This window comes from Nymphalis io, chromosome 14, assembly GCF_905147045.1.
Source record: "Nymphalis io chromosome 14, ilAglIoxx1.1, whole genome shotgun sequence".
Lineage (NCBI taxonomy): Eukaryota > Metazoa > Arthropoda > Insecta > Lepidoptera > Nymphalidae > Nymphalis > Nymphalis io.
The window spans coordinates 44,178-161,304 of NC_065901.1; the positions used below are offsets into that span (position 1 = coordinate 44,178).

A 117,127-nucleotide genomic window follows, 5' to 3' on the forward strand; every position below is an offset into this window, starting at 1 on the left:
TAAATTATAGTCATAGTCATTTCAAAATGTTTCTTTTGCAATTCTTCATAATAAAAAAAAAACGTAAGAATGTGGATAAGCCTTAAGTAGATACTCAAACTATTAAATTAAAATTTTATTATAGAATTAAAGTCTGCTACTAGTAAAACATAGTCATAGTTTAGATGGTTAAGTATACTTTCTATCAGGTAATCTTCGTGACAGTTTGCCTCCTGTTCCATAATAGTAGTTATACAGTACCACATATGCACTTAATGCAACAGAAATAGGTCATGCAAAAATTGGAACATGTTCCACGTGACCTATCATGTATTTAAAGGAAGGCTTTTCGGTACAGCTACAGCCCGTCAGGATACAACAAAAATATCTAAATATTATATAGATCATAGTTGAAAGATAGCAGTTAACTTACCGGTTCTTCTCATTAGAATCTACATTCCGAACCGATTGTAGCTTTACATTTAATATCATTCTGTAAAATGAAGATTCAAAAGTGCTTGATTTGATAAAGGGTTTGACATCATATACGTATTATACTGTATTGTTAAGGAACCTGACGGTTATAAACATAAAAGTGGCTACCCGCTACCGTACTACAATCGAAGGCTGCCTCAGTGATGCCAACTCCTACAGAATATTCCACCCTAGGACCAATTTCAAATTCCCCTAAATATCGATTAAGAACCCCTAAACTTTTGTTGTTGTAACACACTCGGTTTGAGAGGTAATTTCAAATACAAATTAAAAAAGCATTCAAGCATTATAAAATAGCTGTTGTATTTATGCAGGTGCATTTTACACATTTACATACATTAATTAATTACCTAATAATATTAATGATAACAACAATGAAATTGAACGATTTTTATTTTTCATTCAGTGACCAGAAATCGAATCCCGGGTCTTATACGTGTTGTATAAGCACGCTGACCGTTGAGCTGATTATTTCAATCTCAATATATTATAGTTTTTTGATGTTTCAGTTATAGCTACGCTTGGAGTTTGTATGTTGGGTTTAGTTTGTTGGTTGCGTTCAAGACTTAATATAAATTGTATAGTCGTGTTTTTGTTTTTTGAAGAATAAAAAATCTTGAATAATAGTCTTTCTAAATAAATGTACCCCCTAAAAAACCCCTGAACGTCTGTGCTGGGCATCACTGGGCTGTGTCATTATAGACGCGCCTAATCTAAATATTTTGTCATTAAAATCGGTTTGAGCTTGGACATATGTAATAGTAGCACCGAGCACGGCGCTTTTGCCGAGATTTAATTCAGTGCATGATGATTTAATTCAGTTTTCAGTATGCCTGTCATATGTGCGAAAGAGATGTAACATATAGTTTTAGGACTTGACTAGGGACTTTTGGGTTAATAATGCCGGCGACAAAAGTCCAGACAAAAAATAGTTTTTAGTCAATCTAATCCACTGATGTTATACATGTAAGACTATGTCAAATTGTAATATAGAATATTAGACGTGATACGAATTATTATTAAATATTACTGGAGAGTATCTGACATTTTTTATATTTTCAATAATAATCTATATTTTTAATCTGGCAACAAGAACATTGACAGATACTCTTTATGGCGGGAAACTATATTATAGATAGACTGAATTATTTTTACGAGCATTTCGGATTGGGTGTTGAGATCTGTTTATTGTTTATAGAATAGGAAGGCGGACGAGCATATGGGCCACCTGATGGTAAGTGATCACCAACGCCCACAGACATTGGCATTGTAACAAATGTTAACCATCGCTTACATCACCAATGGACCACCAACCTTGGGAACTAAGATGTTATGTACCTTGTGCCAAAATCTAGTTCTTACATACATTTAAAAAGAAGCAGATATGTTATTAACGATAACAAAATGAAGACTGGAATACGTCCCGACCGTCCCGTTCGTAAAAATTCAATGCGACGAGCATGAAAATAAAAAATATTTGTGTATTTAAAGACTACTTACCCACCGTTGATCGTTCGATATACTTGTACAGATTTGGGCAAAATGTAATAATTAACGATTACGATTACAACGTGTCATTAATCTTATTACATTTTGCATTCTGTCTATTTGTTTTGCTTGTGCCAAAAATGCACTTGATTTGCGTAATGACATAAGTGACAAATACCAGCTTCTTTTTCTTACTAGTTTAAATACGCCATCTCTTTTTAAAATGTTACGTTTCATGTAAATCAATGCGTATGTGTGCTGTAGCGGAATTTTTATTGTTTATTTTGTTAGGGTATACATTATTTTTCAAGCCAATAATATTTAAAATCATGGTAAATAGGCTTTTGTTTTAATTTACTAGAAGCATATAAACACATTGTAGTAGGCCTTCGAAGTGTCGTTGAGGGCCTTTGCGATGTCCTCGTACATCGCTTCGACCACATCATCAGAGTATGTCGAAGTTGGCGCATATACCTGTACGACCTTCAGGGAGTACCTGTCGGAAAGTTTTAGGACAAGGTACGCTACCCGGTTCGACACACTACTGATTTCCACAATGCTGCTAATGAGATCCTTTTTGACTAGAAAACCGACACCACCCTGGGAGAGGTTATCACCTTCGCGGAAGTAGAGTAAGTTACCGGACTCTAGAGTTATCGTTTCCTCCCCCTGTCTTCGGACTTCAGATTACCCCAGTATATGCCAGTTTATATGACTTCTCTCTAATTCGGCGAGGTGATGGTCCAGCCTCATCGAGCGTCCATTGTACGTTGCCATGTGAAGTTTCATGCCATGCCATCGTTTTATACGGTAGCCTGCCGTGAACCGGTGATTCTTAGCACCCCCTGCCCTGCCGATACCGCAACCGCTACCTTGGTCGGGCCTAGCGGGCTTGCCGGTAACTGGGGGCCTTTTTTTGGGCGCATCTGCCAATAAGGAGGGTTTGCCCATACTCGCCGCGCTGGGCAGGCGTGTTGGCGAGCGCAGTACCTACTATACCTACCGGGGGGGTAAGATGTTTATGGGGGGGGGGACGCTGCTGCCCATCCCCCCTTTTCCCCGTCCCTCAGTCGCCTCTTACGACACCCACGGGATGAGATTGGGGGAGTTCTATTCTAAGCCGGTAATCCACGGCACATACATTCATAACCTATAATTATTTATCATGTAAGTGCTGCCAGCGTCAGCTAAAAAAAATGTCCCGATTTTGCGAATTTGAGATTTGAATAAAAAATATTGACTCGTCGACAATGTAAACAAATAAATATGCAGTCCAATAATAACCCAAAGTGCTTCGTTATATGTAAATATGTTATTTTAATTTATTTGTTCTCTTTTTATAATTTCGTATCGACAACATTATTTAACAGTCTTCAGGAATTTATAATATTATTGGATTCCGAGTCAACAGGTTAACATATAAATATATGTGGCAACCATTCTTTATTAATAATTTAATTGAGTGTTTTAGATTTCAATTCCTGAGGAGAATGCTAATAACATGCCAGTACCATATAAAGATGCTGCAGTGCTATTGATAACGGAAACAAAAACAAACAATGCAACAGTTTTTGGGTGTAGTTGGAAAACAAAAAAATATTTAAATTAAAAAAAAAATTAAAATAGCAATATTTCTGTGTTAACGTGTAAAATATTTTAACTTAGATATAATATTTATGTTTCAATCTAATAACAAACATAAATAAAATAATATAAAACGTTTATCATTAAAAAAATATAATAAATATTAAAGTAATATTTAATAAACTTATTTTGATTTAATTAAATCCTGAAAATTATTTATTTCCCAAAACAGGGAATGTAGTTACTGGGCAACATTATTGCGTATAATTGACTCATACAAACAAACATTAACAAACTATCTCTGTCCCAATCGCGGTTTCACGGCTCCTTGGTCTATTTGTTTTCTGTCTACGATTGTCAATCATTGAAAACAATCAATGACATTTGACTTATGTTATTGACGTTTGACGTTAGTTGTGCGAAAAGAACGTGGTAGATATAGGTAAAATCATAAGAGAAACTGTATTTCAAAGTAAAACATACGAAGTATTGCTATTTGTTTTGTGTTCTTGTACATAACTACAATATCTAATCTATACAAACATGAGGAACTTATGCATGTGGCATGTTTCTTCTAAAAAAGGATTTAATCACTTACAAAGTTACAAGTTTTGCGTCTGTTACGGTCACCATGAGGAGTCCAGACAGGGAGAGTTTTTCATGTGCTCACATAGTCTCGTTGTCTGTGTTGATTCCAATGGTGAGGTGAGGTGGACTAAAGATCTTTCAGAAGTAGCTTCACCAGAAAATAGACCAGTAAACATAACATTATTGAGTTTATTAAATTCTGTAAGCATTGGACTAGCAAATGGAGAACTTTTTACTATAAGCAACTTTGGAGCTAATTGTGATTTGGTGGGCATATGTGATAATGGATTATTGGTAAGTATTAATGCATTTATGCATTTTTACGTTTATCATAATTTGGTAATTTACATGTCTTAAGCATTGTTTAATAGCATTAAAAATAGTACATGTAACACCTTCATGAAACATTTCTCATGTCAACATAAATGGCTGAAGGCTGCTATTTTGTGTATTCTGTACTTTGTTGTTTGTATGAGTGTGTGCAGTGTTATACTAAATTACTTACTAAATTATTTCATATAAATTAAAGGCAATGGAATGGAGTCCAGACCAAGAAGTATTAGTTCTAGTAACAAACGACCTGAGTGTTATTCTAATGTCTTGTACATTTGATGCAATAAATGAATCTAATTTGTTAAATGAAGAGTTTGGAGAAAAACAGTTCATTACTGTAGGTTGGGGTAAAAAAGAGACTCAGTTTCATGGATCAGAAGGCAAACAAGCTGCTAAAGTAAAAACTCAAGAAATTTTTGGTTAGTTTTAATTGTGCTTAAAATTATTTTTATTTTGTTAAACGTACTTTTTAAAACTAGTTCATCATATTTTACAGAAAACACTGAGGTTGATGACAAAATAATTATCTCATGGCGGGGCGATGGCTGTTTATTTGCTGTAGGATTTACTATGGATGGTATTCGAAGATTTAAAGTTTTTGATAGAGAAGGAACCTTGCAATTTACTAGTGAAAAACAACAAGGACTTGAAGCAAATCTTGCTTGGCGGCCTAGTGGAAACTTGATTGCTACAACACAGCAGCAAGGTGAAAAAAAGTTGATTTCATTCTTTGAAAAGAATGGACTAAAACATGGGGAGTTTGTTATTCCTATAAATTCCACAACAATAGTTGAAGAGCTTCTTTGGAGCTATGATTCAGAAATATTGACAATATTATGTAAAGATAATGCAGAAAACATTCACAAAGTATTATTGTTTACAACGAGCAACTACCACTGGTACCTAAAGCAGACCCTTGTCTTTAAGCAGGGTGTAAGCAAAATTATGTGGGATAATGACTTTTATGTGGCTAATAATAAGAAAATGCATATTTTATTACAAGATGGTCATTATTTTTCATATACATGGGTATGGAACAATGATCATAGTAAAGGGAAAAATGAGGATGATGATGCTGTTGTAGCTGTTATAGATGGAAAAAAAATCTTAGTTTCTGCATTTAGATATGCAGTTGTTCCCCCACCAATGGCAAATTTGATAATAGAATTGGATTCTGAAATTAATTCTGTGCATTTTGCTCCAGAAAAATGTTCAAAATTAAACATAAATTCATTTGTTGTAGTGACTTATAACAGTCTAGTGTTTGTAGAGCAAACTAACAGAAAACCTCTACAATATGAAATATCTAAAACCATTCCTTTTGATAAAGGTTTTTATTCATTTCAACATTACAATTGGCATTTGTTAGATAGTGAAACCCTTTTGTGTGTCACAGTTGACAATGATAACTGTTATGAAATAACTCAATATAAAATATCAAATGTAAGCATAATTAAAGAGCACACACAACGCTTGTCATCAGCGGTAACAAGAATCCAAGGTCATCCATTAATTAAATCGGCAGTGTTTTTGCAATTGGATTCTGGAGATATTTTAGAATACCGTTCAGATGGTACTATGACTCGCCAAAAAGTTTCATTTCCAGAAGCATGTCCAAAATTTTGTGCTCTGACAGTAGATAATGAAATCTATTTCCTTGGGCTATCACATAAAGGTTATTTATATTTGATGGATGTAATGGTCATTACTAACATCAGTTCCTTCTATATACACACTGATTATCTGTTATTAACCACACTGAAACATATGCTCCTTTGTGTGGAGCTTACAAAAGGAGGACTTAGTGGTATTGAATCTTTTGATAAAATGGAAAGATCAGATATATACAAAAGAAAAATAGAGAGAGGAGCAAAATTGGTAATTTCTGTATCAAAAGACACAAGGACCGTTTTTCAAATGCCTAGAGGTAACTTGGAAACAATTCAACCACGACCATTATCACTTAAAATAATTGGTGAATATCTGGATTCGAGCAAATATTATGAGGCTTTTGATTTAATGAGGAAACAAAGAATAAATCTCAATTTAATATATGATCATAACCCTAAGCTTTTTATAGAAAGTATTGATGTCTTTCTAAATACTATAAAAAACAATTCTTGGCTTAGTTTATTCCTATCAGATCTTGAAAATGTAGATGTAACAAAAACAATGTATTCAAGCAGCTACACTAATAGAGCAAATATGTCAGATGAAATGGTTCAGAAAAAGGTGCAATTTATATGTGATCTTGTAAGAAATCATTTAACCAATGCACCAGACAGCGCCAATAGAGTGCTACCATTGTTGACAACATTTGTCAAGAAAAATACTGCCAGTGATTTAGAGGAAGCACTTATCCTTATAAAAGAAATGAAAAACCAAGAATCTGGTGGTACAAAGCTACCAGTCACATCTGATGAAGCTCTTAAGTATCTACTGTACATGGTGAATGTAGATAATTTATTCGATGTAGCCCTTGGAATGTACGACTTCGATCTTGTATTATTAGTTGCAAACAAATCACAGAAGGATCCAAAAGAATACATTTCTATGCTTAATGATTTAAATGAAATGGATGAAGAGTATAAAAAATATACAATTAATAAGCATTTAAAAAGATTTGATAGAGCAGTGCAATGTCTTGCAAAATGTGGACCGAGCAAATATGGAGAATTAAAGACATTTGTTAAGTATCATAGTTTGTACAAAGCGGCTTTAGCTCTCTTTTCTGTTGAGGATGAAATATACCAACAAATATCAGAAGACTTTGGACTGTATCTCAAGTTAAAAAAGCAATACATAGAAGCCGGTATAATTTATGAAAGAGCTGAAAACAAAGAAAAAGCCATTGAATGTTATAAAGAGGCTTTAGAATGGGAATTGGCATTGAAACTGGCAGTACAGAAACCCAGAGATGAGTTCAAACAATTATGTTGGTAAGAGTTATTTTCGTTGCATTTTTATTCATACATTGAAGTTATTAATCGTAACTAGCATTAATATTTTTAATGTTTAGGGATCTTGCTACTATGCTGAAAGATGAAAAGAGATTTAAAGAAGCCGTCGCAATATTGGAACAGTTTTCTGAAGATAGTGAAGATATAATTAATTTTGCTATTGAATGCGGACAATATAAAACAGCATTGAGAATATGTTCAAAATTTAATCAATCAGACTTTAAAGGTTTGTTTTTCTCGTAATAATCAATTTAAAAAAGTATTATTTTTCTATATCTAACATCAAGCGTTTTGTAGATACGAAATTATTACCATCAATAATGGAAGAATATAAGTCTTTAAGGGACTTGTTACAGACAAGTGGGACTAACTTCATTAACTATAGGAATCGTCTTAAAGTTGTAAGGGAAATGAAAAGTAAAAAGCTTCAACATGAATATGATACACCAAATGCATACAGAGATAGTGATTTATATTCTGATGCTGGAAGTACTATCGCGTCTTCTTCAGGATCGGGGTACAGTATATTAATTATTTCAATTTAATAAAAGCTAAAACTTACGTTAATTACAAGATATTTTTTTGGGATGCAAGAACCTTTCGTCTTGTTTATCTTTTCCTTTTTATGATTTATTTGTTAATTTTTATTTTATAACCAGGAGATCATTTCGGTCAAGTAAAAATAGGAGAAAACATGAGCGTAAAGTAGCATCACTTAAAGAAGGATCACAGTATGAGGATACTGCGCTAGTTATAGCTCTACATAGTCTTATTACCTCCACATATGAACTACGCCTACATGTTAAGGAAGTCAACATAGCCTTGTCATGTTTCAACAAAGATGGCGAAGCTTTCATTCTTCAGGTACTTTTATTATTATTTATAAATTTAATCACAATTTAAAGTTCATTTTGTTAATCTATAAGTATATTTAAGGATGCATTTGTTGTTACATAATGAAAATCAATTTCATTTCTATTTAATATTCTTGATAGATATTTTGAAATACAATAATGTGCAATTGATTCTTCCTAAACATATTTATGATTATCTCTATAAAACCAAAATTTAATGTTGAAGTCAGTTTTTATGTTGTAAAGTTACAATCAAATACTTATTTATACCTGTGTTCTTTCATATTGATTAAATGAAATTTACAAATATGTAAAACTAATTTTAAACAGTTAAAATGTTGTAACAATCTCAAGAATTTACTATATGTACATACCAAAAGTAATGTGTTCATGTGTATACACTTGTATATTTTGTAGTCAAGTCTGGAGAAGTTATTAAAAGAAATGAAAGAGAGCTTGACACAGATCTGGAATAATGAATTCATGTTAGAAGCAACAAATGCGGTTATTTCTGCCGAAAATGTCCCAGGTGCAAGTGTTATACCACAAGGTATCGCAACTCTAGGTAAGCTTGTATATTTTGTTAATCTGTGGAAATCATGTTTGTTACTAGTGTCTACAATTGGAATTTAATTAGAATATTTAATATAAAAGGATAAGGTTTTTGTAAAAGAGATCAACGTTTTTAAATGTTATTTTATTTCATTGTTTTTCAGAACCTCAACTGAGGATAGCTCCTCTCATACAAGACTTGAATTGGAGATTGGATGGATTAAATAATTAATAAACAACTATTAATAAATAATATACTAATTAATAAATATTTTTTGTTATGTATAAATGTTATATATGAATATTATAAAAAAGATAATACATATATTGACTTGTCATTTGTTATTCTAAAAAACTAAACTTATTCGAAACTAGTGATGCAGCCGCGGCTTCGCCCTTTTCATAATCAAAAATCCAGATAAACTGGATAAAAAGTCCAAAATATATTAATTATGTCATATTTTAGCTGTGATAAAGTGTAACAAATGTTTATAACTCATGCAACCTTTCATATTTATGATATTAGTGTGATTATCATTATTCTAGTACCTATTTAAAGAAAAATGGATATGGATATTAGGTGTAGTATTTCTATTTGCTAGGTCAACAATATCTTTGACATGAAGTTATGAACATGCTACATATAATTGATGACATACATGAGTAAATAAGGACAAAATTAAACTATTTAATACAAATTTTATTAAACCCTATAACTAAAGAATAGGTAATCTTAATATTAAAAAGTATCTATAAAATTCAAAACAAAAATATTACTTAATATGTCAAGACTAATTGACAATATAACATATGAGTTAATAATTGCGACCTAAAGCCACAAAGTATCTATTAGCAAATGACCGCAACATATCATACACAACAACGTAAAATTACATATGTTTTTATAACTTTTGATAGACCCAACTAACTTTGCATAAATTTTTAAAAAGACAACAGAATCTTGAAACACTTCCTATAATTATTTAGTTATTTCAATTTGTAACTTTTAGCCATTTTAAAGATTACCCTGGGCAAACAGATGTGAAAAAATAAAATAAAATGATTGTTTAGGTTTTGGTAACTCACAAATAGCCATATTAACTTTAAAAGAGGCGGTATTTTGAAATCTCAGACAGACGATTCGAATTTATTTATTTGTATAGATGAATAAAATATGGAATAAGGTTCATTTTCAAAACTGGTTATGATTTAATTATTATGATTCATGAAAATGTCACAGGCAATTGATTGATTATTAATAGTATAAATATCCCACTAGCTCAAAAAAGATTTGCATGCTGTCCCATTACAGGTTGGTAGGTATAATTATGTACATGTAGCTGAATTTTATCTTACACATACATTTTATCACTATGTTTTGTTTACTACGCTGGGCTATCTAATAATGTATTTAAAGATATATGAAAATTATCTGCCTTATTAACAATAGTTCCCTATTTGATGAGTTATTTCATTTGACATAATAACATGATCATATTTTACTTACATATAATATATTACATATATAGGGGATTAGTGATAATCATTAATTTACCTGAATTTTACAAAATATAAATCATTTCATAAAGCACTTTGGAGAACAAAAGAAACACTCAAATCCAACATCACAAGTATGGTTATTATTAAAGACTACAACTCTATATAAGTCCTTTAGTTGAAATTCTTTAATAACGAAATGAGAGTCATTTAAAACTGGCTTACCGCATACACATATATTGGCATTGTCTAACAATTCAACTACTGTCCAAGGTATTATGTTCGGTGCATAAAATAATTTCTTATTTAGAACTACTTTGGAAGCAATATGTACTAGGCTGTTTATGTAAAATTCCCATTGAGAGTAATTAACAGTTTTCAAAGTACCATTTCCAGAATCAAACATGTTTGCTGACAGATCTATGTAATCAAGTCGGCAGTGCATCAGTCCACAGGGCAAGGACTGCAAATTATTTTGTGATACTGTTAAGTACCTGTAAATTTAAGTATAAAAATAATTAATAAAACATACATTGCCTTTGTTCTCACTACCTTGCTAACGTCTAAAATTCTGAAGAAAATCTTCGAAGACAAAGTCCATAAGAATTACTAATTGGTGGCCTAATTTTTAATTATATTTATGATCCAATTAATAGAGATATGTTTTCTTTAAAATTTAAGAAGTATCTTCTAATAACTACCTCAAAGTGCTGATGCGTCCCAAAGAAGACGGCAGTCTTTTTAAATTATTATTGTCTATCTTTAAAGTTATTAAATTTTGCAATTTCCAAATACTTTTTGGTAGTTCTTTTATTTTATTTCCACTGAGATCTAAAAGCTTAAGCTTCTTAGTTATCTGCAAGTTAAAAATATATCACAACATATATTATTATTAAAATTAAAAATAAACAGCATGTCCATTACAAAACATCCTTATTATTTGTTGTATAGTATATAAATGTTGATCAATTTACCTGGACACCTAAAAGCCATCTCCAGTCTGCTGGATCTTTCAATCCAAGACAATTATTAGCTACATACAGTTCAGAAATGCTTGGTAGTCTTCCTGTTGAGTATCATTTAAGAATTTATAAAGAAAAACAATTTATATTTATAACATACAATCATAGTTGTTTAATTTTGAATACTTACCAAACTCTGGAGGTATCTTTTCAATTTCATTATTACTTAAATCAAGGACAACTAAATGGCTAAGCAGTAAAATATCTCTTCGAAAGTTGCATAGTTTGAGTCCAACAATACGTAGTGATTCTATTGTTCTTGGCAAGCCCTTAGGAGGAAATTCGGAACGATCATGAATAGTTAATTTTGTTGGAGCATTATTATTTGCTGTTATTGCAAGTGAAGATAAATTTGATAGTTTTAAGTCTTTTGTATCTCCGTTAATGCACGATTTAAGTAGTCTCATAAAACTTTTAAGTTGTATAACTTCACATTTTATACATAAGTCATGGGGTGGCTCGTCAAACCTTATAGTAGTTTTACCTTCATTTATACACTTTACAAACACTTGTTTGATAGATTTCAATTTATATTTCGTTCCATTTTTATTAACCGAAGAAAAGTGCAATATAAAGTATTCATTTTCATTCTTTGGTTCTTTTCCTAAAGCCAAGGTAGATTTTAAATATTTGCCATTAGACCTTATATTTAAACTGTTATGTACTCTATTAACAACTTCAATTTGACATTGTAATTTCATATTGTATTTTGATTAATATTTTTAATTTCTCATTTCAGAATGAATACTGATTATTATTTAACTTTATAAAACTGAAAGTTGAAAAGTGAGAATAAGAGAAGCGAACTTTTAACTTAGGCTTATCAAATCCCGCGAAAATGTATGACAATGTCAAATGACAGTTCACATTTTTTTATTCTCTACTCCGAAGCACTTCGAAGAGGAAAAAATTTCATAACTAAATACTACCCTTAAGTAAAATGATCTATGACTGAGTAGGCAGAACTTTTATTTCAAAGCGTTAAACGGATTCCGGATCCGTATCTTCACGAATAAGGATTTTTATACACATATGAACTTTATACGATGTAGATTTTAATCAATCTTATACTTCTTGATATTGTAATTTAACGCAATCCATAGCTACTAATAAAAAGAAACCATTGTCTACGATTAGAAATTGATTTTAACTTTATACGATGTAGATTTTAATCAATCTTATACTTCTTGATATTGTAATTTAACACAATCCATAGCTACTAATAAAAAGAAACCATTGTCTACGATTAGAAATTGATTTTAATCGAACATCAGTGGTGCCTGTGAGTGCTGCCAATCGGCAGGTAACTTCACGATTGGGGGGAAAACAACTTATACGAGTGCGTAGTACATGGTTTGAAGTCAAATGGACAAATGTGGGTAATGGAAAATTTAATTAACTAACAAATTTTTCTTAATAAAACAATGATTCCGCCCATTTTTTGTTATTATTGTACTTTAACGTACAAAGTTTGGGGGTTTAGCGTGACTTTGGATAAAAATATTTAATAGTGATTATAAATGTTTTAAATTGAAATGTTTTTATTCAAAATAATTATTAATTATGGGGAATTTAAGGAATATTAATAAAAGAGGAGTAGGATTAACTTGTGAATCGGGCCGCCTTCACCAAAGAAATTTAATTCTTTAAAGTGGCAGCACTGTCGAACAGAAGAATATTGCTGTCTCGCTTCATTGGCTATCTCATTCTTACAATTTACAATTTGTTATTTACATAAAAGTAATAATAATAAATTGAATTAAAAAATATTTTTTAATTGACAATCTTAAAATTAACAGGTAAAGATATATATATTTAATACAGTGCTCTATGTAAAAGAAGTAAGCAGATTGTTCCGCAATAAATTCGATGATATAAATGTGTAATGTTTCTCTAAAATTACTATTACGAAAGCAAAAACAGTGTATATAATGTTTATTTTGTTCCAATGGTGTTTAATTCGTATTGTGTTCTTAATTATTGTATTTTACTCTTTTAGTTTTTGTCGAAAAATGGCTGCCCTTGTTGTACAATCCCGCTTTGCCGGTCTCAAAATAGAAGATGATGATCATCCTGCTATCGAAAATCAAAAGTCCAAGAAGACTAAAACTAATTCAGTTAAAAAGTTAGAGCCTCCAAAGAAACCAAAAACAATGAATATCAAAAATCAGGTAATTTGATAAATGGTTCTAGTTGGTTTAGGTCTCCTTCTTTAATAGTCCTTTTAAAAATCAATACTCTTAACTCTCGTTACCATATTTTTAAAGCCCGTAACAACAAAGAAGCGTAAAAATAAGCCTGTTGAAGCTACAACGGAACAATGGGAGATGTGGAAGCAAAAGGATGAAGAGATTGTTGATGGCAACTTCGAAACTCAACTTCAAGAGGTGAACTAAATTAAATTATTTAAGGGATTATTGAAATTAAGATCTTTTGGCAATTTTTAAAACTTAATTTGATAGTTATATCCAGTACTCTTTGGTTTTATTTAGATTCAGTTAAATCAATTGCTACATACATATCATTATGTCGTAACTAAAACCTATGCTTGATATTTACCTTAATACTTTTAAATGTTTTTGAGCTGTAATTTAAAAAAATACATTCAATATTTATCTTTTTAAATTCACAGTTTTTATTATTTATCTTTCATAAGTATTTTTTTCAAAGTCTCATTTAATAAGAATACTTTGTAAGATCACAACAATATAACAAAAATATATATTTCATTTAATTTTTAGGCAATTCTTCTGTCTAAGCTTGATTACGAAGAGAAAAAAGATGTATACAAGCAGTTCAAGAAAGAAGCAGACCTCGTAAAAAAGTTGGAAGATCAATCTCGACCTGGCAATAGAAAACAGAAAAAGAAAAATGTCATGAGTCTTGAACAGTTTAATGAGATGGTGACTAATGCTGATGAACCAAACTGTGAGTACTTAGGAGTAGACAAGGAGCACTTGATATTCATTATAATAGCATCGCTAGTATAATGTTGTGGGGAAGCCTGAGAAATAAGTTGACAAAATTGGTTTTTAATACAATTTTGTTATTGTCACCCGTTTTCAGTGACGTTTCAAAAACAAAGTTGTGTTTATTTAAATTCTTGACCGGTAAATGATCCATTTTGTAATATGATCCAATAACTTTTTAGTTATGAACGTCACTACAAAGAGTCCACAGGAAGATCAGAAACTTATTGACAAAGATACAAAGTTTTTCGATAGAGTTAAAGATGACACAAAGAACGAACTGTTAAAAGACAAAATCATAGCAAGGGTCCGACACCAGACCGTGCCCGATGAGGTCATCACACGAATACAGTTTGCTGAAGCTTTAGAAAGGAAAGACAAAGAAATATTAACTTTAACCCAGGAGGTTAAGAGTTTGAAAGCAGAGCTCCTAACAGTAAAGTCTCGAAATAAAAAGCTGTGTAATATACTCGGGCAAGGAGAAAGTAAGTTTACTGCTGAATTATGTGCATACTATAAAATAGATAGTCCTTAAATACATAAAATCTGCTAAAACTTAATTGTGAATAATAATGCTAGTTTCTTAAAAGAATATATCTGTTTACAGATTTATCATGTGTTTTTTTTTTTTTGATAGTGAAAGACAAGGCAGAAATTTTGGTTGAAGTAGAGAGACTACGAGCTGTCCAATCTGAGTTAACATCCGAACTTGCCTCTCTCCACACTGATCTGGAGAAAGAACGGTCTAAGAATGCAGATCCACGGGCTAAAGATAAGGTGAGATGGGTTAGTTAAATATTAATTTACTATATATTTTATCCAATAAATAATATTATGTTAGCAACTAAATATATTAAATTTAGTCATATTTCAGAAATATCCTACGAAAAAGAAAAATATTCATTTTGATGTGTCTTCAGAAGCGATATTATCAAAAGAGATTAGTTCAGAAACATTTTAGATATTATTTGGTTTTTTAAGCATTTATTTGAAGTAATAAATAGTTCAATATGTTTGTGTCTTTGATTTTTTGTAAACAGAGAATATTTTTCAATTTTCAGAAGAAAAGAGGGGCGAATGGAGACAGGGAAAAATAGCCGTTACAGCTGTTTGCTCCATTTTAAGCCTAAATGTTATATGGTACTATATATTTATTAGCTCTCTAAGTGTCTATACTTATTTGAATGGTCAATTTTGCATTGATATATAAGTATGTGTTTTTTGCATAATCATTTTAAGAAAAAAAATATGCTACAAAGTGCTATCATGTCAAACGAGAAATATTGCTTTTTTTTATTTATATAAAATTAATTTGTTGAATATTATTAGAATGTTATTATTTATAAATGTCGTGTCTTCGAATACAAGTACACTTTGTAGTGTCTCATCTCAGTCGACATGTACATATGGAGATGTAAAAGCTTTTGTTGTGTAAATTCACGATCTTGTAATATGATACGCCACCTGTAGACACGTAGGAGTAACTTTGGCAAAGATCTCTTCAATGTGGTAGATGTATTTCGTAAGAGCTGCTCTTGTCAGTCTTGTTCGTCTATAAGCCATTAGTTAGTAACTTGTGATTTAATTTGACAAAACCTTAAGACATTCCTCAATGTGTACTGTAATGTAAGCGGTCAAGTTGTGATTTCGACTTTCTATAGATCTCTGTACTTGCTCTGTGATTTTTAACTTGTATTTTTTTATATTACTTTATATTTGTAATTATAGATGTCACAATGTTTTTAGTTATAAATAAATTAATATTAAAATATATAAATATATAATGTTTTTGTTTTATGTCTATACTTCAACTTTCTTGAATTAATTCTTGAATATTTAGTGAATGACGTGGCGAATATTTTGTTGATATTTTTAACATGGCTGGTCTGCCGCGCGCCACTGTCTGTCTGTCACTGTCTGCGCGCGCCTGCGTCGCTGCGGTCCCCCAGGCGGCCCTGCTGTAGTCAATACAAGTTACCCAATAAAGTAGGTGTCGGGCCGCGGTCTCGGATCCAGTGTCTGAAGTTTCCGCAAGTGTCACGTAGGATAATAAGAGTGAGTGCACTCGTGTGCTAGCACAGGGCGTATGTAAAACGTTTAGCGATTCAATTGGCCTCAGTGGCCCGGAATGGATGAAAACGAAAATTATTATGTGTTCTTATTATTGTCACGCGTCAAATAAAATTGTATTAGAGTCGATATGATCATTTGATTTCCCTGATATGCGACGCGAAAGTAACGCCATGTATGTTAATTGCACTAACTACGGCAATGACCCTGCGACTTGTTTCTCGGTCAGAGGGCTCTGCGATTTAAACGGTCTCTAAACAAAAGTTATCGACAGTACTTCGTACTTCAATATAAAAAGGTATATTTTGATTATTTGAGACACTTCGTCTTCTTGTGACGTTGTTTCGATATTTTTATCTATGTTGTTCATTTATAATTTTGTATGTGCTTGCGTTTATTAAAAAAAAGGGTTTTGAAAACAGAGACCACCCTGGTAAAAATTGAAAAATTAAAATCTAATATACTGCAATGTCATTTTAGAAGATTATTATTATTATTTATATTTGCCGGGAGGGCAAATGACTACTCCACCTGATGGTAAGTGGTAGTAGAGCCCAAACGCGACGCGGCCAGTACAGTCGGGAAGAATGTTCTGGACTAGCCGCCTCCGCCTTGCCGGCCCGCAAGATGCCTCGTCACGCCTCGTGTAAGTGGAGCTGTAACTCGTGAGCTGGTAAGGAATTCCATTTTTTGGAAGTGCGACAAAGGAAGGAGTTGCCAAATTTCTTTGTGCGCGATGGAATCGATGTCACAGTTAGGCGGTGACATCGAGAGCCAGCACGCGTAGACTTACGAAGGAAGGGGGAAGCAGGAATTAAAGAAAATAATTCCTCAGAGCACTCGCCGTGATAGAAAGCGCTCAGCGCTGCTATCTCTCGACGCAATTGTAAAGGCTCGAGGGTGTTCGTGACCTTTTCGTCGCCAATAATGCGGACCGCACGTCGCTGCAACCGATTTAAGGCCTCCAGTTGGTACTTAGCAGAAGTGTGAGCAATATTCAACGCAAGACCGTACCTGTGTTTTGTATAACAGGCACAGTTGTTGTAAAATTAGTGTAAAGCTGCTTTCCGATCGGAATGTGGATTTTACCTAGAAGAACCGACAAGAAACTCAAAAAGATCGGCAAAAAATACACTATAAATATATTTTTAATAGCCGTTGTAACCGTTGTTTTTTTTGTATAATAGATTGGCGGACGAGCAAATGGGCCACCTGATGGTAAGCGGTCACCAACGCCCATAGACATTGGCATTGTAAGAAATGTATGATGTAATAACCATCGCTTACATCACCAATGCGCACCAATGCGCAACCTTGGGAACTAAGATGTTATGTCCCTTGTGCCTGTAATTACACTGGTTCATTCATCCTTCAAACCACAACACAACAATACTAAGTACTGCTGTTTTGAAGTAAAATATCTGATGAGTGGTACCTACCCAGACGAGCTTTCACAAAGCTCTACCACCAGTAAAACGCTGGGTTCACGCACCAGCGAGGATGTTTGTTTAAAGGATGGTAAATTAACTATAAATAATCCATTTATAATTATTACACTCCCGCGTCCGTTACGCGGGAGTGTAAACACCTCCAACTTCCAGACGCCGGGCTGCGAATTTTCTAACAGAAAAACCCAATAACTTTTTAGTGACCCGACCTGGGAATTGAACTAGTTCTGTGTTCAAGGTCAGTGGCCTTATATGTACTAGACCAACGAGATAGTTGGTTTTAGTAGTTGGCAAATGACCATATTAACTTAAAAAAGGACCAATTATTTTGAAATTACAGACAGAAACTTCCGTTTTATTTATTTCGTTTCTATATACATTACATTGTGTTCGTAGACATGTTAAAGAGGACACTCTATTTTCTGCTTAATGATAATTATATTTAATAATTATATAATAATATTTAAATATTTTTTTATGGTATAGGTAGGCGGACGGGCAAATGGACCACCTGATGTTACGTGGTCACCACCGCTCATAGACATAAGAAATATTAAACATTCCTTACATCGCCAATGCGCTATCAACTTTATAAACGAAGATGTTATGTCCCTTGCGCCTGTTATTACACTGGCTCTCTCACCCTTCAAACCGGAACGCAAGCTGTTGCAAGTATTGCTGTTTGGCGGTAGAATATCTGATGAGTGGGTGGTACCTACCCAGACGGGCTTGTACAAATCCCTACCACCTAGAAAGTGATACTTAGCCCTACCACCTAGAAGTGTACATTATTAATTATTGTTTCATGAACACAGACGTAGTAACAATTATATTGCCCCACTTCATAGTGGTATCTTATTTTATGCGGGAAGTTGCGACATACAAGCGGCGCCGGTGTGGCTGCTGTGCTATTGATGTGTATCCACGGTATTGCGAAGCCTTAATTATAGAAACTTATCACCAATGCGTTGGCGGCATAACAATCGTTATATAACTATCTTATTGTGGAGGCACAGCCTGGAGATATGTTGGGCGGTCATTAAAGATTCAATGAAACAATATAAAACAATGCACAATTTTATTGCCATCTCTAATTAAATACACAATTGTAATTATATTTAATATGCCAGTGTGATATTTTTACAAATTATTAATAGTTCCAGTGTAAATACGTACGCAACTAAGGGTTAGTCTAAAAAGGAATTGGAAATTAAAATTGTGTATCAATTGATAGATGAATTGTCTCCTGATGGTTCTTAGAACCGAAACATCAGTTAACGAATTTACAAAATTAGACCTAAGTGTATAGTTAGGTATACGATAAATAAAAATACAAATACATTATGCATGATCACTTGAAAGATAATAAGACACAAACAACTCCGTTAATAATAAATATTGGCATTTGTTCCAACAGTAGGCATTACAAAATTCATTATTTATTTTAATCATTTCAATTTAATTTTAGACCACAGAGTATAGAGTACTATTATAAAAAAAAAGTAAAACTGCGGGGTTACAACATTGGACTGGGACAGAACAGATAAAATAAATAATTATATTGTCTGGTAAGTGTTTTCGGTTACTTTAATGACTAGTTGATAGTAGTAGAAGCCTAGTGTATTTCGAACTTTACTTACGAATTTGTGTGACATTTAAATGATCATATTAGTAAAATATTAAAAAAATACTTACTACACAAGTGTCATATTGGCAGTAACCGCGATTATGGCAACGTGAATTTGATTTCTAATATATTTTTGGTCCAAATTTTATAGTACTATCTACTAAAACATTTTCACGTTGGTTTTTATAAGAAAATACATACACCACTTTAATACTGTTACAGATTTGTTAAATTATTAGATAGTTGTTAAAACTAAGCGAAGACTATGTTAAACTATACTTTACTTAAATAATATGGCAGTAAGTGGTAATTGCAGAGCGATGTTTGATGTACTGACCCACTCGATCCAGTGAGATTCGTACGTCTCCACAAAGTGATCCTATTCGAGTACTTACGTTAGTGAATATGCCTATTCGATGGGCTACCTATAATGTCGTACAAAACGATACAAAACAATTACCTTTCATAGTCACCCCAACTTTCACATCACTACATTCAAAATATTATGAGTCTGTTGCACTTCGTTTTTTAAACTGTCACCACCTAGAATATAATCGAAGCAATAATTTATCTTCTTAGCATCGATCATACGTGATCTAGCATTGTGGAGCTCTAGCGATATCATCGTTTTTTTAGGGTCGAAACTGCAAACTTGTCGAGAATCGTTACCCTACTTCGTAGTTATTTGTCCTCGAGATATTGATATTTTCATATTATTTCATCTCTTCCTTCCGTTCGTTCGTAAAACTCCATTTGTTCAGCAGGCTGGTACATCGACGCATTTAATTGCGCTCAATGGTTTCGTCGATATGTCACACTCGGAATCATTGACGACGTTATTGGAGATTTTGTTCACGCAATGTACACTACGAACTTTAGTCGCTTCTTCGCCCTGTGAACAGTACGTAACACATCATTTAGCACTTCATCACAATTCAATACACAAATGAGTATAAGATATTTGTAAAGCTCACCGGCATGTGGCAGGGCTTGCACGGCTGCCAGGTTCCGACCCACCAGTGCGTGCATGCCGGCTGTCTGCACTGCTGCATGAGCGCTTCGTGTCGAGGCTGTTCGATGTGGTAGCACTGCGACAGCTCCACTTGGCCTGAAAACATGAATAATGTTACTTATATATCGTCTTTATTTTCTATTTTTATCAGATTTATGGATACCGTCACTTTTTTATATTGGACTTTTATATCGTTGCCAAGTTATCGCTACGTAAAATTATTCTTATTTTAGTTTCACTTTTTAATGTATCTATGTACATAACGCAATTTGTTATATTGTAGCGGATAATTTACGTAGATTAAATTTTTTTAATAAAAAAACGGCGCACGTTTATGATTTGCCGGCTCACGAGTGGCAGCACAAATACAGTTTTCAGGACAAAAGCGTTGCAAAACAAATACGCAAATATCACGGTAACAATTACATAATAGTTGTATATCGTTATTTTTGATATGAAACATCTGCCGCTTTGGGGGTAAGAGTGATTCGTATGCCGCGACGGCGAGCGGTTTGTGCTGTCTCATGCCGTACTTACTTTTGTTTGCGTGGCGCGGTTTTTAATTTATATCTTGTTATTTTTTAATTTTTATATAGTGTGGCGTAGCATAGGTCACTAGCACCGGGTGCAGGTCCCTAATTTTCCGGCCTCTTATTTTTGCAAGTAATTATAAAAAAATGCGGTTTTGAATTTGAAAAGAGTATTCTTATTGAAAAAAAGTAACCTGAAAAGTGAAAATGAGATTTGTTGACATATGAACGTCATATATAAAATAAAAAACAAATATTTAAATTTAATTATATAAACATTTTTTTTTATCACCACATGTGACATGTCGCCAACGACGAAATGTGCCGAGTGCGGACCGCATCCCAGGCTACGCCATTGATTATGTAATAATGTCTACCATCAATAGCCATCAATTTTGACGTTTCACATGCACCCGTCGTCTCGTGACGACCACATTGGTTGGACCGCTTGTCGCGCGAGGCGAACTCTGGACACTCACGCTGGTGCTCGTCCACGCACGTGTAGTGGCGCAGCGAGCGCCCCACGCCGCAGCTGACGGAGCACGGCGACCACGCCGACATGCGGTACATGTAGCGGCGCTGCTTCGGCTGGTCGACGGTGTACTGGTATGTAACGCCCGGGTTGCGATGCTTGCCACGGAAAATGCGTTGCTGTTAATGTAAATGAGAATAAATGTTTATATTAATATTAACAATTAATAATTTACAATATATGCATATTGTAAATTATCGCTGATGAACTGATCGAAGATATCGAGGCGCAGGCCTGGAATACTGACATAAACTTTGATGTCTTCGGCGAGAGGTCCACTGATGCGAACCTTTTCCCAGTCGCGATCCCTCTCGTAGACCGCTTGGGCTCCAGCTACGAAGTATTCCGTCAAAGTCGCATTTCTAAATAACATTTGATAATTAATAAAAAGTATTTGAAATGATACACACATTTACGTCGAACAGTTGCCTCACCGTGCACCACTCAAATAGATTTTTCTAGATTTCGCGCTACCGATCGAAATGTAATTGCCTGGACTAACTTTCTCTTGGATCTTCACATTTCTAGAACCGGCTGGAATAACGGCAACCTAGAAAACAATAAGAAGTTCGTTAAACCAAAAGTGTCTGAAAAATAAAACACCTACAAATAAAGCAATTAAAATCCGATGTTCTAAATACCTCACTAAATCCAGATTGCCGAGTGGTATCCTTGTTGTAGATCCCCTGCACCGTTTTACAAGCAGACCCATTACCCCCACAAACTCCACACTCATCTTCTTCGACGTCGGAATTAACGATCCAGTCACAGCCGACTTTATAGCATACCCCTAATAAGAACAGTGTGTAGCCATTAAAATATGTGAAACACATTAATAAAATATTTTTCAGAGTACAACATTTTTGAATACCAACCAGCTATACACATGTCCCTGGCGCCTAGGTTCTGTCTGCAAGGAGTTCCGTCTGCTACAAACACTCCAATCACTTCTATGTCCTTGCCGTCTCGAGGAACGCATTGTAGATCACAAGGTTTATCTACAAATAAATATAAATAATTGAAACACAAACGAATTGAGAAATTTAGCTCCTCCTAAATAAACACTACGATGTTGTTACTTGAGTTACCTTGATCGATGTAAGGCACCCATTCGGAGATAGTTTCATTGTGGTAAGTCATATTGTTAAACTTGGCGCATTGAACTTCTCTAAAAGTGGGCTCATTGATAGGGCACGGCTCTGTGTTACATACTTTGTACCTAAAAATAAAATCATGTTGTAAACCTCATGTTATATGTGTCAAATATTATGTATAAGTTAAATATAAAAATATTGTTTTTAGTTATTACAACATCTGTGAAAAAAGCAATCAACGTTTATATTTTTTCGGCTCAGTAATTTCGGGAAATTTTATCATAACGTTTTCCCATTTCTACTGTTTTCGCAAACAGAGTATTATATTATTACAATGTGCTGAATACGGTCGAACTTACCGACTCCTGTCGCCGATGCAGTAGTTTCCGTTGTTGAGCGGCTCTGGGTTGTTACATTCGCGTGATTGCGTGGAGACGCCCGCGCCGCATGTTCGGGAACATTCGCTCCACTCACTCCACGAGCCCCAACCACCGTTGCGCGGTACGGGTGACGGTGTGCGAGCCACGCATGTCTGATTCTGACACCACTGTTGTATGAAAATATATGGTTAGTTGAAAGTTATGGTTAGCACAAATAACGTGATTGCCATAAAATAATATAAATTAGTAACGGCATTGATTGACTCGGTGAAGATTTTTTATATAAATTGGCAGATTAGTTTCATAATTTACAATTATCGCTCGCAAGTTAATAGCCAAATATATATGAGACCACCAACAGCTGAACAATACTGCGTTCCGAAATAAAACAATAAAAGTATTAGTCACCATGTTTTCCCCGCAAGTAGTTCCCGGCGCGGCGGGCCGCAGCATCGTCTTGCACGTGTTGTTGACGAGACACCACAGATGTTCACAGAGTTCCGTGGGCTTCGCACACACCACCGCTTCCTCTCCGAACTGAAGGTGACATTGGGACGCCGCATCGAATGTTACTCCTAACATCGATTACATATTTGAGTTGAATATATCGTTTTATTTTAAAAGCATTTTTGCAGATAATCTACATTCTCAAATCTTACCCGCAGGTACTTCAGGATACACGTACGGTTCTTCTTGTGACGGCCTGTCACTTAGACATTCACCGAGACCGGCGCTGAATAAACGAGAAAACACTATATTAGTATAAAAAAAAAATTATATACCTCAATAAACAATTTAAGTGCATCTATAAGAAAAACGCCCTCTTCTAAAAAGTTCTAACAACAAGTCGCAAATCTATGAACAATTAGACATATATATGTTATAGGACAGCTTCACCTAGGTGTCTGAATAAATTTATTTATAGCTAGTTTAGAACATCCGGTGTCATAGCATAATTACGGTACTAATCGACAAGTCTGCAAGTCTACTTTCAATTTTATCGCGTTTTAATTAATTAAAATGTAAAAAGCGACGAATAAATATTTCACATAAACCTGGCGATGTATGTATGTATAAAACTTCATTATTTTTCCTTAAGAAGTAGCCGCAATCGCGAATGAGATAAGGACATCAGTTAACCCGCAACAAGTGTTGGACTAGTTCTGCATCAACTGAACTTACGAAGTCAATATAAGAAGATACCGTTAGCGATAATACTAGTTGTGCCCGGGGTTTCACCCGCGTATAACTTAAAAAAAATCACTAAGAGCAGGCTAATAACATTTCAGTATATACAACAATTTTAGTTTTATTTTCGTGGGATGTTAGTATTTAATGGTTTTTACCGTACCCGGATCTAGATACATACAATTGGCCATGAGACAAACATCATTCCCTTAAATCTATTCTGACATACTTGAATGTCTTTCCCTGCTTTATTTATTGTGACTGCAAACGATACACTCACAGGATATTGTGTCCTTTTAAAACTAAAACGTAAATCTGTTTTTTTTTTTTAAATAAGTATTTTTATCAAGTAACCGACTAACTGGTTCATTTTTCGCCCAGAGAATCGAAATTACGATTCAAAGGGAAAGGTTGCTAGCATTCTTGCCACCATTCAACTCGGTCACGATTTGTACTATTTTTAATTTTTATTTGTATTTATTTAAGGTCTTATTTCACTTGTCAAACTAATCGACTAAGTATAAATTTAACAAAACCATGAAAACATATATATGTGGCAACGAAACGAAATACCTATCTAACCTATAAACTTTAACTTACAAAGTTATTTACAAACCGAAAATAATAATGCATTATCTTAGAACAAATTTGATTACCATACAAAAGGTTATTAGTCAATCTTCAAGGTGCACGTAAATCTACACACGAGCGGGTTAACCGACAAGTACCAGCATAAGCTAAACCTTTTTTAATATGATAGATCATATAGATCTGAGCTCAACTTACATTGGAAGTATCTAAATCTCTGAAACTGTCCATTTTTTAACTTTGTTTTGTTCTTATGAACTTTCAATGATCATCATTTTACAGACTATCATTTATAGGTAGCTAAAGTTTCAGCCAATTCAACTGAACAGTTATTTTATAGTAATTTTATCGAATAAATGTTCGACGTGATTTCTTACATAACTTTATTATTTATGAACTGATTGAAATAAAACAAACACTAAATTTTAAGTGAAGTTAGCTACAATACGTAAGTGAAAACCGCACTCAAATCCGTTAAGCCGTCTCTAAGATTAGCGTGCATAAACGCACAGACAAAAATTGCAACAAATATTGTTTTTGGTTCTATTGCGTTTATAAACACCCTCGAAAATAGGTTTACTCAAATATCTTCCATGTACAGACAGCGATCACTTATATTTTTATTACATGTATAGAATAGATAAATATCGGGTCTGTAGTGGGTACTTATAAGTAACAGATTGAAGTGCTTTTTGAAGATTTAATTTCACAAAACTTCAGAGAATGTCCGAGCTGAGTTAACCTCAAAAGAAAAAAACTGCTTATTGTTAAAACCCTAAGTCAGATACATAGTTTCAGATAAATCGTGATCGTGATTAAAAGCTGACTTGTATTATATAAATAAAAATATTATTATATAAATACCACTAGTACCATCAGCATTATAATTGCTCTGTTAAATATGTTTTATAATATTATATATTTACATTGGATTTTTTCCATTTACTCGAATTACGCGAATTAAAAGATACGCGTTGCATTATTATGCACAAACACTAATGTCCTTTTCATATAGAATAATGTAATATACGATATTATTATTGAAACACAGTAACAGCCTGTAAATGTCCCACTGCTGGGCTAAGGCCTCCTCTCCCTTTTTGAGGAGAAGGTTTGGAGCTTATTCCACCACGCTGCTCCAATGCGGGTTGGCGGAATACACATGTGGCAGAATTTCGATGAAATAAGACACATGCAGGTTTTCTCACGATGTTTTCCTTCACCGAAAAGCACGAGATGAATTATAACAGAAATTAAGCACATGAAAATTCAGAGGTGCTTGCCCGGGTTTGAACCCACGTTCATCGGTTAAGATTCACGCGTTCTTACCACTGGGCCATCTCGAGATACTATCGAATATACGATATTATTATTGAAATAATAATATCAATTATCATAAAACGTAACAATTTTTTTACTTTAAAAGTTGTTCGTTTAAAAAAGATTCTCTTATATTGTATTGTCCTGTCAATTTCCTTAGCGGTTTCAGTTAAAAAAGAAATAATTTTTCGAATAATGTAATTGGGCCGTCTCGATCGCATCAGATCATTCCCGCGATGTAAGCACGTTCCAACCGAAATTTATTGAAGATATGTTTCTGATTGTATGAGCTAATCGCGGTAATTACCAAATAATTTTGTATAATTTCTCCAAATAACGTTTTATATATAGAAAATTGGTTTACGTTTTATGTTTCTTCACAACTGTTTGAGGAAAGGAAAGTGTTGTTTATTATAGTACTGACATTAAAAATGTCGTGAAAAATATATAAACTTATTTATATATAAAAAATTAGTTTAATATGTCCCTATGCCATATGCCCTATTCCAATCGGAGAAGGAGGAAAGGTAAACTAACCTTAGATTTACAAATCGCATGATTTGCTAGTTGTTCTGCTGTTTTACCCACTACAAACAGTTCTTGATTAATTGACCTTTATTTATAATACAACACTATTCCACTGAACTAGTTATAATCACATTTAACTTTCAAAGTTCCTATTACAACTTCGGGGACATTGAAAACGCCATTTTTTCGCGAATCCATAGTCAATTCGATGTCTCTTGTGGTTGGAATAGGCTACACGTAGATATAGATGGTTAAATGTATAAGTTTGGTCACTTTATCTTTAGAAATAAGATTAGGTATATGATATAACAACGAGAACGCTTGTCGTATTAAGAGTAGTCTTCAAAGTACATATTATAATAAACATTCGAGTACATTATCTCCTTACTATCTGGCAAATACCTACCAGCTACCTACGTCTTGCAGTTTCAAAAGCTGCGGTTTCGCAGTTGGTTTTTACATTGAAGATGACTTACTCCAAAAAGTTAGTAACATCTCGCTTGCTGCAACGCGACCAGGCGACTTGCACGGTGTCCGCTTCGAAGATTGGTGTCATGATATGTAACGTCGAGCCTTCACGTCGGTGACAGCCAATTTTTTCTGTATCGTGGTACAAGCCGAAGCTATAAACAAGAGAACTTTATTAAATATAAAACTATTGTGATTCAGTGTCCTCTTGAGAAACATAGTAGTAGCATGTTTAAATGTCCGCACACGTGTTATCATTATTTGTTTTGCTATTTTGTTAAGGAAGTCACATTTCAGTTTACACGAGACGGAAAGTAGAGCGAGTGTGGTTACGTGTTCTTATCTTACTGATAACACCTGCAGATAGAGATTTAAGTCATTCCTATATTATAATAACAGTTGTTAACTGTAGTCTAATACTATATACCAATAACATACTCTAAGTAATCCTAAGAATATGAATTTAAAGGTTATTCTTATAATAACTTATATTATAAAGTAGAAGTAGTCGTAGGAAGGTCATGTAAAGGTCAATGTTTCTTCCTTAAGCATATTATATACCTGTAACGATGCTTAAACTGTGCGGTAGTATTTATTGTCTTATAGTCAGCTTCATGCTCTCGTCTGCAATCCGCCGGTAACTAGAGTAGAGGCCCTGTGACCTTTGCTATAATAAGCAAGTCAATGAATCAAAACGAACATTAAGACTGATTATATTATCGTTTACTCGAAAGTTCACAATATTATAAATAACTGATTATTGATTACAATATAAAGTGGAAATATGAGAATAAGGTTTTACTACGCTATCTTAAGCTTATGTTTTAGCCGACTTAAAAAACAAGGTCAAACAATTGGACTTTATTTTTATTCGTTTTGTTTCCGCGATGTCTACGCCGATTGTGAAGCGATTTTGATTATTATTTTTTCATTACACAGGTTGCACCTTGAGGTTAACTTCGTTTAACTCTAAAGGAAAAATAAATCCCCAAGAGCGGAATAAATACACTCAAAAACTATAGCTCATAAGCTTAAAAGTTATGTTTTGAGTCCCATGTGTCTTAAAAACTTAATGCATTATTTTCTAACATATTTAATTAATAAAACTTTGTTTAATTTTTATAGAGAAGTAACTCGTATAAGTATAATAAGAAGCCAATACATTAAAAATTCTGCTAATTAAGATTATTTCCCTTGTTATAAAGTCATTCATTATTCTTCATTGCGATAAGAAATTGAAAAAAATATAATGAACATGTGTGGGCCGATAGTGGAGCGGCGTCAATGCACCGAGTGCATTGTACTCGTCGAATGATGCGTTCATATGTCTACGAGTGAAAGAAGGTCATTGGCTGTGCCGTGTTTGCGCTTACATAACATGTTTGTTGAAGATTGTGAGCCTCTAATGCAAACTGTAACAAGTAACAACAGCCGGGTGTATACAAATAAACGTAAGATCCTTTTGCGTATCTTATGTAATGTAAATTATTCGCGACAATTGTTTGACTTGACTGATTGTTTCAGCCTAACACACATTCGACATGTTTTAGATTTATATTTACGTTAGATTCTGCCCACGTGTGGCGGGGTGGGTGGCGAGCAGGTTTTAGGTATCCGAAGTCCTTTTCTGTACACCTGATAATGCAAAATTGATTACTGATCGGTTAAGTAGTTAAGGCGTGTAAGCAAACAAATAAAATTTAAATAACTCTGTCCGTCCGTTACGCTTTCACAGCTAAAGATGATTACGTATCAGTTTAGTTCAAATTTTGTATGAGGCAAGCTTAAACTCCAAAGAGACAGAGGCTATTTTTTACCTAAAACGTACCCAACACGCGAGCGAAGCCGCGGGCGAAAACTAGCTTATAATATTAGTAAGTATTGTTGCCCAACTTTGGTAAGCGATCGCCAAAGAATAATTAACAAATAATATTTCGTATCGTTCGCGGCAAACATTTGGATGATATAGTGCCAAAACATAATATTTTCATATTATTTAATAATATTACATGTCCTTCTTGATCTTTGACATATGGGCCCAGTACAGAGCGTAGTGAGTGCAGCGATTGAATTTTATAAAATACCAAATATACCGTAAACGAACTTACTTGTGTTGACATGAGTACCTACTGTGATAACTGCCTATTGGACAGTAAAAAAGTGTAATTTATTATGCGGTCGGTAATAACATTCATCAGGCGGGTCGTGTATTATCTGTCGTGTCAGTTAAAGTCGCTAAGTATTGAAAGATAAAACAAACGAACACTCGAGTTTTCACAAGATTATTTCTTGGAAAGCAACGTCCTTGCGGTTTTCTTAGTCTAGAAACATGACTCAGATTCTACTACCGAAGCGCTCAGCAACCGCCGCCGACCGCCGACCGCCGACGGTATTATTAATACAATATTATTTGCGAAGTTTCTTACACAAATGAAATGTTACATGTGTTGGTTGCTGTTTTGTAAATATCAACTAAAACTTTATACTTCTTTCAAGTAATGTTCATTAATTAAATGAAACGAAAGTAAGAGGTAATCGAGATTGTCGCGGATTACGCTTCTGTTGTAACATTTTAATGATGCGTTTTACGAGTAACGAGACCCGCGACGGAATTGAGACCACTCTCTTATTATGTTGGTAATGTCTATATTACCTGCCTATTGTTACAGCTTTGTGACTTTTTTTATTCAAAATATTGGTATTTTATGATACTATTTATATATTTTACAAACTCGTACAGTAGGTATATAAGATTATGAATGGTCACGAAGCAATGTTGAGTAATCTGAGGTAATAAATAGACGTGTGCTATCGAGCGCTACTACTAAACTGAGATTAAATCTCGGCTCCCTTAAATGTTTAAGTAGATAATAAAAGATTTATATTTCGTTACCACTCGCGCCACGTTGGTGCAAGTTCTGTGCGGTTAAGGTTTAACTGATGCGCTTACAGTTTACGGACAACAATCCAGTAGTGTTTGGTTCATCAGTTCGTGTGATTACTTCGAGATGTTTCCTTTATTAATCCGAGTATATTTCTGTTTATTACAAACAGAAGTAGCGGGTTTACGAAATCATTTACATTTTTATTTTCATAGTTTCAAGTATTTATTTATTTTAGGTTTTCTAGTATTTGTTACATTTCACAAAATATTTCGTTTTAGTAATAACCCATAAAATTAGCTTTATTCGATAGATTATGAATTGCTTCTCCTGGTGACGCGTCACTCACCATACCCACTCACCATACCCACTCACCATACCCACTCACCATACCCACTCACCATACCCACTCACCATACCCACTCACCACTCACCACATACTCTACCGTCGAACAGCAATACTTAGTAAAACAAAGAGTAAATTGTTTACATTAACGAAACATTAAGTTAGATGAATGAAACACAAATTGCTATCGTAGCATTGCATTCTAGCATTGCTGTTCGTACGGCGTGATGCCATTTAGAACTCACTATTTAAAATATTGTAAACGATTCATTTTTCATACTAAGTTCATGCGTTTATATATGAAGCTATCGAGTCAAAATTGTCATTTTTTTTTCTCCTAACAAAATAGTTGACAGATAATAATAATTATTAAATTGGCTTGTGTGAAATATTATAAAACGAAGGAAAAATAATAAGTAAAAGACGGCGTCTGTAAGGGAGTAAGATAGGGAGGGCCGTACTTGTGTCCGAGCTCGTGCGTGATGGTGTGCGCCAGCATGATGCCGTTATCCTCGTTGACGGAGCAGCTGCGGTCCGGCTTGCACATGCCCGCCACGTGCGCCACACCCAGCGTGCTGCAACGGTGCGGGCGTTACTTATATTACATGTCTAACACATCCATAAAAAATGAGCTACATAACAGGAGTATTCCTAAGTCCTAAAGCTTTCTTAATTATTATGAAGTATATGAGTTGGTCGTGTGGCTGGTTCATAGAGGTGTTTTTTTTAATAAAAACCTATTTAATAGTTTCACTTAAAATTTTTCAATGATATCTCCTCTTAAGAAAAAATCATAATTGTAGCTTTTGGATACAATATGTAAATTTAGTTTTTAGCGAATGGGATATTTTTCATTCTTGAATTATTTTATAAATCAAACCAAAAATACGTTAAATAATACGTTAAATGTACGTTAGAACCACCAGTGTTGTTTATTGCAGGATAACAGGTGTAGCGAACGGTAATGTCGTACGAATTCTGGTAGTAGTAGTTGCGCAGTGGCCACGGGCGGAGGTGCGGCCGCCAGGCGTCGCGGTAATTAATGTTCTTAGGACTAGCCCACACTTTCACTTTAACTTGATGGATATAAATAAAAAATCGTGATGTCAAGATGTATACTGACAGACTCGAACCAACGTGATGTCAACATTATAAGCTTAGGATCCATTCTTTCCTTAATGGCTTTCGTTACAATCTTTAAACTAGTTCGCGATAAGTGGTTAATAACTAGACATGTCGCTATCCTTCAGACGAACCTCCTGTCACCGATGTTGTCACCGACATTGTCTCTCCACTGCTATTGAGTAATACTCTTAATTTTATGCTTGTAATAATGTTAAATGGTGTTTATATTCGACATAGAACCAGCCCAGTTTAACTGAAATTTGTATATAATAAAATTTTCGACTGCAAGTAATTGACTGTCAAGGACTAAGTAGATAATTTTTAATGAGCTTTTTATTATCGCTTTAAAGCTAATTCGTTTCGAAGGGTGATTAAAAGTATTATAGTCATGTGTACGAGTTCTAAGGCAATTCGCAGCGAACGGACGGCGAAGACGCGGCCGGGAATAGGCGTCTAAAAATATAAGTGTGCTGACTCACGCGGAAGCCGACGAAAAGCTCTATAAATTCCTTTTAATAAATTTAGTATTTCAGTTCACAAAACGTACAAGAACTGACGACGGCTCGCCTTAATTTACATCATAGGACTGCTTCGATATTCTGTAGTATTGTTTGACGTATCTATATATAAATATGTATACGTACAATATGACACTTCGCGTCATCCTAGCGAAAATAATAATTAATATATATAATATAGATAAAGTATATTTCGATATGAATTCTATAATTAACATTGTATGTCACTAAGCTGTATGTCGCGAAATAGTAGACGCGCGTTGATGTCTATTATATTGAACAGGTGTGATTTAAAAGCAGTCTCGTTTGAAATAATTTATAAAAAGATTTACAAGGCATGTCGATGTCGATTATTTATGAAGTTCACCTTCAATTCAGTCGCCTATTATTCGCCAATGCCATATAGTAGCAATCAAACTCAATTTTAAGATGTAATCATAATAATTACATTTTAATGTTATATTATTTTGATTTGAGTTTTCGTCTCGTGTGATCTCATGTTCACCAGGTCGAGTTAGTAAAACACACAGGCGGCCCGTAGTGGGAGAATTATTTTAGATGCGGCGAAACGTGAATGAGGTGTGTGCGGTGGCTTTAGTGTTAACTTTTAATCAAGCGTGAACGCGACGTGACGTCGTATTAGGATTAGCGCAGTCCACACTCCACAGTCCACCGCACAATCGAGAGTCCCCACTTTGTATTCGATATACTTTCATACATAATTATATAATAATTATATCAATTGCATTGAACCTTGTTACGTAAATTATTTACTTCATTTACTTTAAAGAGTATAGATTTTAAGTTATGTAAAAAATATATGTTACAATATCAAATGTACATTATGTAAATGTGCATTTAAGGAATAAATAGTTAAAACAGTTTCAATGAGTAATTGAGTTGCTCTGCCGGTTGGATAGTAATAGTACAAAGTTAAAGGCACATTCGTTTTAAAATTCAGAGCAAACTCATCGTGATGTGATCGTGCTAAAACAAAAATTTAGCTCTTAGTGTGGATGTATTCTGAATTTGAATTTTTGGTCGACTGCTTTCAAGTTCACATTTAAATATTGTTTGCGCGTTTTCTAAAATACGCATGATATAACTACTATATCTGAGCAATAGGTTTGTTACTTTATTTAACTTTTGATGTACTTATGCTTGCATTGATAATATCGTTAAAAATAACCTCCTTTCATAGTTTTCGATGTTCTATTGAAAACAATACATTTTCATAATAAATTATATTTGAAGACAGTTACCACGCATTTAAAAAAAATGAGCAATAAACGTTCTCATACTATAATTTTGTACGTTAGAATACATATGCTGCATATTCTAATAATTCAATATACACATACTCAATTACATTTTAAGTTTATATAAATATACGTCATATAGTTGTTTTAAATTTACATTTCCTGACGACACGTCGATTTATGTAAAGAACCTCTTCGAGAACGTAACACGGAGGTGAGATAAGTGGGCGAAACGACACGCAGACTGCGCGGCGTCGTCTCACCGCACACACTCCGCAACGCGACTTAACATTCTTGCTTATTTATAAAATAAGAAACACACAAGAAATTAAGTTAGCAGATTCTAAATTGCTGAGTATTTATACGTTTAAATTTTTAATAAATGTTAATTAAAATGAAAGTCGCCTAATAGTTTTAGGACACCACGCTTCAGTTCTAGGCTGGTAGTCACGTAAGCTTTAGGTATTGAGATGCTCTGTATGACATTCAAAACATAATACGAGGACATGGTTCATTGGGATTCTGGCAGCCGCCCTGGGGCTCGACACCGTTACGAGCAGACTCATTGTCTTTTGATTGCCGCCTTCCAAGAACTTTCGACTACTCGTTTGTACCGTTTTCCGAACGCTTTGGGCTTCCTCATTGCATTCATTACACACTGGTTTTCGGTAGAGTACGTGTCCAGCGCTGAAACGGTCGTGACTCTGTTTTAATTCCGTTGAAATTATTTTTTCTCAGATGAATCTTTACAAGAATATAGCAATGAAGCAACGTACAGTAGAACATATAAATTCGAAGAAATATTCGAAAGAGATTTAAAATTAATATAATTACAAAAGTCGGATGTATCTGTTTCGCATCAAGCGCCGCTTTTCCAGATTTGTCGGTGTTTGTGTGTTCTGTTCAAACTATATCGCGTTAACTGCATTTAGGCGGATTTTATATAGGTTATGTGTAGAAAACATTTGCTATAAATAATTACTCGTCGGCGCTAATATTATTTTCTGTTGCTCATCTCGCTGAAGTGTTTGGACAGGCGCGGTATCGGTAGCGGTAGGCGGGCGGTGTTGTGCAAGTTACAGAATGTTGTATGAACGAAAACCACTTGTAATTATGTAACGGTATGTGCTTATGGGCTTTTGTTAAAATTATGAATGCCCATTTTGTACATACTCGATATCCTTGGCCTTAATGTCGGCACTTTGAAGTGACCGCTTACCGCGACCGGAGCTGTTAGCCATTTGCAAACATACGCAAAAAATAAATACTACATATTAATGGAGGCCTTGCGCACTTGAATGGATGATTTGGAAGAGAAAAAACCGGGTGTGGAATTAATTAAAGATTAAAGTAATTGTTAGTATACTTTATACATTTTTGCACAATTATTTTTTTAATATTTATTTTAAAGGTCTTATGTGTCTAAAGTCGGTATACTATGAATTTGTGAATAAACAAATAATATTTTAGCTTTGATTTCCAAAAGAATAATCAGATAATTTAAAGTTTGTCTGTTTTAGAGATCAACTGTGAGAAAAATGTTTGACTCGAACGAAACATTTCATGACCGAAGTATTTTATAACATTATGCATGCATGGTCTTATGTCTTACGTAATAAATAATAGCTTAAATAAAATAGCGTACCAGCAAATCGTTTGACGTTTCTATATATAAATAAAATGTGTTTTGTGTGTTCATTGTAGAAATATTATGTTAACAATATGTGAATATAAATATTTATGAAATGAATATGACCAAATTTGCTTAACAATGAAGCCCAGTAAACATTAATAGGTAAGTACAGTAGAATAAATACGGGAGCGCATCGAATCAAATCAGTATGACATCGTAAAAATGTATTATAAGTACCGAGTGTCCGTCTGTCGACACACTCGTACTTGTAAGTTACTTATAAAGACACTGCGCTCACTTAGATGGCATTTGCCCTTTGAAGGGAATTGAAGATCTCTTATCGCTGAATACGGAAACAACATTCGTGGCTCGATACAACACGCGCAGGAGTTCGATCTTGAAATAATTTTAATACGATAAATAAAATACTTAGGCTTTTTATTGGTGCGTGTTTTTATTTATTACTAAGTGCATGTATGTTTTTGAAATATATAAATGCAGTAAAGTATTTGCTCGTGATATTTTTACATGGCCAGAGTGACGAAAGCGACAGTCGTTAGTTAAGAGGCACCCGGTGAGCCGGTGGCTGGCGATGCCCCGTATTTTTGAGTGTTCTATCTTGCGTCCAGTTACTCACCTTCGCTATTTACTCGCTAACAGACGCCCGTTTCTGCCATTGACCTTGTCTCGAGAGATGGCAAAAAAATATTGCGAATATCAATTATGATAGCTGAAGCTGTTTCCCAACGATTGGATGCCGAAATAAAATGGGCTTCGTTGAAGGGAATAATATTTTCCTTTAGCGTTCTTCCTAATATTGTGAGATGAATGTTGAATAAAACTATAAAATTCAATCAAAAAATTACCGTTTTTAACAATTACTTCATGGTATTATATTTTGTATTATAATAAAGTTAACGTCCACCCACTTATCGTATTTGTTGAGATAAATGAATCCCACCTTAACATCGTCGTAGTTTTAAAGCAATCACGCCGTGGGCCGTCCGATAGAGCCGTAACTAGCACACTATACATCCCGTTAATAGAATTAACCATTTAATTATCGTATAGATTCATACAGTGGGCGAGCTTGCTTAATATATATACTTTGCGCATTAATGAGTACCTACTCTTTAGATTGTCACTGATTAAAAACATTAATAATATCGTCAGTGTCTTTTGGAATATGTTTAATAGTAATGTACTCGGACTCGGATAAACAAAAGTAACCGCTTGTGATAAGTGTTATGTTTTAAACATTTTGTCGACATTTTAATTAAGAAAGCTTTATGACAAATATCTTTGTGCCAAAACTATATAAAAAAAAAAATATCTTCATACCTACAAGGAGTGTCATGCTGACTGCAGATATCTTGCCTGGTCACAAGGATAGCTACGTCGTGGTGATGAGGGTCTTTGTCGTCGTTGGGGTTCAAGTGGTGTTGCCAGCGACAGAACGAGGCGAGAGTCAAGTCGGCATTCGTAGTGACTGCCAGTTCGGGCGCCGCGTTTATTTCTTCTACGAGAATTATCTTCACTACCACTACTTTTATATAATTCCCAATTGAAGGGTCCATGTACAGAGATGACACCTACATAAAGGTAATTGAGATATATTTATTACATTACTTACGGTTCTTGACGGTCATTCAGTTATCCAGTTTGAAAAAAATGTTTGTATAACTTATTATATCATTAATAAATTATAACTGATTTGATACATTCTAAACGAATTTGAAAAGTCACAATAATGTACAAGTAGGTACAAATATAACATTATTTGTAATCGCAACATCGCAAGCGGTTAATAACAAATGATATGCGATATAAGTGTTTAGTGTCATTGCTCACCATGTTCATAATAGTAAGGAGATAAGTTTCCAAGTTGCCTTGATTGTGGAAATCGGTCATAGACTTATCGGCGACAAGTAATACTTCAACGTGCCGAGGTTTGCTAACAGACCGCGTCGCACGTTTCGATGCTTCGTAATAGTGGCTGTTCACAGGGTTGCGGTGAGGCCGATTGTTTTTCTGAAGAAAAATTATAACATTAGATCTCTAAATTATAAGAATCCCAAATAAATTACAATTTATATTAATTAAAGCACCTTATTATATCTAGATTTATTTAGTTCTTTATTTTCGTGATGACTTTTGAAATTCTTCGTCTTCCATTGGTACGGAGGTTGCTTGGTGGCGCAGTTCTTCGATCTCTTCCGCCTTCGTCTCGTTCGGATGCGCCGTGGTCTTTGTTCGTACCTCGGTGTGTGATGCGTTTTATTTTTTAAATGTATTGTTTCTAATGAATAACTGTTCTCTGTTGATACGCTTTTTGATGACGTTGACGCTGACGTTGGTAGAAATCTTCTCTTTTCCATTCTCAATTTTCTTTGATTTCTTCTAAATGCAGCAGGGTCTCGTCTCATAGCTTCCAATCGCTTTCGCCTTTCTTCTAAATATACATATCTACGGTAATCCAAAGCCTCCTTTTGACTTCTATTACCGTTTCGCTTTAGAACATGTTCTGAATTATATTTCTCGTTATTATTTTTACTCACGTATGCCATGCCATGTACTTCCCTTTTTCTTCTATGGAATGCCTGAACTTTATCAACAGCTGATCTTTTGAATACGACGTGCGGTCGCCCGGGAGAGCCGTCGATGGGAATTTGATTTGAGGGTTCAATCCAGTATTCTCCGTGCTCTGTTCGCAGAAGTCCGGCCTAGAGAGAAAATAATAGATTTATTTGTGAAGATTTCATTTATTTATTTTTATAACAATCATTCGTATTTCATGTAAAAACATAGCGTGTTCACTTTCAGGTAGCCTGTGTCCGGCCGTCTCGTGTCGAGTCATGTTTGTAAATGTAAAAATTTCTAAAGTAACACTAAATAGCGAATCGTCTGTTAAATGTCAAACCGGTTTAGACGGCAATGGGTCAACAAATCTCGCGGCTATTTGCTTCTAACGTTAGATAAATTGATTGATAAAGAGGCCGACGCAGTTTTGCGCAAAATTTAATAGAAACTATTCCATCCGGATGATATCTTGTGCCGTCTCGGTGATCGCGCATGATTGCTGAGTGATTTATATTTGATAAGCAGAAAATAGAAAACAAACTAGATTCCCTTCGAAGATATCAACTAGCGGAATATAAGATAAAGAGAGTAATATAAACGTGCACACGTATTTGAAATGAATAACTATCATTACATAATAAATATTTCACTTATTTATCATATAAAAAAAACTCAAATCACAAATTGAGCACAGAGGTGCTATTATAAAAGCACACTGCGGAGTGACAGTCAGGGACGTTGTCAGTACGAACAAGTTAAAGTAATAAGTAACCGAGTATCATAGAACTACGAGTCAAGAACGTTACAAATGTTACGTTTGTTCATTACTCATAATTATATATTACAACCAGTCTTAGGGTCACTCGTAAGTCGTAAGCGAGCAGTGTGTTTGAACAATCTACCGTCTACGGCTCCTCTACGTAGACATTAAGTTGAGCAACCGGCTAGCCGAAGCCAGTAGTCTGTGTGTCGCCGGCCTTGCGGTGGGAAGGCCACGAAACTCACTTATTCCAATTTATCCTATTGATTATTTGATTTCGTTGTTCAGATAAGATATGAGAAACATTTAGAGATATTTATTTATTTTTATGCTCAGCAAGAAAAGATAACCGTTTTATTTACATATGAGTATTACGCTCACGTTTTATAGCTAATCTGGTAATTTTAGTACATATTGTTTCGATGTTTTGTTACGGAATCAGTCTGGTCCTAACCTAAATATTTTTATGCAGTACCTTATTATGAACCAATATAAATATTGTATTTTGTAATAAATTATTATAACGCGTTGTGCATTGTAATATTGGGTATGTAGGTTTTATATACAAATACCTATGTATCTAGTATATATTGTACTGTCACTATTACGAGAAAAAGTGAAAAATTCCAGCTCGATCGCTCAGGTGGAACTTTGGTGGTGAAATTAAAAAGATTTGATTTGATAGACAAAAACCAACTGACGAATGATGTTAAATAAAAGCTTTTAAAAAAAAACACATCATTATAACGACTGGGTTTGATTACAATGGTACATACACATATATATTATACGACCAAGGATTATAGCGAATTAAATGTTTGTATATTAAGTAAGTGTTGATATTAAACAAAACCACTTGGGTGTCGCTGCCGGTCAAGTGGCGGTGCTTCAGTATTACGGATCACTTGTCTCGCTCTTTATTATTTTAAAATAGACTTTAATCGGATAATGTTTACATTAGGTTTTAGAGTGTTTAGTTATGGCCAACGTGGAATCGTCACTTGAAAATATTTTTACATTCTAATATATACTACTACAGTAATGTGTGTTAACACAATCAACTACAAGATGCGCTCGGGCACATTGCAGGGACAATGCTGCTAGCAATATTGTTGACAATATCTAACCCCTCGCATTGTTATATGGAGGCGAGTTTTATTTGTTTGTTCAATTATTTTTGATTAACGCAAAAACCAATCCCAATGGCATGGAGATCGAAATAGATTATAGTTTCAAGATATACATAGTCTATATAGTAGTTAACGCTGCAGGTAGAACCCTAATTTACCCGCGCGGAGTCTTATTTGAGGGTTGACGTAAACAAAGATAATATACTCTAATTCTAATAATAAATTGTAATTATTATTGTAATATCTTTTTCTTCTAAAAATCTGTAAAATCTTTAATTTTTTGGGAATGGTACAAAAACTTTCTGGTTTTTGTTTTTCATACTGGGCCACATATATGTCGATTACTTTTCCTTTGCGTATTATGTCGTAACTAAATGTTCTTTATCTCACCTTCACCATCAAACTCGTTTCCGAACACCACATATTACCATACAGACCGTAACAGCAACGCTTTATCGCAAATTGTTACTTTTTCGCGGAATTATTTAGAACCCTTTATTAAAATACTTCCAAAGCACTTGAAAGCACTTTTCTGCCCGTATAGTAAACTAAAACGGTTTTATATCAAATTATAAAATAATAAACTAGCGTATAATTTCCATCATGACATAATATACAAGATCAATACAAACTAATTACAAGTTCAGTGTGGGGTCCGTAGGCGGGAGTTGTCTCATAAATCAATTAAGCGATCACAAGTTGCGAAACTTAGCACTCTCTACGAATGGCGCTAAATCAAGTTTCACTCCACCATCTCCCAAGTGACGCGTTGCAGTTAATCGAAAGTGTCTCCGGCGAAAAGTTAGCGGTCCTGCGATCTGTGTGCAGCCGTTGAAAGCAATTCAGCCGCACAAATACTTTTCTATTCGTTTCATATTTTTTGTAGAAAAATCACTTTCGCTTCACACAATGACGCCCGATGTCACTTTCCCGATCGTTGAATTATGTAAAACGTAATGAATGTATTAAATAACTCAACTTCTTTTACTGTAATTGTTAAAGACCCATCGGACCGGAACAGAGTGAAGCTATTCAACTTAAAAAAAACTCTTATCTCAATTTTATATTTCTTTCGTGTCGCCTGTGCAGCTATTTGTGAATGATTAGCGATAGGACTTACGCTACAACTAAGAAAGCATAATATTCGTTTGGAAGTGTCTGTACAAACAGTGGAAGAAGCGGCTCCTCTATAGCATAAATTACAATTTAATTTAATATAATGAAGGCAATATTTTTAGTTAAATATTTTATATATAACTAAGAATTACAACAAACAGCCGCGCGGTCATATTTTTTTACAAAAACAACTTATCAAGATTGCATTTAACGCACGGCTGAAAGGTATCAAAAAAAGACGGCGATGAGTGTTACGAAAATTCTATTATACAAAGGTTGAGAAGTTAATGGCTTATACGAATAAATTAGGTTTAATATTTGTGTTTAACGTAATTATATATTCACATAGATATACTTCTTTTTGTTTTAATGTAATTTAGTTTTACGTAGTCTTAATAATAATATTAGCAGGCCACTAATTTGATAAGTTTAAACATTTTGAAATAAAAACCACTTTGTATGATTATAAAGCCACAGTTTGCAAATTAGAAAAAAACTACAGTTCCGTGATCAGATAACAAATTACAATAATAATAAAATACTACTTATACGCATTCAGGAAATCATTTAATACCTAAAAAAAAGAATTTATGAGATAAATAATATAATACCTTACTTTATATTCTACTTAACTTGACATTTAATAACTGTTAAGGCTTGAAGCACATGAATTCTCAAGTTATAAATATATACGATTATGTATATCGTATGTTTCCAGCCTTGATTACCTAATATAATAATTAGAAAGAATAATAAATGTAAGTTTAATTAATCAGATAGAAATGTAATTAATAACAAGATTTTAAATAAAAGTCAGTATTCAAATACGAAACGACATGGTTTTATTTTAAATATTCAACCAGCGCGAACCGCACGCACGTATGTACGCGTATAGTGGGGCCGCGGCCGGTTTACAATTGTTAATATTTTTGTAGCAATTGTCAACTTTAAAAGATTAATCGTTAGTATAAACATTATTCAGTATGGCGCTACATAATATGAGCGACGACATTGAATAATAATAAAACTGATACAGTATTCTGTCACTAGTTTTCTCAGAGAAATCTCACCTTATTGATGAGGATAGCAGAAGCTTTTGAGTCTATTCCACCACGCTGCTCTAGTGTGGATTAATAGGTACAAATATGGTAAAATTTCTTTTGAAACATGCGGGTTCTTACGATGTTTTCCTTCACCACCGAGCGACGCCAACAATTATAAATATAATTGAACCTGATGCCAACTCAGTAGCGCCGTTCGGATAGGAAACCGCGATTTTCAAGCATGTCTATCGAAACCAAAGCAACAAGTGACTTACTATTCCATCGCAGGCAGATATGGCGATATTGGACTTAGGCTGACCCCTCACAGAGCCGGTGTAGTGACAGGAGGTGGCCGTGTCCTGCGGCCGTTCTCGCGTCCTCCCGCGCGCGCTGTGTCTTTCTATCACCAATGCCGGTGTTATGAATGTCACCGAAGGCCTGTGCAAAATAAAAACTATTAATAATATATATATGAATGTAACGCGAACATAGAGCCCTGTAATAAATTACAATGCATGAAAATTCAAGGAATTATTCTTCCAACTGAACTGCGCCTGAACTTTTTGATTACCAAACAACGAATCTGTTCGGTAACGATGACTCGTCCGATCCTTAACAATTTCAAAATATATATAAAGCATAAAAGACGCTTCAGATAAGAAACGAGGAAGTTTCAAGTTGAGGGCTCGCAACTTGCAAGTGTTAAATTCCAACGCGCGCTACACAATGGAAACATGTACCGTAAATACAGCGCGAGAATGCCGGAGTGACAACACAATAAAGTGGTATTTATTATAAACGGTGAGGACCGCCGTACGGGTTCCAGCGTATAGCTACACGTAGACTGAGCTGGAGCCAGCCTAGTGTTAGCTACAGCATATAACATAATATATAAACGGGCGAGTCACTGCATTCTGCAGTAATTACATCGTGTAGTGCATTTTAACGTTGAAAAGTAAACGATGGTATATCATTCATTGGCTGGATCTAAGACGTAAAAATATTTTAATCGTCCATAAAAACTATTTCGGAACATTTAGTACATAGTACGTCGAACATGTTGAATCAATTGGCTCACACGAGCGCTTATATAATTTAATAATGTAATATTTTGTTTATTATTAGAAATCCCAATTTTGTAAAACAAAATCAATTTTGAAGAAGTTGTCTCTAAGTGTATCTCGAAGTTCTGTTTATACTCCCGTCCCTCAGAGAGCACGTTCTGTTCGGATGACGTCATTAGTACGGCCTGTAATAATTTAACATTATCCGTAGTAAGCATATATACATCTTACTATATACATCTTACTATAGGAATGAAATACTCTCGACATTATCCTGATTAAATTCTGTATATAAAAAAAATTAAAAAATTTAAATTCGCAATTATTTGTTAATTGATTTTTTTAGTTAGAAAGTTTATTATTGTAGTAGTCTCTGCGTTTAAGGCTCCGTTCGGTTTATGAAGTGAAGCATGCATTAAATATTTGCTTAATCGCTGCAATATAAGATTTTATTACTTAAATAAAAGCTCGTTTGATTAATTGCTATTTTAACGGTTATATTATTTCCCATATCTGAGATTTCCAATTTTTTAATTACTGAGTCGTAAGACAAGCGGAACAAATCCAAAAACGCCGATTTGGATTCCTTTTGAGAACAACCATTTCGTAAGTCTTGTTGTTAGCTCTCACCTCACCCTTGCCTATATTGTAATATCTATCCTTGATTGGTACTTTTACCAAATATTATATCAGCTGTAATATTTCATATGAAGTCGTTACTTGTACTGTGTATAGATTGATCTTCTTTATTTAATTAGTTAGAGTTTTAAAAAAATTAAAATATTTTTATTTAATTATTTATATTTTATAATACTACTTTCGGTATTGTATTAACCAAACAGCATCGATGTCTCGAGTAAAAAGTTAGCTGAGAGCAATAAATCGCACTTTTAAACGCATATCGGCTAAGGCATCTGTCCACGATGGCGACGACCATAAAAAGTAGATTTCGAGTTAACATGCGGTCAAGATTTATCGAGTAAGTATTGCCACGAACAGCTTTAGATATCGGACAGAACACTTGCTATGCGACGATTTATTATCGGAGACAGAGAAGGTGAAGATAACATTACGACTTCATTTCCAGCGAGACCTGCGCCGTGCGACCCGTGCGGCCAAACGTAAGCAAAAATCTTCTGCAAGTAAATACTGTTTTGCTTAATGTAAATAAAGTTAACAGTTAATAAATTAGAATTCACATCGCATACTTAGTCTGTCCGTAATTGCCTCCGAACACTCAGCCTTGGAAAACGTGAGCTGTCGATCGGCGAGCAAACAGTTTGAGTGGCGACGAACGAGCAGATAAGATTCATTACAGCAATTAGTAGAAGCAAATATGGCCGGCCCAAATACGCGTCTGTGACGTTTCAAGCGAACACATGTCCACACAGAAACAGCGCCGGCAAGCGCACACAGCTACCGACAGCCATCGTCGGCTAGCGGCGAGCACGCGACACTTCGACGACAGCTACTCGTATCAAATCCTCGCGTCTGTTGTATGGACTAGTTCTATTTGACGAAGACAATTCAATGATGAACAAATATTTTTGGCAAGCGTCCAAATTTACAGCACTTCATTATCATGTTCCGAGAACTCGACGCTTTGTTGTGGGGTAGTAAAAAGAGCATTATTTTTACAGATAATAATATCATATTTTATGATTGTAGCGAATTAAGATTGTTAGTATACTATAGTACCGGTGTATGTGTTTCCATGAACAACTACGAGACTTATGGCCACGTGAACTATGTGTTCTGTAAATCTTTCTTCCATTTTCCTTCTTATGTATTTTTTCCTATAGATCCCTTCTGCCAGTTTGCATACCTTTTTTCAAATAGACAGACTTTAATATAATTTTAGAATATACGACATATAAAATAATACAATGCTCCAAGTTCACGTGTTAATTTGAAAAATAATATATAACACAAATATACTGTCGTAATAAAAATAAATCTAAAACAGCCTACATGGGAGGACTATATTTAATTATATTATATATAATAGTATATATATGTATAATAATAATAATAATAATAATAATAATATTTCAAGTATCATGGACTCATTTAGTATATATACTAGTTAAACATTATTTGTAATTGAATGCCAAACAAATTGATTACTTTTGTAAGCAATGAAGTGTATGTATACACAATAGCCGTGATACAATATACAACTACGTACATACTAAAGCAGATGCACATAAATCCTTTAGGCGCTGTGGTTTCGACGCCCTGTGGAGTGAAGCCTTAATTTTATTATCTTTTTACGAGGCCTTCGCACTTGGGCCTTGTCATATAGTTAAATTGAAAGTAAAGCGATTCTGACAAACATATTTAATTTTACATCACAAGTTATGGTCAAATAACAAAGAAATTGTAAATTGTTTTCATTGCTACATCGGATATATTTCTATTGCAGAATCATTTTCGGTTTGATGTAACTTTAACGTGTAATGTTTATGTGTTCAAGTCGAAGTCAAAGGCTAAAGATATTTAATTTAGTTAAAGATATTTTAGTCTCTGTAGGAAACTCTGTAGGAAATGTGCACCTCGGGAACGCCACTGAAAATCGAATATCTCTTTCACAAATTATGTAATAATATTATTTTTAATTAAAATTTTAAAGTTGACAAAGGAACTAAATACTGAAAGTTATGTGACTTATTTCGAGCCTAGCTGCAGCCTGGCACGAATAACCTGTCTGGCGCAGGCGCGCTGTACCCGACCAGTGTTACCAATGCGAAAATTTATTATCGATGGCGCCAATTTAACTACCATTAGCTTTACAACGATTAATGCTTTACAGACTTCTCGAGCCGCATTCCTTTTTAAATGCGACCTGACAAAAAATCAATTTAATATTAATAGCTTGACGCCTTCGTTCTTCCAAGTATCCTTTGTACCATAAAGGTACTATTGATGTTATAATATATTATTTGAAGTTGGTAAAACAAAGTTAATAACATGCATTTATACAGTTATACTACACGCCCGTGTGGGTTGCTATGTCTTATACAAAGCATTCATTGACGCGTCGCGCGTCGCGCCGATGAATGCATAAACAATCTTAACATTGACCTTATATCACAAGCTACAGATACGACATCTGTGCGACTAAATGTACAAATTGTAGACGTCAAAAGTCTTGTGGTCCCTTTGTACGATATAAACAATGAAGTTAAAATTCGACTTAAATGTTTCGTACAAAAGTATCGATTAATAAAATTGAGGCTTTATTTTTAAATGCGCGAACGATCGTGATGGCCAATTGCACAATTTTGCGGCTCTCAGTCATTGTATTGCAATAATTGCTATATAAATATGTATGAATCGAACTCCGACGACGATCAAACGACGGTTTTAAAATTATCAGTTTTTACAGCTCCGCCATTAAAATGCATGAGCATTGTATCTGGGTTTCCTTAATACGAGTAATTTAACGAGGTCGTAGGTACGAGATGTATCTTTCAAGTATAAAAACGCTTCTTGTGTGAATAAGTTAGCTATCGATCAATATTCCGCCTGTGTGTCCATTTACGAAGGTTCATTCGCGTTCGGCTAATGGCTACGGTTGCAGTCACTATATTTTGTAGGTCATCTTACCATATAGGAATTCGAAGTCGCGGTTATGATATAGAAAGTGCGTAATCACCGCATTTTTGTATGAAATGCGTAAAAAAGTGCACGGGCAAGTACACGGGCAAGTGCACGGGCAAGTGCACGGGCAAGTTCTCGGTAAGTTCTCCGTATGTTCCCGGTAGCGTCGCGACTTGCGTGTCGGTCACACGAGTGCGAGTGATAGCCGGCGTTCTGAGAAATGGTTGCATGAAAACGCGACGCTTCCGCGGTGCCTTCGCTTTGATCCCCATTGGCCATTGCATTGCAGTTACTCAATGATTTAGCCTTAATATAAACTGTGCCAGCGTTATCTAAACTGGGTCTTCCGACGCGCTAATTTATCTTTACGCTAAGAGATTCAACACAATTACGAGCTATTCGGGATGTAAGCAATAGACACTAATTGCCTTAGTATCATTTTTTGTACGTATCTTGAACGAGCCTGTAGCCTGTAGTTTACCTTTTAACGTGTAGTACGACGATTATAAATAAGTTAATACATAACACTATGTTTTAACGTGTAGTACGACGATTATAAATAAATTAATACATAACACTATGTATCTAACGGTAACATTGTTCTTGGTGTTGTATTTATTGTTCCACTCAATTATGTAGTAATAGCAGCTTGTATAAACAACTGTCGGTGGTTGGAACATTAGTCTCAACCAAAGATTGCAGGTTCAAACCCAGGCGAATATCTCGGAATTTCCTTGGGTTGACTCAGCGTTGAAGAAAACATTATGTGTTGAATGAAATCCATCAACGCAAAACTTCTTCAACTTGTCATAAAGAGAGAAGCCCTAAGCCCAGCTATGGGACATTAACGGGCTGCTACATAACGTACACGAAATCAATAATTTTATTACAACAAGTAAAGTATCATTCAGTGTATTTTACATTTTCTTACTAATCAAAATAAATCATAATAATTATACTCGGAAGTTGTCATGTCATCAATGTGTATCAACGAGTGTACGCTACGAGTGTGTCGCGTGAATACTACAAACCGATCGGTCGGGAATCCATCACGAGTTAGTTAATGTCGATTTAATATGTATTTATTCGTTATTGTACTCAGCGATCCAATTTTGCATACGGGATCATATTGATATATACCTCTCGAGAAACAATTATAGAGATCTCGCAGCTCATGTAGAAAAAATTATAATACTCAAAGAAAATATGTTTTCAATGAGACCATGTACAAAATACGGAAAGGTCGATCGATTGACGGGATTGAAAATATTTCAATAAGGTGTGCGGCGAATAAATAAGTGGATTTTACCTCACGCCGGGAAACTCTCGTGACCTAAGAAGGGACAGAGCGGATAGAAAATACATAGAGAGCTCATATAAGGGCATGAAATCAGAGGAGTGAAGTGTTTATATTTTATTCAATGAAATATTTAAACTTGGAATCGAGGTTAAGCTCCAACCGTTTGCAGTTTATTTTTCTTGTTACTGAGTTACATTTCTGATTGAATGTTTCATTTTATTTCGTCTTTAATTTGAATGATTTAAAACAGTACTTAGCAATATTGTGAACGTTTTCATTTTATGCCTTATCCTTTATATTATTCGGCGATATTCTTTTACAGTGATTAACGTCTGCAGTCGAGTGGAATGATATATCTGTTAATTAATCAAATTGTACCTCGATACATGCCGGTACCGCCGGCGAGTACGTCGGAGCTCTCCGGCCGGCTCGGTGTATGTTTAATATTCACTTTAAATTAATAGCAAATTTGTGGTTTGAACGCATTTCATTCGGGAGACATCAAGTGTAATATTAACGTTCCTAAGAACTCTTACTTTTGGATATTTATATTCTATATTAAGATTATTTTATATTGAACGATTGTTTTCATCTAAGACCGGGTCGTATTGATTGTATCTTTTCATTTATTGCATTATTCGCAACAAGAATGCTGTTCGGAACCAGATCGGGAATTCATTAAATCGAATTCAAGATAACGAGCGCCATGCTACAGCATAAGCTGGCGGTGAAATTGTGTAACTACAAGTTTGTCACGTTACCTGAAAAAGTAATATTATAACCGTTGCATTTCATTCCAATTTACCGATTTTAAGAGCTGAGATGCTTAAAAATGAGTGGCTGCAGCCGAGAATCACGGGTTCCAATCCAGGCAAGCACCACTGAGTTTTCATGTAATTGGATGAATGGATGACACATCCCTCCGTACAGGCCTTCAAAGCTTTAAAAGGAGACGAGGTCTTTGCCCAGCTGTGGGACATTCACGTGCTTTTATTTTTTACCGATTATATTTATTACGACTAGAATGATAATTTATTAATTATACACGTTATATAATGAATGTTTGTATATTTAATAATTCATAACGTATTTGAAACATAAAAAACCACTTTGCTACGCAATCGTAAGTTAAATACATGCTTAGCCTCTCACTTTACTCGTTCTCATAGTCCTTGGATCTCTGATAGGTTAATCAATCATATCACAGCGCTGCGCCCGCCGACCGACGCCGCCAGAAATAACAGGTACTTAGTAATATAATAATGTTACAAATTACCATCTGCTAATTATTATTATTGAATTGCACTGTGGTCCATTGACTAACCTGTTCGGCTTTTGAGGTCCCGGGTTCGAATCCCCAGGTCCAAATTTCTATTGGTTTTGTTATTGGCATGGCGTAGTATTTTCCGTTGAGAATGGTCGCCGTGACCGCTGTCGGTCAGCAGGACATCAGTATTGGATGTTGACTTTGAACCTTTAATCTCCTATAGTTTAATATGTAGGTAATAATGATAGACGGCGTGCTGTCGTGAATCGTTTAGAAATTAAATAATTGCAAAAAATATTAATATACAAAATAATGGAAGGAAATCTGAAAATGTAACCCGCGATACAATACTATAACAAGTATAACATATAAAGGATATGTTAACAAATGTTTTCTAAATTATAATTCATGGAAATGCTTTAATCCTATAAAGTGGAAGTACGTTTATTTTTATATACGCCAAAATATTTTTTGATTCTCGTATTTAAAAGTTGAAGTTTAGAAAAAAAGTGCACTGAAATAGCTGTTAAAATTTATTAGCACTGCTCTCGCAAGTAGTGCGTGCGGTGTGTCAGGCGCCTGGCCAACCGCTTGTACGAAGTTAATATATTCTTGTATCCAAAACAAATAACGAAGGATGTGGTGCGCTTTGCATCCCGCAACCATTTTGTTGTATAAACAAATTATTTTAAAAGATTTAGGTTTTATTGAATCAAATTAGCGCTGGAAGCCGTAAATATCTTGCGCTGAGTATCTTCATAGAAGAGTAATAGTTCGCAGTTGTTTAGCAGAATAGTTTTATCGTTTAGCTCAAACGCTTCGCCCGAGTAAATAAAATACAGTCAAATTGGAATAATTTAAATGTGGAAATCCAATACCAATATTAATGTTAATCATATTTTACTCTTGTCTGCAATTGATAAATTACAACATGACATTTCATAATAATAAATACCTAACCACTTAAAACGCCTATACAAGTATTTTATAGGGACGGATTCAAGTGAACCATGTTATATTCGCGCGTGCGCGCGTGTGTGTTTGTTTGTATTTACGTATTACATTACTATACTCAACTTCATTATAAAGATTTAATGAAGTTGTGACAACAACTAGCACTATAATTATATTTGTTAGTTCAATCGCGTCTATACGGAATAAAGATTCTGAGTTTAACTTGGTTTTGACTTATCGTTAGTCTAAGTGATGATATGAACACATAACGTTACGTATGTTCGTGTCGGCTGTCTCTCGAGCAGGCGACAGATGGACAGACGGATTTATTAAGATTTATGTTTATTCCTTGGAAATCGCCTGTTCAGTGTTCAGCGGAATGGTCGTCTCGAGGTCAGAGCATGCAGAATCTCTTTTCTAAAATGTTTTATATTATTCTGTTTAATTGCTTTATTAGTTCTACACATTCTAACTTAAAAATAAAATGGACAAGATTGCAATGTACCGATTTACATTTTGTAATATTTCGGTTTAGGATTCTGCTCCTAAAATAAATAATATTTTTGTTCCTTTTTTTTTAATATTAATCTGTTACTAACTTAGCTTAGTTTTGATAAATTAATCGAAAATCGAAAGATGGGTTCTTTCGATATCTTTAGCACGGCGTCTGATATAAATAAATTTATTATATTTTGGTTAGTAAGTTGATTTAATATTAAAAAAAAACCAAGTTTATTAAATTAGTTTAATGAATCTTGAAGCAGAATGTTAAATTTATATAGAATCGTATGTATAATAATTATATATATAATTATTGATAATAAGTACTTATGTATATATAAATAATACGTGTGTAATATTCACAAGATTTCTATACGTATTACCACTTTATAATTAATGTCGAACTGTCGTTCAAGTGTTAATTTGAGTATTTTGTTCGTCTCATTAGCGGTTAGTTCTGGTATGAGGTAGACTTCGGGAAGTTGTTCACGGTTCACTTATTGAAACAAATTGGCAAGTATTTGTCAGTTTGCATCCGGCAGTCGCAAGGACGAAGATCAATAATAATTCATTCCTTACGGGAAAAAATGTTTACAATTTTTTTACTTTATCTATTCTACATCTATACATATAATAAACCAGCAACTGACCGCTGTCTGTACACGGAGGATGTATGACTAAAACTATCACCTAATTTAGTCGATTAGTTTGACAAGTGAAGTAAAACCTTAAATAAATACAAATAAAAATTAAAAAATAGTTTAAAATAGTACAAATCGTGACCGAGTGGAATGGTGGCAAGAATGCTAGCAGCATTTCCCCTTTGAATCGCAATTTCGATTCTCTAGGCGAAAAACGAACCAGTTAGTCGGTTAGTTTATAATAAGTACTTATTAAAAAATAACAAATTTACGTTTTAGTTTTAAAAGGACACAATTGCCTGTGAGAGTGTCGTTTGCAGTCAAAATAAATAAAGCACAGGGAAAGACATTCAAGGATGTTGGAATAGATTTAAGAGAATGATGTGTCTCTCATGTATGATTTCAATTGCATGTTGCCCTATCTAGGTGCGGCAAAAAACGAATAAATACTTATATCCCACGAAAATAAAACTAAAAATTGTATATATACTGAAATATTATAAGTCTGCTCTTAATGATTTTTTTAAGTTATACGCGGGTGAAACCGCGGGCACCGCTAGTACCTTAAATAAAGGGAATATTCATACTTATAAAAAACAAAATAAAAACTATATAACTATATAATATCCGTAAACTATCTCGTGTCTATACTTTTATAAAAAGTAAAACGGATTAATCTCTTTATGTCTGTTGTCAAATTGAATTCGTACATGAATGTAATATTTAAGTTCAAGTAACTTCACTTTCAATTCAGCCCGTCGAGTCTCTTAGACGAGCTCTCTATAGAGCATCTCACGTTTTGCGATATCATTAATCTTGATTTATGATATCAATTTAGTTGTTCGCATGATGAATTTATTTTAAACATCAGTGGGCGTTACATAATGGAAAAATATAACGATGATTAACTAATTTTTTTGTTAAATTATACTATGCTTGTATGTAAAGGCGATGTGTAGTCAAAATTTAATATATTTTATTAATATCAGATTTATTACGAAATAAACGTGTTCCATGACAAGGTTATTAAGTCATTGACGTATTAAATAAATATGAGGAATATCTATCTCGCAGTGATAGCGGAGACGAGTTCAAATACACAAGAAGGTCGAACTGTAATAGATGCGAAGCAAATCGCGTCGACAATCGAGCTCTCATTTGTCTCCGAGGGAGTGTCCCGTGGCTTAGTCCGCGTTCGCAACTCCGCAGTCCGCAGTCGGGAACGGTGGCTGTGTTAAAACGCTCGTGTTCCTCGTCGGTGGCCCGACCGCACTCGTACATTCATATTGTAAATCGGGTAATTATGGTAAATGCAACACACACCATCACTATGGTTACGATTATCGATATGATTGTCGTAAAACTATTTTTTTTAAATATATCATTAAAATTGAAATATTTTTGTATTCCAAAAATAATTTGTAATTTTTTGACATCACGATGATGTTAGATCTTTGAAACTGGCTTCTTATTATATTTTAAGAACTCTTTAATTACCTACACTTTAATTTCAGAGAAGAGGGTGTAACTGTGCGTGACGCGTGCAGTGTATGCACGAGTGTGTAAAGCCGATGCGATCAAATTGTGCTTTCATAGTGTGTGTGATTCTTTAAACTAATTTTATAGTGGCAAGTTCCATTAAGAGACAAGTAACAAGAAAAGCACCTCTTAGAACAAAATCATCGCAAACAAAAAACGAATATTATTTGTGTTCAATAATTTAAGCTAAAAAGACAATGTGTTTAATGAAGGGGACATTAGTTTGAATTAAAATTTGCCGGTCGTTAGTCGGAGCGTTTACTTGGTTTCGGTTGCGAACATGATTTTTCTTTAATATTCGGTTTTACGAACATATTATTCGTAATATTATTGATAATTAGATTGTTTGTTTATTGATGATGAGATAAACTTAAGCGTTCAGGTCGTCGTCTAATCGATGCCAATGGGCAAAGTCGGAATATTGAGATTGACGTCGATCGCTATTTTTGTAGAAAAGATCTTGATTTCAGAGAAGTGTCGGAAAGGTATTGACATACCTTCTGTTACTATTATAAAATATTTCGAATGCCACGAGGACGGTGCTCTCGTATAATATTACTTGATTGAATATAATCCGTCATATTGTCACATGTAATATAACACGGTTTCAGTTATTATCAATAATATACTGTTTGGTAACACTTCAACATACATTTCGCTTTTGATACTCTCGTACGTACGTGTGCAGTGCGCGAGTACACGCGTCACTACGATATCGTTACGGTCACTGCTCTCTACAATTTTAATGCAAAATATGCGAAATTGACGCTTATCTGGGTAACAGATACGAGCTGTGTTGATCTACGTCAATGTGTTACGAAGTGTCCTAGAGCATTTTTTTTATCAGCGGGTACTCATATTCTGATTGACATTCTGCAGTTTTTTGTCCAACATTTTTATTAAGCTAAAATTATAATTTAAGTTTTCGTATTGGTTTGAATGTCATAACTCAAAAATAGCTTGGGAAAAGCATATCGACTCATTTTATTACTATATTTTTTATATAATATTATGCACAATTATACAAACGGGTGCAAATCAAAAAAAGACTTATACAACTTACTTCAAGTCTAGCCTGAGATCTCGTCCGTCCACTGTGAGGTTGTAGTGTACCACATGAGGCAAGTCATGCTCCGTCGCGTGCAAGTCGCGCCGTGCGCGCGCGTGGCCATGTGCATGCGCATGTTCGAGTTCGTGCGAGACCAACTCGCCGTCCCGTGTCACCTTCACTGGCGTTACAAATTGCACTTGCGATGTGTCCAAGTGTTGGTGCGAGTAGATACCTGCCGAAAGAAACAACTTATATAGATTTGAAAATACAAGCACTGACTTCTCTCGGGCACGACTGAGATTGAGCGCGTGTGATACTTTTTAAATAATCGAACATCCATAACACTATCCACTCGTACTACCCTAATACATCTTTTCGTCGTCGTATATCTCCGGAAGTGCTGATTAAACAACTTAAACGTAATCTGTATGATGAATGTCTGTTGACAACGCTTAAAAATTATGTAATTTATTTTGGTAACAATGAACCAAAAAAAGTATATTTTCTCTTCGGTCACGTTATATATATATAAAAAAAAAAAACTTCACAGTACGTTCACATTTTAGTCTGTGTCCGTCCTATAACTATAAATTAGCATAATATTTATTGTTTTACATTATAAATTAGTAATTATTGCGTGAATTTATATATAAGTATGTAAAGTTATTATTTTTAGAAAGCGACCATTATTAATGTCCACCGTAAACCGCAATTAAGATAAAAAACGTAAATAACAAAACCCCGATGTAGTACTACGCCATGTTATTTAGATTATTACGTGTTTTTTCAAAAACTTTATTGCGTCGTTATTCCGTCGCTTGCATATTTTTAGATGACTTCGCTTTCCTAGAAAAACGGAAACTATCAAAATATAGCAGCAATGACCGCACAAATAACCTCTTGCGTTTACATTTGGCGCGTGTTTGTCGCTGATGATGCAAGCCGTCACACCACGTCGGTAATACGACGCTGTAGTTTGTACGACGCGGCTTCAACCGTACACACAGCGCTTAATCCATCTGCCATATTTGCATTGCCCGCGAAATGTGCAGGAACCACCACGACCACGATTTACTTAACTTTCATTTGTCCATGAATGTAGGAACAAACTACGAAAACGGCAAAAGAACATTTTAATGAACAGTTCGGTCTATTATTATAACATTTACCATTTGTATCACCGTATGCCTTTAAATAATAATAATAAAAAATATATTTGAGAAAAATATGTTTACAAGTCTGATGATGATATTTTATTGAAATATAAACGCACACAGGTGTTTAGGGAAAAATTACACTTCAGTAAGATAAACAATGTAACAGTCTTGTTTGATCTCGAGCACACGGAGACTGAGCTATAAGTAGGTGATTTTCATTATTTATAAATATGTATAATACAATGAATTTATGTTATGATATTGTATACCTAATTAAAACTCAAGTATCTTTATTTTTTTACTAAAAGCAATCGATAATATATAGCTTTTTATATCTACGAGTAATGGCGCTCATGGTCACAATAATCTGCCCTTATTTTAATGCACATCTATGGCATAAAACCTTTCGAATTATATTAGATTTACCTCATCCATCCATCTTTTTCGAAAATTTTCGTATGTTGTTTCATATAAAGATGTCGATAAAACGTAAAATAATCATTTTATAACGTTATTTTTATTCATTATGATAAATAGGGATTGATGAAACAATAAATGTCAACTTAGAAAATGAAGAGCATACTCCAGGTCTATGTCGCGCCCTGAGATATAAACATCATTGTTTTTTACAATAGAATGTGCAGTTGTTTCACCTCGTGTAACCCACGTGTTTCACATGTTCACCCACCAACCTGCTTTGTAGTGGCATCGTGGAATAAGCGGGCGGTTTCTTTACTTTGGTTATCTTTCTGAGGCAAGATAAACGTAAAGAAATCCCTCAGACTCTTACATATATGTATGTGTGGCGCTTGCGTTAACAAATCATTAACATAACGAGCATATTATATACCACATGATATAAATTATAAAAGCGTGAAGCTTATGCAGTATATATAAATTTAGTTAAAACGTATTTTAATTAGCGAAAAATAATAACTACTTAGTTAAAGCCGGTTCTTCTCGTTATCTTCATTCTGAATCGTGACGACCCACGAGTAGCCTATTTGAATAAATTATATTATCTATTATGATTTAAAAAGCCCAGATGGCCTAGTGGTTAGAACGCGTGAATCTTATCTGATGATTGTGGGTTCAAACCCGGGCAAGCACCACTGAATTTTCATGTGCTTAATTTGTGTTTATAATTCATCTTGTGCTTGACGGTGAAGGAAAACATCGTGAGGAAACCTGCATGTGTCTAATTTCATTGAAATTCTGCTACATGTGTATTCTACCAACTCGCATTGGAGCAGCGTGGTGGAATAAGCTCCAAACCTTCTCCCCAAAAAGGGAGAGGAGGCCTTAGCCCAGCAGTGGAACATTAACAGGCTGTTACTGATTATGATTTAATATTGAATTTAAAACAATATTAAGCATCAAATGATAAATTAGGGTTATATAAATACACCGGCAAACCGCAACATAACACCGGTCTGCCCGAAACTATAATCATAGTTAATTAAGTAATGTTTACGTATTTATCGCCTTCTCGTGGTGTAATTATATTAAATAATCAGTGACAGTCTTGCGCCACTCGGTGAGGGTATTAAACAATGAAACAATTCTCTACTGCCGTGACGTAAAATACTCACATCACTACGATAAACGAAATAGAAATATAATCTCAGGCGCCAGACTGTACACGCGTTGGTTGTATTTTATGTTTAATGCATTTATCAAACATTCAAAAGTCTGTCGGTGATCAAATGAGCAATTTCCTAAGAAGTAGGTTCGCGTGGTCAGCTGCCGTCAGCAGTCAGCACCGCGTAGCGCTAGTCATTCGACACTCGGTTACTAGTAAGGCCACACAGGTTTCACTTGCAACCTCACATTTTTCCCACTCCTTATAAGGAAGGACATCTCTATTATTTTTAAATACACTGTTTTATTTTTGAATTTCAAACCGATATTACAGGTTGATTTAACTTTTTAATTTTACCCCATGTTGCCAAGAGCGCGGTATCAATTACGATTAAATTGTCTTTTTTATGTTAGTATATCTTCAATTTTTTGGCCCGACTCATTGTTTCAGATGATACAGGATAAAAATAACAAAAAACACAAAAGGTTATCACTTACACATTTCACATTATTTACTTCATACAAGTACGAACCCTTAATGTAAAGCTCGCTTAGATAATGTGTTATGATAACAGCTAAATGATTGAAGACGAAATAAAAATAACATCAGAAATAGATTATAAAGTTTCGACAAGGAATATTTAATATCGAAGCTTATTATAATGAGTGTCGATTACACGACTTGATATAGTTTTTGTGATGGCTGCGTGGGTGCCTCGGTCGGCTAGACAAATGCTTACAAGCGTATTCCTCGACTAGGGGCTTGGCAGCAATTATTGTCTATTAGCCCGGTGCCGCCCCCTACCGGACTACATGCTTGGCTCTCGCGTCGCCAGAGCACCGACCTCGCTGTGCGTGGGTGGACATTTATAAAGAAAACATAGACAACAAACGTTGCTTCACTTTTCTCTAAACAAAGATTTGGCACAATACGCCGTCATTTACATTGTTTACAAATAAACCGTATCACACGGAGACAATTCATTTTATTGCGTGACATTAAAAGTATCAACCTTTAGTTTGTCTCTCAAATTTCAGTTGAATGTTGTCCATAATTGAAAGTCAAATTATAATAATTTGAAATATTGTAAGTGTTATGTAGTTTGTAATGATGCAGGCAGTACATGTAATATGTATTTATATTTTAATATTATTTACAAGGCTGGAAAGTTTATGCAGTTGCTCGAACTAATCTCGGGAACTACTAGTCCGATTGAAATCATTCTTTTTGTGTTAAATAGACCGTTTGTTTATAGAACGTTATAGCCAATATAAGTTCACGATACCCCTGAGGAGCGAATAGTAATCATAAACTTCAACGAATGTGGAACAGGTACGGTCACCTACACAAGACTTAGGAATTATTATTACTGTTGAAGAGTATCTTGCTTGCGTACTACATAACGTAAATATAACTTTCATTATATATATTTAAATTACAAAAAACCCGTTGCTAACTCGCGAAGATTAATTTTGTATAATATGATAAAACAAGTTACATCATTCTTAATAGTAGTTAATCAGAGTAAGTAAACACCGGCACTACGCGCGCTGCGACAACAGCTAATGATGTTAAGGCTTTCACGCAGAGAACACAAGTATACAGCGTATCAATTCTCTATATCTGAAGAATATCATTTGTTTAAAAATACCATCGGGTTGTTAGATAACTAACGATTTAAATACAGCATTGCGAAATCACTCCTGTTAATTTTTACAGAACAAATAATAGTAATTTCAGAATCGTACCTTGACATTATGTATTATGATCTAAACAGATATTATCTTTTATCTTAACACAAGTGACAGCCTACGTCACGGCACTCGTCACTGACCAAGATTCGCAACTCTTCTCCATAGAAGATAAGATTGACTCTGCAAATATTGATACAAGTCGATAAGAACAGATCGTTATACTTTACACTTTTCAGTGATAAATTTTGGCTATCACACACATTTATGATAAAAAAATTATAAATAATTGTAATCGTATTTATATAACCTTGAAAGGTGTCATGACATAGCGAAAATTGGATTTATTTTCTATTACACAATACATAATTATATCAATTTATGCATAGGTAATTGTAGAAATTAATTTGATAATTAAATTGCAGAAATGTTTGACAAGTTCAACGACCAGCCTAAATAGTACAGGTTTACATAATAGGATTGTTTTGTAAAGCATGCCAACGATTGCTGTTTTATGGTGTGGTTTCATTACGCTCATGCCTCATTTGTGCGTGCTTTCTGTTTGCCCTGGCCTGTGCTATCCATGGTCTATTTTCGACATGTTATTGAGATCAAGAATAAACTATGTTGCTGCGTTGCGTTTAAGTAATTACTTCATTTCTGAAACATCGGTGAGAATTTGTGCTCGTTATATTGAATGCAGACGATCGAGTTAATTTATAGATAGATGGTTGTATGTGTTCCGATGTAATAATTACCTTCTTCGTTATAATTTGATACAAAAAGAAGGTATTTTAACTAGATGTAAATCCGACAATTCAGCAGATTTTGTAATGCGATACTATTGTAACGTGAGATACAAATCCTTTAAGATTTGCACGCTCTCTCAGATTCAACGACCTTCATACTATTACTACGTGTGAGTCCCCATCTGCGTAAGAATATGAGACGGTAGAACCTCTCAAGGATACTTTTACTCCGGAAAGATCACTTAAAATGTATACAAGCAACATTTAAAAAACGAACAAGTGACACACGAGGCCATCTGTCTAAATTAACAATTTTATATTTAGCATTTAAAATGATTCGAATCTCCTGTTATATTTACAATAAGAATAAGAGCAAGCACGACGAAGTACTAATTCTAAACCCACAGACACGGAGGAGATAATCCCTCACAGGTAATCTCGGGCCGTCCCTTGGGACTCGAATCCAATTATCAGCCTTTCAAACTCGCGAGTCGCGAGTCGAACTCACGAGATTAGGTTTACGAGTTTATAAATTCAACATTCACATTATCTTTCCATCCGTCAATTTTAATTGCTTACGGTTATTTGGAATTTGTGTATTATTATTTTTATCTTGTTTGGATGTCACATTAAAAGTCTGAAGATGCATATCGAATTGCTTTCAAATATTTTTGTAATTATTAAAATTATAATGGTATTTTTTATCCATTTTAGGCATTAAGGTACATACTCAAATTATATAAAACACATAGCAACTAGTTATAATTTGATATTTGTAATTTTAAGAATAATGAAATGAAATAAATCACTTACCGGATCGTAAAGAGTCCTGGATGCTGTGCTCCACTTCGCCCACGAGCTCCACTCGGGGCATATTCATCAGGAGATGTTTCGCGTTGCACGGCAACATCACCATTTGAAATAGTACAAGTTGAAATATCGAACACCGCACATCCATTTTTGTAAGAGGTCGGCAGTCACTAGCACGCATGTTTTGTACCAATGCTGCCTCTATTTTTCGACGCTGGCTACGGAGTTGACATGCTATCCGCTTCACGTCCTCGCAATAGTCGAGCCGCAGGCGTCTTATAAGCACGAGCTTGATAATTTGTGTTTATAGTTCGATATCGATATTGTTAGTCCCCGGTATAGGTGTAATCTCATTATAGTGGACCTGCAAGGAAAGTAAATAATTATATCTTAAGAAATGTTTTTTAAACAACACTTGTTTAAAATTATTACAAGTTCAAAAGTATGTGGTTTTATCTGTATACGAGGTTAAGCAGTGGAATAAATGAAAATATGCGAGTGAATAATAATCAATTGATATCAATTTACCTACACAGATTGCCGTTAACCCGAATGTATATTTAATGAAATATAACACAAAACATTCAGCACAGTCTCACTTTGTAACTATAAGTTCGGTGTATTAATTTACTAGCGATATTAAAATTATATCTAGTTTTTTACAATATATAATGTTCAATTTGTCAGAACGGAGATGACCGAGCTCCGACCGCAGAGCGACCAAATAATACGTGTGACGAGATACAAGCGCGGCGCTCACCCGCCCGTTGAGTCAAGGTGCTATCTCTAAAGCGGTACCATGTGTTACATAATCTTCGTTATTAGGTAGATAATTTTATCTCACACTTCACCCGCTTATGTACACATATATAATTATGTCGTTGCGCTCAAAGCGGACGAGACCTTTTCACTTACTTCGAATGAACGAGAAAACAATAAATATAAACTAATATAAAATGCTATATGTTTTACGCAACCGAACAGATATAAAGACAAAGACTCTATAAAGAACTCGCACGACTGCAACGTTAAACAATTCGGGAGCTCTTTTATATCTTAAGAAGGTAAAGATTTCGATTGTCGATCACCAAAATGGGTTTGTGATTGACAGGCATGCATGTTTTACCATAAACAAACGTTTACAAAACACGTAATTTATGGACAAAGGTCAAAGATTTTTCTTATTACGATGCGTATTTTTTAAAAGTCGCGTTATGGGAATTTACGTAACCTTTAATAAAGAATAGCAGGGCGTATCATTACCACTATCGGCAATCATTAAAGAAGACAAGGTGAAATAATGGCCATATTTACGCCATCGTTATGTAGACGCTATCTGTAGCAGGCGAGTGTGGAGTTGTAAATGTACACTAGGAATACAAGTCATGAAAGGGTTAAGGGTGGGATGTTAGAGCACACGTGCCACCGATAAGGCCGGCGCCCGGCAACGTGGCTCCTTGGTAATATCATCTTGTTTTTGTTTGTTTTTTTAGGAAAGGAAGACACACGCACGGCGCCTCGGCTGACCATTAAATTCGGAGTTCGTCGAGACTTTGTAATTTACTTTACGAGTGGCCAAGACGTATTGTTCAACGTTGGGACTTGCTGCATTACTGGTGCAATAGTTCGGCCTTACATATCTATGTGGGTTAGTAGGTATATAACCAGTAGTATTACATTTGTAACTGCTACTGTGTTTAGTTAGTACTAACACTGACTAAAAATAAGTATTTCTCAACAAATATTTAAAATATAGCGATCTTCATTTACATCCTATACTTTTTTCTCTTATACTTAATCTTATTGCCAAGCTTTACGTTTGTGTGCTATTCAGCCTGTCAGAGTTTCGATTCAAGTTGGATTCTACAGTTATTATTATTAACCAAATCGATTCAATATAGATCGATAGTTTTGTAGTGCTGTACTGACATTATTTTTAACCTCCGACGCAAAACGATCTCTGTTTGTCTATCTACATGAAATCGTTAAAAAGTTATGGGGGGGGGAGAAGAGGGGATGAATAAAGGATAGTAAGCGAATATATCTGAGTAGGGTATCAAATGAAAGGATTTGATTTGTGTATTAAAAAATAGGCTGTCTGAAGGGGGGGGAGGTTAGTTATGGGGAAAGGAAGGGAAGGAAAGATTTATTTTTATTTTTACTGAATTCAGCAAACATACCCGAGTGCGGTACCAATTAAAAGAATTTTATTTGTATATTGAAATAAAAGTAAAAAAGTTAATTGAGCGGTTGTATTTCCAATAAATAAATTAACTGTGCTATAGGTCTTCGATACCGTAAAATAAGTCACAATAACATTGTATTCTTTACATTACCACTAACAGTTACGAAACTCGGTGCCCACAGACTTTCCGTAACAAATACCTAACAATACGATGGTAAAACACGATTGTACCTATATTTCATTTTGAAACAAGACAATACCTCCTACCTAAATCTAAGTTACTAGTTTTATAAAAATCTCGATCGAATATATGAACTTAAAATTTAAAATACAAGATAATTAGATGTAATTATTAAAATTAGAGCCGAGATGGCCCAGTGGTAAGAACATGTGAATCTTAACCGATGATCGTGGGTTCAAACCCGGGCAAGCACCACTGAATTTTCATGTGCTTAATTTGTGATTATAATTCATCTCGTGCTTTACGGTGAAGGAAAACATCGTGAGGAAACCTGCATGTGTCTAATTTCACTGAAATTCTGCCACATGTGTATTCCACCAACCCGCATTGGAGCAGCGTGGTGGAATAAGCTCCAAACCTTCTCCTCAAAAAGAGGAGAGGAGGCCTTTAGCCCAGCAGTGTGACATTCACAGGCTGTTACGGTTACGGTTACGGTATTAAAATTAAAATTTTGTCGTGTCGGGGACCGCTTCATATTAATTTACTTTAAAATAAATACTCAATTAATAAAATTAATTATGGTGGGTAGGCCTACCTACCAAAAATTAACATTAAGTACATTAGGTACAGTAATCCGAGTAGGTACAAAGATATTTGTAAGTAGGTATGTAGTTTGGTATTGCGCGGTCCCGCGACGCGACAAATTTAAATAATTATATAACTTGTATTATAAATTCTAATATAATGTATTCGGTCGAAATTTTTATATAAATCTTAACATTATTTTTTGATTGTCAATACATTTATAATATTTATATTATTTATTACTTTTTAAAGTTTTATTTTATGTTTTTTTGTTACTTTTTACTTATTCAGACTGGAGTTTTATGAAGATTGTAAATAGCCAACGCATTAAGAGAAAATTGGCTCACTCTCTTTTTCAACCGAAACAAAGCAATATAACGTATGCAAAGTATTCCTTCTGCGATTGAATACCTGATGATAAGGCGCTACCCTCCAAGAGGAGCCAGCACAGGACCGTGTCCCAATAAGATATCGACTGTAAGTAATTTCATTCGAATAATGATTGTTAATTTTCAGTAACTTGACTCAGTAGCTTCGTATCTAAATCTCTAAGCGCAACAATTAGGACAATGATAGTGACGGCGGGACGAGTCTCACGCATGTGTTCAGGTCGATTGCTGAAATAAATATTTCAAACGGTTTTCTTATGGTTTTTTTAAACTGGAATTAATGACCTTGAATTAATATTCAACTAATAAAATAGAAGTGATAATCGTATAAACGTTTACAAAATTCTATTGCTTTTTTTTTATTCAGAATTCACACTAGTAATTATTCCGATAATGAATGCTTGAGGGCCAGCTGCGTGCTCGCCGTGGTGTCCGTGTTGTCATCTGTGCAAGTATTGCTCTGTTCATACGCTGTTGCCACTTACCGACAGCGGACACGTTCGATAAATACATCGATTTCTGTTTACATACTCGTATGTATGTACATGTGTATATGTATTTATTAGTAAACGCACTTGTGTAAATCCTATTCCGATAAGACCTTCTGTAAGAATGAGATGGCCCAGTGTTAAAAACGCGTGAATCTTAGCCGATGATCGTGGATTCAATACCGGGCAAGCACCATCGAATTTTTATGTTCTTAATTTGTGATTATAATTCATCTCGTGCTATACGGTGAAGGAAAACATCGTGAGGAAACCTGTATGTGTCTAATTTCACTGAAATTCTGCCACATGTGTATTCCACCAACCCGTATTGGAGCAGCGTGGTGGAATAAGTAGAATAAACTTTCTCCTCAAAAAGGGAGAAGAGGCCTTTAACCCAGCAGTGGGACATGCCCAGGCTGTTACGATAAGAATGAGATATCTTCAACACCCTACCGTATCTCGCAAGGATTATAAGAATTATATAACAAAATATTTATATAAATGGAAGCTGTCACTTGTATAACTACAAAACCACTTATTTCCAACTTATTTGCCCACTTATTTGTTAGAATCCCACTTATTTGGTTTAAATAAGTGGGATTCTGTTGATTCAGTATCTAGTACCAATCGCGGTTTAATTACACTTTAATATTAATTCGAAATAAGGAATTGAAGGACAATATAAGTGTGTATAGATTTCTTCCAACAAATTCAAGTTACATCACGACGTTTCTTTCACAGCGGAGCACAACAAGAATTAAAGAACAAATTATGAGTGTGCAATGTCAGCAGCAGATTTTCGGTTAAGTTTCATGTGTACTAGGAAAGAGGCTACTGCGCATTTATGACAAGAAATGAACAAAATGCGGAGATATAAACAAATGCTACAATACAATCAGAATTCTCGCTGAAGACCTCTCCGCTTATTTCCAGTCAGCCTGAGTACTATTACGCCTTAATGTCTTTTTTGTGCGTTCTTTAAAATATTTTTAATATCTTTGAAAGTGACCCAGCAAAACAAAGTTTAATCGAACATTTATTTGCATAGAAAACTTGAAATAATGGTTTCATTTGTTTTGAAAAAATTTAAATATCTCTAACTAATCAAAATTTAAATCAATGTTTCCAAATATATACTTTTTCTTATAAAAGTGGTTTCTCTAATTACCTATGTTACACTACAGTACATACCCACTGATGCGGACCTTTCTTGATAGCTATACCAATTATGATTTTACCAGCGTTAACAAAAAACCCCAGACCGACGAGTTTTTCTCTTACTTTACTGACGTAATAGCTGGTTTTTAATTGAATTCATTATAATATACAAAATAAGTAACTTAGTCGTTTTTAATCATTCGCTTGTCCTCGTGCCATTTATTAAGGGTTGGTGAGATGTCTATATTTTTGTTTCAATAATCTCGCCCGGAGTTATGTCCTCGGTTACTCCTCGAACATGCCATCCCACCCACAGTACTCGGTGTTGCCTTCGGTCTACATTTTATATTCATCGCCCGCTCATTTGTGACATTCATCCCTCCGCATTGTCCATTCCGAGGTAACCAGTTTCCGTACAGCTTAAATTTAATATCTATTTAATATTTAAATTTTATTTACGAAGTCATTTCTTAGTAACATAAATTTAAAAATAAAATTTATTTCACGAGCGTCAGATTTTAATAATGCTGCATAATAACGTCTCATTTCGTGTGATATATCTTAATGTTTACAACTCTCCGAGGTGCCGCTATCGCGTAGTATCTCGGTATCAGCGCCGGAGATATCCGTGTATGCACAACATTTAATCTCAGCGCTGACCCGATTCGAGTCTAGACTAATAATGACGTTCGTCCTAGAATCAAACTCTTCCCACCCGTCTTCGTTAAACACAAGATAAGGGAGATTTAGAGTAGAGTGTTCAGTGAGGCCATCGTTGTAGGAGGGTCATCTATATATAGCCATTAAAACTTTATTTCTTAAATCTTATTTTCATTCAATGTCAAATAAAATAACAAGTATTGTGTTATTATCGCAGCGATATTATAAAGAGCTAAGTTTGTTTGTTTCAAGTTTCTCGATTCACATAAAACGACACATCCGGTTGATATGGCACTTTCATATTGTTTTAGTTTTTAATTTCAGGACGGACATTTTATTTTATAGAATAGGAAGGCAGACGAGCATATGGGCCACCTGATGGTAAGTGGTCACCAACGCCCATAGACATTGGCATTGTAAGAAATGTTAATCATCGATTACACCACCAATGCGTCCCCAACCTTGGGAACTAAGATGGTACGTCCTTTGTGCCTGTAATTACACTGACTCACTCACCCATCAAACTGGAACACAACAATACGAAGTACTGCTGTTTTGCGGTAGACTATCTGATGAGTGGGTGGTACACAGATGAGCTTGCACAGAGCTCTACCACCAGTAGAATAACTCAACAAAAACGTAACAGGCTAAAACTATAACATATGCACAAGGACTGTACATACAAGAGACATACAAGAGATTAGTAGGTCTCCAAAATATCTACAAAAAAATCTGCGACAACAAATATTATATATAAAAAATTAACGACAGGTATAGTTTAAAATAAATGATGTATTCATTTTAAGCGTTTTAGCTTCCTATGTAAAGGTGTTTGTTATGGTCGTGGTTTTAGAATTATTACGAGACATTTAAACAAAAAGGCAGTACGTACGGTGCATGAGCGCGGTGCGGGCGAATAAATCGGTTAGCAATTGAGATATTCGCTAACCGATTTAAAAAATAGCACATATAGTATACAATCTTTATTTTACCAGCGCAAAGTCGGGAGGGACAGCAAGTTTAGTGTAATTATATTCAATTTGAAACTCAAATAGCGTTAATTTATATCTCACGAATCTTTCCAATTGAAGTCATCCTTCTCCATACATACATACATACATACATACATACATAAATACGTACAGACGCCCATCTAAATAAGTAATGCTATTTTAGTTTTGAAATACACATTAGTCTGAAAGTTCCATCAATGGTCATTTTGTAACTGAAACCATAAGCTTCGTTTTCGACTACAACGTGGTGCACGCAATAATGCCTGTACTACACTCAGAGACAATATCAATAAAAACATTATTTAACTGACATCTCACTTTACACTATGGATAATTTCATACGTTTTTTATGCAACGTGACACCAATTATATTTTAAGGATTGTTATAAAAATACAATATTGATACAAGGTATTTTAACGTTTTATCTTCGCGATGACTGACGGAGCGTGTTTACCTTAGACTCTGCTTATCTTTTGTTAGTAAAATATAATGCTCTTCCTGTGAAAGTGTATTTTAACAATCTAAATTTATTGTTCTAACTATATGAAGGACGTAATCACGACTTAATGAGTAACAAAAGGTACGTTAAGACGAGATAATAAAGGCTTGGCGCCACTGGGAGTCGTAGGGGCGTCGGCGTCGCGTCCGGCCGCGGTCTCACGGCCATCGACGGATTCGAGTCGACATGTATCCGTATTATGGTGTATACCGCTTTTTCTTCGACTGCTCTCTCAAGAATATATAATATAAGTATAATACTAAACAATAAAGACAGTAAAACAGCATTTAAACATCCATAATAAGAAACAGCAAGTTATGTCCCATTACAGACAATGTAAAAAAATCGGTGTCTTGTATGAAATTATTTTATTGTAAACTTAACGGGGTTTTGTTTTTAAATTTTTCGGGATTTACTGCACGTTAACTTTTTTATGCGCGTACGCATGTGAAATGAATGTTGCGCTTATTGGTTTATGTTGCATGTTTAACTAATTTAAACATATTTTATGATCAGTGAACAGTGAAAGTTATATGTTATTTTTCCTTTAGAAGTAATGCATCTGTTTTTAAGTAACATTAAAATATGCATGCAGTAACATTTAAGTATGTATATTAAAATCTTATTTAACATTAGTTGCCTAAAAATAACAAACCGCCAATGTATTTGTACAGTTTTTCTTTTGCCATAAAATTAAATAAATTCTAAGAGCAATAAAACACATCTCGTAAGACGTTTAAATAAGAAACTATAAATTATGTTTGTACACAGTGGGAAAATGTACGTCGGCGAAATCATTATGTCGTTGCATGCTATAGTTAGAACAAGGCCTTAGCGGAGCCGGGGGCATCCGTCATCGTCTCGCAGCCGTGGCTTTGTCTGCAGTCATTCCGGCCTGCTAGCACCGCGCCTGTTGAACCCGACTCGAATTAATACCTTTTATACGTACACAGCAGTTACTCGAGAAATAGAACAGCCAATCGTCGTTCCAGACTGAGCTGCGACTCATTTTGTAATAAACTAAAGCGTTCCCATTCACGCCTCTCATGAGTGTCACATACACATGCATTATTTTTGAAATCTCTACTAAACTGATTTTGTATATTCTGCTTATCGATTGAAACACAAAATGTATGTTCCAAAATACTATACGATTATATGTTAAGCTTATTACATGAAGTTTTTTTACGTTTTTGATGAATATTAAGTAGTTGTTTTAACGTTTAAAAAATGTGTGCAAGCGATTGAAGTATGTAGGAAGCACGATTACCACAACTTTAAATACTCGTCCATATACGCAAGTATCGTAAGGCTAATTAAATAAACATATTCATGAACAAATGAAGTTGTAACACGACTCAGGAGCCGAGTAACTTTTAATACATTAAAGAAACCGGTTCTAATAGCTGGACATTGTCTAGCGTGGCTTTCCTATTGACATATATTTACATGAAAAATTCGCATTGTTAATCAAACTAATATTGTAAAGCTGTATGATTTATTTGTTTTTCCGAATTCTCGATTAAACTACTTATATTTTATTTTAGTTAATAGCATGAGACTATATATTATGTTAAAACGCTATTTATATTTTTAACTAAATTCTATAAACCTTACAATTTCGACATATAATAAAAGACACATTTAAATAAACACATGATAAAAGAAAGCGTGCGCCGTGCGGTGAGGAGTACCTACGTACGAATAACGTCAGACAATATGGACGGAGAGATGGCTTTGTTCTATACTTATCGTATCATAATAATTGTTAACCTTAGTTTTTTTTTATATTACGAGGTATAGGCCCAACTTTAATTTGAAGGTGGAAATATAGTTATATATTTGTAACTTCCCAGCGACAGCTCATCTATTTCAATGGAATAAATTATAATCAGACAATTTTTCGCGTTTAATTATGAGCTGTTATCACTCAGTAGTCGCATACACTTTTGTAACAAATGAACAATTATAAGTATACACGTAATATGATATCGTAATATACTTCCAAGTATCTTAAATCAGTTTATTGCCGTACAAATGTAACTAATTGTTATAACATTTATTTTTATAACTATAATTAATTGTAAATTCCATAAACTCGAATAGTAAAACCTATGTGAGACGAGTGGTAGTAAAGAATATTCTCGCTGGGCGCCGGCGCCTGTCTGCCCGTGGTGGGACTACCAAAAGATAATCAATAGACAGTCGTGTCTATGTCGTGTACATCGCGGGACATGGGATTTTTCATTTTGCTTGAATAAATAAATATTTATGTATTATTAATTTTATATTATACCTTATAAAATACTTTATTATTAATGAAAGTCTCTAGGTTAGTAGAAACTGACTTTATGGTCAATGTGTTGTGACAGACGTCAGGCGTGTCAAGTACGATTGTCAATAAAATTTGAAGAAAAAATGGTCGTGTCAGTCCAGTTTACTGAAAATTGGAAACTTGTGTGGCTTACTTGTCAAAAGTGGTTTTAAATAATATTTACAATATTGTCAGTATAATGATGATGACCTCCTGACCGCTTTCGGCGACGACTCACGGCGGCCTTTCTCGACTGTGACTAGTAAACTGAGAGAGAGAGATAGTATAGTGCACAAATGTGTGTGCAAATACAGCACAGATTCATAAAGGTCTCAATTTCCACACTCTCATGACCAGATCGGACAGTAATACGACAAATCAAATTCGACAGCCTTACGTGCTTTCCTAAGCATGAGACTTCCAACTTCTTGGAAGTTGATTTCGGTTGACTCCGGGCAGCTACTAAGATTTTCTTGACTGTTAAACCCACTACCTTTAATGGTCCGACCAGGGATTTAACCCCAGAGCCTCAGTATATCAGTATAAGCCCTGTTAGCCTAGATATAGACTACACTGACGAGGTATTTGTCAATAATTTGTCAAATTATAAAAGATTACATATTTAATTTAAAATTACGAATTCGAGATATGTGTAATATGACTGTCGACTAGTATTATATTAATTGGTTACGAATGTTCTGGAATGTATTATTTTATCAAAATATAACCGTGGGATGATTAATTTGTACCATTGACTAAATCGAAGCAATTGAATGAAAGATCCACAATAACAATAAGCGACAAGGATCAATGAAACCTAAGTCTTGCGAGTAGGTACTCGTACGGCTGTGATCACACTTCTGGTGTGTAGTTATATATGCAATAGTTTCCACCGTCAACTATTCATTTCGCGGAATAGCGATTTAAGCTCGCATGCCATTGTCACAGATACGTATTCGTACGTGTAGGATGAGTTATCGGAATAGGTGCACACGATCGACAGATGTTTGTCATAACGAGGGTACACTTTGATGTGTTCGAGAATAATTTAACGGTCAAATTTTCATTGAATCGTAAATGTACTAAATACATTTTCGGCGTCCGACGTATATATAATAGTTTATTTTATATAAATGAGTTGACTCATACTAAACCTTTGAAGGTATAATAAAAGGAATAACTTTATTCAATCACAGGCATTATTATTACAGTTATACACGTATATTAGTTTGTTTATAGAAACAGCTTCTCACCACGCTGTCAACTTCCTTCCTTCCAGAGTGAAACTTCGCAGGATTCAAAGGCACGGAGCCTTCGTAGTCGTACCCGTGAGACATGCCACTCCTATTACTGTACTGTACTGTTTATTGTTGGAAGATGGATGAAGATATTTCTGGCGTGTACGAGTACGAGAATCAGTAGACATACCAACAATTAACTAAATTTAAGAATATAACCAAAACTTATGCGCAGTATATTATGTAAGTCTGTACTGCACCACCTCGCTGAATATGTCAATCGAGAAGTTTCATTGAAATGATAAGATCGGAATGAACGACAACTTATCTCCATTTTGATTTTAACTGTATAAGTTTTGAAATATTCGTATTACGACTAATGTATAAAGTAACGCTTTCTAGTTTGTAATCTAGTGATAGGTTCTTACATCAAAAAGAGTTGAATGAAGGTACCTTGGTATGTCAAGGATGTCACTTTATAGACGGATTCGAACCTGTATACCGGTTTTCATGATAGGAATGTTAATATATGAAAAAAATTTGGGTCTCACCGTTGTAGCACGAGAATAGTTTGTTAATTTGTAATTCGGAGTGTCCACGAATAAACGGAACGTAGGCTCTCTGTAAAGGCTAAATGTTTGATATTAAATGCAATATAAATAAAGGTCGGGTACGGAGTGCGGAACTCTTCCGTAGCTGTAAATATGTGAATTTTAATATTTATTTATAAAATCAGGAACATTATTTAAAACGACGCAGTTTCTTCGTCACATTAAGGAAGAAATTCCATAATATATCTCAAAAAAAAAATACGGTCTGTGAAAACAACAATTTCTATTTTTATTTTAGTGTCGACATTTTAAATAAAAACTTCTTATCAGGTATTCTTTACTTTAAATACTTCGTTAATATTTTTAAAGTGCTAATGAATAAATTAAATCATTCTTTAACACTTATATAACGTTTCTGCTTCACGGACACGCCGAAAAAAAATATTGCTAAAATGTACTATTTCTTACATTTGTATCGTTAAATGAGACATTCTAATTAAACATTATTATTATTAATGATATCCTCCTTGGTGTGCTCTATTGCTCAGTAGTCAGCTTGGACATGACCGCGGAGCAGTCAGGCTCAGAGAAAAGGCTTTACGTGCTTTTCGAGGCTAGCTCCAGTCTTATCCTGAGATTTATTTAAAAAAATAATTTGGTTATTACTTTAAAAATCTACTAACTTAACTATATTTTTATGACTGGTCACTAGACGAAGGAACCTGTTAATCCTCATAATAATTGACAATTTGATGCCTGTAATAATAACGTAATGAAGCACGTAGGAACAATTATGTTTACGAATGGAAAGTTGAAACATAAAATATAGTCCTAAATTAAGTTTTATGAACAATCGTTCCTTTAAGGGAGGAAATGCATGTTTATTTATTTAATTGCAAGTGTACTATATAGCGGCAATTAACACTTATGCTTACGACTGCACTTGTGTAAGGTGTCACATTAAAATGCCATTAACCTCAAGTATGCTCATAAAAAGAGATTTGCTAATAATAAATGTTTATAGGTGGTTAATATTTGAGAGATAGCGCTAGTTCAGAGGTCGGGCACGAAATTTTAAATTAATAATTATGGAAATTATCCAATCACTTAAAGGTAACGGGAGTTTTTATTTGGTTTTTGACATATATAACATTTTAAATTCCATCGCAGTGTTTCATACAAAACGTAAATTTCATTTATTTATAACCAGATAAATGTATTATATGTATAAAAATATGTTTATGTTTGTTTAAAGAATAAATATTGAATATAATACAATCTAACGATTATGATAAACAGTGCACCTTATAAATATGTTATATGTATGTTGTTTGTCGAGCCATCCGTACCGTTCAGGAGCGCTTACAAGCAGAACATCACTGCTTCAGCTAAATCACGAAGGTCAATGGCACTCCGACATCACGTGACATAGAAGGTTGCTGAAAATTGATTGCCTTTAGGATGTTTTAGGTATGATTGTATATGAGAGTGTGTCAACAATAATTTTCATTATTTTGATAGTAACATTGATAATCATCGTAAGTATGAACACCAAGTAACTGACACCGCAAATTTAATCCTTCCTTGGACAAGGTATGTGGAAGTATGAATGAATTTAATTGTAAATTCCATTATTTCATTTCATTGTTTTATTTTAATTTATCAATTCTAATTTGCTTATTTTTTAATTCAAGTACAGTAACAGCCTGTAAATGTTCCACTGCTGGGCTAAGGCCTCCTCTCCCTTTTTGAGGAGAAGGTACGGAGCTTATTCCACCGAGATAAATTATAATCACAAATCACAAATTAAGCACTTGAAAATTCAGTGGTTCTTGCCCGGGTTTGAACCCACGATCATCGGTTAAGATTGATGTTTAGATGAGTTATTGAATTTAATTAATTATTCTAAGCAACTGCCTGTATCTTTATTATTTTTATGAGCATGTCGTGTACACCCGCTTTAGAGTGTAATTTAGATTAAAATTGTATAATTTCCTAATTTTTCTGTATGTCCGGATTACATTCTGTTTTGTGTACCTAAATAAAAAAAGAACTATAAAATCCCGAAGATTTAAAAAAGCCGCAATTACAAATAAGGCATATTGGCATCAATACAAGATTATATATGTAGATGATAAAAAAGCGTGGAGTTAGTACTTGTTGTTTTTATTGTCGGTTCTTCTCGGAAGAATCTACATATTGAGTCGGCGGTTGCTTACATTTAATTTAATTAATGAAACTTTGTGTGTTGTGTAAAACGCTATAATATTTTATTTTCAAATTAACATTTGTTTGTAGCTATGTATGTTATGATATTTTGATACGATTAGTGGTATCAACACCTATACCAATAAATCAAAAGACGTTTCTTTTAAAATGTCTCTACTAAACGAATATACACAAAACTTATATCAGAAGATGCAGAGCGCGTCTGAGAAAGTTTTAATGTACTATATTATAATATAAGATAATTTTTAATTTTTATAAAATCACTTGATAGTGAGCAGTTACACTGCCCATAGACGCTGGTGCTCTAAGAAATATTAAGCAATCCTTTCATCGCCAACGCGCCACCAGCCTCGGAAACTAAGATGTTATGTCCCTTGTGACTGTAATCACACTGGCTTAATCAGGAACACAACAATACTAAGTACTGCTGTTTAGCGGTAGGATATGTGATGGTTGGGTGGCACCACACAGGTGGGCTTGCACAAAGCTCGTACTCGAAGTAAAGTAACTGCGTTTAGCAGTTTCACCAGCTTTCAATTTAAATATTTACGTGACAAGCCTACATTTTATGTTCTTGTTAATAATATAATACGATGACATTAATTATTATTAAATGTTTGAAGCCTCAGGTATTAGTTTGTTGAAGCTCAGCACCACACATCACAACACAATACTAATTACCCTTATAGCCTAAAAGTTTTCAATCGGTGTCTAGTTCTACGTTCAGCATTCTCAGTAAATTGATAATTCCAAGCGTGGTGCGGCCACGTACACCCGTACTCTTTAGTTCAATACAAAATGGCGTATCTGCCTCGACTATGCAACCTTGCATATTAGTTGCGTTGACCATATATTAATAGAGATATAGGACCAACATCTATCATTGTCCCATCCCTTCTGTACTGCTTGTATGTTATTAATCAAGACAATGTTAGTTTCAAATTTGTTTCAGGAAGGCAGATGAGTAAATGTTCACGATAGTGACTGGTCACCTTCACCGCAGACATGGTACCCAGTCTGCTCTAGACCATTGTGACCAGTCTTCCACTCCTTACCAGTGTATCAGCTCAGTGTTTCGGTGAACGTGTAACTTTCCTGCTGTCACAGCGCTAAGTAATTGTTTGTAACCTTCTCAATAGACATCCAAGTTTATAATATTTCCACTCTTCAGTTTTGTAATATTTGTTCAAAATGATAGTAATATTAGTATTACAAAAAAATTTTCCGTATTGATATATTAACTAAACATATTTCCTTATGCTGGGTTTTACCATTTTTTGACTCATAAATATGTTTAATTTTTATTATTATATAGAATAGGTAGGTGGACGAGCATATGGGCCACCTGATGGTAAGTGGTCACCATAAAGGTATGTTATCTCCGGAATTAATGATCCAATTTTAAACAAAATTCTGAATCGCGGTAAGATCGTGTTAAGATTTATTATTTATTGTGAAGGGTCTTTTACTGGCAGATAGCTGATGTAAAAGGTAGTAACTTAGACTGTTTTTATTTTAGAAAAAGGGTTAGGGCTCCGTGCAGTAAAATGAAAACCTATGAAATTAGAAATCCACGGGGACGAAGTCGCGGGCACGAGTTAGTCTTTAATCTATTCGGCGTGGGTGAGACAGGCTCTAGCAATAGCATTCAAGAGCTTCTCCAATAAGCGGAGATCTCAAAATAGACCTTTTACGGTCGTTATATCAGGACAGAAACAGATTATCTAGCGCACATAGGCCGCAGCAGATTAAATAACCAATAGTAATAAAACTTAAAAGTGGTTTTAAATTTTGTACTAAGCGAGTACGAAGCGAGGGCTGCGTAGGACGAGCAAAGGACGCATAAATCTATCTCAGAACGTTTCGCGTCTGGAGAAAATAGTGAAATGTATACTTGCCGGTAACCGTAACCGTAGCTGGCGCTGTCAATGCGTGTACCGGGGGAGTGTGGGCGGAATTTATAATCAACTCTTTGCGGAACAATCGATTGCTTTCATTAAATACATTAAATGAGGACCTTTATCACAACCCGCGTACGGGGTGTACGCTCGCCTCTGCTAAAACGTTACAAGCTATAACACAGTTAACACCTCGTGCTAGATTATATTATTATTATTATATATACAAGCGAAATACCACTGACTGACCAACTCATCACCAGATTTACCATCTGAAATTTAAACATATGTTTCCAACTAAATAAAATGGAAAAGATGTATGAATAATTGAACTGTAAATACAATTGGTGAAAATTAATATTTTTAAAAATGCCGCTGAGTTTTTTTAGCAGGTTCTTTTCAGTTCTGAGGTGTTTCTTTCCGAACCGGTGGTATGTTGACTTAATACAATAACGCTCTGTGTCGAAATATACATCATTTACAAATTTAAAAATACAAAAACGAAAAACGATTAATTAATTATAATTATAGTTTATTTTATTTAAACTTTAATATCGCAACGATTTACAGGCCGCCCAGCGGCAGGAAGTCGCACGTTCGATCCAAGTCCTATTGTCGTTTACGCTCTGTATTAGTTTTTAAGGCTAATTAGGCGAAAATAGGAATGCTAGATACTCCTTGAAACCAACATTAAAACACACACGACTATTATATTTTATAATAATTGCCTCTTTCCTCTAGTGATTAGCTATAGAGTTTGAAGAGCCCAAGGTCTGGGTTCAAATTCAGGATTAGCCCAACAAAAGAGTACGAGGGTTATTTAGTACAAAAACATTTTTAAGCCGGAATTTAAGGGCCCGGAGTTGATAATTGACAGTATTGAAACTCCTTCGCCAAGCTTCTAGCCCGGGTCCCGTGCCTGCATTTTCTTCGGTCGTGTCGGACTCATCAAATTATGAGTTATAGAATAGGGTGCCTTTATGTTTGTGCACTCACACACTTGCACTATAATATATCTCAATTTCTCACTATCTCAATTTATAAATAAAACGCGCTTCTTTAATTTATGAAACTTGAAAATTTCCACAAAAATGAATAGCTATAATAACGCTCTAGGCGTGTATCAAACGAACACATGACGCTATTGCAAATATCTTCGTAAATTATTTACGACTCATGCGCACCTTCGTTAACGTGACCGCGCTTGAATTGCCCAATAAACTTGACAAAGTTGATAAAGTTTACGACACTCTAGGGCTGTGCGTTTATGTAATAAACTCTTGCTCTAGGATACTAATCAATACAAACTCCGACCTTTGACACTATTAGCGCGAACACACTCCTAGTCGAAGGTTCTGAATTAAAGTCACAATTTGAAGTGATACATTGCTTAGTAATATTTTAAGCGAACGCACTGTCACATATTACGTATCTATTTCTGAACGGTGTAATTTAATAGAGAGATGAGCTTTTCTTCAATCGTACAAATATTATAAAGATGGATGTTTTGTTTGATTTTTCTCGATTCCCTACTAATCTGACTGACAAGAAACTTCCATACATTTATGTATACAATATACGTAATATATCAACATAATTTCGAACAAGTAAGTATTATTATCCGTCGATATCAGACACGTACTATGTAATGTTTCAAAAAGATGAAGTATAAGGAAAACAGAGATGTCTGCCGGTCGGTGTATACATGAGGGGACAGGCTGAAGTATGTATGTATTATATTTGTTCATACTATTTCATTAAATAAGCATGCGGTAAAAACTTTAAAATTTTCCTGTGCGAAGTCAGGACGGCTCACTAGTAAAAGCAGAAACCTGAAATGTGTATTATTTTAACTACTTTAGCGTACTTAGGTTTACTATATATAATTTTTAATTTAGTTATAAAAGGTAATTAGTAAATGTAAACAAATATTTTTGGCACAAAGATTAAAATTTATCACAAAAAATTGAAAAAAAAACAACTATCTCGAACATTAAACAAATAGTTATTTGTTTTATAACGACCACAATGCAATACATTTTAAGATATCTTCGACACTGACAACTCAGATAAACTTTGCCCTAATCAGTATATATAAGAAATGGCCAGCAATTAAAATAAAAGTCGGAAATAATATATTTGCTTCTATAAGAATATAACGTCAGCCAAGTTATATTAAATTTATTACTCATTAATTACAATGTAGAAGAATCTAAGTGAAGCTAAAGAGATGATAACAAAGACTTGCTTATTCTTTAAGTACCTAATCAATGTACGTTGCGATTGTTCGCTGTAATATGATACACATTACAGATCGCTAATTACGTTTAACGAGCGACGCAACTTCCTTCCTTCCTACACACGACTACGGGCACTATTTAGGTTTCACTCCGAGTTATATATTTTCCTTAAGTATAGTAATATATGCAAATATACAATCATTAGCGCTCCACGCGATTACTCCGCCTACTCCATAGCTAAACACGAATTACTAAAGCGCGTTATACTTCCACCGCCGAGATGACCCAAAAAAGTGAATCTTCACCGGTGACGGCAGGTTCAAGCCCGGCCAAGTATGATTAAGTTTTCATGATTTTAAGTTGTGTTAATAAAATTAATTTTATGATCGGTGGTGAAGGAAAACACCGCGAGGAAACCTACAACGCGTGTAGGTAGTATAGCTATTAAAGGTAGAATATAAAATATCCATAAAACTCCACACCATGTGTGCCATAATCAACCCACATTGCGCAATAAGTTTAACCGAAAAGGACGGTCTTTACAGTACGTAAAAAGGTGCTAGTTGGTACAAGTAAAGGAAAAAAGTAATGTTATAAAACATATAAATATCAAATATTATTATGTTGTCATCTCGAACACAAAACGGTAATATAATGACTGAACTCTTAAGGTTAGTTTACTTAGGACACTTTTTATTTTTTTGAGTATTTTCGAATCATAAAATGTGCAAATATAATGTCATCAAAACAAAAATATTTTAAACTGCAACATGTTCGAAGTCGATTCATTGCCGTAGAGCTTCAAAATCATCTCTCTATTATTTTAACTTGTAATATAATACTAACAATTTAGTCTGACATAAATTATTTAAAAATATTATAATACATCAGTTTAAAAACGTTACGGCAGTGTAGTGTAGTTATAGGAGTGCAATATTTTTAAATGTAGCCAGTGTTTGTTAGCGCTATTTTTACGCGCGTTTTCATTGCGATCGGGTACGAACAAGTTCACGGAAAGTCGACAGGAAGTTTTATTGAACTGCGATATTTGGGGCATCGTGTCAGACGGATGAATCGCTGTTTCACTAGACCATAGCTATTTGCCATCTGGTACAAAGTAACCGAATCTAAATGGTAAGCCACTAAGCCTCGGAAGTAGGACAGGCATGTTTAATATGGATCTTTATTTAATCGTCTCATATGGTTATCGGTGGACCATTTTTTCCGTGGAAGCTTTTAAGCATTATTTCATACTAAAACTCTGTGGATAGAAGCATTAAGAAGGCTTTTATACATTTAAAAGAAGGAGGTAGGCGGGCAAAAGGCCGCCTCTGGGCATTGGCACTGGAAGTAATTTAAGCAACTCCTTACAGCGTCAATGCGCCATCATCCGTGGTTTACACTGGATAATGTGAAGTGTGTCAAGCCGGACCCCAAAACTCAGAGTATTGATGATTGGTGGAAGAGTCAGTAATATGTGTGTGGTATTACCCAGACGAGCTGGCATGGAACCATAACCCAAGTAATTGTTTAAGTTCTTCCAGCGATATATATAAGAAAAACGTTTTCAAATTTCCCTGAATTATTTTCGGATCTCTCTCGGATCTATTATTATGTACAAATAAAATTGTCGGTAAGAACTACTGACGACGGATCGCGTTGCGACGCCTCTTTACTCTACGCGATACTCGCGCTACCTATTGATTATCACCTATGAATCCGTATTCCTTTTTTATACCGACCTTTTGTATGTTTTAATTTGACCGTGTTCCCGTGTTGTGTCAGTATTGTAATGTAGGTTACGCGTTGTCCTGCATCTAGTTGCCCTACTATTTAGTCATTTGAAAGGGAACTTCATAGAAATTATGTTTTAAAATTGTTACGTTGGTACATTGCAACACCGACCCAAGTTGAAATAAAACTTAAAAATAAACTTTTTTTTTCAAATTGTACAAAGATCAAAGTATAGTTTGTTGTCATATGACGCACGCTACATTAAGCTACACATATACAACAAAAAATACGCCACCGTGGAATATATATGATCAGGCTAAAATGTATATTTATAATCAAAAACAGTCTAGCAGATTATTCGCTTTAACTATTTAATATATTTAAACAGTAGGTCAGCTGAAAGTTTTCCTGTAGTGAATTAGGATCCATAAAATTGGCAGTTTATTTTATGGACTTATTTATAAATATCGAGGCTACTGACTGATGTCAACGGGTAAGAGTTGAACGGTCTCGCGAAATAGACTAAATCATGTTCGACCCACATTCTGAGATCCGGTAACTAATACTAAATGTTTCGCATTAATTACTCGGCGGTTTTAGAAGGGTTAGAGAACTCTGAATCATGCTTTTATTAATACATTCAGGAGTAAGAAGTAGCCATCGACATGATTATATTTGTCAGAAAATATAATATTGTGCTCTGAGTAAGCGTCCCACAGCTGGGCAAAGGCCTCCTCTCCTTACAATACAATATTATATATTCTCTTATTCTCCTGTCAAGGAGAATGTTTCAAGCTTTATCCAGAACGCTTCTTCACCGTGGGTTGAGTGGACATACATTTGAAAATGTTGTTATGTAACCACATCAGGAACAATAACGCTTCATCAATTATTTTACTCAAAAATCAAAATAAAACATTGTCACTATTGTCAGCATTACCTAGAGTGTGAAACATATTTCTGTAAGTATTCGTCAAATCACCCGACCCGACGAACCTGACGGAACTGTGTCACACGAAGACGTTACCTCGCGCAACTGGAAAATTGAATAATTTTGTAATATTATACCATCACAATAGTTATACGTAATCAGTAGCCGCGCCCCGCGATCGTACGACGAACGCGCCCGTTGCGCAGTCTGCCGTATTGGTCGACGTTAATGCTCCGCTCTTAGGGTCTTGGAGTTGAGTTACACAGCCTATAACTTTCCTTAGTAGTTAAATGGATATCTAAGGCAAAAATAATTGCTTAAAATAGCTACCGGTCCAATTTCTAAAGCGTACAAACATACAAACTATGCAGTTTTATAGATTTACAATATTTCAATTCCTTCAATTCTTATATCGATAAATGAAGTCGACGTACGAATTTGTAATTACGCAATATTTGATTACGTGTCTATGTGTTGTTCATTATGACGATCAGTTTGTTGGTTAATTTTTATTATGAGTGTTTATTATTATAATAAAATCCTAAAAAAACCAACAATGGCTCAAATTAGTGACATTTCAAAAATACATTGGTATAAAACCTATGAATATTACAAATGGTTACATTAACAATAAAATATATAATGTAGACACAGTGAAGGCTACGAAGCCAAGTTCACGATCGCTCGTTCATCGACCGTTCTTATCATTATTATTCAAGTATTCAAAGCGGTACAAAGGGATCATTACCGGCGTGCCTTGTATTATCGAATTTATTGTTCTGCGCTAGTTTCTTTTATATTTTATCACATCAGCCACGACGTGGAATAAAACAACTATTACTATATTTAGACAATTAGTCTATTACTCCAAATAAATTAGAAACAATTGCACGCCTATATTAGACGTTGGCCTATATGTACAGATAATATATATGTAAACGTTTTATATAACGTTACTGCGCTCGTTGCAGTCGTACCTATGTAGAGATAGCCTTTTACATAACATGACATTCTCTCGTAAGTGATAAGTGTAATCTAGTTAAAATCAACTTCTCATGCATAAAATATAAGTTATTCATCTATTACCACATGCAAAGATTACGAAACGCTAGAATATTAATTTATTATATTTAAGGTTTACTTAGCAAGCCGCCACGTCAATTTAAAAAAATATTAATTTAATTAAAAGACCAATCGATACCAACCGCTTGAATTCGATTTCCTATTCTATTTGTAATTTTCCTAAAGATAAAAAAAACTGCTGGCTACAATCGTGAATAGTAAAGGCTAGTACCTTCCTCGACTCGTCCGCGTCTGATGTTACCTATATTCTACTATATTATTTTTTTAATGGGACAGATAATAATATCAGTAATTATTCTACGTTTTTATATTCATTATTTTTGTTAGTGTACTGTTGAAATGTCAAAAAATGGAATATAAATCTTGGTTTGCTTAAATGAATTCCACTTAGAACGGGTCAATTTAATAAAGATTAGTTGTGGAGAAACATAACTAATGCGTCTCTACGTTACAAAACGAATAAAATCCAAAATCTCTTTCTGTTGTAATTGAAGCTTTGCACTGACGTACATGTTAACATATAAATATGTGTCAATGTTACTATATGTTACAGCATTACCATTCAACGCGATGCTCTTATTAGAAAAATCTGTCGGCGACCGCTTGAAATTTGCATGCATTACTTTCGAATGCCTACAAAAAGTGAAATTTCCTTGTATTGATACACGAATAGACCACGACTGTTTCTTTTCATTCCATCTTTTGTTATTTTTGAACGAGATTATTTAAATTATTCTATTAAATTGTTTTATTTTTTTTACATGTAGATACAAGAAATAAGTAATACTTTTTTTAAAAATATGATTGCCATTGAATTTAAATTATAAATGTAAACCGAAATTTAGTAGAATCACATAGCCCATATATTAATTCGATTGAACTTGAGCATCCGTGCAAGTATTCCATGTGCAAGCGACTTAATAATGTGTATACTCGCGAGTCGCGATATTGTTGTATGGCCTTCACGGGGGCCGCGGATCCACGCTCGCCGAGTTCACGGCGAGGGCTACTTTTATTACTACAGTCCATTTAACCCATTTCGTTGACGTAATCCAGTTGCTTTTATCGCTCGTTGCTGAGGTACGGAACAGACGCCTATAATTCATTTATTAATGGATTTTAATAACTATTAATTAAAATTTATGAAATCACTTAATCTTTTTTTTCTTCATAAAAAACGCTAAAATTGAAGACCCTTAAAAACTATTTCAGATTTGGTTTGTGCTGTTTAAATTTGAAAATAATATAAATATGTAATGTACCGAAGGCATTATGCTCCGCCAATAAGACTTTGCATCATGTAACCGTAATCAAGTTTTTAATAGAGTTCATAATATATTGATTGAGATGCGCCTCTATAGTATACAGTATAGGTGTGACATGCTCCGTATAACCCTAAGGAGTTGAATCTATGTTTTATCTAAAGGGCATTCATCATTGCCACTGACAACCACTGGTAGCGGACGGACGGCCGTAAGACACCGGGTCATGGGCGAACGACTGATGATGACAACTGTTCGTGGACACATCTGGGTTAAGACGTTCAGGGCGACGTCTTAATTGTTTTAGTTGTCTTATGATGGGACTTAGATTGAGGGAAACCATTACGGTCACTAACTGGCAGATATTTCTCACGAAAGTACTGCGAAATGAACAACGACACTTTAATTGAAATGAATGGCTAGCGCAGCACGCGAGGACGACGTAGCGCCCGCTCGTGGCCTATATTAATGGCACGATTACATACTATCAGATTGTGTGACTCACTTTTTAATGGATGAAAATTTAATGTGAGCTTGTATCAAATTGCCTTAGCCTGATCTGAACTCAGTAGAGATCTGATAATGAAAAGTAATAAATTTTATTTAACATTGTGTCTCATACATATGTATGAATATTAGATATGGTCGCCAATGTTACTATGACCTTCTACTAGTGCCTTAGGATTTTAAATAATCACAAAGGTTACTTCATTTCTAGGGATCCGCAATCACTCAATATCTCTGTTTTATCTTAATTATAATTAATAAATTAACAAAAATATATTAAAATTAGTTTAAGAAATTGTTTACGTTAACCCCGGCTCGATGTCATCAACTATGACAGTCGTTGGCGGCAATTATCTCGTGCGCTATCTCTAAAGCAAATAGTAAAAATATTGCTATCACTTTTGTTACGTTTGGGGTTAAAAAGGATAACACGCCCTGTCCAATTAGATTAGTGACGAGAGATTGTGTACGACAAAATCAACCCAAATGTTGAATCAAGTTGAACGAATATAGTAAATGTTAATTAAGCAAACATATTCCGGTATTCTGTTCTGCGTGATGTATGGCGCCAGTAATACAGCCCCGAGTGGCCGAAACTAACTTTGAATAAAAAATATTTTTTGTATTTTGTTTTGGTTTTATTCGGATCTAATTATCAAATCAGAAGCTGCTCGTGTTATATGTTTTTAATTAAACCGGATTTTCACGAAAACGATTAACATCAAACACAAAGCTATATATTATTATTTTCTTTTGTGTTTTTATTAAAATTGTATAATCGTAAATATCATTTTAGGCCTTAACATCAGATTAGAATAACACTTTATATATGTATTTACATTATGTTTTTCATTTATTTTTTATTTACATAGAACGATATGTCACTAAAATATGAGAGAGGACACTGATTTCTGTAATACAGGTCTTCGAGCCTAGCTCAGAAATCAGGGACTTCATTATAGTTTGTTACTTTTTATGCGAATAAAGATTTTTATTATTATTATTATTACTCTTAGGAAAAGTAATATACGTAAATCGCATTAAAAAATATCTTAGTATAACCATTGACCCTATTGGAATAAACTTAGATCAAGTAAATAATAAAAGTGGTCTGGGTCCACACGACTAACTTTCCAGAGGTGAGGAATAAAAAAACTATTAAATACATTTTCAAATCGATTTCAAAAATTCTGTAATTTTGCTTTTTTTTGTTTATTTTTATTTTTACTAAAACAGTTAAACCGATTTCGCTGAAAACCTTTTCAGTTCTTAATTATGTAATTACGCGTCGAATGAGCCCTGTCCCATGTCAATATCATTTATAGTTCGCGAGATAATCGAGGCGAAAGATAATTCTGAACTTACATACGAACACAACACATACGTACATGTACACGCACTGACATTCTATTCTATAGACGTTAGATTTGTATTCTGGCGACCTTGAAAGGTAGTAGGAGATATGCTAAAATTGGGGATTAAAAAAATCGGCCCCATCAACCTTCTGTGGGAAGTTAATAATACCGTTCGTCTATTGCAAGAAAAGTAAACTATTCCTTACACCGTCAACCACGGGTTGTACACGTTGTATCCCTTGTGCCTTGTTTGTTAGTCACAAACCGGAACACAGTGAGACGAAGTCATTCTTACTTAAAGGCAAATAACTGCTCAGTGTTAAATTATTTTTGAAATGGTCAATATATGAACACATTTATAGTTTAATTATAAAATACTTATGAGTTTTAGATTAAATAATAATCAGATTAATGTATTGGTGTTGCTAAGTTACAAAACAAATATTGATACACAAATAATTACACAGCAAGTGGTAACAATTGAATGATTTGAATATTCAAAATTCTCTCAACGTTATGTTACAGGCCGACTCATGGCACGAGTACTGGAACAAGTGCTTTCCACACGAAGCGTGTAAACTGAAACAATTTGCACGTCGGCCCGCAACTCGCAATCGCAAGGCCGCTTTTAACTAATAGTAAGAAACATATTCTGACCGGCATTCTGCTAACAAAAGCGAAAGCTAGTACTTTGTAACACAAGTCATTCAAGTTTAAAAGTCATATGACATGTATCGACTCAGCTAAGTTTAGTCGGATATCGCTCGGGTAACGTGCTTAAGATGTGATAATAAGTACCTATGTACATATATATTATGTGTCTCGCGACTAGAACCTCTTTGAAGTGCTTGTGTTAGCACTGTTATGAAAAAAAAATTATAAATCAGACAACATGTCAGCCATGTAATCTATGTTACCAAAATAAATAAAAAACTTGTATACGCTCGACTGTTAGCAGGATTATTCGCAGACTTCCAATTAATGAAACTAGTTTTAGCAACAACAGAGTATATGCCCAATCTCAATCTTCATTATTTAATTATATATTATTGGTTATAATTACATATCTATAATCTTATATAAATATCTAATAATTATATTTAAATTATATAGCTGCTTAAAATCGTTATTATTATAATATTAAATTAATAAAATTATGCCTATAGCTAATATGTATCTTCGTTGTATGAATTATTAACATTATATAATAATATTATACATAATATAGTAAAAACTATCACCAGTCAATAATGTGCGCAGTCATATCAAAGTTCACGCAAATTATGAATGGAGGAGAATGATGAATGAACACGAGGGTCAGTGATATCATTATTATTATTTATTCTTCAGTATGACATTAACAGAGGAAATTTTAATTAAGAATCGACATTCTGTAAACAGAAATGCCAACTCTTTAAATATTTAGAACTTTGGTTTGTAATTTTTCAACGTCCTTGTAATAATTAAAAACAAAACATAAATTTCAAAATAAAAATAATTTGATATTGAGTAAAATTATTGTCGATATTTATATTGAAAATATCAGGAGCTTTATGATATTTTTAAATTTTCGTTACACGTGATAAAGTTATGTACAACATATTTGTATAAATTAGTCCTCTTTTTAAGTAGAAAATTTCTACTCAAACAGCTTTCAAAAAATTAATGGAATTTATAAATATATATTTTGACAATATGTGATAATTTGACAGAGCAAATGGTGCGTACTCACTCGAATCAATGTTCCGTTTGTTGTAGCGCGCTAGGCTCGTAGACATGATGAGACCGGGCATCCAGCAGACGGCGGGATCTCTTGCTGGTAAAAAGTGAAATTACACGACGATTGACGACGACAGCGGTGTTAATTTATTCACTCGCAATGAAAAACGTGGATCGGGCGATGCCGCGGTTTGTTCGCGCTTACTATATATAAACACGTGTTTGATAATATGAAATTTGATGCCCAAGCAACAAAAATGGTTTAAAATATAATTTTATATTTGTATATGTTTGGATTGAATCAATGTGTGCGATGTTTATTTAAACGTGCGTTAAAATATTAAAGTGCGTTCGAGAAGCAGTCGGGTGTGATAGCGAGAGCGCGGGTCAAACGTCTCGGGGAGTGGAGCGCACGGCGCGGCGACTTGCGGGCCACTGAATGTGCGCCCGCGCACCCGTTGCCATCGCTCCTCGACTCTTCCAATTTTAATATTTGAATACGCAGGGCGCGCGTACTCTTTTCCGAGCTGATGCTTTATTTAATATGGCTGCATATACAAAAGCTTATGAATTATACCTCTCCCTCGTTACTGATCAACTCTCTGACTTTTATTTTAAAAAACAACTTTGATTTGTTTTTTTGCCAGTATGCATTTTTAATCTCTTTAGCATTGTACAATATGTTTTTAAATACGAATTACATTAAACATATTTAAAGTAGCTTTTAATATGATATTATTTACTAATAGCACTTAGCCTGCGGCTTTGCCCGCTTTGTAATCGAAAATCTAGTTAAACGGGATAAAAAGGCCAAAATATGTTGATCAAGTCATATTTTAGCTGTGATAAAGCGTGAAGAAATAACTTATATTCATACACACACAACTTTCGTATTTATGATATTAGTGCGATTATTATTATTCTAGTAATTAAAGATGAATGGTTTAACAGAATTATTGTAATGCCTCCTGATATACTATGTTAGGTGTAGTATTCCCATTTGCTAGAACAATGATATCATTGGCACGACTTACTTGTGAACATGCTACATTCAGGGTAAAGCAGCAACCAGTCATAGAAAAAAATACAATCCTTCTTATATAGATTAAATTACAACTAAACAATTTAATGAAAACTTAATTGAATAGGTAACCTTAAAAGTAAAAAGTAATAATCTATAAAATTGAAAACAAAAATATTTGTTAAGAGGTCAAAACTAAAGCCATAAAATATTTAACATTATCAATGTGAATTGTAATAATGAAATTAAAGAAAAAAAAAATCAAAACAATTAGACGAAACGACGACAGAACACGACATTATAACAACAAAAACACGTACGTTTTTATAAATTTTGAAGGACTCGGTTGGATTTTGATGAAATAAAGACTAAACGAGAACTTGAAATATTTCTTATAATAACTCAGTTATTTCAATTTGTAATTTTTAGCCGTTTTAAGGATTACCCCGGACAAACAGACAGACAAAAATTAAAAAATGGTTGTTTTGGTTTTGGTAACTTGCAAATAGTAAAATTAACTTTAAAAGAGGCCGCCGTTATTTTGAAATTGGACATTGATAGATACATTTAAGAACTTATTTTATTTGCTTTTTCTTAAAAAGACAGTCTCCAGCAGGAGTGGAGATTATGCAACAATAAATAGAATGAACATAAAAGTGACATCTTCCTACTGAGATAGCTGGTAAGAGCTGGCTGGTAAATATTATCTGTAATGGCGCGCTCGATAAAAAAAATCGAGAACCGATCTGAACATTTCAAAACGGAATCTATTTCAATAAAGTTGAGTGATTAACTTATATGCTGTATGTTTTTACGAAAATAGAATATTTAAAACACTTTGCTCTAGTTAAACATACACAGTGTACCATGGAAATATATGATGATGCTATTAACTGGAAGGTCGCCGCAAACGGTGATGTCACCAATCAGATCGCGACTGATTTATTGACAAAACTTGCTCGGATTAGGCCCTATAACGCAATTTTAAGGCACACATTGTACATATTTTATTGGAGTCATTACCATTTGAGAGTTAATAATATAAATACACATTAATTATATCATGGTACTTTAGGCAGCGCTCACATAGAGTGTGCTTCGCCCGCTCACTCGCAGGCCCACTAAACATTACATTATTTATTTATTTTATTTATCAAATAGTAAGCCAACGTTATATATTCAGAAAAACATTTGGGCTTGCATATATAAAAATCTTTTAACAAAATATATACCAATAAGACTATCTTAAGTGACTAACTAAATTATGTTGACTCCCATCGTTAACATTCATATAAAAGGTTTTTATTATTACAGTAAACTATATGACTTATAGGTAAGTGCACGAGTTATTGCTTTCGCAAGGCCCCACAGGAGACGAGGAGCAACCTCGTCTCTATAGGTAGCACCACTCTTCGTGAGTTCTACAATTAAGCAACAGTATGTGTATTGCTGTATTTCGGTTTGAAGCGTTGATGAATCAGTATGATTGCAATAGCATATCTTAGCTCCTATGGTTTGCGTCGCATTTGCGGCTAAAGCATTGGCTTACACTCCTTCCCTATAGAGAATGTCTTTGAGCAAATATACCCTTACACTTACAATCAGCTGGCCCGTTTGCCTCGCTATCGCCAAACAGCAGTACTTTGTATGTTTCTCTATTTTAGTAACATTAGTCTCGCGTTAAATAATGAACTACATTAATTATTTTGTAATAAGTCTATTTAGTACAATATTGTTAAAAATGGTTGGTAAAGCCCAGCTTCAGGAATTTCGTCTGCTTAAAATGTTATAACGAAATATTTATTTAGTTAAATAGTAATGTTATTGTTCCTTTGAACTAATATTATAAAGCTGGAGAGTTTATACTGGTATGTTTGAACGTTGTCACCTTGGAACTCCCAGTCGCATTTGAATAATTCTTTATCTAACTATACTATTACATAGCGGTGTGACAGCAGTTAAGTTTAAGTGACACGTTAACCGAACCACTAAACTGTAAGGAAGTCATTATAATGTGCATCAGCTAGTATTAATCAACTCACATTTAATATTCGTAGGGACAAAGTGTACACAGACGTAATACACTACGATCATGCTTCTCTCGCTGCATATTTCTCCTGTTCTATTTGCCAGAAAACATTTACAATTTGGAGATTGAGTCAATTTAACGCCCACATAATTCAACCCACCGGGGACCTGATATCTCATAGGTATCCCTGGTTTGTTGTTTAATTATCGTATAACATGTGGTATATTAAACTTCTCACAAGGGTAGTGTGACGGGGGAGGGTAACCACTAGCAGCAACGAGTCCCAAGCCCAATCTGCCTTAAAACAGTACTTGAATTGTATAGAACTCGAAACGAAACAATTTGTTAAAGTGTTTTGTTCCCAAACGACGAAGTTGCAAGGTGCTAGTATTTCACACTTTCGAGACAATTGTGCCTCGACAATCTTGTAATTAAACAGCTTATTAATACAAGCTCTTTTAAATTAATTTGCAAATTGTTATCTGATGCGAGAAGATCCCGTCCATTATAATTTCCATCGACCTAATACTCGTGGCCCTGAGAGCACTTCAAACAAACTTCATAATAAACAACTGCGCAGCTTCATCTGAAAATACACCCTTTGCCTTAGACGCTTACTGATTTACTCGACTACTGTCATTATTATATTATTTACTTTAAAATCCCTTGAACAACGTTTTATTGAGAAAATTATGTTGTAACAAGAAATTAAGTCGTAATTACTTCAGTGGAAGAAACTGACACAAGAATCGAGCGTATCCACTTTCTACAAAATATAGAAATTCTTCAATCAATTAATTACATTGTCACCTCGTGTGTTACGTTATAAACTATTCACCTCTCCCACCACTACCAGATATCAGCAATTCCAGACTATCGTTACGCAAATATCTAATGCTATTTACTTCATCAATTTACACGTCCTACGTATATGTAATATGAATAATAACGGTACCTTTATATTATGAGACTCTGGCTTATAAAAGTAACCTATTTGTTTTATATCATAAATAAACAATCGCCACGGAAGACGATTGCAAAATGGGTCCATTACTGGTCCATTTCATTTTTAATTAAACATTTCATAAATTGTCTCTGTAGTCGCACAACCGGTGTCTCAGTCATCAACTCGAAAACTGTTCTCAATAAGCAATTATTTATCGTCTACTTCCGCGTTGTGAGCCTAATAAAACCAATCAGCCAGATAACGAATTATTTATATTAAAACACATCTAGTTACCTTTCTTTACATTCGTGTCCTCATAAAATGCTAATAACATTTCCGTTCGTAATTATCGTGATAAATTTTCGGTTTTTTATAAGGCTACCATTTAGGAAATGTATATATATTTATATGAATTTCTATAAATAAAATTATATGTAATATTTAGGTATCAAAATTGATGATTTAATTGAAGCCCAATTATAAGCTTAAGTAGTTTTATTTACTTACAAATTGAAGTTGCATCAAAGAAAAGAATAATTGTATCAAAAAAAGGTAATAGAATTTAGTTTATAGTCTACAGTATATTTTTGTACTTAAATTACGTTTAAAACTTGAAGATTTACGAGACGAGTGCCCAGTTGTTTTAAATCTAAGATAATATTAAAATACAGACATTAAAATTAGATTTGATCCCGATCAAATTGCCATTCTAATCTAGTGTACATTATGTACACATTATTTTTCCACACAATTAACTACATATAGAAACATGTATTCAATTAAAATCGTACTTTTATTTGTAATTGAAACATTCGATGATCATAATACTTTCTGTAACTTTAAAAAGTATATTTCGTCATAAATATATATAAACACCACTCACACCCAATTGTATGCTACAGTTATATATTCTTTGTTCGGCCCAAAGCCAATAATAATATGATTTAGAGTTGGACGGCGTCGGGCGCCACTCTCATAAACCACGGCGACGCTTTCCAAGCCTAATGATATAATTAACTTACAAGAATATACTCTAGTTTCGTATTACGAGATTTTCAAAGCATAAGAAGCAGTACCATGCACGAGAACTATGCATTGTTTTATGTTTATAATAAATATATACAGCGATACTTCATGCATTATTCGATCATGTATTATCATAAATTGAAATCGGTAATACATTTAAATATGAGATTTGACAACTCACTTATATTACACATCATCTGCTTCGCGCGGTTTCAGCCGCGCTAGTCGTTAACGTCTCCGCTGCTCCTCGCGTGTTGGACGGTGATATTATAATATAGTGTATTGTCTTTCTCAATAAATGGACTATTTAGCGCAAAAAGTTTTGATTTTGGAATTATCCATCCTGAGTAAAACAACAATCTTTTCACCTTCATATATGTAGATATAGTGTTTTGTTTGTTTTAAATATTGTAAAGGATTTTTTTAGATATTTATTCAATACAAAACACAGTCCTTCAAATAGTTATGAACTCTAGATGAGTCACTGATGAAGGCGATACTCGTCACGCTTATGTATTCGGGGTGCATCTGTAGAGCACTGAGAAACAGACGGCGCCTACCAATTCCAACAATGAACGCAATGACGGCCCCGACATCTATCAACAGGGTCCCGGCCGCTACTTGTCATGTCTCTTTTAAACATGAAGATTTGTCGTTTTGTCTAAGATAAAAACCTATATAATACTGACTGTGAGTAGAATTAAATTTATAAAAAACACTTTAAAAGAGTGAAAGCGAGTCAAATGACAATTGTCAGTGTTCACCGAGTGTTAGGTTAGTGTACATCTAAAAACATTTATAGAAAACGTTGAGTATATTACGAAACATCCTTACTACTCGTGTTATCTCGTATGTTTATTGCCTGTGAAACCGCCGATGTCAAAACATCAATAAAATCATTTTCACGACACTGAGACGGCTGTGAGTCTGACTATATTTACGCTCTTGCGATTTTAATAACATCGTCTGAAATCATCATTCGATATACCGTGCAACAATTTATCGCTAATGCTGGATTTATTTACTATAAATCAATATAATTTCATTTGTTCTTTTCATTTCAATTGTCATTTGCGCAAAATTTATTTTAGTGCATAAATGTGTGTCCCAGCACAGGTTCAGTCTCTATTCCCACACTCAAGCACTAAAACAGCGACTTCACATGTTTTCCGAAGTACTGGAATGTATCATTGCTAAATTCACCCCGGGGTGTCAGAAAAACCCAATAACATGTTTTGAACCGACAAGGGATTTGAAGGACCCAGACAACGACCTAGGACAATCGCAAACGTTTCGACGCGGAATTCCCGTCACATTTAGCCGTTTTCTTATAGCATTCAACGGTTTACGGATAAACCGCTAAACTGATTTGTAAGAAGTTTGGTATGAAGCAATCTTGAACCTCGAGGAGTCCTTCTTTATATACTCTTATACCTGGCGCCTGAACACCCTGAATATCAGTGTTGAACGAGGCTTCAGTATTTTAGGGATTCAGATCTTTTAAATAACAATTCTGTCAAGAAAGGGTAAAATACATTTATATATTTTACATATACATATTTTGATTATTATTTTTTTCAAGTGTTCTGTACCAATACATATATAAATATAGTGTGTTTATTAAAATCATAATTTTTCACGTGAAATATTATTAACATGAAATGAAATGCATGGACTATATTCCTGTTGTCCTCACTTAGCTCTAATATTTTTAATATTACTAAACAAAAAACTAACTGGGACAACCTTGCTATTTCTTGATTAGAAATTTGTGAAATAAGGTTAGTCAATGAAATCTCTTACATCTATCCAATTAAAAATGTAGAACTGCAATCAATGATATACATAATTTATTTTAGTCTTATCGTATTTAGGACATTGAAAACTGGTTCATTCTAATTTTATTATTCAATATATTTCAGCTCAAAGCGAAAGACAAAACTAGAAATATAATATAAATTTTGTTGAGTTTTATTTGGTTATCAAATTGAAGCGTCTGTCATGAAACAGAACAGCTAGTATTGTATGACATACGCTTTCATCAGTTGATTTTAGGGTACGCCGACATCATTGATTAACTTTATGTATGATTATTATAAACTCTACTTTGCGCTATAAAATGCGGATGTCATGATTGAGATATCATTTTCTCAACCCTTGACAACGTTTATGCAAAATTTCATGAGTAGTTAAGATGTAAAAGCATTACAAACAATCAAACAACGCTTACTTTCGTGTTTAAATTATTAACTTCAATCAAATTTGTTCAACTTATTTGGTGGAATATTTATTTATTGGTTTTAATTATACATAACCTGTAAAAAGTATTGTTATAATTAAATAGAAAACAACCAATCGATCCGTTGTTTTTAAGGTTGCAAATAAACCCCGTATAAATAAACGTAATATTCATGATATGCGGAGACTAATCTGGCTGAGGATAATACAATCGCTACGTCAAACGCAAAACTTCGCACTTAATTCGATTGCTTTGAGTAGCACACAAGTCATAACAAATCATACGTACGCAAGCGCTTCGTACCCATAAGCATCAATCACATCAATGTCACGCTGGAGTCCCAGCGACCTATTTCCACCGGAGTTGCTGCCACCACGGCCGTTCACCTAATGACCTCATCGCCCCAGAATAAAAATTCACTCACTTATATCAATGGAATTTGTATATATATATATATATATATATATGTACGCTTTCTCAGTCGAAACTAGATGATCTACTTCAGTTTAGGTAACGCTGATGAATTCGATCGCTTCTTCGTCACGTTTCTTCAGATTCAATAAGATTTCTACGGGTCACTTCTTTACTATAACCTACTTTATATTTTTTGCTAGTTATAATCAAGGGGGGTTTGTGGCAAACAAAAAATTAAATTAAAATGTTATAATATAATTCCTTTCATTTATTATCTAATATTTCAAACGCTTTCGGAAATTTTTAATTTTTTTTTAATTAGTATTTATTTGATCGAAAGCGAAGTCCTTGGAATATTTTAGTGCCAATTACATTAGACTAGATAATTGTTAGAATTAGTACTTTGGTTGCGATATCGTGTAAGCTTCGCACTTCATAATATTTGAATTTAAATAACATATATTACATTTTGCCAAGGCGTGGTCTCCACTCCAGCCTTACGCCTTGGCAAACGTAGAGTAGGACGCCCTCCAGCTAGGTGGAGTGACGATATACGCAAGGTGGCTGGCAGCGGTTGGAGATTAAAAGCTGAAAATCGAGCTCTGTGGCGTGCCATTTTAGAGACCTATATCCAGCAGTGAACGCGAAAAGGGTGATGATGATATTACATTTGTTAACCAGTATAAACAACACGACGCGACACTTTGATTGACCTTTTAATAAATTTAATAATATTTAAAACAAAAGGGCCGACATGGCCCAGTGGTAAGAACGCGTGAATCTTAACCGATAATCGTGGGCTCAACCCTGGGCAAGCACCACTGATTTTTCATATGCTTAATTTGTGATTATAATTCATCTCGTGCTTTACGGTGAAGGAAAACATCATAAGGAAACCTGCACGTGTATAATTTCGCCGAAATTCTGCCACATGTGTATTCCACCAACCCGCATTGGAGCAGCGTGGAATAACCTCCAAACCTTCTCCTCATAAAGGGAGAGCATGCTTTAGCCGAGCAGTGGGACATTCACAGGCTGTTACGAGAGTTTTCGTACTCGTAGTACGAAAACAAAACTGACAATATTTGATGGATCGTGACTGACATTTTGACAATGTAGAGGTTTATTTAATTATCGGATTTGAATATTCGTGTGACTTAATCATAATAAAACCTTCCAGCGGCATGAGTTATGTCCACGAGTAATTTGTAAGTGTAATTATTATTAATGTCATGCCTAATGAACAGACTACTACGAGTTGATCATATCATTATGTTACAAAAAACTAAAACGGGTACTTTAGTATCTAGACTGTATGTATAATGACTGGCGTATTAATATAACTTATCGAGTTTTTGATCTGTCTATGTCGATAGTAATTTAAGATATGTACTGCAAAGGCCGCAATAACGGAACGAGGATATCTACGTTTATTTTGCAAGAAAACTTGCATATTCATGCGAAACATTCAATTAGTTAAACAAATATCAGACCAAATTTTGTTTTTAATACCATTACCCTCTCCCTAGCAGTTTTTAATCGTCTTTTTACAGAAATAAAAGAATCACAAATAAATGTACTTCAAGGCGGCTTTTACAAACACTTGTGCGTTGTAAATTAACAACATCATTTTAAATTTAAAGCCGTCTGCCGAGAGTTTTTTCACCCATAAAATTACGTATATCAATGCTGTACAATTGCATAATTATGCAAGATTAGAAGCGAATTCAACCTTAACAATTTAAGGTTGAATTCGCTTCTATAATAAAACACCAAATTAATACATATAAATTTTGTTAAATGTTAAAAATACATTTATTATAGTATTACATAAAGGCATATTATTTGATAAACGATTTCAATATATTTATGTAGATTATAAAAAGCGTGGTATTCGTTGATATCCATGCAGGATAAATAAATAAAATATTTAATGGTATACTATAGGTATACCAATAAAATTAAATCGCTGGAAGTTAAAGTATATCTTATTTTTGTTAATCAACGAATATTAACTCCTAGCTTTTTATTAGCTTTTTTATCGTGTATAATATGCTTAATTTTTCATGTTTTATTGTTTGATATAACATTTAAATTTATGAATTGGTGTATCCGAAAATATCTGGTAAAAATTGAATTTATTGAAACGAATACTTTATTGGAAAAAGGTTCAAGTTGAAAAGAAAACAAATGTAGTATTTTTATTAATATTCTATTAATATTCTATGTGTCATAAAACATCTATCGTACTCACAAAATACATGTTTACGCGAACTGTATTAAAAGTTCTCGTGTTTACGCGGCAAGCACGCGCTCGCGCATTTAAATGTGCCCGTCACTCGTCAGTTAGTTCGTGTATTGTACAAGTTTCTGTTTAAATCGATACAACTTCATATTACGTATTCATCGAGCATAAACCGAGGACACGTGCTTGTCCGCGGCAGCTATTGCCCGCAGTCACTCATTATATCGTGCACTATAAACTTTCGCGATGTATTTTATCCAACGACTTATATATGCATATTATATTCGGGCTTTATCTAATTACAGCAACGGTGACAACGAAACATGCCAATCACAGCCATTATCTCTATTAAATAACGAAATAGCTTACTTGCGGAGTCTTTCTGTTCCATAGTAATAAAATAGGAGGCTCTAAGTCGCATTTAGTGTTTTTCTAAAAATATATTATATTAATTTTAAAAAGTTATAAACATGGTTAAAATCCGGATACAATAACTTACAATATGGATACACGATATTATTCTAATACTTAGACTCTCACGATGGAGCTAATTGCTGCTAATTTCTCGTTTAGTTGTCATTAATAATAATAATAATAAAAATTTATTGCTTCAGATAGGTCGTACATTACAAAGTAACTCTTAAGAAAAACATACATATTTTTTATGAGATACAAATTATTCATACTGGACACATTTTTTCTAATTTACCACTCTTTTTCATTGACGACCGTATCGCAATTGGTTGCAAGCTCAGCTATGTGCTGTGCTATGCCCAGCGCTGATTTTCAGCTTGCTCCTTCTATATTATGTTGATTTAGTTGAGAGCGCCGCACCGTTCCGTATCATATTAAAGTATAATGAAAATGATAAAACAAAAAGTAAAAAAAAAAACAAAAACTGATATAAAAGCAAGTAAAAGAGAAACCGGTGACATAATTATATAGCACAAAAAGAAGTAAATAAGCAATTTCTCCAGGTCAATAACTACATACATTTTAAAGCTGAACATTAATAGAACAACAAAAACTTAATACACGCACGCACATCTTCGCATCATAACAACCATAACTCTATGTGTACGTCACGGCTAGGACAATTGAAACTATGACTAAATAAAAATAAAGAGAAGTCCAAGTTTTTAGGATTCTATTCTTTCATATTTTGCTTCATTCGCATTAATTTGTAAAGTTTTTGTTACGTAGCCACTTCTACTTGTAGACGAAGGTAATATTCTTTAAGGCATTTTTTTAAAATTACAATTGAAAAATGACATTCACGTAAGGGAGGTGGTAGGTTATTCCAAATTTTTGCTGCAGCATATTTGAAAGAACCTTTAAATCCTACTGTCTTATGTTTAGGAATTAATAGTTTAATCTTCTCATTTTCTCGGACACTCCTATCTTTTCTATTCTCTAGCCAGTCAAGCTTTTGATATAAGTAATTTGGCTTTTTGCTCCGTACAATTTTATGTAAAGATACTGCTAGATGAAGCTTCCTACGTGATTTCATGTTTAAAATATTGTGACAATTAATGAAAGGAGCTACATGTGATCTCTTAGGAACGTCAAAACAAAACCTAGTGCAAGCATTTTGAACTCTTTGTACAGCTTTTTCGGTCTTTTTCAATAATCTGGGACCATACACTGTGTCACAGTAATTAAAAATCGATAAAATGCTGTTATTAGGCGATTGTTTCCATTTAGTTTAGAAAAATAAGAAATGTGAGGATTTCAAAGAGCTCGCTATTCCAGTCCCGCGGTCCGCATCCCGAAGTCAAGCTTGTTGACATTAAATGTTAAGAAACTCATGTTTTATACTAGAGTCATTGTACTCCTATACATTGATTTGATTCGTACTTATTATTTGTTATAGACAATGTTTACTCAGCAATAAGGATTTGTGCCAACTGCATACCCATCTGAGGGTTCTCCTACTCTATTTCTCATTTATACTACTTATTGGCGCCGCATACACAGTGTAATAGTTAATATTTTACACTGCCAATATATGTATTTAGGAGGATGATCACTTAACCCCAGGCAACCTATAAATATTTACGTTATATTCTTATAATTTTATTTAGTAGTCCAGGACATATACATTTACATTTCAACACGTTTAACATACATTTATATTCTATCTTTTTCGACGTATTGATTGGACTGTAACTAAATATTGTATCTATATTAATAATATAATCTATTTTGATAATATTCATTACAATATCTGGTTCATAGATTTCTTAACAGAGACAACTACTTTATGTGTGGAAACATGCAAAATTCAAAGCTATATAAAGTATTTTAATCCGAAGCAAAAGGCGCGATTTAGATAGACTATTTAAAATGTTTAAATATAGATAGACCTGACCTCCTGGACCTGGAATATAAAACAAGAACACAAAACATTTACACTGGTAATATTTACCAGCTATACATATCTATTGCATAGAATATTATTTCAGATAGATTATTGTTGAAGCACATTAATTAATATCTACGAGTAATGCCTTGAAATTCCATTGTACGCTGCTGCCTTAATAAATTATCAAAGCAAACGAGCAAATGGAACACCTGACGGTCAGTTGTCATCTATCGGCTATTCCAATGGAAGAAGGAGCAGAGATAGGTAAACCTTAGATTTAATTTTTACTCTCTGCGATTTGGTAATAGCTAGCTATACAATGCACTAGAGACTGCTACTGATTATTATATAATTTTCTTATAATACAACATTATTCTACGTAACTTTAATTTACTTCAAAGTTCCGATAACAATTTCGCCGACATTTAAAACTCCATTTTTTATGAATCTATAATGAATAGCATAGGCGGTGAATTCGTTTGGTGTGCAGGACTGCCGTGAGACCATATTCCTGCATCTGCCGTGTTCCATCACTGTAACTCCTGAATAACCGAATGTAGCTAATATAACCTTAGTAATAACGTCTATACAACTTGTTTGCGTTTAAAGTTAACTGGATAATTGCCTTAATATAACGTCTAAGACAGTTAACAACTTGCCATTCTAGTATACATTCCATTCATATTTTAATATTTTAATCTAATAGAGAATCTTAGCACGATTGCAGGTCAGAGAGCGCAACAACATTTCCACGTTTTCAACACACAAGACTACGGGGCAACTAAGATATATCTTACTAATAAATTAAGATTCGATTTAGTAATAATTAGTTCCAGCAATCTCGGAGATGTGCTGTTAAATTAAACTATTCAAAGTAGTAAGTTCAAAAGTCATACATATGAATGTACATGTCTATTAATAACAAACGTCGTACGAATATTGAACACAAGCCGACTTAACGGTTCCCTCGAATAGAATAAATAAATTATGTTTTTGTGTTTTAAAAAATAAATAAAGTATTTCCAACGCACATTTTGTCACGAAATAATTCCCTTCTATACCAAATTTAATTTGCATCCGTCCAGTCGTTCGGTAGTTGCTACTTTGCTGCACTCACGAACATTGAAACACAAGCTTTCGCATTTATAATATTAGAGTACGAGTATGGTGTGCTAAATGTAAAGATTCTTACTACATACATTTATATTATAATTAAAGTAAAAGGTCAAGTTCGGAAACTGAGCGAGTAACAAAAACAAGGTTCGCTGTTCAGGATTCCCAGAATTTCCGTAAGCACGGCACGCCCAACATGTGTTAGTATAAACATTACAGGCTCCGTGTAATGATGTAATAATGCAACACGCAATAGATAGTCCATGTGAAACGGAGCGAAAATAATTGTAGGTGTTCGTATCACTATAAAACATTTATTATATATTATCTTCCTTAAATAGCATAAAACAAACTCGCTATTCGCGTATGTATGATTATGTAGTATACAGTTACAGTCTGTGAATGTCCCCCACTGCTGGACAAAAATCTCCTCTCTTCTCAAGGACAAAGTTTAGAGCATATTCCACCATGCTATTCCACTACGGTGAGGGTTGTGGATATACATTTGGCAAAATTTCATTCGACAAACGCCGGTTTAGTGCGACGCTTTCCTTTGCAGCTGGGTGCAAAGCATAAGATGGAATGGGGGTGCAGCTGCTGGCCCGGGGTGAGACTGCAATCTTCGGCTAAGATTCACTGGTCCATCTCAGATCATCGATCACTAATTTCTTCTAAATTTCACGTTACACTTTGAAGCTGTTTTTACTAACGTAACGTAACTTTAATATTTTGTAATTAAGTTGTTTCTTGGGTTTTAAATTAATTTTTCTTTTCTTTCATTATTATTTTAGATGCTTAGTGTCATTTTTGCATGTCTTGGTTACCAATAAGTATGGCAATTTTTACTTTTAGAACTATTCCTTTGTAAATTTAATTTGTAATTGCTACTGTATGACATGTTGGTGATAATAAATGAATAAGCAATATACATAAGTCAGTGCTGTCACCAACGCATATATGTATGTACTACTTAAAGCTTATTATATTTTATTATTATCTTTTTTGCTTTTAGTAACTAATTATTTGAACTTTTTAAAAATTAATAAAAAAATATAAAAAGGAAAGATTAGCTTGGAGGTGCTGGGATTTGAACCCAGGACTTTCAGCATGCGAAGCAGACACTCTACCACTGAGTTACACCCCCTGATAACAGCTTTGACTAAAACTTCTATCTGAATTAATTGAAAGCCTTAAAACTAAAAAAAAATTTAAAGTTCTTAAAATTCTGTTCATTTATATTTATTTGTTTATAAAAAATCAAGAGCACTTTATTGCTTATTTACCGATAGAAAACTAATTAATTTATAGAAATTAAAAGATGTGTTTAATACTCGTATAATAAGTATAGAAATCGTTATGCGTTTTGTGCGTTCGGACGTATGTCGTATACACCGGTATGCTCTCAAATGATGTCTAGCGAGATGGCGTTAAACATGTTTTCTTTCTGCGTAACCTTATGAAGGTTTCCTCCACAGCATAGATGTAGGTTAATCAAATAATAATACAACAAGTAACTGGAACGAGTTGTACTAACAGCTTGTGATTTACTTTTTTTTTTTTTTTTTTATAGTATAGGAAGGCGGACGAGCATATGGGCCACCTGATGGTAAGTGGTCACCAACGCTCTTAGACATTAGCATTGTAAGAAATGTCAACCATCGCTTACATATCCAATGCGCCACCAACCTTGGGAACTAAGATTTTATGTCCCTTGTGCCTGTAATTACACTGGCTCACTCACCCTTCAAACCGGAACACAACAATACCAAGTATTGCTGTTTTGCGGTAGAATATCTGATGAGTGGGTGGTACCTACCCAGACGAGCTTGCACAAAGCCCTACCACCAGTAAAACTACTAACGTTTTCGATTCTTTAAATACATATTATTACTATTGATACCACTGAATCAATTTTATTCTAGAAACGAATAGAAAAAAAAGATAGATTAATGATAAAATATCCTGTGGAAGTTCTTCCGCAATCAGTTACGCGAGCGAGCTTTGGTGAATACCAAGAAGGCTACAGTATTCAAATTCATACTTAATTCCATATGTGAGTCAGTTCCCCTTGGCCGCGCCAGCGCGACCAAGTACGACCCACTGTCTCCCACCCACTGGAAAACTGGACAGAATTTGTAATTAAACTTATCAGACAGATAGAACATTGCGATACGTCAATCATCCGTTGTACGTGGAATTAATTTTATTATTGACATTTAAAACAATCGTTTCGATGTGTGCAGCCTCTTACTTGTGGCGCTTAATGCCGGAATATACTCAGCTCACCCACTCCTCTAGTCCGCACACGTCGAGTCGTTTTCAAAGTGAAATTTACAGGGTTGCGGCGAAACGAGTGTGTCATTACCATTAGCCATTATATCGGCGCGTTTGTTTCGGAACGCTCAACTACAAACTACACAAACATGCTTTCATATTAAAACATGTGCATGAATTTTAAGGCTTCACTGTGCTGTTGAAGGTACGGAGAGGTACGCATTGTGTCCATGCTAATGTAGGCACTGTCCTCTGTGGCAACGATGGCGTTCAGAGCGTTGCATAACATTTGTGCACGTAAGCGTCGCGAGGCTTCTTCATAAAAGGTGCATTACATTTTAATACATTTCTACAAACAGTATTCGGTAAGAGCCAGCGCGTGCAATGTCAAATACATTATTTTTTTAATAATCATTATAATTGGAGTTCTTTATTGATATCTGTTTAGGTGTAAATCAAAATGTAGTATTTTAGTGAAGTGACTCTGTAAATGTCCCACTGGTAGGCCTCCTTTTTAAGGAGTATATTTTGAGCTCATTCCACCACGCTGCTCCATATCGGGTTGCTGGATGCATATATGACGAAAGTTCTCAATAGCAACCCGAACGAAAAACTACCAATATTTTGCCAGGATTGTGCTAATAACACCAGACCAGAAAGAACTACCAATGATAGAGATCCAATTGACTTTGAGATATTTTCGCTCTCTTCTGGGTTCTGAACAATTAACTTTCCCTATTTTCATGTACCTATTGTGTAAAATTTGAGTTATGTTTTACTCGACTGTGGCGAAACCGGTACAAAATGTCTAGTAAAAAATACACACAAATATCAATAATCAGGTATGCCTAAAAATTAATATTTGTAGAACTTCCAGACAAAAAGACAAGGTCACTATGTTACTTGAAGACACTCTGTTTATAATATACTTATTTGATCTTGCAAACTACCATTATATTGTTATACCAATCTATGAGTTATATATGTATAACACCGGATATATTGTACACATACCAGTGTATGTGTGTATGTGTATACACATACACACATACACTGGTTTGTGTACAATATATCCAGTCGGACTGGTCTAGATTTGATGTCAGGACGTGGGACATCAAAGCAGAGGTAATTTAGAGGTAATCGAGCGTGTAATGGCTGTATCATTGGGCGTGGGCGAGACAGATCAACGACTGCTATGCAATGAACAAGACATAGTCCACTGAACAAGACGGGGACGAGCGTATGTAGTCCAGTCCGTACTTGTAGAGTATATCGCAGAGTATTGATTACGCGACCGAACGAGCTCATTGATCGCTAGATGAAGTGTGGATGCGGTGCAGATGTTTCGACACTTTCACCTTAGAGTTCGACACATCTGTCCATGATATCGACAAAAACTTAAAAACTGAACTTGAGAGGAAAAGTAAAAGATTATAAGATTATACTGCAGTTGTATGATAAATAAAAATATTTGTATAGAATACCCAGAATTGTAAACAAATATTTTTGCTATTTACTTATTTTTATTCGATTACCTCACAAGAGTAGCTTTGACTTCCATTAGGAGATAAAAATAAATCGGTATTTAAATACTGAAATATCTAAAATCTTTGTTGGTCTGAAACTTATTTTGCTGTCAAATGTTTATTTATTATATTATGCTATATGTTTCCCAATAAACACATAAATACATTTAGAATAGCCTTTTGCTTTTAATTAATAAAATGCGAATTCAGTGTGGTGCGACACACAAATATTTACTATTAATTGTCTTGCAAATCGAGTTGTATAATGCACACGTCTGCTGTGTGTACATAGAGGCTATCGAAGAAGGAACGCCAATTATGATGTTGAAAAAAATTAAATACGCTCAATGTATATGCATATCAGTTGTATCCAGAGAGACATCAACGCAACTTATCTTCTAGGAAGACGAAACAAACGTTCATTCTAGATCATTCTATTGAAAGATTATTCTATTGGCCGGCGCTCTCTGGGCAGGTAGAAGTTACTGGTGTGATAACTGATAAGGCGATTGCTCACTTTACTTCTTTCCTGGTACTCTTCTGTTGGTACCTGATAAAGCCGGGCTTGAGACAAAACTATCTCCTACTCTGAGGTGAGCTCTATATAATGTAACGTAATTCTGGGTATGACATTATAACCCACGTAGGTTCGAATGTCATACCCAGAATCCTCGTGGATTCTCGGTAAATACTTATAAGATATATTTTAAAGATTTTATTAAATAAAAATACGTAAAAAACGATCATATGCTAAACCAATTCTTACAGACATTTAGATTCATCGAAATTATATTTAAAAAAAAACATATATTGTAATAGAATCAGTATCCAGCCGAGCGACGTATTCGTCCGCTCTGAGATAATACATCTTACCGCACGCTTCGTGTCCTTTTCTCGCACAGCCCAAGTTGCAGAGTGAAACAGCATTTTGGTTAACGAATACGCTTGTATGTTATTTATTTTGATAATCATTGACGCTGGTCATTGTGTGACAGACCGAATAAAGTCAAAGTCAAAATATACATTATTCAAGTAAGTTCTCAAAAGCACTTTTGTCTCGTCATTTTATAATATTAATTTTCATATGAAGCTACCGCCGCATTGGAATGTAGAATCTACCAAGAAAAACCCGCAAAAAATCTCAGCAGTTACTCTTTTTAATAATCAAAAAAATTACATGCAATAATTATATACAAATAATTATATTTGTACATACTATATGAACTTCAACGAACAATAAATTCTGTCATTTATATACCTAATACTGTACAGTATAGTAAGCCTTATGTATTATTATTATTTTTATTTTATACACAACACAAATTCTTATCTATTAAACTATAATTTATCATAATGTGAAATATATCATGTGTTCAGACAGAACTAAAATAAAATTTATACAAATTTAAAGAAAACTAAGAAATGATTAAAAAAATCAAATTTAGAATGCTTGTACGCCAAACTAACAATTCAAAAATTGATTTCTTTTTTGTAAATTTAACTTTTTGTTGACTTTTAGTGGATATAAATTGTTTGTTTTTTTATTAAATATAGGTAGCCACCTGAGCACGCTGCTCAAATGAGACACAGTCGGTCAGAGGAACAAGCGACGTGAACCCCACCATCGAACTATATTATATTCAATAAAAAAATATTATCATCATAGTTGGCCAACAATCAGCGAATTGAGAACCTCCTCCTTTTTTAAATCGATTAAAAATTGGCTGGATTGGTAACCTCTTTCTGTTTCTGTCGGCTTTTTATCTTTTTTCTAATTACCGATACGATTGCTTTTTTCCATCGCCTTTCTTTCAAAAGAGATTTCATGCATCACCTTCGATAATTAATTCATGTACCATGACCCTTAGCGTTATATCGCGTGGCTTACGATGAGAGACATGGTGTTATGCATGTGTCTATTTTAGATATACCCACCGAAAGAGAATGTGTCGCTAGTCATTCACAGGTTCTATAATTAGCATGGAAGGTGCGTGAACGACCGGACGTGGCCGGTGAAGGCCGGCGCGAGCGCATCGCAGGTGACGAGGACAGGACTGGCTGGGCGTCTGACGTACTCGCCCTAATCGATCCGGAAATACCTTAATGAAATATACAAATTTCGCCACCCAGACAACCCTAAATGCCTTCGGTTTGTGCTCAAACGTTTGATTATAATGCGATAATTATTTTTACTATATTATAAGTAGTGATCGCCGGCACTAAGTTATTAACGCAATTATCTGCATTGGTGTAACTAACACGAACTCAAAGCAAACGCTTTCGCGTTATATGTTTGTGTGTGTGCCTTCCACGTGCCTACTCTCTATATGAACATATACACATCCATTTCTTATGTAAATGTATTGTATTACTTTATGATATTTCATTGATCTTATGTGAATTCAATGACTATTGATGGTTTCCACTTGTAATGACCTACTTACCCAGACCTAGACATACCTCCGTCTAATCCTAATTTGGCGTGTCAAGACATGACATTTTTATAACACCATAAAAGCTACTAATAATTTACTATTAGAAAATAGAATGCATGCTCATGACATATATTTATCAGTTCAAAATATTATGGTTTGTTTTAGAAACATTTAATGGCAAATAGTTATTTGATAATTATGAAAAGTTGTATATATATTATTGAAAAATTACAATGATGTTACCATTTCTAAATCTAATTCGGCTAGCAACTATCTAGGTCCAAACATTCAGTATTACGTCATATGTATAAATTTGGACGATTCCCACGTCATACTTTTAATAATAGCGTAATACAATTACAATTAATTCTTTAAGGACCGTCGAGGTCTTGTTCTACTAAAAAGGAATCAACTTGTCCTAATACGGCTAAGCGAGATCGACTTAATAGTTGATGAGAAAAAATTACTGCGATCTCTTGGTCACAGTAAAATACATTTAAATTGAAGATCTGAGTTTATAATTGAATGAAGCGTCGCAGTATTCCTTGTTCAATTGTATAGTATCTGTAAAGTTTTACACTTTTAAACTATAATGGTGTTTTCATATGCTCAAATGACCAGTGGCCTGTATTTACCCTATGGCTAAATGGGCACGTGCCCGGAGCGGCAGCCTAGGCACCTTTCATAATCGTTACCCAATTTATGTTACATATTTAACATTTCTAAAGTAAACATAAGAACCTACCTAATTAACATCACGTAACTTTCAAGTATTTTAAAACCCATTAAAATTACCTACCTACCTACTCTTAATTAACCATAAATAATTCATAATAAGTACATCTTTTTCCTTAAATTTAAGCGGCCGAAATGTATTTGTGTCCGGGCGTCAAATCTTAAAATACGCTACTGCAAAGGACAATCATTTAATATTATTATTATTATTATTAATCCTTTATTGCACGCACTTTACAAACATTTAGTAACATATAATAGCTAGTAGAGCATATAGTATGCAAAGGCGGCCTCATCACTTGTAGTGATCTCTTCCAGACAACCTCTGATATATTTTTATAAAGTATTCTATAAAATATGAACATACAGATATCCCTATAAAAATACATTGGGAACGCTTGTGCCACGGTTTTACTCAAACGCTTAGAATTGAATTTAATAAACAGAGATACTCAAGTTCGTATAAATGTCGTATAAAAAGTTTTCCTAAAACAGTTACCGAGCAACTTCTTGCTTGATATGTTATTTGCAGTAATTAATTTTAATAAGGCATTTTGTAATTCAATAGCCTTACTCTATGACATGATTATAACTTAGTATTCTGTTGATCGCGCTCAGAACAGTGGACTATCGTTATGTAATACGTCAATACATACTGGTTGTATTCAAATTACGCGTGATAATCGATACGTTAAGACAAGCATATGTTTGGACTAAGTAACTGCCTTATATTTGATTCGAACAATAGCTAATAAAAATCTCATGCATAGATCTAGCATTCAAAAAATGTGAAGCACTCACAAGCTTATTTAGGGCACGTATGTAAAGCGAACGTTTAACGTTGTAGCGAAAACTATCGCCACTGTTATTGCAAAAGGTCGTCTGTAAAAACAATTAGTTACTTTAAAGAATATCACAAGAAATGAATATTTACTTGTTTTAATTGTCTATTAAATTTATTAAAAAATATCAGGGAAATTATGACATTTTGCATTTTTTATTTTTTACTAAATTCTTACATACTATCTTTTTACACAAACAATAAAGATATGAAATATATTCAAAAGTACATTAAAATTCTACGTCACACAAACGTCTGTCGCCTGGCACTCAAAGCCCATAAATTTTGATTTATTTATTAAATCTACGCGAGAAGGAGATGAATCTTCCTATTAAGGAAGAAACCTTGTCCTAAATTGGACTATGTATATAAAAATATGTATTATTGTGTATATGCCACTTATCAGATACCACATGGTTGTGGCCCAAGCGTCCTAAATATTTTAATCGTTCTACCTCAAAATAAAAGAATAGAAATAACGGATGCGAAGTTGTGAACCCATACATTAAGAACTTTTTAACAGAAATCGGATTTTTAAAGAGCATTCCGTTTTGTTCATTGCTTTGAAAATAATCGTTTATTTTAGAATAATATAATTACAGAATTATATACAGTTGAAAAGATTTACGAGAACTTAAGTTTTTTTTTAAATAAAATGTAGAGCGAGAACTACATTATAAAAGGCATACAATGAAAATTAAAAAAAAATTAAATGAAAAATTATCGTGGAAAGTAAGGAATTTTAAAATATCTTTCTAAATGCTTATGCAATAAAAACATAAGGATTCCCAGTTTGACTACGAGACCCGAAACGTTAAGCTCTTCTGTATGCTTTTTAATAATAATCAATAAATTTTGTTGGCAAAGTGATTAATTCCAAACCATTTGAATATTTAACATACAATCATAGTCATTAATCGAGATAGGAATGAAGATAAACGATTCCTAATTTTAGTGGCTGAAGAAAATCATAGGTTGCAATGAGCCGTGAACTAAATTGTCTGCAAACATAAAACGTACATCTCGTAAATTGTTCTCAATTTAGTTTAGGTAAATACTAGGGAGTCTAGACATTCCTACCAGCCGTCGGTAACATTTATTTGCTAATATTGTTACGTCACTTAGCGAATGAATATTTATTGAGACATTAATAATAGTACTAAATAATCTCAATAGCAAAAAAAATATTTTTATAACAAGCGTTTATTTTATCGATAAACTAAAACAAATAAAGCTTAGTTATATATATAGTTGATATTGCATTGTTTTCAGCTGAATTGTTTTTACATTCGTTAGTAATAGAATAGTTTATACGCCAGACCCACAAATGCTGATATATCCTAGATAATGAGAAGTGAAGGAATGCTAAATATTAATAAAAATATTAATTATGTAATTTATTATTAATCAATTTTGCTTTTGTAAATAAGTAAATTTATACATTATATAAGATCGTGTTCAACATGTCCCGAGCAACCATGACAATGATCAACGAAAACCGATGAGGGCAAGTTCCTTTAAAATTTATTACATGACTGGTAAAAAAGAATATTTGGAATTCTCATCATTCGAATATTGAAGTATTATTTATACTGTTTGCTCTTGGCTTATTCCGTTTTAGGTATTCATTTCTTATAAATTGCTTATAAATGTTTTTCGTCCATAAGTGTGTAAAAAAATTAATCATATATTTAAATTAAATAAGGTAATCTGTCTGTATAAGTCTGGTAATGACTCATCTACTCGTGTGAAAAGCAAGAGGTCGTCCCTCGCCAGCAGGTACTAGCGCAGTCAATCTATGTGTACACATTAGTATGTATAAAACACGCCATGAATCTCCGATGAGGAGTGGCGCCAAAGATAACACGCATGTCTCACAGTTGCTCACGTGTTTTAAGGCTATTCTATTAGCATTACTTCGGAAGACCCCTTGGCATACATAATACTCTATAATTGTTATGAGTAATAACATTTTATACGTAACTTCTAAGTTATAATTTTATTACTGCGCGGAGGAAGGTGTCACGATATTAGGGTTTCCGTCATGCCTATTCTTCGGTGAAACAATAGGAGGAGAAGAACGTTTGTATCATTTTTTGATCAACTACTTACGAGTATATCACCAGCAATATAGAATAAATAAAAAATATTTACTAGAAAAAAACACCTTCATTTAATAAGCTTTAATCTAAGCATTCATAATTTAGATATTACCGAGAAGAACCGACAAGAAATTTAGTAGTTACGTTTTAAAACCTTTTAAATAACATAAGTATGTATGAGACATAGGTGTTATATGATATAAATATAATTAAAAAATATATTAAATCTGCATAAAAATCAACGACTACAAACTTCACGCTTTTATCGGGTACCCTTAACCCTTCAACTGTTTAATTGTACGTTTTTTAAATGAAACTCAAGGAGTCGTATAATACCTCCGCGTGTGGTGAACATAACATTCAATGGCAAGGTTTCGGTTCCGAGAAGGTACGTTAGATCATTCGCTTGATACGATACAAGAGATTCAAAAATGTACGGCTGTACTGGCACCGGCCGTGCTCGAGCACAAAAAGATTACACTCTTTCTGTTTCCTTTTAGATTACTCAGCCAGGGAAGGCAAAACTAAACTCGAGGAATGCGCTGCTTGAAGCTCTACAATAATATATTATTAAACAAAAAAAGTTGCAGTAGTAGGGTCGCAAGGATCGGAATATTTAACCTCGTTCACCTCACTTCTTAGTAAGTGTAATTAACAATATAACCTCTTTTTGTACCATTTTATTGAGGTGTTTTGTATTTGTTATATTTATTTTATATTCGACGGACGTTTGTTTTTGTGATGTTTCATAAAGGTAAGCGTTGATGCAATATATGTATTTAAGTAAAAATGAAAAATATAATAAATAATGATTAATATAATTTATTTTGCACACTTTGAATTACATTATTTTTAAAATCCAATATATTACGGGATTTTAAGATAAGTACAGAATTATGCTAAATGTATTTTTAGAAACATTTGTGCGTAATGCTACTTTAACTCATTAAACTGGATCTGTGTCGTTTTAATGACATTTTAGTACCATTTGAAAAAGTAATAATTTAATCATTTTTCAAACTGTCGATCATACATGTCGATCTTATCGCTTACTAGCGATTTCTTCCAGAGAACCTTTGTGAGAGGATATTAAACTAGGTGGGTGGTTTACTATTTATATACTAAGCATACAAGTTACATACGCATCACTGTTTATACAAGCGGATACGACTAATCATTTTATGTCAATACAAATACACCTCACGCATGTATAATATGTAAAATAGATACAATAAAATGCACTGATAAATACTAAATACATAATTGTAGTAGGAACTGATTGTTGTATATCAAGGCAGTAGTGGTAGCTAAAAATTGGCGGCAGAAGGTCAAATGGGATACCTGATGGTAAGTGGTCACCATCGCCCATAGACATTGGTGCTGTAAGAAATATTAATTTCTTACATGTCAATGCGCCAACAACCTTGGGAACTAAGATTTTATGTCTCTTGTGCCTGTAGATACACTCACCCTTCAAACCGGAACACAACGATACTAAGTAGAACATCCTACCTACTCAAAAGGACTAACAAAGCTCTACCGCCGAGTAAAGAAATTACTTAAAATAAAAACTAATGTCGTCTCAGTTTAGAACACAAATGGAAATAATTAATGACATCGAGTTTTACTAACTAAAGGGCGGTATTTATTCGAACTAATTAGAACATGTATAATTTACATATAATGTACCTACATGTAAAATATACGAAAGTTATTTTTTTAACAAATATGTACCAACTGGGTAACGTGATGTCAATAACCGTCACTATACGTTTCTTTACGTACTTCGTTGATGGTTGTTTACCTGGAATAGATAATAATTGGTATGTAACAGTTCGTCAATATCCCACCGCTGGGCAAAGACGACCGTTTGGATAGGTTGAAAGGTTACATGGATGTAGCAGAACTTCATTCGAGACGTGCAAGTTTCGAGACGACGTTATCCGCCGCCCACGAGAGCGAGGTCAAATATAAACTTAGATTATCTCTAACAGATATATTTGTTCTTATTCTTCTTCGGAGTCGATACGCTCGTGGCAGAGCGGTCGTGGTCATCAGTCAGTCACGCCATCTCTCCCTGTCAGCTGTCATCCTGGTACAGTTGTAATTTTGATGATGATTTCGATTGCTGCTAATTTATGTATATTTAATGATTTTATTAAAAAAAAATCTATACTTTATTAATAAGTAGGTCAATGCCTTTTACGCTTCATTCGCTCAATAGTCTAACAAATAAGTAATGAGTATTTAAAATATACATTAGTTATATCAATATATTACTTATTCATTAAATAAATCATCAATAAATAATTAATAACTTCCTTGTAAACTTACAGCTATTGAATTCAAATTAATTCTATATAAATGTATATTTAGCCATCATTTTATTTATGTAAGATGAAATTGTCATTTCATTCATACTATCGTCATTTCATTTTGAAATAAATCAAATTACATACATCAAAACTTTTACATCACTAAACCATTGCGTAATCCATTGCGCTAATGACACCATTAACTGCTTGCAAGAAATATGTTGCTGAATGAATCTACATTATTCATTCAGCCGTATCCATGAAAACTGCATTAAATAAAGTTATTTTGGTAATAGCTTAATGTTTCTTTGTATAAGCACACTCGCCTGATAACTTGGTATAATATTATAATACCCAAACTTATTAATATTAAATGAAATAATTCTACAGAGACAAAATGTATAGTTCCAACCTACTCATTACCTTTTTAGAAAGCTAAAAAGATTCCAAAAACTTGGTGAGGTTTTAAAATATTAAACTAAAAAAAGGACTGTAAGTAAAAATAGACTTGATTAACATTTAAATCACACATATGTAAGTGAAAACTTATAATGAAGCAGCGAGGTTTATTCATTAGTATACGCAGTTCAGTGAGGACACTGAAATGGCTACCAGTCGGCCGGTGACATCACGACTGGCGCCGCTCCGCGCCAATTGTCAGCAATTGTCTCGTGCCCAACGGAGTTCGGCCCAAGCAAGCAGCTCGCTGCCCGTCTAATTAAATTACTTAATTATTATATTGTCTTATATTGAATAAACGACATCGTAAAACTGCAATTGTTAACAATAGTAACGTTTTGAATATAACAAAATTGGCAGATTAGCCAACTGCGCAGGACATGTTACAATTCACAAGAGTGTGGGCAAACACAGGTGCAATCTCTATTCCCTAACTCTCATAATCCGATGGGACGGCAATCCGACATGACCGGAAAGAGTTCAGGCGCAGGACCATCGGCTCCCAATTTCCAGACTCCGGGCTGCTACTAAGAAGTTTCGACAGAAAATCCCAATAACTTTTTATTGGCCTGGGATTTGAACCCAGAACCTTGGAGTCTGCAGCATAATATCTTGTCCCTAGACCAACGAAACTTAGCAATAATTAATTTATTGACTATATGGATAGTACAAAAACATTCCTTATATTCTTAACTACAAGGAATTATGTTTAAGTCGACACTACTTTTTTTAATAAAACTAAATGTACATATTAGACTTCTATAATTCAAATATAAATACAAAAATGGTAAAATCGAAAGAATGAAATGAAATCAATATTAAAATAACGTATTGAAAACGGGCACAAACATTTAAATATAACAAACATATGTTGGATTTCAGAATGTAATTGAAATTAGTCTATAATAACAAGCAAGTAGGATGCAATTGTCTAAACAGTATACATTATAACTCATATTGCGGCCATACCTGAACTATTCTACATAATATTATGAACAAAGCATTAAACTACGCCCCCGCATTAAAAGCTTTGGTAAATTAGGTTGACGAACTAATCATGTTTTACTTTAATAAACGGTAATTAATGTGTTAGTAATATAATATCAGCTATATTAAGATATAGCTGAGTCAAGACGTCTAAAATTACTAAGCAAAAGTAGAGATTTTTTTTTTATATTGACCGGTAGGCTTGCGCTAAACGATAATTACCTATGTTTAAAAGACAATGAGGTTTGCACTTATGATTTCCAAAATGCATGAATAATTACTACTTATCGAAACAAAACGAAAGTAGTTTTAAAATATGATTGTTTCCATTTTTGTTTGACAAAGATTTACAAATTAGAATATATGAGATGATGTATGTATACGCTTTGATATGATGTCCACCGCCTACCACGTTCGGCCGAGGCAGCTATTCTCAGCGGTACGCTTAATATATCGCCTCTCTCCCAAGAGACTGATAGAACAAAAATTCAACAAGACCGGAGCGAGATCTGGCACAGAACAAACGATTCGTAGGCTCTCCAAGACACAGGAAGGTAAAACTGCCAACTTCCAACTCTAGTCAGTTTTTTTTTATAGAATAGGAAGACGGACGAGCATATGGGCCACCTGATGGTAAGTGGTCACCAAACGCCCTTAGACATTGGCATTAAAAGAAATGTCAACCATCGCTTACATAGCCAATTAACTAAGGTTTGATGGAACTAAGATTTGATGTCCCTTGTGCCTGTAATTACACTGGCTCACTCACCCTTCAAACCGGAACACAACAATAACGAGTACTGCTGTTATGCGGTAGAATATCTGATATTCATATCTGATAGTTACTGAGAAAAATCCTGTACAGAAAAGCCTATTATCGTTATTATTTCGATCTACTAGTGACTAGTCTCAATACCTCATAACCTGTCTCATAGTCTAAGAAGACAGTTATTTAATCGCTAGCTAACTAGAGACCTACCGACGTTCGGGCCGTAGTCCCGAGAGTAACATTGCCTGGATACCTCTGCACAGTTTAACCCTATCCTAATTGTATGCAAGTATTAAGTATCATCGTCACTCATGAAATGTTAATTTAATCGTAGACATGCTGCCATTTGTTAATGAAAGTCATTAACTACAATGTGCGTCAAAACCGGGAACAATGTTCAAAGGAGTAAATACACATCTGGCAAAGGGCATCGTTCTCATCCGACGACGCATTTACATCAATTAGTTAACGTTTTCAAAGTAAAATACAACGAAACGAAATTTGATACACACTTGCGATGTTGTAGTTACACCAACACGACTGCCTGATGTCTCGCTGACCCTTCATTGCTTGAAGGAATATTACTGAGCGTTTGATTTATTAGCGCGGGTTCGAGTTCGCTATGCGCTAAGTAATAATAGCTGTTACCCATCGTGGATATCATCGAAATACAAAAATATATAAGTTTATATAAGTTTAGATTTATGACGTTTTATGATTTATTTGTAATCAAAAGCGTTGCAAAAATTTACAACACACTTTTGACTTAACTTTTCAGACCATACACACTATACATTACAATAAATATGAATATGAAATGAAATATGAATATGAAATGAAATAATATAATGATATAATATAATTATGTTTAATCATTTTTGAAGGCACGACAAATCGGTAACTGCACAACCACACACTCTGGCGGTCCTTACGCCATCAATGTCACCAAAAATGGGGTCTAAGGCGTTGAGTCCCTTGTATCTGTAATAACACTGGCTCACTCACCATTTAAACGGGAAGAATATAATGCAAAGTATTAAACTTTACTAATAAAGTAACTGATTAGGCGACATCACGCAGACGGCACCAATGAAGTGGGCCGCACGAATTATAACATGAAAGGTTTATTATATTTATAAGTATACTCCTTACCTAAATCATTAATTAATCTTGTTTAACATATGATTTAAAAAGATAAGTTTAGTCAAAGTGTTCATTAGTATTTTTTTAATGTTTAACGATTATTAAATAAGATTAGTTTTTATTAATGCAAAATAAAATATTATTTCCGAGAAATATAATACATATTTATTATGTCATATATATAGGTTTATTACATTTTGATTATTATCAGTATGTCGCAATTAAAATATAATTTTTAATTTAAGTACATGTGACATGAATTATTTTGAAATTTATTCGAAACTACCATTAGTATGTAATAAAAGTTGCGGCAATCAAATAAAAATTTTGACATATTTTTTGCATCGACTATAACTTTAACGCGTTGCTTAATTTTATTTAACTTTTAATGTCTAGTATATATTACGACTTTATGGAGAGAAATCGAGGCGAACTATAAATCAACATTATTTTGATGTCAATGTAAGAAGGCTTGAGAAGCTACCTAATATTTCAGATAGGTATAAAATAGACATAAAAGAACCGTAAGGAAAACGAGGCTTCAATTCGCAGAAGTCACATTCGATGAGAAGGTAGGGATCATAAATTACCACGAAATAAAAACATGAATTATTAATTAATTCAAATATTCATATGAACAAAACATCCATTGTTTATGATGATGATAAATTCGTGACCTATTTTGCCACGGCGGCGGATCACTTGAGCACAACTGTGTGTGTGTGTGCGCAAACACAGGCACATAAACATTTTTCTCACATTCACATTCTTTTTCATCGTCCGACACAATCAAAAAGAGATCAGACGCAATGCAAACACTACCGATTTTCAGTTTCTGGAATGCTACTGTTTTTTTTTTCCTGGATTCTAGCCCGACATGTCACTATCTAACCTTTCTCGTATAGTCGTACATGACGATTATTATATTGGTTTTTACAAAAATATATAAAGGATTCCTCGTATCTGAATTTCGAATAGCCTATATTTATCTATATACTTATTTGAAAATGTACACAAGAACGCAAAAATTACTGATATTAAAAGTACACAGGGAGTATTGTAAGTGACGCCATCTAGTATTCTTAGTGGGAAGCGCATATACAGGCGAAAACTTAGCGAAAACAATATTTTCCTCATTAGAATAGCGATTGTTATATTACTTTCAAACTGGTAGACTTAAGCAAATTTTGCAAATAAAATAGTTATATTATCTGTATATATTATATCTGATTCATCTCTGGCAGAGCGCCAAGCGTGTTTTCTAAAATAGATGAAAATGGAAGTTTGCAAATTACAATACCACAAATATATTTTGTTTTATCCGACATATACGTCTACATATACATATGTATAATATTTAAACACTCGTTATTAATATATTATACATAAATTGAATTGTTTTTATTTTAAAGATACAGTAAGTATGTCTTATTAGTACAATCTTATTATGCTAATTCAATTAAAATTAAAATATTTCAAGGTTAAAAACATATTTTTTCCGAGTCGTTAATCGACCTTAATTGATATAAAACAATATAATATGTAACGGTTTAATGAACACACTACCGTACACACTACACACAGATGTTTTCTCTATAATCATTGCCAACTTTTCGGTTCGTATGAAAATAACCCAGTCGTCAAGAATACTAATGCCCCACTGACCGCGATCAGGAAAACGGAAATCGATTTTTTATCATTTAATTAAATAATTTGACTTTTCCACATTGTATTGGGGGTGTTTTCATGAGGATAAAACATTAAAAAATGGATACAGAAGAAGCTTTTAATAATTCATCACATCGTCATCATAACATGAAATATATTTCCATTCATAAAATCAAGACGGACGAAATCATCATCCAGTTGATTTAACCTGTACAGCCCAGACGCCTAAAAGATCTTTTAAGCTCCGGTGCGAAGGTAAGGCGTAATGCTAGGCACCAAGGATAATGGAGATACCTACGTGAATGAATCGTTAGTCTTCGTTATAACTTATGTACTTCGTTATAAAGTCACAGGTCTCGAAGTCCTGGATTCAAACAGGGTCACTAGCAGCCCGGAGTCTGAAGTTGACAGTGTTGGCACTGCTTCGGAAAGCACGTAAAGTTATTAAAGGTCCTGAGCTTGAATTTATGATCCGATTTCTAAGTTGATCAAAAACTTTTCTCTACAGATATTTTAGATCGTTTATTAACATTTTATCAAAATTACATTAACCTACATAGAATAATAAAAAAATATAAAACTTAACTAAAAGCTAGCTGAAGCTAAAGAAAACGCTTTTTATAACATCCTGAGATGTTTTAAAAAGTCTTGTATTAATTAACTTCTTATATTCCAAATTTGCCTCATAATTATACTGGAAGATGCGAAAATACTTTAAAGACTTAAATCCGACCTAACACAATTATTATTTATTTGAGAATTATTGCAATAGAATAATATATGTAATTTACGCAGTTAAAAGTCATTAGTAGCATTTATAACTTTATTTTTAATGCAAAACGATAATA

At 34.1% G+C, this 117,127-nt stretch overlaps 5 protein-coding genes, 1 long non-coding RNA gene and 1 other non-coding gene across 9 annotated transcripts in view; 4 read left to right on the forward strand and 3 right to left on the reverse strand.

The window, feature by feature from the left end:
* LOC126773126 (28S ribosomal protein S30, mitochondrial) overlaps positions 1-19 on the forward strand; it is a 3,875-nt gene extending 3,856 nt beyond the window's left edge. The window contains exon 5 of the mRNA XM_050493748.1: positions 1-19. This exon is cut by the window's left edge and continues 805 nt beyond it. The gene's annotated coding sequence lies outside the window, so the exon portion shown is untranslated.
* A 3,953-nt stretch (positions 20-3,972) lies between these two features.
* On the forward strand, positions 3,973-9,090 carry LOC126773122 (putative elongator complex protein 1). Its single transcript, XM_050493742.1, has 8 exons — positions 3,973-4,428; positions 4,664-4,886; positions 4,964-7,406; positions 7,487-7,653; positions 7,725-7,944; positions 8,087-8,291; positions 8,699-8,846; positions 8,998-9,090. The coding sequence occupies exons 1-8, from the start codon at positions 4,090-4,092 to the stop codon at positions 9,063-9,065; spliced, it is 3,813 nt and encodes a 1,270-aa protein (XP_050349699.1). The 5' UTR covers positions 3,973-4,089; the 3' UTR covers positions 9,066-9,090.
* On the reverse strand, positions 9,070-12,418 carry LOC126773130 (leucine-rich repeat protein 1). Its single transcript, XM_050493755.1, has 4 exons — positions 11,483-12,418; positions 11,305-11,396; positions 11,032-11,186; positions 9,070-10,824 (listed from the first exon to the last, which is right to left on the reverse strand). Exons 1-4 carry the CDS (start codon positions 12,051-12,053, stop codon positions 10,410-10,412), a joined length of 1,233 nt encoding a protein of 410 aa, XP_050349712.1. The 5' UTR covers positions 12,054-12,418; the 3' UTR covers positions 9,070-10,409.
* Positions 12,419-13,009: 591 nt separating this feature from the next.
* LOC126773134 (G kinase-anchoring protein 1-like) lies at positions 13,010-16,105 on the forward strand. The gene is made up of 7 exons (XM_050493759.1): positions 13,010-13,151; positions 13,352-13,523; positions 13,620-13,739; positions 14,094-14,280; positions 14,504-14,806; positions 14,959-15,098; positions 15,383-16,105. The coding sequence occupies exons 2-7, from the start codon at positions 13,365-13,367 to the stop codon at positions 15,416-15,418; spliced, it is 945 nt and encodes a 314-aa protein (XP_050349716.1). The 5' UTR covers positions 13,010-13,151; positions 13,352-13,364; the 3' UTR covers positions 15,419-16,105.
* A 2,795-nt stretch (positions 16,106-18,900) lies between these two features.
* LOC126773123 (A disintegrin and metalloproteinase with thrombospondin motifs 7) lies at positions 18,901-86,050 on the reverse strand. 2 transcript variants are annotated; one of them, XM_050493744.1, is made up of 20 exons: positions 85,641-86,050; positions 59,411-59,771; positions 53,431-53,650; positions 41,774-41,936; positions 36,978-37,592; positions 36,721-36,900; positions 36,211-36,461; positions 30,796-30,909; positions 27,115-27,261; positions 23,674-23,747; positions 23,423-23,589; positions 22,994-23,181; positions 22,629-22,759; positions 22,416-22,538; positions 22,182-22,330; positions 21,975-22,090; positions 21,788-21,902; positions 21,488-21,659; positions 20,441-20,574; positions 18,901-20,358 (listed from the first exon to the last, which is right to left on the reverse strand). In XM_050493744.1, the coding sequence occupies exons 2-20, from the start codon at positions 59,586-59,588 to the stop codon at positions 20,224-20,226; spliced, it is 3,372 nt and encodes a 1,123-aa protein (XP_050349701.1). In that variant the 5' UTR covers positions 59,589-59,771; positions 85,641-86,050; the 3' UTR covers positions 18,901-20,223. The 2 variants fall into 2 exon arrangements, with proteins under 2 accessions (XP_050349701.1, XP_050349702.1); XM_050493745.1 differs by lacking the exon at positions 85,641-86,050 and adding an exon at positions 59,936-59,953.
* On the forward strand, positions 51,928-64,353 carry LOC126773138 (uncharacterized). Of its 2 annotated transcripts, none has more exons than XR_007669719.1 (4): positions 51,928-52,134; positions 60,901-61,055; positions 62,650-62,835; positions 63,977-64,353. It is a non-coding gene; the product is annotated as an uncharacterized LOC126773138 (long non-coding RNA). The 2 variants fall into 2 exon arrangements; XR_007669720.1 differs by having other exon boundaries at positions 51,928-52,125.
* Positions 86,051-100,097: 14,047 nt separating the features above from the next.
* Positions 100,098-100,169, reverse strand: Trnaa-cgc (transfer RNA alanine (anticodon CGC)). The gene has a single exon. It is a non-coding gene; the product is annotated as a tRNA-Ala (tRNA).
* Between the last annotated feature and the right edge of the window lie 16,958 nt (positions 100,170-117,127).

Bases quoted from the DNA above. Each gene is read 5' to 3' on its own strand.
- LOC126773122 (XM_050493742.1), top strand. From the start codon at position 4,090: ATGAGGAACTTATGCATGTGGCATGTTTCTTCTAAAAAAGGATTTAAT. The intron at 7,407-7,486 runs GTAAGAGTTATT...TTTAATGTTTAG, and splicing joins GAGTTCAAACAATTATGTTG to GGATCTTGCTACTATGCTGA. The intron at 8,847-8,997 runs GTAAGCTTGTAT...ATTGTTTTTCAG, and splicing joins ACAAGGTATCGCAACTCTAG to AACCTCAACTGAGGATAGCT.
- LOC126773130 (XM_050493755.1), bottom strand. From the start codon at position 12,053: ATGAAATTACAATGTCAAATTGAAGTTGTTAATAGAGTACATAACAGT. The intron at 11,397-11,482 runs GTAAGTATTCAA...GATACTCAACAG, and splicing joins AAAGATACCTCCAGAGTTTG to GAAGACTACCAAGCATTTCT. The intron at 11,187-11,304 runs GTAAATTGATCA...TTTAACTTGCAG, and splicing joins GATGGCTTTTAGGTGTCCAG to ATAACTAAGAAGCTTAAGCT.
- LOC126773134 (XM_050493759.1), top strand. From the start codon at position 13,365: ATGGCTGCCCTTGTTGTACAATCCCGCTTTGCCGGTCTCAAAATAGAA. The intron at 13,740-14,093 runs GTGAACTAAATT...TTTAATTTTTAG, and splicing joins TCGAAACTCAACTTCAAGAG to GCAATTCTTCTGTCTAAGCT. The intron at 15,099-15,382 runs GTGAGATGGGTT...TTCAATTTTCAG, and splicing joins ATCCACGGGCTAAAGATAAG to AAGAAAAGAGGGGCGAATGG.
- LOC126773123 (XM_050493744.1), bottom strand. From the start codon at position 59,588: ATGCGTGCTAGTGACTGCCGACCTCTTACAAAAATGGATGTGCGGTGT. The intron at 41,937-53,430 runs GTAAGTTGTATA...TATTTTGCACAG, and splicing joins GATCTCAGGCTAGACTTGAA to GCCTTCGGTGACATTCATAA. The intron at 22,539-22,628 runs GTAACTCAAGTA...ATTTATTTGTAG, and splicing joins GGTGCCTTACATCGATCAAG to ATAAACCTTGTGATCTACAA.